The sequence below is a fragment of the Dipodomys merriami genome, unplaced genomic scaffold (assembly GCF_024711535.1).
Source record: "Dipodomys merriami isolate MVZ:Mamm:240054 unplaced genomic scaffold, mDipMer1.0.p SCAF_3, whole genome shotgun sequence".
NCBI classification, from domain to species: Eukaryota; Metazoa; Chordata; class Mammalia; order Rodentia; family Heteromyidae; genus Dipodomys; species Dipodomys merriami.
The window spans coordinates 113,205,648-113,327,543 of NW_027204492.1; the positions used below are offsets into that span (position 1 = coordinate 113,205,648).

The following is a 121,896-nucleotide window of genomic DNA, read 5'->3' on the forward strand; positions in this document are numbered from 1 at the left end:
TCCAGGCTAGAAATACAAATTCATGTAATTGCTTTCAACATACATCAGTGAGAAAAAGGTCAAAAGTTCTCAAGTTTGATTTCTGTGTTTACCCCGTAGGCTCCAACACTTAGTCAGGGGCTCTCAAAATGACTGAATTTGATTCCTTTTATATCCCTCCGAATAACAAATGTTATAAGTGCTTGGTCAGTAGTTTAAGAAATTTAATAGAAACATCTTACAGGCAGTATGGAGAAAACACAAAGAACTAGAGAGAAGAGTCAAACAAATTTCTAACAAGCTTGAGGATAGATCTCAAACCTGAGAAGGAAATTCATTAGGAAATAAAGTTCCTTTTACATGTTAGGTTCTTTTAGGACCACTTATACTCCTTTGGATCTCTTTAGTCACTTACTTTTCTATTCCTTTCATCTTTAACCAGACCATTTTCCAAATCATACTCCTTGTTGAGAACTCTACCTAGATAAATGAAGTGAAACTCCTTTATTTTTTGATTGTTCTCTTTTGGCTCACCTTGTCAATTATGAGACATCTCTACCCTAGGTCCTGGTACGCTGTAAATACCCATTCTTACATCATAAATATGCTCAACTTTCTGAAATACCTTTAAGGTATGCCTCTTCAATGTATCATCTTGTGATATAACACACGTAATCACCATAAAACATGAATATCTAGTTAAACAAACTGCTAAAAACACCATTGTGTCTGTCCTTCATATCAAAATATAGCATTGCATCTTCAACTTAGAAGTCTTCTGCCTCTTTTTTGTTAATTTATATTTTTATTATTCTTAAGAAGTTGTACAGATACTTTAGTTAAAAATGTTAGCTTGTGAGTATAGTTCATCTTGATCAATGTCATCCTGTCTCTTTCTAATCATAATCCCAAACTACCTCTTATTCGTGTCTTTTATACACAATTTCATGCCAAGTGATAGTTACTAAATATGGCCTATTTTTGGAAATAACTGTCAATGAGGTCATATAGTACGCAGCCTAGACTTAGCTCAGTCTTTGTGTTTAATATTTATCTGTATTGTAAATATACAATTCATTCATTTCTTGATGTGTAGTATACTAAAGAACAGTTCTACTTCCATTTGTTTATGAATCTTGTTGAGATGCTTCTATTAAGTTTGTACTAATAATGCTACAGGAAACATTCTATGTATGTTTGCTGGTCCAGGAAAGAATACATTTCTGTAGGGTAAAGACACCCAGAGGTAGAATTTCTAGGTAGAAGTGGCACAATTTTTCAGTTTTATTGGCAGATAATATTCAAAAGTAACTTTGTAATTTATATTCCTATTAACAGAACATAAGAATACAGTTGTCCCTCACTATATTCACTTATTGCAGCTTCCTTATATCACTTTTTTAAACAAAATATGTAAATAATAATCTCTCACTTAGCATGGGAGTTAGGTTCCAGAGACCACTGTGATAGGTGAAAATCTGCAAAGGGGCAGCCTGTGTTAGATACTCGTCCCTTGCTGTATATCGAGGTTCAGTTATTGCTATCTAGAGGATTTACACCTATGAAGGGGAGGGTGTGGGGGGAGGTCTCTGGAATGTAACTCCTGAGATAGGTGAGGGATCACTGTACTCATTACTCCATATACTTGTTAATAGTAATGTCATATATACCTATATAGACCATTCAGATGGACATGTATTATAAGATGTTTTATTTTTCTAGATTTGTGTGTATGTGTGTATGTATATATGCATGTAATGTATTTGTAGTGCTCTAGCCTGAGCCCAGAGACTTGCACAAGCCAGCCATGCACTCTGCCATTGAGCTATACTATACACATCCTGTTTTCTTTTTGTCTTTTGGTGGTTGTAAAGCTTGAACTCAGGGCCTGGGCACTGTCCTTGAGTCTCTACCGCTCAAGGCTAGGGCTTTAACATTTGAGCCACAGCACCACTTTTGGTTTCCTGGTGGTTAATTGGAGATAAGAGTCTCAAGGACTTTCCTGCCCGGGCTGGCTTCCAACTGCGATCCTCAGGTCTCAACTTCCTGAGTAGCAAGGATAACAGGCGTGATCCAAAGGTGCCTGGTTACACATGCTATTTTTAACACTCTGATGGGTATGTAGTGGCATTGCATTATGATTTTAATTCACACATACTAAATTGCATATTGACTATTAGAATTTCCTCTATTTGGATGTGTCTGTTCATATGGTTTTTCCATTTTTTCCCCTTGCATTGCCTATTTTTTTCTTACAATGTACAAAAGGCCTTTATATATCCAATAGGAAGTTTTAGCTTCATACACTTTGCCCTTGTCTGAATTTGGAGGTAGAAATGTTAACATTTTAATTGTGTATACCTCAGGGTCTCAAATTTCTGGTGGTTTGTAGTGACCAGAAACCTATAAAAGTGAAAAATATTAGAGCAATTCACTATAATCTAATTAATTTCTTTATATACCTCTTACTTTAATTTCTATACAGGTCAACTGTGAACATTTTTCCTCTTTAATTACTTGTAATAAATTTACTTAGCAACCATTCGTTACTTGGATATCTCTGCCAATAAGTCCATCAATTATTGGACTTGTTCTCCTAAGTACAAGGACAAAATAAATTCTATTTTTCTATGGAACCAAATGAAATATTAAATTAAAAGAGACAGTATTCTATTATTTAGCACATAAGAACTCAATATCCTTAGTTATTGGACTGTGCTTAAAAAATGGCATTCTTGAGTATTAATTCCTTAAGTGTAGATAATCTATCTCTTGTTAATGTTCTAAGAATTGGACCTTTAACAAGAATATTTTATTTCTTCTGAAATATTACATATCTGTGCTTTCATTAAGAGTTTAGAAGAGGAAAGATGGCAATGTAGCTAGCAGGTAGAATGCTTAGCACACACAAAGCCCAGGGTTCTGGTCCCACTATCACACACACAAAACAATCGAAATGAGAGGAATCCATCAGTAGTCTCTGATATCTGACTTGTAAGACCCATTTTAATGTACTCTAACCTATCTTTTATCTTTGCAAACAGTCTTCCTATGTTTCTTCCTTTGGAGCTGTATCAAAAGAAGCAGCAGCTTCAGCTCTCTGGGGAGTTTGGTTTAATATGAAACCCTGACTCCCATGTGTACAAAACAAATTGCAAAAGGAGAGTCACATAAATGAAAACATAATTCAGCTCTCAATAAGTTAGACATTTCTGATCTTTGTGCATCTCATTGGACTAAAAACTTGCAAGACTAAGTAAAAAAAATAGTATCTAACTAGAGAAGGAAATTTCTGGCAATTATCCCTAAAGGACATCTAATAAAGCAGAATATTTCTTCTGATCTTTGCTTAGCATTTTTGTTTATTTTATAAAACACTTGGAACAGAGAACCAAAGGTCCTAATTGTTGATGCCTCAGTTGAATTGGAACTATACTAGAGGGAGCTGATGAATTATAGAACCTCCTTCTTTAACCATTATGCCCTAAGTTGCCCTCTTAAAAATTTTGCAAGATGTAAATGTCAGATACCAGTCTTACAGCAGTACTGGACTGTTTAATCACAAATTGTCATTGAAATAAAATATTCCTCATCCTTAATATGAAGACCTGAATTGCTTCAGTAACTTTTTCTAACTTATTAGTATAACTCAAAAGCATTAGACTTCTTTTTGTATTCTTTTCAGAGAAACATTTTGTTTCGTTTCATTTTGGTTTTTTGTCAGTTGTGGGGCCTGAACACTGGGCCTGGGCGCTGTCCCTCAGCTCTTCAGCTCAAGGCTAGTACTCTACCGCTTGAGCCACAGCGCCACTTCCAGCTTTTTTCTGCTTATGTGGTGCTGAGGAATTGAACCCAGGGCCTCATGCATGCGCGGCAAGCATTCTACCACTGAGTCAACTTCCCAGCCCACAGAGAAACATTTTAATAAATGGATTTAAATGTTAGATTGTCACACACCTTCAGCATGACACAAAGTGTATAGAGACTTTTTGAAAAGTGCAGAATTTGATGGGATCCATTCATCAACCATGTGGAACTGGATGCTAACATTCTGTGTAATCTGTGTTTCTAATTGGAATTGGAAACACAGAAACACACACACACACACATATGAGTTACTGGGGACTGTTTGGGGTGAGAACTTGTGGGAGGGGTGAAAGAAGAGGGTGAAGGGGTGAGTATGATGAGGGAGGGAAGTGATTGAAATACTTTATATGAATGCATGAAAGTAGGACAATGAAACTGACTAAGCTAATTTTTAGAAAGTAAGAATGAAAAGCAACAGGGGATGAATTCGATCAGGATATATCATATACATGTACAGAAATATCACAGCAAAAACCCTCTATACAATCAATATGTACTAATTTTGAGTGTAGCTTTAAGAAAGAAAGTGAGGACATTGCTCAGTAGTGGAGTGCTTGCCTAGCATATACAATACCTTGGGTTCAAGCCCAGCACTGCAAAAAAGTAAGGGAATAATTAACACATAATTCTAAATGTATTTTTTGCAATAGGGAGTAGGAAAGGATGAGACTGAGGAAGAACTTCACAGAGTCTGGAATATTCTCTACCTTCACCTCAATAATGGATATACAGATATTATCATGCTATATGCTTATATAGTATAATCATTTTTGCCTATATGATTAATATTTCCAGATAATGGCAGGCAACAATCATGAGAATGTAGTTATGCTAGAAGAGTGAAGAAATAGGCATAGGAGAAATTGGGCCTTTTTGATGAATCTATTCATTTATTTGTCTGAGGTTCACATGAGGTTGTTTGAATGTGTTACTTTGGCTCTCAGGAAGAATGGGGAGAAACAGACCATATCGTCTGCCAGTTTTGAGTAATCTGAGCATTCTTTTTGTAAGCATACCACATATTTTAAGGATTCCCTAGTTGTTGGGTTTTCCTGACTCTGCCAGCTTCCTACTCTCTTCAGCTGGAATCTCATTCCCAAAAAAAGAAAAGGCAAACTACTGGCACATACATATCTTTAGCAGTCTCCCTCTTAGACCCTAAAACAAGACAGTACAATGGACAAGAGTATGAGGTCTGGAGTCAGATTTATATCTTGTCTCTTTCACTGAAGATTGGTCAAGTTTATCTCTCTGGGTCTATGCTGGTGCTATTGCCAAATGAATATATTGATATTAGTTAGTAACAGTACTGGTCCAAATAATATACGAATAAATATGTGATAAATTTCATAAAAGCACTGATGTATGCTTAAGCCTTTGTAGTATTAGTTCTCATCATTATTACTAGTTTTTTTTTTTTTTTTGGCAGGGGGTGTCTGGTTGTGAGGCCTGAACTCTGGGCCTGGGCTCTGTTCCTTAGCTCTTCAGCTCAAGGCTAGCACTCTACTACTTGAGCCACAGCACCACTTCTGGCTTTTTTTTTTTCCTTATGTGGTGCTGAGGAATTGAACCCAGGGTTTCATGCCTGTGAGGCAAGCACTCTACCACTGAGCCAACTTCCCACCCCATAATTCTTTTTTTTTGGGGGGGGGTCTGGTGGTGGGGCCTGAACTCTGGGCCTGGGCGCTGTCCCTCAGCTCTTCAGCTCAAGGCTAGTGCTCTACCACTTGAGCCACAGCGCCACTTCTGGCTTTTTTCTTTTTGCTTATGTGGTGCTGAGGAATCAAACCCAGGGTCTCATGCATGCAAGGCAAGTGCTCTACCACTGAGCCACCTTCCCAGCCCTCATTATTACTAGTTAGTTTTTGCTTGGTCAACCTCTTCTCATCCTTTTCAGTCTAAAAACCGAGACAAAAAGAAACTCCTTTCTCCTTATTTTGCTCCCTATGTTTCTTTCAAAAGAGAAAAGATTCCTAGGTCCCGTGACAACAGTCTAGCAGCAGGGTAGCATAGAGAAGTATCCATAAAGAGGAAAGGAATCTCTTCAACTCTAACAAACAGTCTGCTTTCCAAGATGAGAGTCTGATAACTGTGTGTCCCTAGTGACTCATCATTTTCTCCTGAGTTTTGCTTTTCTGTGGAGGGTGGAGTTGTGTGGTTGAGATGATTAAAATATGGCTTGCTGCTATGACTAATCAAATAAAGGTGGATTGACTCAAACACAGAAGAATTATTACTTATTTCATCAAGTAGAGTGTAAGTCTTCCTAATTGGCAGGAAGCTCTCCCCTTCCATCTTGTGGCTCTGCCATCTTTGACAAAAGTGGCGAAGCTCATCCAAACAGTTGGAACAAGAGATAGAATTCTTTTTTTTTTTTTTTTGTCGGTTGTGGGGCTTGAACTCAGGGCCCAGGTGCTGTTCCTGAACTCTTTTGGCTCAGGCTAGTGTTCTGCCACTTTGAGCCACAGCACTACTTCCAGTTTTTGAGTGGTAAAGTGGAGATAAGAGTCTCATAGGGACTTTTCTGTCCCAGCTGGCTTGGATGGGCAATCCTCAGGTTCTAGCCTCCAGAGTAGCTAGAATTACAGGAGAGATCAATTTTCATGCACCCAGTCTGTATGTGCTTCACACCGTTTCTACTCATTCTATAGGCTACAATCAAGTCACAGAACCACATAGAGCAGCAATGGAATCGAGTACAGACAGACTAATTATGAAGGCACTATCCGAACTGGTGAATAGTACATAGGAAGGAAAAGGGGAGATGTCATTGAATAACGTATACCCAATGCACATCAGATTTTTCATAAAATTACAGAACTAGGGGGAGGGAAAATATTGGATTACTTTGCAAATCATTTAAGTCTTAGTCCAATGTAACTCATACAGAAGGATATAATAGGGGTAAAAAGGATTGACTTTTCATTCCTTAAAAATCCGATGAAAACAAATATACAATATATAGAAAAATAGGAGAAAAGGCATATAAGTCCATCAATATGCTAGCACATGACAGTTGCACAGAATATTAAGTTCAAAGACAGGCTAGAAATTTGAAGCATATATACCTTCTTCATGAGGGAGAGGTAAGGGAGGGTTCTGGACAATTCCAAAGGAAGAGTAAATGATGTTGAAGGGAAACGAATAAGCCCAAAGAACAAGCAATAGCCTAGGAAAAAGTTCACTTGAACTCTGAAAGTGGTAGCAACACTAGTGTTCCTTTATGTGAGTGATTCTTCTGAAGGCCAGGGCCTTTCTATAGATGGGAGAACTTCAGAGAAAACCCCTTTCTGGGCTTCCTGAGAGTCAGAGGGATGAGAGATAGGGAGGGCAAAAGAATTTCAGAAAGATCTTGTTCAGAGGCTTCTTCTTTGGTTCAAAGTACTCCACATGCCAAACTGCCATACTATGGGGTATTATTTTCTGAGCCCCCACAATATCCTGCCCTCTGAAAAGTGAATGCCCTAGAAATAATAAATGCAGGATTGCTGAGGTTTCTTCAAATGCAGCAATCTATCCAGAGGATTACAATATGCTATTCTAGGAAGCCCTGCAGGATTTTAGGTAGTGATACAACATAAGAGAAATGAGAATTTCAGCTCAGTTTCTGGTGCTTCCTTCACACCTCACAAGGCTTTTTATCACCTCACCAAAGACAGGATATTAATTCTGTCCATGGGGACTAATAACAGACCTTGTCTTGACATTATCTGGCACTTGCTAAGACTGTAAGGAAGCAGAAGGGAGCAGGTCTCAGCAGAAGGCGGCCTTTGTACTCAGTGCTATACAATTGTGCCAGGCATTGTAGCTGCTTTTCTTATACAGAGATCCCTTGTAGCATCAGCATCAACACCATCTGGGAGCTTGTCAAACGTGCAGTCTCAGGCCTACCTCAGACCTACTACAGCACAATCTGTATCTTAACATGCTCCCCAGAGACTTTTACATAATTTAAAAATTCCCAAGTGCTACTGTACAACACTGATTCTGAAGACTGGCTACACACTGAAATCACCTGGGACGATTCAAACATGTGGAAACTTGAGAACGTTCTGTTATAATTCATCTAGATTATAGCCTGGACATTGAGATTCATAAAATAACTTTCTAGGTGGTGCTAGTATGTTGTTTGCTTTGAGAACCACTGCTTTAAGTGGCCCAAATGTAGGAGAGAATAGCATCCTTTAAAGGCCTCTGTGTTATAGGCGTGGTAGCCCACGGTGAGATTGGGATGCAGTAGAACCCTTAAGAGGTGAGGCTTTGGTAGAGGAATTTGGTCATCAAGGGTGTGCTCTCGGAGGAGAGTTCCCTCTTGCTCTCTCTTTGACTTCCAAGCTACCATTAAGTGAGCAGCTTCCTCAGTCACATACACCACCATAATGTGCTGCCTGACCACAGGCCCAAAATAACAGGCCAACCAATCATGTGCTGAAACCTCCAAAACTGAGCCCAAATAAATCATTCCTCAGAGGGATCAAAAGAGGTTGATTTAGAGATGCCTAGCACTTGTCTATATTTCTAGGGAGTAGTGAGGTTCATTGAAAAGCCCTGTAGTTCAAGGGTAGACAGTCCATAACCAGGTAAAATCCCAGAATATTGGAAACTTCCTTTGAAACTCTTTTCCTGGAACAATCGAAGATGGAAGTGGCAGAACTGGTAGGCAAGCAGTAGTCTTTAGGGGAAATAATTTCTGTATATTTCGAAATCTTTCTACTATTATGTCACTAAATAGATTTTCTATGCCTTTAGTCTGAAGTTTGATGCTGTCTTCAATGACAGATATTTATAAGTTTGCTCTGTTATTCATGTTCCAGAGGGCTTAAACATTATGGTCATTTGTTTTTGTTTCTTTAGCACTATCTGAATGTAATCATTCATTGACCTTGTGTTCAAGCAATAATTTCTTTCCATTGAGTTATTTTTCTTTTGATTTATTGAGCTTTTCCTTTCCAAGATTTCCATTTGGTTTTATTTCAGAATTTCTATATTTTGCTGATTTTCTCATCCATGTCTTACATTCCCTTCCTTGCCTCATTCAGCTGTCATTTTTATAGCAATATTACTTGTACAAAATAATGGGTTTCATTATGACATAACCGAATCCTAACTATATTCGCATTTTAAAATCTGTACAGAAATAGATGATTCTGGTGTCTATTTGCCAAAGGACATCCTTTCCTTTAATTTCATATGCTGCCACAGTTCTATCATATGCTTAATAAATAAGAAAGGAATAAAATCTGGTTGCTGATGACTTCCCGGTAATATGAAAAATTCAAAATAAAATTACCCTGTATATTTAAAACTGGATCAGAGCCAGTCTCATGTCCATAATCTATAGATACTCAGGAGGCTGAGATCTGGTAGATGGTGGTTCTAAACCAGTGTTGGCAGTCTGCAAGATGCTATCTCCTACTAACTGGTGAAATGCTGGACTAGAGGCATAGCTCAAGTGGCGTAGTAGAGTGCCAGCCATGAGCAAAAAGCTGAAGGACATTTCAAGACTTGAATGGCTTTCTCTTCAGGGAGACAAGTATGTGTTGGGAAAGCAGGGACAGGATTAAAGGGCCTTGCTATGTTGTATACGTGGTGATCAGCAACATAACTTAATCTGAGTGTAAAAGGAGAAATTCCAATCCTAGTGTTGCCACTATGAGTGGGTTTCAGATCTTGGTTCTAGGTTCTTTCTGTTCCAGACAAAGAATTGAGTGAGATACAAACAGCAACAAATTATACTCCTTATGAGTTCAGGAGCTGGCTGAACATGAGTGTGGCAGCAGTGACGGTCGTGTTTTTTCCTGCCTTTACAAGGGAGAGGCTTTGATGAACATATTCATTGACAGCTGAGACTTATGTAACAGATGAGTGTTTGCACATGCGCAGATGTGTTGGGACATGCTGGAATGAATGAGTGCATGCTCCTTATCTAAATTGATTTGAACCAGGATCCTTATTATTGTGGAGTTGAATGGTCATTGTAAAAGCATTGTCCTTTGCTGGACAAACATCCTGGTTATCAGGATATGGTGCCAGTTAGGCTGGCCAAAGGAATTGCATCACCACCTTGTGGTTGTCTTGGGGAGGCGATTTGGAGGGGCCTTGAGGCATTTCATAGCGAGGCACGTGTCTGTGGGTGAATCTACGGGCTGGTCTTGCTGGTCTTGCTGGCAACCAAGGACTCGGTTCTAGTACTGCCTCACTGGGCCATCAGTATAAAATTCAAAACTCCCCTCCAAGATTAGATTTGACATTTCTCCTGCTATAGATACCTACAGGGGAGAGAATAATCTGTTCCCTCTACTCTTCTGAATTCTGTGTCTGAGCCATGAATCAAATTGATGTAAAACAATTAGCAGGAGAAAAATAATTAATTGTATTTTTGTGCACAAGGTCCAAAAGAAATACGAGGCAAGAAAAAAAGAAAGAAAATGCTAGAGATATAGCTCAGTAATAGAGGATGGTATTCACAGCATGCATGAGAGCCTTGGCTCAACCACCAGCCACCTGACCCTACTCCTACATACACAAAGGCATAGAAAAAAAATAAAGGTTTGGGGCTTCTAGATTGGAGAAGACAAGTTCTGAGAAAAGGAAAGGAAATGTTTAGTGAATGTATGGAAACGTCTGGTTGCTTTGTAAGTCTCTGAGGTAATAAAGGTTGTTTCTTAGCAGTGACTTTCCAGGAACAGATATTTTTACTAGTGAAAAAGTCCTTTAAAATGGAAATTTATTTGTATTAGCACATTTTGATTGAATATATTAACAAGATGGAAATATCTTTTATAAAAAGGAAGCTTGACAGAACTGCTTCTGTGTCTGCTATTTCTCAAAATCAGTATATGTGAAAGAGGAATATTTTGAGGGTGATGTGTTATGAACTCCAACACACCTGAGACTCAATAGTAAAGGACCACACTGATTAATTAATTATTATTATTATCTAAAAGAAAAATTCTAAGAACTGGGGGCTGGGAAGGTGGCTCAGTGGTAGAGTGCTTGCCTTGCATGCTCAAGGCCCTGGGTTCGATTCCTTAGCACCACATAAGCAAAAAGAAAAAAGCCGGAAGTGGCGCTGTGGCTCAAGTGGTAGAGCGCTAGCCTTGAGCTGAAGAGCTGAGGGACAGCACCCAGGCCCAGAGTTCAGGCCCCATGACCGGCCCCCCCCCCCAAAAAAAGAAAAATTCTAAGAACAAAAACGTTTATAGATCAAGAATATAAAAATGAATATGTAAGTGCAGGCCATTGTCTAATAAAGAATTTGGCTATCCATTGGTCCCACCAGTTCTTGGTACGGAGATTCTAAGTGCTCAGGAATCTTCCAAGTGACTAAAATGTCTTTTTTGTTTCTGATGCCTCCTAGAACCACTACTGGATTTAGGCTAAGGTGATATCTTGAGATGAGAACACCAATCAGATGTTTAGAAGGCTGAAGATTAGAGCCAGGTAATATTATCCTGACCACCAGGGATGGAAGAAGAGCTAGATATTGAGTCCAATCACGTTACCAAGTATTCAATCATACCTGTGTAATAAAAACCCCATAAAAATGTTGGAAACCAGGTTCTATGAAGCTTCTTGGTTGGCAACCTAATTCCAAAGAAGATGTACATTCTGCTCGACTTTTGAGACCTTCCCAGACATCCTACATTATCTGAATTTAACTGAAACAATTTTTCATGTTGATGGTATACTTTATAGCAGTGATCATATGTCTAGTGCTTTCCCGAGCTCTCTGAGTCATTTTAAAAAATTATCAAACTGGAGAAAATTTAATCCCTGAAGCTATAGTGTCCCCAAATGTGATGGATTTGACACTTGATGCAAACTCAATAAGCACAATCAGGAGATGAAAGAGTAGAAAAGGAGCTTTAAGTAGGTGTGAGGGGATAAAAAACTAATCTTTTAGTCAAACTAACCATTTTGTACTAATATTTCCTGGAATTATTTGCTTCTTGACTTCAAACTGTAATTATTAGCTGTGTGTTTTGCAACCGGTCAGCCACCAGCCAGCCATGTCAAGGGTATAAGTCCTTACCAATGAGGGTTAATACATTTCTCTGAATTAGGAAAGGGAAGGGGAAGAACAAAATGGTGAGACAAAGGACAAAGGAGGAACCAGTGCAACAGCAATACTCACAAGACACTATATTGGAAATGATCTGTACAACTGGGGGAGGGTTGGGGGTGGGAAAGTGGGAGAAAAATGAGGAAGGGCTAACAAATTCAACAAGAAATTTACTCACTTCCCTATTTATGTAACTGTAGCCCCTCTGTACATCACCTTGACAATAATGTTTTATTCTGTCGGTCGTGGGGCTTGAACTCTGGGCCTGGGCGTTGTCCCCACGCTCATCAGCTCAAGACAAGTGGTCTACCACTTGAACCACAGTGCCACTTCCAGTTTTCTGGTGGTTCATTGGAAACAAGAGTCTCACGGACAGATCTCAGCCTCTTGAATAGCTAGGATTACAGGCGTGAGACACTGGTGCTTGGCTGACAATAAATTTTTTTAAAGAAAAAGGAAGAAAAGACCCTCTGCACCCCCACAAAAAACCCACTTATTTTTACTGATGGTTTCTAACTTCTCTGTATTACCGCATCACTCTGCTAACCAACTGTGAGTACAATGTGAGCCTGACTCCTAATAAGGAGGAAGGACAGCATCACCCCTTGTGTTCAGATAAAAACTGAGCACACTGTCCCACTCAATGTGCTTGGTTAACTCTGAGGAGAGTGATTATGCTCTCTTCTGTGCAGAAGTAAATTGCCTTGATGAACTTCCTTTATCTCTTGTGTGCCTTGTTGTTGTTGTTGTTGTTGTTTTTTGATACTGGAGGATTGTATGCTTCCAACACTGTCAACAAGTAAGGAATGCACTGGAAATCATTCTCAAAGCAGTGTTCTCCTTCAAACAAAAAAAGCAAGGGAAATGTCAAACATATTCAGTTAGAAAAGAGTTATCCTCACATGTAAAGAAGCACGTTCGTCTGGGAGGTGGTGGCTACTCAGGGAGGCTGAGATCTGAGGATCACGGTTCAAAGGCAGCCCAGGCAGGAAAGTCTGTGAGACTCTTATCTCCAATAAACTGTTCAGAAAAAGCTGGAAGTGACATTGTGGCTCAAGTGGTAGAGTGCTAGCCTTGAGCAAAAAGAAGCTCAAGAACAGTACCCAAGCCCTGAGTTCAAGTCCCAGGACGAGCACCAAAAACAATTTTTAAGAAAGAAGCACATTCCCAAGCATGCTCAGCTGGAAGTCATATATCACATGTTCAAAAAAGAGTGGCTACAAATGTCTCTGCACAGAGAATTTAGCATTATAACGAAAAAAATGTCAGACTCAGCAATGTTAGCAGGGTTTTTTTGGTGAGTTTTTCTTGAGGCCTTCATTATTATTGTAGAACAATAACAAACATTGAAGGCACAGTAAGTCTTTGAAAAGCACAACAGTCTTTTCTCTTGTAAGTGCCTGCCTGGTGCCAGAGTCTTATCCTAAAGGCCTGACTCTGTAGTCTAAACAAATCAGTCCCTACACTAACCTCACAGCCAAACATAGAAATGGTGGAAAATAAGAAAGGAACTTCAATCAACATAGTTCCACAAGGATCACTATCTTTAAGCTTTATCTTTAGGCTTACTGACATGAACTCACATCCCATAGGGAAGAGAAAGAAAGGTAGACAAATGCACACATAATTAATCTTGGTTAAACTCTGGCCCAGATAATCATTTTCTCAGTGTTCTTCAGGAGGAGCCTTCTGAGAAGAAGATTGTTGCCTAGAGTATCGAGTCAACTAGTTTCATAGATGTTTATCCATCAAACCTGTTGCTTCTTGTCATCCAAGGTCACCTAGAAGAGAATGAGTCAAAGCAAAAGAGACAGATGTAAAATGGAAGTAGAGAAGCCGAGGTTTTCTTCTGCGTTGTTACTTATTAGGCATTTGCTAGCCCAAGTGAAGAGCCAGTGCTCTTAGCAAAAGCTACCTTGAAGTCTTTTTTACAAGCTTAGGAACTGAGAGGAGGAAGTTGGTCAGAAGTACAGGTGGCCTGGGAAATGGCCAATTTACAGTTAGCATGTGTAAGCAGGGAAGTGTGTGGAATACGTGCTAACACCAGGTGGCTAGGGTCAGCATTGCCTCATGGGCTTGAATAGACAAATCCAGCTGGGGAAGGCATTTGAGTGAGGCTCCATGGGATAAGATTTGTCTACCTATAGAAGAAAATTGTCCTACTATTGGCCACAGATAGCTTACAGATCTATAACAATGACTTGCATAATATCCGCATCATCGGGAAGGGTAAGCTGTGTACAGTCCACTCCACTGTTTCCCACAAAGACACTGATTTTCCTTTACCCACTTACCTTACATGAAGAAGGGATGGCAGTTGAGATGAAGTTAAATCTACTCTCTATCATCTAGAAGAAGCCACCTAAAACCAGCCATGACTGAAAAAGGAAATTCTGTTCAATACACGTGCCAGATTTAAATCTTCAGAAAAAAAAAGGAACTCTACCTCCACTGGCACCATATCTCATCCTCACAAGCCTTCCAACTAGAAAATTCTTTCAGATGTGTGATTCAGCATAACCCTATGTACCCTGTGGACATTAATAATCATGAAATTAGTGAATAAATAACCAAAGCCCTCCTGTTTGTTCTCTCAAGCTTGGTCTGTCATCCATATAAAGATGAACATCTTATCCACAAAGTTACATCTCTCCATGTTCTCGGTCTCCTCACCCACCCCCCTCCCCGCCCTCCCACCAGAGAGGATTTTTGTATTTGGGGTTTAATATTTCCTTCTATGACCTCAACTATTTTTTGCACTGTTTATCCTGGGTTTTTTTTTGAGTTCCCTTCCTCCCTCCCTCCCTCACTCCCTTGTCAGTTTATCCTATTTTATAGTCAGTTGCTGCTTTAATTGTGAAACTAGAAGTTCCTGTCACACAAGTCACATCATGAAAACACCTAGTGAGCATCTTGCATGTGACTCCAAGTTGTGGGCTAACTAACTTATGGGAGTTACAGTATTTACCAAAAAAAGTAATCAAGCAAACATATTTGTGTATAAGTTCCTAGAATCTTATGTAAAATATCCTTGAAATTAGAAATGAAGTATCTAAAAGTTATCCTCAGATCAGTGGCTTTTAAAGTATGTTCCTGGGACCACTAAGTATTTTCTGAGAACTTGTTGAAGGTACAAAATCTCAGGCCCCACTTCAAACCCACAGAATCTGGAGTACTGGAGATATGTTTTGCCAACCTGACCAAATCATTATGACACAGGTTGAAGTGTGAGTACCACTTACGTAGATTTTAATCTTACTGGAATTTGAAACAGAGCTGATCAAGAGAAACCAGTAGGCATCATAAAATGCAATTGCTTTTCATCTCTCTGTCTCTAGTCATGACTTGGCTATTCAGCTTTGCAACCAGACTCTCCTGAGCACTGAGGATAAATTATATAGTCTTCTGTTCCCTGGTTTAGTAAACTCTTTATCCGAGGACTTACTGCGCCTTATGTAAGAAAAAAAAATAACTATATAGAAGCAAATGGGAATCTTGGAAATACCAATATTCATTCTAACCCACACTACTGTTTTGACTCCACATCTTCATGCCCACGGGGAAAGCGTTTCCAATGAGCTCAGCTGGGCAAAACCAATACAGTGTTTCCCAGATGTTTAAATGTTTGCTTCCAGAATCTACGGTCCAAGAAAATCTAGGGCAACAAGCTCTCAAATCACTTGTTTGCCTGACTTTAGCCACAGTTCAGAGTTCCTCTGTTATATACATATTCTTTGCTATTAACATCCACTCCCATTGCTGATGTGACTTCATCTTCTGGCACTGGTCCCCTTTGGCAAGAGATTGGACTTTTAGTCATAGCGCAAAGCTTATGGTTCTCTCTTCTGACATTTAAATGTCTTTTCTCTTCCAAATCTACCTCCAGATTGCTGCCAGGGGTGGTGACTCTTCTCAGAGGCTCGTCTTCAAAGTGTCCTCTGAATGGGGGTGGAGAGGCTGTTTTCACTTGGGAAAATATCCTCCACTATTATAGAATCTAGAAATGAATGCAGGCAATTTATGTTCCAAATGAGACTGTGTAATTATGCACATCTGATGAAAATGACAGTCCGCAGGTGGCACACCATGTTGGAGGTGTGATGACAAGCCTCAGCCTCTTCAGGAGATGAGGTTGAGGCAGTTAGTACTTAAATTAGTTTATCTTTCATTTGCATTTGATGTTGACCCACCAGGTGGTAGAGAGTTGATGAGTTGAGAGCCACTGTTGTGCAGAAGAGCTGCTTTCCCTTTAGCACATCAGTAAGCCTGATGTGTCCATGAACTGTGTGCAGTTCACAGGGAGAATCTTAGCTGTGGGAAGGGAGGAATTCCTAAGTCTAAACATAAGACATATTCTACCAGCCTGCTTCCTGCCTTATGAGCATTCTTGTTAAGATCCATTGGCATACAAATCGATTTAATGTCGTACATAGAATATCATTTGAGTCAATATTTGCAAAACTAACCAAACATTGGAATCACGAGAGACTTTAAAATCCCAATTTCCATGTCAGATCTTAATAAATGATCCCCCAAAATATGTCTCTTTGGCTTTCAAATGTAGAGTATCCAGGGAGCAGCAAATGAAAGAAGAGCCTTTATCTGGATTTTCTCTATTTACCTTAAAGGAAATCCACCAGATGATAAAAGATACTCAATTGTTGGGAACCCTACTCCAGATACGTCATCAGCTAGGGGAGATTGGTACCCACTGCAGGAAAGAAGACTAGAGTTGATACCAGCCCAAATGGCTGTCCTAGGCTATTGACAGTTCTTTGGGCCCATTCCTCTCTCCTAAAATACTTTTACTTCCTCCAACAATTGTCTATATCCTCTCCTTCCTTCTTTCCTTTGAAAAGGGTCTATAAGCTTCTAACTACCATTCAGTTTTTGGATACTTACTTTTCTAGGATGGCCCATGCACACAATAAACTGACAACGATGCATTTACCCTTATCAATCTTTTATAGTAACTTCATTTCTCAGCTTCGATTACTGGGCCTCAACAGGGGGTAAGAGATTCTCTTTCACCCCTACACTCAGGTTGCACCCCAGGTCAATTACATCTAACAGTCCAGGGGCAGGCATAGAGAATGATATTTTAAAAGATTTCGAGGGGATTCTAACTGTAAGAAAACTTGAGAACCACTGACATGGGCAATTTCATGCCAGTTGTTTGGGGAGGATTTTGTTGGTTCAGAGTACAGAAGTCCACTTGTAAGAATATTCCACTAGAAATAAGGGCTAAATGAGAAAGGTTTCCCAGCCTTACCAATACTCCAGTAGTCAGTGAAATTGAAGAGATCAGAGACAAACTTATATATATATATACATACACATATGTTTATTCAATCTGTGGAAGGGAAAGGGAATCACAGAAACAGCAGGACAAAGGATGAACTAAACTCATTGGACACTATGTTAAAAATGAACTATACAACTTTGGGGGAAGGGGAGTAGGGATGGGTAAATGGGAGAAAATGAGGGAGGGGGTAACCGTGTTTCAAAACAAATGTACTCATTACTTTACTTGTGTAATTATAACCGCCCTGTTCATCACCTTTACAATAAAGATTAAATAAACAAACAAACAAATAAATAAATAAGAAACATAAAAAAGACAGCTGCTGGTGCCTGGTGCCAGTGGCTTGTCCCTGTAATCCTAGCTACTCAGGAGACAGATCTGAGGATCATGGTTAGAGCCAGTCCAGACAGGAAAGTCCAGGAGACTCATGTACAATGAACCACTCAAAAACTAGAAGTGGTGCTGTGGCTCAAGTGGTAGTGTGTTAATCTTGAACACAAGGAGTTGAAGCCCCAAAACTGACAAAAAATGGCAGCTGCATACTCAAATCCCCTAGGGGATTAAAAAAATAAAAAACAGGCACTATGCTACTATGCTCAACATTAAGTAAAACAAGAATCTCCAGAGTGGGATCTGGATAGCAAATTTTGTAAACTCTATAGATGAGTATAATGTACAGAAAATTTGAAACTTTTCCCTTAAAAGGTGGAAAGGGTCTGGGAAGGTAGCTAGCTCAGTGGTAGAGTGCTTGCCTTGCATGCATGAGGCCCTGGGTTTGATTCCCCAGCATTACATAAGCAGAAAAAACCAGAAGTGGCGCTGTGGCTCAAGTAGTAGAGCGCTTGCCTTGAGCTGAAGAGCTGAGGGACAGCGCCCAGACCAGAGTTCAAGCCCCACGACTGACCAAAAAAAAAAAAAAAAAAAAAAAAAAAAGGCGGAAAGGGAAGTTAGTAAAGGAAAGAGACATATGAAGTTATGGCTCATAATTTCATCTACCTGGCCAACTTGCCCAAATTCTGTTCTTTCCGGTGGATAGAAATAGTTAGATCTCTGGCCCCACCTTCTTTTTTAAAGTTAATATTTATTCTACAATTGGTTACACCAAGGGATTACAACTTACCATGTTCAGTTATTTGTTCCGTGCATCATGATCAGTCACTCCTTCCATCACTCCCCCTCCCCTCCCACATACTCTTCCTTTCACCACTCACATCAAGTTTCCCACTTCCTTTGTCACACATGTACATTGAGTATGATGATTGTATGCATTCACTGTCCCTTTTCCATTCACTGTCTCCCTCTCACTAACTCCCTCCCATTTCAAACATATTTCCGTTTCCTGATACTTGTTTTGTTAAATTACCTGTTCACTGTTCAATGGGTTTACATGATGGACTTCCAGTCCTTCATGAAGTATACTTTAGTGAGGTTGATCACATGTATTTGTATGTAGCCCTGTGTATGTTTATGTGGAAAAGTCTATTTTTGGTCTTCTATTTTCATATGAGAGAAAACATACACCCTTTGTCTTTTGGAGCTGGACTTCACTCAGTATGAAATATTCAGATCCATCCATTTCTCTGAAAATGACATAATTTTATTCTTCCTGATGGCTGAGTAAATTCCATATATATATACACATATATATGTATATACAAATACACATATATATGCATATATATGTATATATACATATATATCACATTTTCTTAATCCATTCATCTGTTTTAGGGCATATGGTTTGTTTCCTTAGCTCTGCAATAACATGAGTATGTCCACACTTTCTGCAGGGAGGTAAACCATCCTGAGAACCAGCTGCATTCATTGTCTTATTTGGGGATTTAGTGTGAAGACACCCTCAATCACAAAATCCTCAGATCAGCATTTTCCTTCCCCTGCCCGCAGGCTCTATTTTATAAATTCCCATTACTCTTTATCCAGGAAGACTTGTTCTTAACCTTGGCTGCACATTAAAATCACAAGCAGAAATTTTAAGCTTTCAGTGCCAGGCCTATACTCCAGAGCAGTTAAAGCAGACTGGGGGTGATGGTCATGGAAAGAGCAGGAGAGAAAGGGGTTGGTATGTTTTTTTTGTCGGTTATGGGGCCTGAACTCTGGGCCTGGGCGTTGTCCCTCAGCTCTTCAGCTCAAGGCTAGTGCTCTACCACTTGAGCCACAGTGCCACTTCCGGCTTTTTCTGCTTATGTGGTGCTGAGGAATGGAACCCAGGGCCTCATGCATGCAAGGCAAGCGCTCTACCACTGAACTACCTTCCCAGCCCTGGGATTAGTACTTTTTAACTTTTATTTAAATAAAACAAACCAGTGACAACACTTTGTATCTTTATTTGTGAGGAGGAACTGAGGGCAGGGCCTCCTGTATGTAATCTACCAATGAACTACGATTCCCAGCTCCAGTATTTTCAAATTGAAAATTGTATTGATATTGTAGATTCATATGCACTGATTTTAATTTGTGTTTTCCTAGTTGTTGGTGTGGGACATTCTCTTATGTGCTTGTTTTGATGTTCTGTTGGGTAAGGTATTTCTTCATCTCTTTTGCCCATGTCCTAATTAAATTTGTTATATGTTAGCAGGTGAGTTTAAATGTTGTGATACTTTGTCAGGTATGAGGTTGGCAAATATGTTCTTCTTGACTAAAACTTGTTTTTATCTTTTTGACATGCACTTTCATAGAACAAAAGACTTTGATTTTGACAATGTCCAAGTTACTAAATTTGTTGTTCCTTTTTTTTTTGGCTGATCCTGGGGCTTGAACACACACCTGGGGGACTGTCTCTGAGCCTATATGTGCTCAAAGCTAGCGCTCTACCACTTGAGCCACAGGGCCACTTCCGGCTTTTCCTGAGTAGTTTATTGGAGATAAGAGTCTTATGATCTTTCTTGCCTGGGCTGGTTTTGAATCATGATCCTCAGGTCTCAGCCTCCTGAGTAGCTAGGATTATAGACTTGAGCTACCGGTACCCACTTTGAATTTGTTTTTCCTTTCATGGATTAGGCTTTGGGAATGAAATCAAAGAACCTATCACTGCGCTTTAGATCTTAAAGACCTTTCACACTAAAAGTTTTATGGTTTCACATCGTATTTTTTTTAACTAAAAAAGCTTGTATACTTAGAATTAGCAAGATGAATAATTCCAATTTTGTTGGCAACATCCAGAGCATCATGATGCCTTCTTTCCATCAGGCCTCATGGGGTTACTGACCTCGGCCGCATCGATGTCATATAGTTTCACAACCTATTTGTTGTTATTGACATACATGATGAACAGACTCACTGGTCACAGTGCACTTGATAATGGCATAATGGTCAAACTTAGTCTCCTATGAGTAGTCTTTGTAGAATATTCGAGCCTCCAGAGCCACAGCATCTTTGGCCACCAAGATTAAGGTTAAGTTGTGGCTCTTTTTAAAAAAAATTGTGAACACCTTTCAATACTGCCTTCTAGGTCTTCAAAGCTTTAGCTTCATGTTGAGGATGGCAGAATATTCTTTCTTTCAGTGTCATCTTGATGGTGAAGCACATTTTACATTTAAATTATTCATTTTGAATTAATTTTCATGGAAGTTGTGGGGTTTAGGTAAATAGTCTTTTTTATTTTATCTATGGATAGCCAAGCATAAGTATTCTCTCCAAGGTGAAGGCTGAGAACATCTAACCTGATGATTGAAAGATACATCTTTTTGAAATCTGAACTCTAAGGTCGTTTCATTTATGTCACAAGAAGGTTGAAGAAAAAATGACAGATATGGTGATTTTAGACCAGAGTTGACAAAAAAATGCAAAGCAATATATATATATATATATATATATATATATATATATTTGAATACTTTAGCAGCTTCATTAAAAATGGAAAGCTAAAATTTATTTAAACAGCATATTTTATTTAACCAAATATATTGAAAATATCATTTCAAATTATGCATATATACGTGTGTGTGTGTGTGTGTGTGTGTGTGTGTGTGTGTGTGTCTTCTGTCTGTCTGTCTGTCTGCCTGTTTGTGTGCCAGTACTGGGGTTTGAATTCAGGACCTGGGCAGTGTCTCTTAGGTTTATTTAGAAAAGCCTGGTGCTTTACCATTTGAGCCACAGCTCTACTTCCAGTGTTTTGCTGGTTGATTGGAGATAAGATTCTCGTGAACTTTTCTGCCCAGGCTGCTTTTGAACCTGGAGCCTCAAATCTCAGCCACCTGAGTAGGTAGGATGACATATGAGCCACTGACACCTGATTCTTTTATCATTTTGTATGCATTCTTCCAGAATACTTCTTCATAACTCAGTATATAGTTTACATTTACAGCACATCTCCATTTAGACTCATACATTTCAAATCCTTAATAACTCTGTATGGTCACGCCTACTACATTGAACTAGTTCACACTTGCAGACAAAGTAAGTCTTGTTCTGCCTCCCAATTCTTTGCGTGTTGGTTAACTGGGTATTAGATTCTCTCACTGTTTCTACCTGATGCTAATGCAAGTCTACTCCAAATAATAGATACTGCCTTTAGAAAAGCTTCCTTCTGCTTACAGTGGGATAAGACAATTCTCTTCTAGACAAATGCATTCATGGTAGAATGTGCTGTCATGTATATTTATGTCGGACTGACAGTGATGAGCCCACAGCCTTGGAGCTATGATGTCCTCTCCCCCCCCAACAGGCTTTGATCCTTATCTTATTTCCCTCAACTAAAGATATTAAATTCATGTGAGTTTTCCCAGTGTTCTAAATTCATGAGCACCTTGTTTATGGATAGACCTAGTAGGCAGCAGTGAAGGTAGGACAAGGTAAATCTTCCATGCCATCATTTAAACTGTCTAAAGAACAAAGAGCAGAGCAAAACTGATTTCCATGGCACAAATAAAAGCATGCAGGTTTAAATAAATGTACCCTTAGCCCCACAGCATGGACTAGAACAGTTGCTCAACCTTAGTACTCTTGACATTTGGGAATTTTTTGTTTTGATTTGATTATTATTCTTTGTTGTTCCCGGATGTCCTGTGCCCTGCAGGACATTAAACATCACCTCTGGCCCACAGCAGGTGTGATGGTTAAAAAATATCTCTAGATACTGCCAAATAAATGTCCCCTAGGGGTGAAGAGCACCTCCAGCTGTGAAGCCTTGGACCATAATGAAATTAATTTCTGAAATATATGGCTTCTTTTGTCTTCTTTTATTTTTTCCATTCCTTCCTTCTTTCCTCCTTTCCTCCCTCCTGGCTTCCCTCCTTCCCTTCCCTTCCCTTCCCTTCCCTTCTCTCCTCCCTCCCTCCCTCTCTCTTTCATTCTCTCTTTCTTTTTTCCTCTCTCTTTCTCTTTCATTTTCTCTTTCACTTCTCTTCCTCTCTCTCTCTCTCTCTCTCCCTCCCTCTCTTCCTTTCTTCCCTCCTCCCCCTCCCTCTCTTTTTACCAATTTCAAAATTTCATGTGATTAACAATATTTCTTTACTGTTATGGAGTCTTATAATCTCCAACATATTTTCCTTTTAGGGGAAAAGTATGTTTTCTAAAAGGGCTTGTGGGATTCTTCAGTCATTGAGTCAATGCCTCCCTTGATTTCAGGTCACAGTAATATGGATTCCTTGTACTATAAATAGGACAGATTTTATCTAGTCTTTGATATAGGATTTATCACCTCAAACATTCCTCTATTTTCTGCTTGATGATTTCCTGCTGAGGCTGGAAGGCCAGATCAAATTCTCACATTTTGTGAAGATGTTGCTAAGTCCCTTAAGTCAGGAAAATGATACTTTAGTTAGGGGTCTTCCTGCTTTCACCAAGCTCCTCTAAAGGAATCCATTCATGTTAATCATATTGCATAGTGAATGAATGAATGCACAATTAAGTGATATACAGGTAAAAGCTGGTCGTTGAGGCCAACATAAATTTGATTAAAACTAATTAAAGGATGAAGCACATCAAGAAAATGTAACTAGAAATGGAGCTCCTGCTTAGAATATGATCACAAAGCCCTCCAAAAATTCATAAAGAAAATTGACAGCATCAATATCTTCAATATTCCTCTCATTTTCTTTTGAGAGGGAAGCCCAAGTCTTCTCATTCCAGTCCTGAACAGCAAGACAGATCCAAATATTGTAATTTAATCCGCTGTGAACTTCAGCTCCCCAAAGAAATAGACAGGTTGGTAGAGAAAGTAAAAGAGACTTCTGTGCAGGTGTGCAACTGTGACTTATGGAAAGAAAAGAGGGAAGAGGAGAGAGAGAGAGAAAGAAGTAAAGTATTTGGCCCCCAAATAAAGTATTTTGCCCTAATAGTCTAGATTTGAATAAATTTAAAGATTTATTAGAGTGCCCTAATATTCTAAATTTGGATAAATCTAAAGATTTGAGGTTGGATCATTCCTTCACTGGAAAGATGTCCTGTGCATTGTAGATGGTTTAACACTATCCCAGGTTTTTACCAAACAGATAGCACTCTTCTTCTTAATTGTGAAATTCAAAAATATTTTTAGACATTGCTACATGTCTTACCTGACTGAGCATCAAATGCTTTGACCCGGGGCTGGGAAGGTGGCTCAGTGGTAGAGTGCTTGCCTTGCATGCCTGAGGCCCTGGGTTCCATTCCTCAGCACCACATAAGCAAAAAAAAAAAAAAAAAAAAAAAAAAAAAGCCGGAAGTGGCGCTGTGGCTCAAGTGGTAGAGTGCTAGCCTTGAGCTGAAGAGCTGAGGGACAGCTATAGCACCCAGACACAGAATTCAGGTGCCATGACCAGCAAAAAAAAAATGCTTTGACCCAAATTTGAAGGTTTAGAGCAATACCTCTCAAAGTAATACTAGAGAAGTCTGTTTTTGAAGACATTTCAATTTACTGTGAATCTACACATCATTAAAATAAGCAGGGTGCAGTAGCTTACACTTGTAATCCTAGTTACTCAGGAGGCTGAGATGAGGAGAATTGTGGTTTGAGGCCAGCCTTGGTAAAAAGTAACTGGATTATAGTCTGGGCTGAACTGGGCAAAAAAAAAAAAAAAAAATGAGAACCTATGTGAAAAAATAGTGAAGCTGAAAAGAGCTGGAGTGTGGCTCAATTGATAGAGCATTGACCTGACAAGGCTTTAAATTTAAACACAAACCTAAATTATATACATTATATACATTATATTATATATTATTTTAGTAAATATATGGTCCTTTAAAGATGTAGTGTTACTTTAAACACAGTAACAAAAGTATTCTTCAAAATTGATGTTAAAAAGTGTTGCTAAACACTCCCGATTTCTGCATTTATTTCACATGGTAATGAATCCAATGAGTCCAATCTTCTGTGGTACTAGTTTGGAAATGATTAAGAGAGAGAAGGGAGAAGAGAAATATGAGAGTGAAGAGTGAGTAGAAACAAGACAAAAAAGGCATTCTTTATTAATACTTGTATTTATTACTTGTAGCATAGTAATAAATTCTTAAATCTTCTTATTTTTACCTCATGTTCAAGTTTTTATCACCTTCACTTTATGTATTTAAAGTTAACCGTAATGATTTTCTTGGCATATTCTGTCATAATTTTTGAAAGAATAAACAACTGGCAAAACATGATCATTTATCGCTGTCATCCACAATCATGCTGGCTATGGAGTCTTCAAGTAACATACTATATTTGGTTTCTGGGTACTGCATCAGTTTTTGATTCATTGATCAATTAGTTACTTCAACATGGATTTGTTTAACAACCCATTTTGTATCTGGTATTGAGTTGGACCCCAGGGATCCAAACATCAGTAGCGGAGAAATTCAACCTACACAGGAGGGAATGCCGATCTAGAAATCTTCCTGGGGAAGTGACAATCCAGGGAGGTGAAGCAGAGGAGGCCGAGGGAGAATTTCAAGTAGCAAGGACTGCTTAGTTGGTATTCAGGAGTTTAGTCACCATCGCTACAGGGAACTGAGAGTAAACTGTGACTGAAGCTAAAAGTAAGAGCCTCCTAAAATGAGGCTGAGAAATAATGCAGAGGTTGAGTCCAGGCCTTGTCTGCTCTTGCTATGCTAGCTGCTTTGGTTTGAATATGATTTGTCCCAACCAAACTGATTGATGGCCATTGTGTAATGTTAGGAGATAGAACCATTTAAAGAGTAACAAGGTCATTAAGAAAGAGAATTATCTTTCTCCTCATTTTTCTTGTGTTAAAAATTATGACATGATCTTTTAGGGTTTTGTGTTGTTTTCATATAAAAAGACATACAATATTTGTGTGCTTAATAATATCTTTATCTAGGGACTAGATTAGTAACCATGAAAATAGGTGGTTCTAAATGAAGGTTAGCCTTCCTGTTCCACACCAGTCCTTCTACGTTCTATCATGTTCTAATGCTTCACAAAGCTGAATCTTGAATTTTCAGTATTCAAACTATAAGCTAAATAAATGTCTTTGCTTTATAATTTGTCCAGTCCCAAGTATTCTGTTACAGCAACACACAGCAGACTACAACAACAGGGATGGTAACAAGGTCCAACAGTACACTGCTATACCAAATCTGAGATCTCACTTCATACCCACTAAATTAGAATCTGCCTTTGAACAAGAGGTTGGAAATGCTGCTTTTAAGACATTCTAGTGCTGAATTTTTGATTGGATAGGTGTAACCACTATAAGATGTTTAAGGCATTGAAGGTTTGCTAACTGAACATTAACCCAAGTCACTTTCCTTTGCAAAAGATACCAGGTATTGTGGGAGAAAGCTGATGTTTTCAGGAGACATTAAGGAGGTTAAAAGGTTAAGTGATTGGTGAATGTGAAGATAGGGGTTTGTCACAGAGGGCAAAACTTTGGCTGGAGCAGGCAGCGTACTCCTGAAATCCTCAGTATTGTCCACATCACTGCCTAGCAAACCAAGTTTCTGTGGGAGAATTCTTCCGAAACTAAGGCTATCATCATTTATGGTCCATTAACTAAACAAGAAAATATATTCAGGTTTTGAGATTTTGGCTTTGATGAGAAAGTCCTGGGCGTTCACTTGAAAAGAGAATAAACACAAAATGAACATAAAAACACAAAGCAGATCTAAGATGTGAAACACACTGTGCTGTTTATCTGACTTATTTCTATTCAGTGATTCCAAGGAGAGTGGTTCAAAGTCAGCTTAGGCTTTTCAACTTTGATGTTGGTTTGAAAATATCTTCAAAGTACTAGAGAAAAGTCACATTTTTCAAAAGATTTCATTGAATTCTTTATTAAAACTTTAATTATGACAAGTAAGGGTAGCATAAGCTCATTTAAAAAGTGAGAAAAGGGTTTTTTTTAATGGCAAGAAACCTATCATTGGAAACAATTGCTGTTAGTATAATGCATTTTCATTTTTTCTTCTCTGGAGAAAATGAACATTTTGTTTTAATTTGTACATTCCAAATAAATATATATATAAATATATATAAATATATACGTATGTGTGTATGTTATAGATACACGTATATTTCTTTCACTTAAATTTTATCACAATAATTTCTTTCGCCATTGTGAAATCTTTGCAACACTTTGAGTGCAAGATCATTCTGAGGACTTATGAAATTTATGGATTTGCAAATGTGAATATTGCAAATGTCTGCTATTTCTTAACTAATAGTAACTCTCCCACACAATAGTTTTAATAGCCATAACACCTACTTTAAAGACTTTTTCAGCTACGAGCTCTCTCTTCGTACAACCCAGCCCTTACCTCATTTGGTAACAAGGAACAGAATCTTTTTATTGGCAGCAGCAACACTCAGAAGATTTGCTTTTGTTGAGTGGATATTTGTAGATTGAAACTTGCACTTTAATTCTCACCTTAACAGTGATGGTGGAGATACTGTGCTAAGCAAGGCAATTCTTCTGTTCCCATCTGCCATCCAGTGGCATTTCTTTAGTACTAATTCTCATCTAGAAGCCGAGCTCTTCTTTCCCATCCTGGGGATGCTCGATAGCTAGCCCTAAATTAGGGAACCTTGTGTTTTTCATTGAAAGATTGAAAGAGACAAAGTAGGGGCTGGGAAGGTGGCTCAGTCGTAGAGCGCTTGCCTTGCATGCAGGAGGCCCTGGGTTCGATTTCTCAGCACCACATAAGCAGAAAAAGCCGGAAGTGGTGCTGTGGCTCAAGTGGTAGAGCACTAGCCTTGAGCTGAAGAGCTGAGGGACAGCGCCCAGGCCCAGAGTTCAGGCCCCACGACTGCCCCCTGCCCAAAAAAAGTGACAAAGTAGTAGACTTATTATTTATCTGAAGGAGCTAAGCAAAAACTGGATTGATTTCACAGATCCAGCAAAGAAAAATCCATTTCATTAGTACTGAAATGAAACATACTCAATAAGGAGGCTTTCTGAGAGAGCTCAGGAAGAATTTTGTATTTCCAAGGATTCTGTTATATGGTAGAATGTATACCATACTGGTTCAGGTGTAAAAAAATAAATGCTATGAATGGCTGGGCACTAGCGGTTCCCATCTGTAATCCTAACTACTCAGGAGACTGAGATTTGAGGATTATGGGTGGAAGCCAGTGCAGGCACACAAATCCAAGACTCTTATCTCCAAGTAACCATTAAAAAGACAGAAGTTGAGCTGTAGCTTAAGTGGTAGAGCACCAGCTTTGAGTGAAAAAGCACACAGGCGCTGATTTCAAAGCTCCTAGTAATGGCACTCACACCACAAAAAGCTGTGAATGGTACCTGTTCAGTTGTCTTTTTTTTTTTTTTTAAAGTATTTTGGAGAGCCTCTGAATATTGAATAATTGGTTTCCAGAATAAGCTATTCTACTCATAGGTATTAAGCATTAAATCTTAAAGTTCTCAATGGAGTGATAAACATTTGCATTCATTTCACAAAGCTGAATATCAAATAATTTGTCAAAGAAAAGTAAACATAGGGCCATTCATTGCTAGTGATTAAATAAATTCTAACTACTGTACATCCCTGCAAAATAGAGGCCAGGTATATCGTTCATTTCTTTTTTTTTTTTTTTTTTTACCATGTTAGGTTGACTTGAGCAGTAGTATGTTCCCACTGGTATGAAAGTGGGCTCATCATTTATAACATAGGTATATGTTATAAATTTATAACATAGGTATATGTTATAAATCAATTAGTGTCTCAAACTATTTGCCCTGACAGATTTGTATTTTCATTCATTCATCATTTACTCTGCTTTAGATGTTACATTTCCTGGGTGCATTCATTAGACTGGGGTGAGTTATATTCCATAGAAACTTTTTTGTGTGCTTATTCTTCTCCCTTTGATTAGCGTAGCCTCAGAACCATGCACATTATCAGCTAGCTGTCATCATGGCACGTGTATGTAAATAGAAAGGAAGGGTTTAACAGCTGGTCTGCTCTCCAGCCATTCATTTCCACCCAGGGATACAAGGAGACATAACCTGATCAAATCTTGTAGATTTGCTAATTAGATTTCCTGGTGGATTCTACTAATGGGGAGTCATTATCTATCAGATGATTTTTGTCTAGATACACCAAGTTTTTAGATACACCAAGTGATTAGTTATGGTAAACTAGTTACTTATTAGCAGTGGCCCTTGAGTAGGATTGAGTTATAATGACTTCAGTTCTCTGGGTCTAAAATTAGAACACTATAGGAAAAAAGAGAAGCCAGCAAAGGAAGTCTAGTAGTGAAAGAGACTTTATTGCTTTATTGTGAAAAGAAAATTTTATTAACAGTGACAGTATGTCTCTGAAGAGAATGGGGGCTGATTGTTCAGGAGAGGAGTCTGACTGATTAGAAGTGACCTCTGCCCACATTCTGTTTGATAACGGGAAAGGGGAATTTGTTGGTGAGAACTCTTTGGTCTATTTGTAACTCTTCTTATGGCCAGGGCATTTGTACATATTGGCTGGTTGTAGGGCTGCTATAGTAGAGTTTTGTTAATCATAAACCCAGGGTGCTTGTTATATTTGCAATGTCTCAGGTGTGGGGGATGGGGGACCCATATTCTTTCCCACTCATCTGCTAGCTGTCTGCTTACTCTCACAAACTCATCTGGAATCTGTGCATTACTGCGGCACGCCTAGCTGGAAAAATGCCATGCTTCTAGTTATCAGACTATAAAATGAACATGACTTTTAACAAAATAGTTCATTTTATGTCAGTGATGTCCCCCGAACACTCCTGTAATACTAAAATATTTCATCTGTTAAATATGAGCCAAGATCACTCCATCCTACCTCTGTGATTTTTCTGAGGACAGAGGCCACATTTTCTTCTCTTTGTAACATTGTACCCAGCACAGTACCCAGCATCTAGAAGACATTCAATAAATATTTTATTCATTTTAAACAACATATGTATATATGTATGTATGTGTGTATATGTCTATATCTCTATATATCTCAATCTCTCTCTCTCTCTCTCTCTCTCTCTCTCTCTCTCTCTCTCTCTCTCTCTCTCTCTCTCTCTCTATCTATCTATCTATCTATCTATCTATCTATAACATAGCCACGAACTATTTGGCTAGCAAAAGCTTCTAAACAAAACCATTGTGGCTAAAGGAGTGTTTGATCATCAAATACAATGAGAAGACCCTTAGCATAAAGGACTTTTGAGAGAAAAGTAGGAATCTTTTCCATAAAGAGTTTTCAGAGCTTAATATATAAATGAATGACCTGAGGATGCAGTGAACATGTGGATTCAGTGTGGTGGACCTGGGGTGAGCCTGAGATCAAATCTTTTCTGACATTTCTGAAGTCTTCCTTGTCAAAGCATGGTTGAGGCAATGTGATATCAGTATTGCCCTAGTGTTTGAAATACGGGATTTTGGGCCCAATTTCAGCCCTTCTTAGTCACACTCTGGATCGTCTTTCAAAGATATCTTCTAATATATTCTTTCAAAAGGTCCAAGGACTCCTTATTGATCTTTCTCCAAGGTTACCTGGCCCTGCTTAAAAAGTGTTATTTTCTTTGTACCTCTATTTATCTGTGATGACTGATTGGCTTTTCCAGGCTTATGGTGAAGGGACAACAAAGCAGTTTTTCTATTCTTCATACTTTTTTGGAACTATATAACTTTGAGCTTTCAGTACATTTGATTCAAGCCATGTTTGCTTAGGGACTGCCTAACAAACAGTGTAATCCTATTATGCATGTGGTTTCCTGGGAGGGCAGGAAAATACAATATTGAATAATGAGTCCTGTGGGCAAGAAAAGACATGTGGAAATTTCACCTATAATTGAGTTAAGGAACATTAGATTCAATAAGTAGCAGGAGGAACCTGGGGTAAGTAAAATTCATTTATATATAGGAAACTTACAGACACTTCTTTTCTTGAGCCTTTAACGAAAAGGTATATTGATTTTAAGACATAGAACAGAAGGATTAATAGGAACAATTTGCCAGACAGCAGTGCTAGAATCAGTGACATTCTAAGATGTAAATGACGAAGAAAATACCACTGGAATGAAGTGGAGTAGTCAACAGAATTTCTGTCTTCAGAAAAATATCAAGATGGAAAGAAGACTCAAAAAAGAATGATCATGAATACATTGAGGAGGAAGCTGACATGAAAGGATTCCATGCAGTTAAATCTAAGTCTGCCAACACTCAGAAAACACCATTAACTTTAAAGAAGTAGTATTTGCATACTTTAGTATCTGCAATGAAGTTCCCTAAATTAAGATTCTTATAATGCCCCCCCCCCCCGCCAATGTCTACTTGACTTTGTTCTGAATGATGTATGAAAGCTAAACAATGATACATAAGTTTCCTACAGGTAACAATTGCCTACTTGCCACAGCTTGGCCCCCAAGAGCTGAATGGATTGGTTAAAGTCTTTCAGAGCAGTGAGCAGAGAGCAAAAATAATAGGTGACTTTAGTGATGACCTTCCATCTCAGTGAGTTTCAAGCACTTTTTGTTTATTTAACCCATCTGCAGAAAGATAAAAGGTAAAAAAAAAAGATATGGTAGAGTACAATTTGGCCATGACTGAAGTAAAAACTACTGTAGAGAGTAAAATAAACAGTGAAAGGAAAATCCACAGGAAGGTCTTTGAGATTCCATTGGTGCTTTTAGTGAAAATACATACTTTGTCTCATTTAATTACTTTACAAATACACATAGTGAGAATACACATAGCTATCCTTGGGTTTAGTTGGGAATCTCACTTCCATTATTTATAACTGTCATGGATTTAAAAAAAATTTTGTTGGTTGTGGGACTTAAAGTCAGGGCTGGGGTGCTGTCCCTGAGCTTCTTTGTGCTCAAGGCTAGCACTCTACTACTTGAGCTGTAGCGAGTTTCACTGGGACTTTTCTGCCCCAGCAGCGTTGAAACCATGATCCTCAGATCTCAGCCTTCTGAGTAGCTAGGATGACAGGTGTGAGCCACTGGTGGCCAGCATGTCATGGAATTTGAACTTTGGCCATCATCTTCCACTCTGATTTCCATTCTGGCTGCTGTCTGGTTGTTTAAAAGATAATTCACATGTCAAGGGATAAAAGTATAATAATTTAAATCAATTAAACAACCTGAATTGTTTTTTTTTTTTTATTCTAGGATCAAGCTACACTTTATTCCACAAAATGCAATCAATGGTCTGGTAATCTCAGCAAAGAGTTTGGTTTCCTAGACAGAGAAGGGATTGAAGAAAGAAAAAATGAATACAGAAAGCTGAATAATCTTAAAAAAAATAATAGTTTTTGAGACAGTCTAACTATGTTGCTCAAGGTGGTTGTCTTCTGCAGTAGCATCCCAAGTAACTTGTACCACAGGTAAGTTGTGGGCCCAACTAAAATGGTCATTTTAGTTATTTTCTTGGTAAGGTGGAGAGTGACAGAGAGCGAACAGTTGGCAAATAGTTGATTAGTTAACATCAAGTCATTTCAGGTTACTTCTTTTGTGTGAAGATTAAAGCAATGAAACTTCATTACCATCTGGTCTGTTTTGGAAAATTTGGCTGATAACTCTAATCTTAATTTCCCAGGTCTGAAAGAAAAGCTTTGTTTCAGCTTAATTAAGTGGAATTTTAGTGTGATTCCAGGTTTGATTTTTTTTTTTAACTTGGTCTGTTGGGTGAAGAGATTAGGAAAAAAACAGCAATCTATAGTTTTTTTTCAGTTGTGGGGCTTGAACTCAGGACCTGGGCACTCTCTCTGAGCTTTTTTGCTCAAGGCTAGCACTCTACCACTTTCAGCTCCATTTCTGGTTTTCTGGTGGTTCATTGGAGATCAGTCTCACTGACTTTGCTGTCTGGGATGGCTTTGAACCACAATCCTCAGATCTCAGCTGCTTGAGTACCTAAGATTACAGGCATAAGCCACCAGTGCTTGACTTTTGAATTTTTTTCTTTTCATCCATAATTTTTATTTAACACATTGGGTTTATAAGTCTTGGACATACATACATTTCTCAGAGATGAGTTATACATATTAGCACAATACAGATTCGGAGAAATTTTGCACTGATGCTGTACTTTAGTAGTTGAGTGCTTATATGAAGCCCTGTTTTTCATTCCTAACACTACCACTAACACAACAAAAAGGTTCTGAGAAACAATTCTATCAGTGGGGTCTAAAAATCTGGGGGATGTCTTTGATCGCAAATCATTTGCATAAGCCCTCACATTTGCATAAGCCCTCTTCCAGTGAAACCAAGACAGAAGAATTGTCTGCATGTTCTAGAGAGACAATGGCCTTACTGGCCTGTAATTCCTATTAGGGCTTTGAATACAGTGACTGTCTATTATACTTGTTTTCTTTGTCTTACAGCATTAACTTACATATCCAGTGAATGCTAGGTGGTGGATATACATAGGGGTAAAAAATGAAGAAAGGGAATGCTAGTCTAGAACTTAAAAACAGTATACCTTTTTGTGGGACTGGAGTTTGAATCCACGGCCTTGTGCTTGCTAGGTTTCCTACCACTTGATCTATACATCTCTACCACCTCAGCCCCTTTTGCCTCAGTTGTTTCTTTATAGATACAATCTTATGTTTAGGCCCAGGCTGGTCTGGGCCATATTTCTTTTATTTATGCTTCCCTTCATAGCTGGAATGACAGCTGTGCACCACCAGACCTGACTTTTTATTAATTTTTATTTTATTTTAAAGACACTGTACAGAGGGGTTAAAATTACATGAGTAAGGCAGTGAGTACATTTTTGTCTAGCATTGTTGCCCCCTCCCTTGTTGTTCTCCCTCCCCCACCGCCTTCACTCCTCCCCTCCCTGAAGTTGTAAAGTTTATTTCCAACATAGTTTCCTGTGGGTATCATTGTTGCAATGGGTCATCCTGTGTCCTTGTTTCAAAATTTTGTTATTTCCCTTCCCCTCTCCAAATCAGATAAACGCATATACAAGATGCAGGGTGCCAAAGTCAAGTACAATGACAACAGGGGATATACCATAGGGAGAAGGAAATACAAAAGAAACAATAAAATCACAGTACATTAAAAACAACACCAACAAAGAAAGACCTGTGTCCATATCATGGGGTTCATTTCAGTTAGCATCATCTTATATGGTCATATATACATAGCTTTTGAGCTTTTCTGCTCATCTGATAAAATTATCCTAGACGTATACTAATTATTGCAAATGAGGGAAACCATGGGACCTACATTTCTTTGGGTTGGGATTACTTCAACTTACTATGATTTTTTCCAACTGCAGAGCTTCTGCATGGCACAGAACATAGCTAGTAAGATCAATAGAAAGCCCACAAACTGGGAAAGATCTTCACTAGCTATACAAAAGACAAGGGTCTCATATCTAAACTATACTTAAAACTCAAAAAACCAAATCCTCCAAAAACAAATCCTCAAAGAAACAACTGCCCCATTAATAAGTGGGCTAAAGACTTAAAGACAGACTTCTCTGAAGAAGAAATAAAATGGACACTAGACACATGAAGAAATGCTCAAGTTCTCTGGCCATAAAAGAAATGCAAATCAAAACAACATTGAGATTCCACCTCACCCCAGTTACAATGGCTATAATCAAGAAATCTAATAACAGATGCTGGAGGAAATGTGGCCAAAAGGGAACCCTACTGCACTGTTGGTGGGAATGTAAACTTGTTCAACCACTTTGGAAAGCAGTATTGAGGTTCCTTAAAGGACTACACACAGAGCTCCCCTATGACCCAGCAATCCTACTTCTGGGCATTTACCCAAATGATCACAAAGCCATACTAAAGCTACCAGCACAACTATGTTTATCGCAGCATTATTTACCATAGCTAAGATATGGAACCAACCCAGATGCCCCTCAGTAGATGAATGGATCAAGAAAACGTGGTATATATACACAATGGAATTCTTTACTTCCATCAGAAAGAATGACACCACCCTATTTGTTAGGAAATGGAAAGACTTGAAAAGACCTGGCTTTTTACTGGTTGAGATGAGATTTAAATATTTTTTTGCCTAGGTTGCCCTCAAATCATGAACTTCCTAATCTCGTCTTCCAGAGGAGCTAGGATCCCAGGTTGAACCACCACACCAGGCAAGAGTACTCTACTTATTCAGTTCCACCAAGTTTTCCTTGATCAGTTAGCCTCTACACGGGCCACAATATTATGCTATATGCTGGGGACTTGCTGGTGAAAATCTTCCCTCCCTTTGTGGAGTTTAGAATATAAAAGGGACTGAAGCACAAGTATTTAAATTGTGGTGAATTAGCCTGACCTTTTCTCTTGGGCTCTTAAAAAGAACTTGGCACGTGCTGAAAGAAGAGATTTGAACTGGAAAGTGCCACATTGTACACTGGTGGAGGCCATGGGACAAAGAACGACATTAGAGTCGACTCTTGGTATTGAGTGCCAGCATCATTGTCTATGAGAAATCAACACATTTGGTCCTCTAGTTATGAGAAAATGAACTATTTCAACAAGTTCAATGTATTTCACATTGGATCTTTACCCACTTGAGCCTCCAGGGAAGACACAATCAAGCTGGCACTTTCATACCTATGAGAGCCTGAGCTAAAAACAGCCATACTGGGCTAGACTCAACCCATAGAAACTAGGGAAAGTAAATGTGTGCTGTTTTCTGTTGCCAAATATGTAGAGATGTGTATTATGGGAACAGGAAATTAATACCTGTTCCAATCTGATTAAATGCAAAACTTGTTCAGGCCAGTAGGCTATAGTTCTGTGACAACCAGTGACAACACACCCTTCTAGATTCCCTTGAGCAGAGCACATCAACCTACTCCATCACAGTAACTTTGGGTCACACACAGTCTTCAAAGTTCCATCTGTAGCTTAGAAAACCAAGAATCTTATTTTTCCAACCAAGCATTGTGAGAGTAGCTATTCTATCACCCAGTTCACTTTAAGATTACTCTTCATTCTCTTTCCTTCTTGGACTATTCAGAGAATGTAAAGATCTGTCAGACCTACCATTTTAACCAACTACTCAGACACTTAAACTTTGGCTGGTTATGGCAGGCATGTGGTAAACCAAGTAAACTTTGTGTGTCAGCAATGGGGAGTGAACTCAGTGTCTTGTTCTCTCAGTTGGCTTTTTCTGTTCAAGACCAGTGCTCGACCACTTGAACTACACCCACTTCTGTCTTTTTGGTGGTTAATTGGAGATGAGTTTCAAGGATTTGTCTGCCTGAGTTGGCTTTCAACAAACATCTCAGATCTCAGCTTCCAGAGTAGCTAGGCTTACTAGAGTGAGCCATCAGCACAAGGTTAAAATTGACAGGGGAAAAATGACTTCCTAGACCTTTGTTTTCCTTATCTGTCTAAAAACAAATGAGGGTTTACATATTCACAGATTGCTGAGGGCAAAGGAGTTTGGAAAACGACTATTTCAAGGATCAAATTCACGCTCTAGAAAGACTCAGTGATGTCCACGTATCTTAAACGGATAGGGAGAAAAGTCTCATGGACTTTTCTGTCCAGTCTGGCTTTGAGCCATGATCTGCGGATCTGTTTTCTGAGTAGCTCTAACATTACAACTTGAGCCTCCAGGGCCTGGCTTATCTTCAAATATTTTAACATGTACAAAAAAATCAGTTGTATTCCTCATGATAAGACGTTAGTCGAGTAGATGAGTTATGAGACTGGACTTTACAGAAAAGTCATTTTTTAAACACAAAGATAAAATTAAGATGCTTGTAAAAGATCTGATGAGGTCTTACTGGGGTGCCAAGAACACAGAAGCAGAAAAACGAAGCAGGGAAAAGTCTAGAGAACTGATATTTAGTTTTATATAGTGTGGTGAAATGTTGAGCAAGATCAAGTGTCACAAGCAAGTTCTGGGAAACTGAGATGGAAGGCAGTGGAGGCAATAAATCAGTAGAATGAGAACAGTGTCAGTGTAAGCGTATTATTTCCTCTCATCCTCACACCTATTCTGCACTGGCAGGGGGAGTAGGATGACTCACTTTGACTTTCCCAAGTCACCCAGGAAGTAAGAGGCAGACACAAGTAGGATTCAGATCCCTCTCCCCAACTACCATTCACATAGCAAATGCGGGAGATTGCCAATTGCCAGTCTGTCCCTTTGGACCAGGGAGCGGGGGTCAGTCCCACACTTCTGGAGGCTGATAGTTCACATGTGAGGAAACCTAGTTTTGATAAGTGAAAATTCAGAGGGGAAAAAAAAGACCTGAAGATCCTGTAATCAATACTTTCCTAGCAAAGATGTCCCCTAGAACTTGTTCTTGCTAGAACTTGTCCTTTAGGAAACATCACTCCCATGCTAGTGTGTGGTACTTTGTATATTGTTGATTTGGGTTTGATCAGATAGATTGTTTTCTTTACCAACCCAATTTCGTACTTCTACCCTTTCTTATTCAGTGTAGAAGATCCTGTCAATTAATTTTTACAGTGATGGCTTTCAGAACATTGTCTTCTTCTCTCACCAGGTTTGGCTGCCCTCCCCCTCCCCCCATCTTGTCCTAGGCTGGGCCCTACACTTAATTTGGGAACTTTCAATGGGGTTCTCCACTCTTCCATATGCTTGGCAGGCAGCCGGATGCTTTTCCCATCAGGCAGGAAGGTATGTAAGGGGCAGGGTGGTGTGAGTGTCCATGGGGCAATCCAGACTCATTTTAGCTTCAGGGATGCGTTCAACAATGAGGCCCAAGGCAGGAAGAGCCTGAAACAGCAGCCAGACTTCACACAGGAACAAGGAGAATTAGGGCACATTAAAGGACTGGCTCACCTGACATAGGAACTGCTTGTTTGGAAGCCTGAAGCGCTGTTCTAATCAAAATGCAAAACAGATTTGAAAGGAATTACTACCATCTTTAAAAGGTCAGAGTGAGTCTGAGCATTGATTTCTTTAAAATGTTTTATCAATTACAGACCAGAGGTTTTTTTTATCCTGATGGTATTTATTTCATAAATGTAATTATTTTTCTAAAACATATTAAAATAGAAAACATGTTTTGTTGATCAATTTATACAAAGAAAATACCAATATAGTAATAAAAATACTTAAAATATATGAAAAGCACCAGAACATTAGAGAAATTACACTGGCAACATTTCTAGGAATATATCTTTTATAATCGTACAATAAAGTGCTATTAAATCCAGTCAAAATTAGTGATAAGATATAAAACAGTTATGATATGAAATTTGAGGCTAAGCTTACCAGCAATTGTATCTTAGGCTACTTGCAGATTAAGCTAATGGTATTCATTGATGTTTCCATGGAAAATCTATTAATTTTTATTCCTCAAGTGAAACCAAAAGTCTAACTAAACAGAAGTCCTTGGTAATTTGGCCATGAATAAGTAAAGACAAGATTAAAAATAAAATGATTGATCAAGGTACCAAAGTAATAATCATGCAAATGTGACCAAATAAAACCAAATAAAGACAGCATACAATTAAATATAAATATCTTATGACTAATCAAGACAAGTCCAAAAGTTCAGATGCTTTTGATTTTATGGTTAATTTTCAATAATCTGGTTAGTCACATTTAAAAGACACACAAACATTAACAAGGTCTGTTACTAAATTCAACTGACAAGATATCAAGCAAGGATATTTTAGTGAGCTAATGTCATCTTCAGATAAAACATTAAAGGGACACTGTCAGATCAAGACATTTCCCATCTTGGCTAATTAATATCTCACTTATTTGCTGAGGAATGAAAAACATATATAGGTCCTTTGGGCTAATTATATTAAGGCCCCAAACCCACCATGTAAGGAGGAAGCCATGCATGCTCATAGGGTTACTATACCCAGTACTTAGGGTAGACTGGCCTTCTGCTTCATGTTTGGAGCTGGCAAATAGAAAAAACAAACGAACAAAAACAAGCTAAATTAAGACAAAGGATCATGCCAGTGTCCTTTTAAGGTTTTATTTCCTAGGCCAATCTTCAAGGACTCCATTCTATTATTCTTCACAACTCAGTTACCGAATCAATCTCTTCAACATGAAAGTCGACACTTAACCTCAGAATAATAATAAATCTCCAAACATGATTCAATCAGAACTTAACATTTATTTTATAGGCAGACTATATTTTCTCGCATAAAAAGCAGATATACATGTGAGTCCAAAGGGACTGAAAGCAGTCATAGTAATGAGAAAACAGACTTCATTAGCCTCTGCTTCTGCAAGGTCTATCTTTTTTAAGACTTTAGGGACCATTCCAGGTAGGTATTATCATACCAAAGGCAGAGTATCAAGTAAGTCCATTTGCTCTGAAGGTTTTAAAGTCCATCCATTCTCTAAGCACAAGCTAACACTCAAGCTCTTAGGGGGCGTGTGTGTGTGTGTGTGTGTGTGTGTGTGTGTGTGTGTGTGTGTGTGCGCGCGCGCGCGTGCGTGCGTGTGTGTGTGTGTGTGTGTGTGTGTGTGTGTGTGTGTGTGTTTTCTTTTTGGCCTTACAGAAATCCCAGCTTATGCTTCCTTCCCAAGGCTGATATGAACAAGGAAAATTCTGTACCCAAAGTAATTACACTGCTTAGCATCTCAAAAAAATTGACTTTTCAAGCCAGGTACCAGTAGCTGATGGCTTTAATCCTAGCTACTCAGGAAGCTGAGATCTGAGGATTGTGTTTCAAAGCCAGATTGGGCAGAAAAGTTCATGTGACATTTATCTCCAATTAGCCAGCAAAAAGCTGGGAGTGGAGATGTGGCTCAAGTGGGAGAGTGACAGCCTTGAGCAAAAAAGCTAAGGGACGGCGCCCAGACCCTGAGTTGAAGCCTCAGTACTGGCACAAAAAATGGCTTTTAAAAAATGTTGTCTAATGCCTTTCATTCAGAAATGAAGGTGAAGATTCTCCTTCTCTGCATGAAGGTGAAGATGGAAGAATGGAGAATCAGGCCTTTATAGTAAGTTATGTAGAAGGAACAGTGTCCAGCCACAGTGGACAACCCAAAGCTGCATAGACTTATTGGGAAAGGGGGATGGTTTGGAGAGACTTTCATTGTGGACATTCTAACATAATTTAAAAAAGCCAACCATGCTTCACTTTCTACATTCTACCGAAGTTAAAAGAGTGTTCATTAAAAAGCCCAGGATTAATTAAGAGGCAGGCTGTTCAGGAACACTGAGAAACAAAGGCTAAGGTGGTTTGGCATTAAATAGGTTTACATTCCAAAAGAATATTGAGTATCATCTGGAAGGAATTCTCAAAGTACAAAGTCATGATTACATAAATTACTCTAAGTAGTTTCCTCTTTCTAATATACAGGTTCCTTTATATACATCGTATAGAAAAGCTAGTAAGTCGGCTCAGCTATATTAATTCTGTCATAAAAAAGCAGATTACCTATTTTTTGGCTGCAACAAAGCATGTTACTCGTCCTTTTCAGTTCAGCTAAAGTATTTACATGATTGAACTTAAGCTTTTAAAGTTTTCAAATCGAAGGGAAAATAAATTAAAATTAAACTAGTAGTTTACACAATTCACACAGTTTTACTTACTCTCCTGTCTAGCAATTGCTATTCTTTCCAACATTTCTTTATTCAAACAATTTATTTTCAAGACAAGTATGTGTTGTTCCCATGTGCGTGCTGTACATTTTCTTTTGGAAAGAGCAGATGTGCAATGTTATTAGTAGCTTGGTTGGGAAATTTGGAGTCTGTTACTTTTTCCAAATCACGAATGAAGAAGCCACATCTTTAGCTGTTCAACGAATAAAAGAAAGAAACAACAAAAGCAAGCAAGAGCACAGTTAAGGCAAGTAGCAGCTTCTGGAGCCAAATACAACGCTGAACTTGGTCTTCAAGCTTCCTATTGCTTTCTAATACTCGATTGAGCTGAAGAGAAGGAAAAAAAGAATGAGATTTATATTAATAAAACAAACATTAATGCTGGGAATGATGAATAGGATTATTAGAATTCAAACATTGAAGGGATGGGGCCCATCTGACCTGAAAGGCTTGGGGCTACAAATGCAGGGAGGCACTCGGTTTGTTTCTGGATAGATGTGTCTGTGCCTACTCTTGTTTCCAAAGGTCCAATTTTCTAGTGAGACAGGAGCAGAGAAATCACTTCCTGGAGGTACAGAAACCCTAACCCTAAGCACTCATCCCATTGGTCTTTCCACTGTATTCACTTTCTTTTTTTCTGATGCTGGGGATCAAACCTAGGGTTTTGCCAAATTAGGCAAGGAACCTGCCACTGAGCTACATCGCCCAGCCTCCATCAAATCTAAATCTACTGCTTGGAACCCTTTGTTGCATCACGGAATTCTTTGAAACTTGCCAAAGCACCTGATACTTTGCTATTTGATCACTGTTGCAAACTAAAATGGCCAGAGCTTTTAAAAGGTTACATTGCCAAAAGTAACCCACTGTTTGTCACTTCTTATTTGGCTTTTCTTCACAAACAAGAGAGCATTTTCATTGTGTCTCTGCCAAAGGTTTTCCCCCATGTCAGTGAAAAAGAAAATTGAACTTCTAGTGTTGATTAGTAGTAACAACTGGCTTTAGTTAGGAAGAAAGGACACTTACCTGCAGATGTAGATCTTCACTGGTTTTATCTGACATATTAAAAGCATTGTCTTTTAATGTGAGAGTGTTTGGTTTATTGCTCTCAACAGTATGGCATCTTAACCTATGAAAATCCAAGAGAAACAAAATTTCTTTAAATCGTCATGGAATTTTCTTAGGGAAAGAAAATATAAAGTCCAAAAAGAAGCTGAACACAGGATAGAGATAAAAGGCTTCCTTGCTCTTCTGAGGATCAAGTGAAGTGAGAGAACAGCTCAGAACTATCTATTCCTCTTCTATCTTCTTTTATTTTGCAGTTTAGGGGATGGAACTTAGGACCTCACAAATGTTAAGTAGATGTTGTATCACTGAGCTACATATCCAGCCCTCCTATAGCTTCTTGATGGATATATGAAAAAGATTGTTGATAATGCTTAACAATCCTGGTGATTCAATGGGAAGTTTTTGGTTTTGGGGGGCGATAGAGTAAAAATCATGAAAATATCTTACAATTTGAAGGCAACCACCCTTTCCAGATGTTGCTTTACTTGGGCATTCAGTACCAAACCACCAGACTTTCCTTCCACTTTCTAGGAAAGAACAGTGATCCTCTTTTGGGGGGGGGTCATGGGGCCTGAACTTTGGGTCTGGGCGCTGTCCCTCAGCTCTTCAGCTCAAGGCTAGCACTCTACCACTTGAGTCACAGCACCACTTCTGGCTTTTTCTGCTTATGTGGTGCTGAGGAATTGAACCCAGGGCCTCATGCATGCAAGGCAAGCGCTCTACCACTGAGCCACCTTCCCAGCCCCCAGTGATCCTCTCTTGACAGTTTCAGAAAAAAAGTACTTTAGTAACTAGTAAAACTCGCAGTAAAGAAAATAAAGCAATTCCTATGTAACAAAACGAAAATCAAACTTCCTCATTTTCAGAACCTTTTTTTAAGAACCACACATTAATCTTGAATATTTTCCAAGATTATTAGTTTCTTAACCTTTAGAAATGTTGTTCATAGCCATGCCTTTAGCAACACAAACCAAAACACACAGAAGTGAACAAATAGCCAGACTCTTGTGGCTCATGCCTGTGATCCTAGCTACTCAGGAGGCTGAGATCTGAGGATTGTGGTTCAAAGCGAGCCCAGGCAGCAAAGTCCATGAGACTCTCATCTCCAATGAACCACCAGAAAACTGGTAGTGGCACTGTGGCTCAAAGTGGTAGAATGCTAGCCTTGAGCAAAAGAGCTCAGGGACAGCGCCCAGACCCTGAGTTCAAGACCTATGATCCAAAAAAAAAAAGTGAACAAAAATGGAATCATTATCATTTAATAAAAATAAAAAAGGCTAGGTATGGTGGTACCCCCAAACCAGCCACATCTCTAGTGCAGATTTTTTGTTTACACACACACACACACACACACACATACACACACATCTACAAATTCCCTATAAACAGGAGAATGCACAACATATTTTTCTGTCATTTATTTACTTTCTATTAACAGATCACAAGAGCAGTTACTTCTCTAACTTAATGTATTTTTTGAATGGCGGCAGAGTAGCCTTTACTATGGACATATTCAAATGCTTTACTGGTGACCACTTGAGTTCTTTTTGTCCATGCTTTCACTCTTCCAAACAATACTATAACAAACATTCTGGTCACATAGGTGAACATTCCTACAATGAATCCCTGGGCAGCTCCACGTTATTGATCTGAGAAGAAAGGGATAGAACCTTGTCCATGAAGGCAAATCTCTATTTCTGATTCTTCCACCACACCTGGAATCCTGGGAGTACAAAAAGCTTACCTATGCTCTACCACTTTGTTCCTGGGAACTTCTTTCCAGAACTGAGTCAATTCTGCTGGCCCAGTGCCAGATGGCTGCTCCATTTCTGCAGCCATTATCAGAAATCGGTCTTGGGCAGAAACGGTTAAGCCTATAATCCAGAAGGATAATTTAACATATAAACAAGAGTCATCACAACAGGCTGGGCATTTGGCTTAAGGCATTATTCTATAATGCAAGATTAATTAAAAAATTAAGGAAAAGGAATTACTTCAACCACTGAGAAAATCCTGAGCATGAGAAATGTTGGTCCTTTGAAATTTAATTTCAATTGGGGTCAGCTTAAACAACTTCATTCATTAAAAAAATAATTACATTTCAGTGCTGGGAGGGTTTTGTTTTTTTTTTTTTTGGTCGGTCGTGGAGCCTGAACTCTGGGCCTGGGCGCTGTCCCTCAGCTCTTCAGCTCAAGGCAAGCGCTCTACCACTTCCAGCCTTTTCTGCTTATGTGGTGCTGAGGAATCGAATCCAGGGTCCCATGCATGCAAAGCAAGCACTCTACCACTGAGCCACCTTCCCAGTCCCTGGGAGGGTTTTGTAAACCCCTTTGAGCATCTCCTTTTTTATGTGTGACAAAATGTCCAGAGTGAGGCCAGGTGACTTGCTGATACTCTGCTGATTTCTAAAGTTTAGCCCCAAATCTCTGCAGACTCAGCAACAGGATCTGGTCCCCAGTCTCTAGCACATCTACCGTGGTCACCCAGGGACACTCACCCCCATGTGGAGACAGAACTATATCGACTGATGCACCAGGATCACAGCTGCTGTTGCTTGGCTTCACTCTATATTTTTCGGGAGCAGTTGTTCTCACCTGTTCAGAAACAGTAGTCACTTAACAATCTGTATGGTTCCAACATGGATAGTAGAGGGATGGTTTAAGACATACATTTTAAAAAACAGCTTTTGCTTCTTTTATAAGTCCTACTATCACACAGCCTTCTTCTGAAACCCTTCAAATGAACCCATCCACTAAATACTTACCCTACTGCTAGTAGTCTGAATGTAATGATGTAAATTCACAAAACAGAATGCACATGTGCAGAAATTAAAAACTGTGCACTTATCAAAGCACATCCAGAACAATCTAGTGACTATAAGAAATACTAGATTAAGGAACACCTACTATGTATGTAAATGGCAGCGGACTTGATCTGGTTATGCTTTTTAAGGTACTGGGTATTGAACCCGACCGAGACTGTACATGCTGGGCAAGTACTCTAGCACTAAGTCTGCCCAAGCTGTTGTAGAACTTGTGATCCTTCTGTCTCTGATCTCATAGCTGGAATTGCAGAGGCAAGCTACCATGCCCACCTGCTGTCACATTTACACATCATAGCCAGTATCATGTTACTGATAAAATAAACTACACTCCACAACCTACCATGCAGGAGGAAGAAATGTGATTAAATAATTCATATAATGAACAGCGCTTTTCTTCAGCATTTTTTTGCAACAAACATTAAATTCCAGAATTAATCTGGATAGTAATCCGTTAGTGTACATAAAGACTGAGATACAGATCCCAGGAAACTTTTAGATGATCTATACCACTTAGAACTAGAAGGCAGTATGACATGCCTCAAAATAACAAAAGTGAAACATTATGCAATGCTCAGTCGCTATAGAAATTGTTCATTATTCAATTATTAATCTTTCAATTAGGTTATATATTAAAGCATATCCCATATCATACTTTGTTATGTTGTTAAGATATTTACCTTAAATGCCACTGTATTTTTAGTTACATTTGTTAGCACTATTAAAGTTTTCTTCTCTCCAGAATCTGTGTTTCCAAAATATAGTTCTTCTGCTGGACTAGGAGGTGACAGGAACAAAAGGCATTTGCATTACTCAGAGCAAATAACAATGTAAATATTAACTGGAAAAAATTTAATCTTTTATGCTAATTTATAGAGCGTCTTCTAAAAAAGAAGACTACAAAACAATTAACTAATACAATTTTGTATTTTAATCTTACTGATCCAGTGCATGCTGGAAGCATGAAAAATCCCTATAGTTTTTCCCTAAGGTCAAAAGTAAAATAGGAAAGAACAGAGGAAGAATTAAGAAGCATCTGAATTAATCTTATAATCAACACAATCTTAAGGTGCATTTATTTAAATATGTCGGATGACTAGGGATTATAAACAAAGCACTGAATGTATTGCTGTTTCAACATTCCCTAGTTATAAACAGATTAGGACAATGTATGCATGGTTTTAGGCTAACAGAAAAGAGCATAACGTAAAAAGGGAAATTAAGAAAGTATCTAAGTAATAGATTAATTTCTGGCTATACAACAGCCTTCCCACCTAACAGAGAAGGCACAAAACAGGCAAAAAAATTTTGGAGTGGGAACCCAAGGAAGAACTTTAATTAAATAGTAAAATCAGCAAACTTCAACATACAAATTTTGCTAGTATTTAATACTATTGTAATGCCTATAACCTAAGATAAAAAAATAAAGATTCAAGCACATTTTGTGTAGTTTAATCATCTTAGGCAAACTGTATTAGATAGCAAGGTGCCCGTGGATCACACCTGGAATACTATCTACTCAGTAAACTTAGATCTAAGGATTATGGTTCAAAGCCATCCTGGGCAGGAAATCCCATAAAACTCTTATGTCTAATTAAAGAGACTCTTTAACAAACCTTAGACTTTCAGATACATCTTTATATTGAATGATTTTTAGATAAGTAATGCCCATGTCTTAGGGACCTAAGAACACTCTGGACAAGATGGTAAAATAGCATGTTTGTTGGCTTCCTTTTAGAGCCTAATCTTGTGTGTGTGTGTGTGTGTGTGTGTGTGTGTGTGTGTGTGTGTGTGTGTGTGTGTGTGTGTGTGTGTGTATGTGTGTGTGTGTGTGTGTGTGTGTGTATGTTTATATACTGGGTCTGGGGCTTGAACTCAGGGCCTGGGCACTGTTCCTGAGTTTATATTGCTCAAGCCTAGTACTCTACCACTTGAGCCATAGCTCCACTTCCACGTTTTGGTGGTTAATTGGAGACAATAGTCAATAGTCTCTCAGATTTGTCTGTCAGGGCTGGGTTCAAACTGCAGTCCTCAGAGTTAAGCCTCCTGAGTAGCTAGGATTACAGGTGTGAGTCACTGGCACCCACTTTAGAGACTATCTTAAGCCACAGAAGAGACAGGTGAGTTGCTCTCAGTAACCAGCATACAAATTGTGAGCACTTCTGGAGAGATGAATATTAGCCTGACCCTTTGCATATGCAGGAGTAGCATTGTGATTCTGCAGGGGGTGCAAGCAGCAAGGTTAGAGCCAAAAAGCAGCCCTGGAAGCTGTCCCACTACAGCCAGCCTTTCTTCCTAGTTGTTGTTCTGGTCAAACCTCAACAGTAACAGATTAGGATTTATCTTTTGACAGGCCTCCTGTGAAAACATGGACTGTGTGACTTCCGAACAAGTGGAGGGAAAAATGAGCAGAAACAAAACCCAAACTGCCAAGGGAAGAAATGGTAAAGACAAAAAATCATAGGAAACAAAATGTAGGTGTATGTCTGTTTTTCTCACTCACATACATATACAGACAGTAGAAATAAATCCAATGACAAAGGTAACCAAAACATATGTAAACAAATGCATCCTATCAATTGAAGAATCTTCAGATTTGATTTTGTAAAAGTCTGGTTAATGGACTAGCAAGATGGTTCAAGTGGATGCTCTCCTAAAAAGCCTAGTTGTATGGCTGATATGATACAAACCTAAAACAGCAACAAAGGAGTTTCAGGTAAGGAGCAGAAAATTCTATATTAGACTACCACCTACTGCCTTTAAATATCAATATAGAGCTAAATAGATTTACCAACCAAGAACAACACTGGAAACAGGTCTTCAGACAATACAAAATCAATGCTAAATCATTTTTGAGAGCCTGAGTTTAGAACCCATGTCCTTGGGTGTGGCAGGCAAGTGCTCTACCACTTTGTATCTTAGATAACCCAGCAATAGAAATGGACAGGTACTGAAATGAGACTTTATAGTAAAAAAATCTATTTTTATAGTTCACTTTAGGCTTTTCAGAAGATGAAGTTAACAAATGCCATTTTCAGTGGCATTTCTACTGATGCACTAGCATCAGTAATATGAGAAAAATATTTATTAAGATATGGATATCACTTTTATTATCTAATATGTGATGAAGGCCCTTTACACATACTCAACAGAAGAAATAAAAACTTAGTTAAAAGTACCTAAAAAGCCTGAAAATCAAGGACAGCCTTCATATAACCCTTAATTTTCTATTTTCACCATTTCACAAATAGTACAGAAATTTTCAATTTTGTAGCCTCACCCTGCAAGATGATCAAGGTACGTTATGACAGTAAAGCCAATAAAAGTTTTATTACCTGATGTGTAATAAGGGTCCTTTAAATACACTCAGGGGTTTTTTGAAAGATTTAATCTTAGAATCACCTTTTTCTGTTTCATCTGTTTTGGAAGTGTATTCAGTTGAGCTAACCTAAAGATTGAAATAGAAAACAAAACATAAACAAAAACAAAAAAAGTTAAAAGATATTTTAGTTTCACACTGTTAGATAGGTCCTTGGGCCCACAAACAAAACATTTTGATTCAATTAAAATTGTTGTCTTTAACATAGATTTATTATATTTAAATGATACATTTAACATATATGAATATGACCTTGAATGCATACCTGAGTGTCTACTATAAGCAGGTCACTGTTGAACATATAACATGATCATTCCCTTCAGAGTCTTTAAACATTCTTAATTCTAATATTTATGTTATATTTTATTGATAGCATGTTGATATTTATCCATCAAAAACATGAAAATTTATGAAAATGAAATAGGAACTAGATCAAGGTAAACACTTTCATTTTTATCTTAGGCAAATAAAAAGTATAGATTGACTATAATCTTAGCTACTCAGAAAGCTGACATCTGAGGATTACAGTTGGAAGACAGCACAAGCAGACATGTCTGAGACTCTTATCTCCAAGCCAAAAGTGGAGGCCTGGCTCAAATGACAGAACATCAGCCATGAGCAAAAAGCTGAGCCAGAGCACGAGGAGCATGAGTTCCAAGCCCTGCTACCATCTCTCTCTCTCTCTCTCTCTCCTTCTCTCATACACACAACACACACACACACACACACACACACACACACACACACACACACACACACACACACACATACCAGGCAAAAACTATTCCTTCAAGTGTTACACAAAGCACGGGCTCCGCCTCTTTTACACTGAAGCTGTATTCCAAGTCAACTAACTCATCCAGTCTGTTCTTTCCATACACGAAGATGTGGAAGGGTAGCAAGTAAACTGAATTACCCCAAATTACAGAGCTAGCTCAGCTACTGACAGAATAGATGTTACACCACGGCTTTTAAATTAAGGTTTATGTTATTCATAAAATTACCTTCTTAAGAGGAGGTATTGGCTCTTCATTAGAAATGGTTTCCAAGGTTTCTTTACCGTCACTTTCTATATCTTCTTTACTTGACGTTTCATCCTCACTGGCAATCGGTCCATTCTCACACAAAGGTGTCTGGAAGTCATCATCCACTAGTGGTGGGTAGCTATACTTAAAAGGATCCTAAAAGAAAAGAATTTGTGAGCCAGGCACAGTGGCTCATACCTGGAATCCTAGCTACTTGAGAAGCAAGAGATTGTGGGATTATGGTTCCAGGAACAAGACATCCATTACAACCAATAAACGCTGGGCACAAGCTGAACATAGGTATGCCATGACTATAACCCTAGCTACTCAAGAGGCTGAGATCTGAGAATCCCAGTCTGGGTAAGTGTGTCTCCAATTAGGAAACAAAGAATCAGAAGTGGAGGTGTGGCTCAAGTGGTAGACCACAAGCTGTGAGCACAAATGCTATTCAAGATAGTGAGGTCCTGAGTCTAAGACCTAATATTAGTATGAGAAAAAATGGGTGCGATGGTATGTACACGTCATCCCAGCTACCCAGGAAAAGTGTAAATAAGAGGTCTAGGCTGGACTGTGCAAAAATTGACACCTTATTTCAAAAATAACCAGGGAAAAGGATTTGGGGAGATTATAAGTGGTAGAAAATCTGTTAAGTTCAAGACCCTGAATTCAAATCCCAATATTGCTAAGATTACTTTTCTGTATTGGCCTGCTGATATATAGGGAAATAAATAATTCTTTTGTAATACACTTCAAATTTATTGCTTTGGCTGTAACAAGAGAATTACTTATGTTCCAGAAAGGAAAAGAGACAAATAATGTGAGACAATCAAAAGCTATCTACCTAGAGAATCAAGTTAAATATAGCTTACTCTTTACACCAAAAAGATGGTTAAAAACTTGTTTCAGGCCAGACTCAGGAACATAGCAAGTTCACTATGGGCTACATAGAGTAAACTTTTCTCAGAAAAATCAAAATAAACCTAAACAAAGAACAAAACAAAACCAAAAACCACTAAGAAGGAAAGTCTTTGTACACATAGCATAAATCTCAGTATGCACAGTAACATTAATAATTGGGTGGGGATGGGATTCACTGCTTGCCTTGCATGTACAAGGACTGGGGTCCAATCCCTAGCTCTACAAATCAAAACAAATCAGCACAACTACAAAGATAGTATCAAAAACAGAAGAAAGAAAAAAAAATGTTCATCAATCAATCAACTACCACCACCATTAGTAGGCAAAGAAACACAACAAACAAGCAAGCAAAGAAACAAAAACATTGATTTTTGTTGTTGTTGTTGGTTGTAGGGCTTGAACTCTGGGCCTGGGCCCTGTCCCTCAGCTCTTCAGCTCAAGGATAGTGCTCTACCACTTGAGCTACAGCACGGTTTCCAGTTTTCTGGTGGTTTATTGGAGATAAGAGTCTCACGGACTTTCCTGCCCAGGCTGGCTTTGAACCGCGATCCTCAGATCTCAGCCTCCTGAGTAGCTACGATTACAAGCATTAGCCAACAGCGCCCTGCCAAAAAAATTTTTAAGGCCATCACTGGAGGCTTATGTCTATAATCCCAGCTACTAAGAATGTCTAAGATCTGAGAATGTTGTTTTGAAACCAGCCCAGGCAGAACAGTCCATGAGCCTCTTATCTTTAATTAACCAGCAAAAGCTGCAAGTGGAGCTGTGGATCAAGTGGAAAAGCAACAGCTTTGAGCAAAAAAGCTAAATGAACGCACAAGGCCTTGAGTTCAATCCCCAGTACCAGCACAAAAACAACAAAAAGTAACAACAACTATACTAAATGTTATTATTTTTAAGGTATAATGATTTTAGAGGCAAAGTATTGAAAATACTAAGACAATAACTACAATTTTCAGATACAAAGTACTACAAACTAAGTGTAATATCTGGAATGAACAATACTCAGTTCTTCTAGGTTAAAATGTAAAATATAAAGTCTCAAAATAATAAAGCAGAACCCATCAAATTAAAATTGTGATTCATGTTTTCCCTGGTCAAAGAAAACTGAAGGACATACCAAAATTATTCTACTTGCTTGTCTTTGCTTCTTCTTGAATACATTTTTTGCCAGGAAGGTAGCATACAAAGCAGATTATAAAAATTAAATAACCAAAATATTTTCAGGTTAACCAAAAACATACCAAATCTATAGTTTATACAGTTTGGGTAAGTATGTATGTATGTATGTATTATATATATATATATATATATATATATATATATATATATATATATATATATATATGTATACTTTTTTGTGCCAGTCCTGGGGCTTGAACTCAGGGTGTGGGCATTGTCCCTAAGTGTTTTTGCTCAAGACTAGTGCTCACAGGTCCACTCCTGGCTTTTTTGATGGTTAATTGGAGATAACAGTCTGGACTTTTTTGCCTGGGCTGGCTTCAAATCACAATCCTCAGATCTCAGCCTCTTGAGTAGCTAATTATTACAAGCATGAGTCACCAGTGCCCAAATAGAGTTTATTTATTTTTTAAAAAGTCACTATCACATAAAGTTTCATTGTTATATATCAATTTTTTGAAACAAGGTCTTACTACATAGCCTTTTTCCTTAGACTCCCAAGTGCTATAGTGTGTATCAAGTGTGCATCACTACACCCTAGACACAGTATTAAAAATTTCCCAGAACCCACTTCTTATCTTTCTTAGTTGTCAGTGGAAACAATTAGTTATAAAAAATCTTGTAAGAATGACATGTACACGACACTATGTTGAAAATGAACTTTACAACTTGAAGGGAGGGATGGAGGAGTTGGGGAGGTGGGGAAGGAAGGGATAGCAGGGGAAAAACAAAGGAGGTGGTAACAATGCTCGACAGGAAATGTACTCATTACCTTACTCATGTAACTGTAAGCCCTCTCTACAGTAGCTTTACAATAAAAAAACAACTTAAAAAGTTTTGATATTTAACTAAAATATCAAAAAAAATCTTGGGATCTAGGCAAGTAGAGTGCTTGCCTAGCATGTATGAGGCTTTTGGATGATACCTAGTATCCAAAACAAAAAGAAATGAACAAAGCAATATAAAACTCCAAAACGTTGACAGCATATGCTAAATTCAAATAAATAAATAAATGGAAAAACCTGGTGAACAACAAAAAATGGAAGAACATCAAAGGGAAATTTAAAAACTAGTAGCTTCTTTTTGATGCTGGAATAATATGCAACAGTGCAGAAATTTGCCCAACACTGTTGTGAAATGATCTCTAAAATGTGTTGTGAAGAAAAAAATCCAATGTATGAGACAATATGTAAATATTAGAGTTGGGAGGAAGAATTATACATATTTGCTTGCTCTAATATGCAATATACATTCCTGAAGTTATAAAAATGCAGTTGAGGAAAGAAATAAGGGATTTGGGATAAGAATAGGAAGAGACATTTTATTAAAGACTTGTTTCTGAATAATCTCCTGAACACTGAATACTCTTTAGTTTAGAACCATACAAATATATTATTCATGCAGAAGTATAACTTTAACTTTGAAACTTAAAATGAGAAAAATGCCTGAAGCATTGCTTCCAACTTTGGGGTATCTATGATCAAGATTCATTTTCCTGGAGGAAAGAATACAGTCTAATGTGCCATTATCCTGCATTATTGCATAAACAAGTTTCAAGGACTGTACTTACAGTTCCACCCATGTGAGGAGGCAGGTACTCTACGCTGACATAGTCCTGGATGTCATGTTTACCTGTGAACTTCAACAAACTCACTGCTTCTGGGCCAAGCCAGCTTTTCACAATCTTGAAAGCAGCTGAGGAAAATCAAGTCATTTTTATTAACATCCCTTCCATTCTAGTCTTTCAATGATTTCATTATATGTTCTAACTCAAGTCTTCCAAAACCATTCTGAGCTACATTCAAGTTAATATTTATTTTACAAGATAGGATAATTAACATTCTCCAATTTCTGTAGACATTTGTAATGTGACTATATTTTACAAGTTTCAAATGCTCTAGGAGGATTTAGGAAGATTAGGAAAGCAGGATTAAACTGCTTTCATGTTCGCTGATAAACTCACCTGGATTTTGGTCTCTGAACATATTCATCAGTGATCTGAATAATAATATCTCAATGATGGAGATATCAAACTAAACTGTCATGCAATTCAGGGAATAACTGTGCAATGGTAATAAAAGTCATTGACCTTATGCTTCTGATAAACCGTTCAATCTGAAAAACCTTTTCAAAGGAGAATGAGAAGGCTCTGCTGCTTATGGGTGCAAGCTACACCCAGATTTCCGTCCTAATTCTAATATTCTCTGACTTTTCCCCAGGTCCTAAGTTTTTATAACTGTGGAGGAACTTAAGGAATCTATAAGAATACACTGATCACACATTGGGTGATTAGTGTTGTGCTGTTATGACATTTGTTATTTATAGTTAAACTTTTAAGCCTCACTTCTAATGAGATTTCTAAACATACCTTCATGAAAAAAATTGTAATAAGTGTGTAAAAGTGTCCATGGAATAAAACAGGAAATAAGAATAGCACAATAGACATTAAATTGTAGTTTAGCAAATCACATTTTCATGTAGGCTTGCTATGATTTAAATTCCTTTTGTGGCGCTGGGGCTTGAACTCAGGAAATGACACCTGCTAGGCAGATAGATGCTTTACCCACCTGAGCCACATCCCCAGTTTTTTTGCTTTAGTTATTTTGTGAATAGGATCTCATGTTTATGCCAGGGATGGTCTGGCCTATGATCCTCCTATTTAATTCCTCTACAAAGCTGGAATAACAAGCATGCAGTTTTGTGCCCATGATTTTATTCATTGGGATGAGGTCTTGGGACATTTTGCCTGGGCTGATCTAGAGCTGTGATCTTCTGGGTATCCTTGTGCTGAGTAGCTAGATTACATTTGAGAGGCAATGTGCCCAGCATGATTTTTTAAAATATAACAATTTTTAATTAATGGCAATTTAATAAGTTTGTGCATTGACAAGTTTGAAGCTAAGGTACTGAAATTAAAGTGCTAAAGTTATTTTTCTACTGGTCCTGGGGCTTGAATTCTGGGCCTGAGTACTGTCTCCAAGCTTCCCAAAGACATCTTTCTTTTTTATGTGCTGGTACTGGGGCTTGACCTCAAGGCCTCATGTTCTGGATTGGCTTTTTTGCTCAAGGTTGGCACTCTACCACTTGAGCCACACATCCACTTCCAGTTATTTGATGGTTAATTGGAATTAAGAGTTTCAGACTTTCCTACGCTGACTGGCTTCAAACCGTGGTCCTCAAAACTTGGCCTCCTGAGTAGCTAGGATTACAGGCACGAAGTACCAGTGCCCGTAAAGCTGATTTTTAAAAACTTTTATTATAAAGATGATGTAAAGAGCAGTTATAGTTACATAAGTCAGGTCATGAGTACATTTCTTTTTGAACAGGTTCACCTTCTTACCTCATTTTCCCTCAGTTTTTCTCTTCCAACCCCCTCCTGACCAAGTTGTATAGTTCATTTTCAACAGTGTCTAGATTTATCACTGCTGCATTTGTTCACCCTTTATCCCTTCCTTTCTGTGCTCCCCTTTACCTTCCCCAAGACAGATAAACTTACAAACAAGACAAAAGGTATAGAAATCAAAAACAGTGACAAAAGAGGAAAAAAAACAAAAAACAAAATTAAAAAAGCTCCTTGTTTGCATTTCTTGGAGTTCATTTTGATAAACATCATTTTATATGAACATCTGCACATAGCTATTGAGCCTTTGTGATCCCCTCCTAAGAATATCCTCCTTCGGTCTCACTGTGTGAATGTCTAGAGACCTGTATAATTTTTCATGTCCAAGTGTATTTTTTTGTCTTTTGCCATCTATTGTGTTTACTTGTAGATTTATAGGCACATTCTAGTTACCACAAATGAAGGAAACCACACAACCTGTTTCTTTGGGTCTGGCTGATTTTTTTCTGGTTGTTGTTGGTCATGGGGCTGGGCGCTGTCCCTGAGCTCTTCAGCTCAAGGCTAGTGTTCTACCACTTGAGCCACAGCGTCACTTCTGGTTTTCTGGTGGTTTATTGGAGATAAAGAGTCTCTCAGAGTTTACTGCCCAGGCTGGCTTTGAACTGTGATCCTCAGATCTCAGCCTCCAGAGTAGCTAGGATTACAGGCATGAGCCACACATGCCTGGCCAGTAAAGCTGATTTTTAATAAAAGCTTTGAGATGTAATTTACAAATGATACTTACTGTAGATTTTCATTGATACCCTAAGAAAGTTCTCTTCTGTTTAGTGAAGAATTAGCCTTTGTCCTCTGCTTCTAAGAGATAATCCTCATATCTTATAGAGTAATCTTTGTTTGCTTGGGACCCTAAGATTATGGCAGAACATTGTAACTAGAGGCTGGCCACAATAGAAAGATTTAAACATGTGATTTATGATGGGAGATTTGGGTAAATCTCAGGAGAGACTGAAGACTGGGATTAACCAAGAAGTTAACAGTCAGATCTATAGAAGATAGCCCCAATAAAAATTCTGAGCACTGAGGCTTAGGTGAGCTTTCCTGATTGGCAATACTCCATGTACATGGCCACATGATGCTGGTAAAGTAATATGCTCCATATTTGTTATTTCCCTTGGCCAAATTTTATCTGAATCTTGTCTCTGTAATAGACTGAAACAGTGAGCATAATAGCTTCCAGAAGATTCGAGAAGGCCTTCTAGAACATTACCCAATTTGAGGGTGACTTAGAGTACTTTTTGAGCTTACTAATGTCAGAAGTATGGGTGATTTTGTACGGAGTATTGTGTTTCCTCTAAATTTCAAGTGTTACAACTCTGTCCTTGCTGTTCTCAGTTTAAATGAATTTTTGCATGTTTTTTATTGTAAAAATGCTGTACAGAGGGGTTACAGTTACTTGAGCAGGTAATGAGTACATTTCCTATTGAGCATTGTTGCCTCCTCCTTTGTTTTCCCCCTACCATCCCACCCCTACCTCCCACTTCCACAACTACCCTCCCCCCAGTTTAAATGCTTTTATCCTGAGGGACTAGTAGATTCTGTCAAATTCTTTTTGTGGGTCTGTTCAGATAACAATGTAATTTTCTTTTCTCCTTCATTCTATTAATAATGTAGACTTTCATCTTTTGAATCAACTTTGCATTCTTGCAATAAATCCTATCTGGCTATGGCATATAATACTTTTAATATTCTTTTGGACTTCATGTGCTTTTGTTTCTTTGGGTGGATTGGGTATAGAATCCAGGGTTATCACACATGCTACCCAAGTACCCAACCACTGAGCCACATCCCACAATTTCAGTACTTTGTTGAGGCCTGGCATATCTATATTCACAAAAGTTGTATTCTGTACTTTTCTTTTCTTTGGTATTAGGGTTATATTTGCCACATAAAATAAGTTCAGAAATATTCCCTGCTCTTGTCTTTGTCTGACCTATTTACAATGGATTGATGTTGAGTTTCCATTTCATGTTTTCTGGAATTTACCAGGGATGCCATTTGGGCCTGGATTTTCCTTTGTAGGAGGTTTTCTGGTTACAAATTCAATTTTGTTATCCTAGTGTTATGTTTTGTTATTGTTCTGTTATACTTTCTTATACTTATCTTCTCATTCCTGTTGAATCAACTTCAATACTTCAAATCTTTCTAAGAATTTATCCATTTTATCTAGGTTATTTAATTTCTTCGGATGCAACTATTCATAGTACTCTCTAATAATACTTTTATTTCTATAAAGTCAGCATGGATATCTATTCCTTAATTGCAAATTTTAGCAATTTAAACCTGTAGCTTCTTTATCAGTTTATTTCCCAATTGTGTTTAACTTTTCAAAGAACTAAAGTTATCTTGTTGATTTTTGCTGTTGCTTTCTAAGTAACAATCAACTTTGTTAAATACCAATGAAAGTGAATACTTGGAAAATAACATTAAATTTTCAATTGCTTTAATGTTGTTAAAATGCATTCTAATGGCTTTTTCAAAAATATCTTACCACAAATTTGAGGGTCAAAAGACTATGTAAGGGATAGTGGGAGAACAATAAAGGAGTGGGTAACAATGTTCTACAAGAAATGTGCTCATTACTTTACCCATGTAACTGTAACTCCTCTGTATAGCATCTTTACAATAAAATAAATTTTTAAAAAGACCATGCAACTAGGTGCTATCAGCTGAGTTTCAGATTCATCACCCACTTTGTTCCTCAACACTCAAAGCTCCTAAGACAACAAAGCCTTATTTAGGTGACAAATTGATGCTTCTGGTTGTAGTTTTACCTGAATGGATGAATATAGTGAGGCTGTTTTTAGACTAGTTGGTACTCCTGGCCAGAATTTGGGCATAGAATGTCAACCCCTTTTCCCTAGGAACAGTCTCTGAGTGTTATAGCTCCAGCTTTTTAAAGGGACATACTAAGAAAAATATAAACTTAATTAAATAAAACAGCTATAGAAATTTGGTTAAGGTGGCTGAGTAAGAAAAAGGAAAATCAGAGAAGCATAAATAATATACTCACCGTTCATTATCCAAGGCATATCAAAGATCACTATTTTAGCTGAAAGACAAAATTTTTTTTTCACTGAATATGAATTAGTACCTCTATAGTAATACTACTTACATCTGGCCTAGATAAAACTTAAAAGGAAGTGATAATTGAGCTGGTTGTTGGAATTCCAGTTTAGAAAGTGCGAGTGGTGCTATCTAAGGCTGAACTAATATCTCACAATGAGAAGGCCCGGCCCAGGAGGACATGTGGGAAATCAATAACACACTGTAACTGTTCTTGGGCAAACAGCCTTGGTTCCTTTGTTCATTTACTGCCCTTGTAGCTTGCTGAATGGCATAAATGAATACAACTCAGTGGGTAAATGGAGTCTTTCAATGTGGTATGTCAGTGCTAAAGGTCACTTAACATTAAAAACATCTCCATGCTTAATTTATGGTTTCCATCATAGTTTTTAAGAACCTATAATATTAGATCTGTCTCACAGCTGTCCTCTCCATTTTTACTATATCATTGTGTTTTTTTTAAAAAAAAAAACAAGTATTTCTTCTTTTTAAAAATATCATGGGGTCCAAAAAACCAGTATTTCCAAAGTATACAGAGTATTATTTCTGAACTGAGCTGAAGATAATAGAGAAACCTATCAACTATTATGAAAAATGACCAGAAGCTACAAAGGGAATTTTTGACATCCAGTTCATTCTTCTATTTCAGAAGAATTAATATGCAATTTCACGCTGAGCAGAGAATCTCCTAGAGTGGTTATATTAATATAGGCAAATGAAGTACAGAAAGAGAACAAGGTATCAGTAAAGTCATACCTAATACTCTAGTCTTCAACTGGGAAATACTTAAGATACAATGGTTATCTTTCATGACTGATTTTGAAGGAAATCATCAATTCCACAAAAGCCGATTGATGACTAGGAGTTGCACTGACTCTCAATATCCATTATGATTTTTATGTGTCCCTCACATCAAATAACAATAATAGCATAAAAGTATGCCCAAGTAAGGTGATTTATGGACTTTGGTGCCTTAAGGTCACCCGATTTACAAATCCCAGAAGACCCTAGTTGTGGTATTCGCCAGGAATATGCCCGGTCAGATCAGTGAATTTTCACCTTTTGATGTTTCTGTAGTTTCTTGTCTTTTTTTTTTTTTTTTTAAACTCACTGGGTTTTAATATATTTGCCTCTTTATGTGGGTTGGCAGCTCGTTTTCCCTAAAGAGAATACATCATAGAAATGAAACCAAAATGAATGGGGCTGGGGACGTGGGTGTTGGCTCAATAGTACAGTGCTTCAGTTCCTAGCATGTGTGAGGCCCTGGGTTCCATCTCCAGCACCACAAAAGGAAAAGAAAACAAAAATAGAAGTCCAAATGCCACATAATGTGCATCGTGGCCAAGTATTTTCTTTTCTTTTTTTTTTTTTTTTTTTGGGTCCGGTCATGGGGCCTGAACTCTGGGCCTGGGCACTGTCCCTCAGCTCTTCAGCTCAAGGCTAGTGCTCTACCACTTGAGCCACAGCGCCACTTCCGGCTTTTTTCTTTTTTGCTTATATGGTGCTGAGGAATTGAACCCAGGGCCTCAAGCATGCAAGGCAAGCACTCTACCACTGAGCCACCTTCCCAGTTCCCAAGTATTTTCTTAATGACAATTTTAAAATAAAAAATAATCAGACTTTATATATGAATACTGCTTCACAAACAGTATAGCTCATCAATATCACTCATCTGTTCACCCATGCAAGAAATTCCATATAATAAATATTTTAAATGCACTTCTAAATTGAAAAAACAGTACAAACATGTTAATCCTTCCTCCTCCTCTTCTTCTTCCTCCTCCTCTTCTTCCCTCTTCCTCCTCCTCCTCCTCCTCCTGTTGTTGTTCTCCTTCTCTTCTCCTTCTTCTTCTCCTTCTTCTTCTCCTTCTCCTTCTTCTTATTTAATGTTACCAGGAATTGGATGCAAGGCCTCATGCTAGGAAAGGGAGCTATCACTTGAGCCACATACTCCATCCTTTTCTAACTTCATCTGGTTTGCCTTGAACTACAGATCTTGCCTCTGCCTCCTGAATAGCTGGGATTATAGACTTGTGCCAGCATACTTGGCTACAAATGAGCTAGTGTTGCCAATAAATGTTGCATATTGGTATGTACAGGTGAGAATGTGAGTGTGAGTGCATATATGTGTTATAGGATGTTTTGGATTGAAATTCTGAAGACTGAAGGACAATTTTTTAAATATAAAAGTCTACAATAATACAAAGCTCTTCAACTCCCAAAAATTTTCTACAGTTTTGTTATAGTTTTATAAAGAAGTAAGGTACTTACAGAGGTATTTAGGGTAATAAACCTTAAAGCAGTTGATGATAAATCGCACAAAGTCCATGTCCTAAAATCAAGAATAAATCTTTAAGACTGTCCACATTAGAGAACGCTAAATTGTACATTTCTAAAGGTGACAAACTATTAAATACATGAGAAAATTATTAAATTTAAAAATAAGCTCATATACAAATATCCACATTTGTAAGTATTATGGTTTTAGGTCAGTAAGCTATTTATATTAATCAGCCCTAAGATTAAGAAATTAGATGCTTAGTAGTATTTTAAAATTATTCACATTACCTCAATCCAGTTACATACTTCACACTGCTAAAGCAATGAGGCATAAAATGGATCTAAAACAATCCCAACAGAGAAATTCTAAAAAAGCTACTGAACAACTAAAGAACTGTTGAAATGAGTATACATACAGTTTTTAAACTATTTGGAATAATACATAGTATATAAATTCTGGTATAGAATATGCCTTCTAAATCTTTTACACCTCATGATAGCTACAATAAAATATGCTTTAGTCATTTTTTTGCACAATAGTCAATCTGATCTCATTGGCCTGCTGTTTCATTGCTGTATTTTTTCCTTTTATTTATGGTCCTTGGTTTAGTTTTTTTATTTATGTTTAAGTGTTGTTCATTGACTCTAATTTCTGGGAGACTTTATAAACATAGCTCGCTAGTTGTTCTGCTTTGAGCACAAAAGAAAATTGGAGATATTATTCACATTTCATTTCATATTATTCCATGGTTCGTCACAGATGATTTAACTAATCCTGAGCAGTTACCTTACAAAGACAGTTAGATGAAAGGCATAATCAGGCATACTTAAAGGCAGCACATTTACTGAAAGGTAGATTTTCTAGAGATGAGGCTATCAAGTTGTCCCTAGCATGTGACTTCTATGGCATGCAGTTTCATTGCAAAAAACTGAAAATAAACATTCTTAACTATTTATTATGGACATCCTAGTATATGAAAACACTTGTATAATGAACACAGTACACAGTTTCACAATTTGTAGACAATAATCAGAAACGAATTAGCTATATAAAACTTGGTTACCTATGTTGAAACCAGGTTGAAATATCCAGGGCATTAGATTCTTAAAAGATAAAGAGACCTGCTGAGTAGCAGTGCTTCATGTCTCTAATCTTAGTTATCCTGGAGGCAGAGATCTGAGGATCATGGTTCAAAGAGAGTCAAGGCAGAAAAGTACATGAGACCCTTATTTCCAATTATGCTCCAAAAAGCCAGAACTAGAGTATGGCTCAAAAGGTAGAGCGCTAGAGTTGAGCACAAAAGTGCACTGACAGTAACCAGGCCCTGAATTCAAGGCTCATGGCCAGTACTACATAAATAAATAAATAAATAAACAAACAAAACTATTAACTAGAACACTTTTAAAAAACATTTTTCTCTAAATTTTTTTAAGTCTAGGTGTTTTTAACAGCCATATTTTCTCTTTGATTAAGGAATGGTATTAGATATACCATAAATAGACATATCATATGTTACCATTTGGGCAATTTATACTTCTTTCTATTTTAGACTCTATTTTTTGGCAACTGTGTCTCATTTATGTAGCCCAGCTAGCCTTGAACTTACTCTCCTCTTGCTTTAGCTGAGAAGTTGGGATTATAGGCATGTACCCTAATGCCTGCCCAATTTTTCACTATTCTAAATGACACTCTGAAAAAAATACTTTGATATATAGTGTCTTTTCTGTACTTAGGATTATTTCTTTAGAACAGATTTCCAGTACTTAGTTACTAAGAAGCATAATAACACATATTCTTTAAGATACTTAACATAGCTTGTAAAGGGCCTAAATTAAAAACTGGTTCATTTGACTTTCTTCCTTTTATTTCTCTCTCTTTTACTTTAAAAAAATTTAACAGCATGATTGTGAATGTTTAATGATAAAATAACATATTCATTCTGAAAGATGTGTAGCTCTTATTACAAATTTTACTAGTATAGGAACTTAATAAAATAAGGGATATAGGTCAATGTGTTAAGGAAAAACAAATTAGATCTCTCAGAAAACAAAAGCAGAAAAGCAATTAATGCTGCAAATGGCATAAATTTAAAATACTGACTTAGGAAAATATATACTTGTGTTTTTGAATTTTATGTTAGCTAATAATAGATAATTAATGTTCAGTTGAAACATTAAAGAATCATCACCTTGTTGACTTTAGACTCACACCACATTATCTAAGGTCCAGTATTTAGAATACTCTATAATCTGGATTATTATCCATAAAGTATTATAAATGTTAATTTTCTTTATATATATATTCTATTGTAAAGATACTGTATACAGAGGGGTTACAGTTACATGAGTAAGGTAATGAATACATTTCCTCTCGAGTATTGTTACCCCCTCCTTTGTTTTCCCCCACCATCCCTTCCTCCCTACCTCCCCAACTGCATCTTGCATATACATGTTTCTAATTTGGGGAGGGGAAGGGAAATAACCAAATGCTGAAACAAGGATACAGGTTGACCCATTGTAACAATGAGATGGACAAGACACTGTGTTGAAAATGAACTTATCTTTTACTTTTATTCCTTTTTGAGATTCAGTCTTGTATATTACCCAGGCTGTCTTTGAAATACTAAGCTCAAATAATCTTCCTGCCTCAGCCTCCCAAGTAACTGAGACAAGTGAGGTGGACTGTATCCAGCTGTTTACCTTAGTAGCTTTTGAAGCTTGACAAAAATCACCTAATGAAAACTCATTTTCAAAGCTAACCAATTCAAACAAATCAATGCAAGTAATAAGCAAACAAAGGTTTCCCCCCCACCCCCCAAAAATCAAAGAACTGAAAGTAGAAAACTCATATGACCATTGTAGAAAAGTTCATTGACATCTTCCCACCCCTAGGCCTGGCACAGAGGAAGACATTCAGAAATATCATGGATGATCAAAGATGACATATATACATATATATACATATATATATCATTACAGAGATCATGCATAATATTAACTGAATGTCTTTCTCTGTGCCAGGCCCAGGGGTGGGGTGGAGGATATTAGCTAAGGTAGAAAAGCTCATTGCTATCTAATTGACTTATGCCCTGCCAGGCTCAATGCCCTTCTTCTTCATCTGATATACCAGATAGGGACCGTTTCTAGGAAAGCTAGTGTCAATGACAAATACTGAAGCAAATTTAGTTGTCCAAAAAGTCCATAAACAACAATTTAAGATTAATATAAAAATGCTTACTATGCTATTTAGTCCAGTCTCGGAGAGATCAAACATCACTGTTACAGGTTTTCCATTTTCTCGCTTAGCATAACGTTCCAACCAAAATGCTATGAGCTTCTTTTTATCCATTATTGTTTTCTGGTCTTTTATATGATACTTCACTCTGATCCAGACTTTAAGAAGAACCAAAGATAAAATAGAAACATTTTAATGTTGTTTTAAATATAGAACCTTTTCTTTCACAAGGTTTTTCATTTATAACTCATTTTGTTTCATAGGTTAAAAAATAATCTTCTTCCTTTGTTTAAATGAGGAATGGTTGCTCTTGGGACCTTTAAATTAAAAAGTAGGAGAGAGGTAAACGATTTTTCTTTCTCTTAGGAAATAAAAAAAACCCTCATTTTTAAGTAAGGGGAAATGAAAGTACAGGTGTACAAACACTATTTGGTAATAACCTAAAAGTGCTCTTCAGTGTACTAAGAAGAAAGCCAGTGGTTCCACCAAGCACTAGAGTGGAGTGTACAAACCTGTCAGGTTGAGGCAGTTAAAGTAAAATATGATAAGTGCTGAGAGAAGAAATTGAATAGACATTGGCTGGGCTTGAAGGACTCAATGAAGTACAAAGGCATTTTGATTTTCCTGTACCTCTTGGGCGGTGGCAGAGAAGGTAGGGTGGAAAAGCAAGGGAGGGACTTTAATGGACCAGGACTTGGGAAAGAACTGAGAATGAAGAGTTGACAGGCAGGGACTGAACTGAGGAATGAGCTGATGAAGTAGAAAAAGAGCCAGTTTCAGGGCTGGGAAGGTGGCTCAGTGGTAGAGCGCTTGCCTTGCATGCATTAGGCCCCGAGTTTGATTCCTCAGCACCACATAAGCAAAAAGAAAAAAGCCAGAAGTGGTGCTGTGGCTCAAGTGGTAGAACATTAGCCTTGAGCTGAAGAGCTGAGGGACAGCACACAGGCCCAGAGTTCAGGCCCCATGACTGGACCCCCCCCTCCCACCAAAAAAAGAAAAAGGGCCAGTTTGTAGCTAGATTAGAAGAGCCAATGAGTGGACCTGAGCCGGACAATCCAGAAAGAAGGCATGAATTACTGTACCTACTACTATTATACGCATTTCAGAAGCAGTTAAGAGGAAGAAGAATATGGGAGGCTTGGAAAATAATCCATTTAGCAACATTTTAGTGACTATCAAAAAATTCTCCAAAAAATATTGGGCAGTGTTAATAACAAATTAGAACAAAGATAATGACTGTGCAATGAATTATTTTGGCTGTGCTACAGAATGCAATATTTGCTTCTACTGAGAACATTATAATTACTATTATTTTTGCCAGTCCTGGGGCTTGAACTCACAGCCTGAGCACTGTCCCAGGCTCTTTTTGCTCAAGGCTAGCGCTCTACCACAGTGCCACTTCTGGCTTTTTCTGTGATTAATTGGAAATAAGAGTCTCAGGGCCTTTCCTGCCCAGGCTGGCTCTGAGCCGTGACCCTCAGATCTCAACCTCCTGAATAGCTAGGATTACAGGTGTGAACCATTGGTGCCCATACATTATTACAATGCAAATGGTAGGCAGAACTTCTCTAAGTATTTGACACTTCTAAAGGTGGCCCTGGCAATCCCAAATTGTATGCTATATATGGAAAAAAGTTCTGCTGATTATTAATGCAATTAAGATAGAGAGCTACACTGCAAAACCTCAAGAAGTCAGTGTATAAATTAAGTATACTTACACAATTTGTTACCTTCTTTGTCATAACCATGAAGATAAATACCACCAATTTCTAATAACCATCTAGGGATGGAAGATTCACTAAGGTCTAAAAAGTGATAAAATTTGATCAGTAATTATGATTTAGGGATCTAAAACACAATGTACAGGGCAACGTTATATCATAGTTGTGACATAAAAAATACAATTCATTCAAACTTCTGCATAGAATACCTGGCAATTGAAAAATAGAAACAAGCTGCAAAAGATACAGATGGCAGAAAAGGAAAACTCATTTTTTTTGACATGCTAGCCATGATTTACGTAAATACATTTCTACATTCTGATTGTTTCATACAATGACCTGACTTGCAAACAAATATGACCACTTTTAGATAATTGCAAAAAAACATGGTAAGGACTCAGTGGTTAACTCAAGAGAGAGAGGAGAGAGAGAGAGAGAGAGAGAGAGAGAGAGAGAGAGAGAGAGAGAGAGAGAGAGAGAGAGAGAGAGAGAGAGAGAGAGAGAGAGAGAGAGAGAACAAGGGCAGGAGAGAAAAAAGAGAGGCAGGGAAGCAGGGAGAAAGAAAAAGGGAGAGAGATAGAGAGACAGGGAGAGAAGAGAAAGAGGAAGGGAAGGGGGAAGGAAGAGAGAATACAGCCTCAGAATTAGTGAAAAAAAAATCTCTTTACTCTTCTGATAAGATGGTATTATTCTAGAAGTTTAATATCCTGTACACTCTAATGCATTTTATAAGCCTTGGGGCAGATGGACAATACTTTCAAGAAAATGTAACATCCTTTAGCAAGAGGAACAAAAGAAGGTTCTTTCCAGTCTCTGGAGAGGCTGATGACCAACTCTTTGGAGCAGTACAAATCAAGGCTCTTGCTTCATACACTGGTAGTTCCCCACGAACTTTTGGAGATTTCTTCTCCTTGGTCTTTAGTGTTTCTCTACTATTAAATTTAAATGTGTTTTTAAAATGGGACTTACAAATTGTACTGGATTAACAAGTTCTTCCCTGTTTGTCGAAATTACCTACAGTGTTCGCAGTTCCAATCCATTTATTTCTTGGCTACTAACTGCCCTCCTTGTGCATTTCCTCTAGTGTGAAGAATGTGTGTGTGTGTGGGGAGAATGTGCTCTAGACTTATTTATTGCCTATTTTGTATTAAGTCTTCACACTTAGTTACTCTAGAGTTTATAATCTTCCAGGACAGGAAATCCATTATACCTAATTGAAATCGGTAATTATGCCAGCTTCTTCTCATTAATTCTTTAGGAGGAGACAAATATCAGGTAACTCTTTCTGTGCAGAGGTTTTCATATACTTGAAGAACATTACAGAATGATTTCAATCTACTAGTGGACTTAAAAATGAAGAATTTAAGAGGAGGCTGCGATAGACAACCTTAGGGCTACACTTGTTAATTGGGGTATTGGTCATTTGGGAATCCTATGTAATGCCCATACACATAAGAAACCCTGAAAATAGCAAAAGATGGATAACAACAGAGCAAACCAGGAAAATAGCATCTCCTTATTGATTGGCATGGTATGGAAGAAGCTGTCATGATGTTGTCTAATACTGTGGAACCACAAACAGATTGGGTAATGCTGCTGTGCATGAAAAATTTTAGTTTCTCCCTGGTGATCTGATTGCCTTATGATGCTCTTATTTTTTAGTAGCTGTTCCTATGACCGTATTACTGACTCAATGTAATCTTATTCTGATGTTTTTGATAACTTCCATGATAAATATACAAATATATAATTATATGACCCTGGCAAGGTTAAGTTTAACAGCTTACCATTGACAGAAAATTCTTTCCTCCACTGAAAACTCTCATCCAGCATCTTTACTGTTTCATCTACAACATTATGTCTCCAATGTAAGTAGCTTTCAACCCAGTTATCATCTTGCTGGAGCCTTTCAATATCACGTGGATCATATTTATCTGATTTTTCTAGGAGGGGAAACAGCAATACACATACAAGTCAGATTAATTCTGCAGTGAGAAATAACGAATACTGATGCCAAAGGAAAATATCTGGAAGACAAGGCCACACTGTTTAAGGATAGATATAGATCTGATCTAGATGAAATAGAATGTAAAGGATTGACAAATTTCTACGTGGGAGAATAAGGTTATCTAAAGACTACAGGGTTTTGCAATCCATTGGTAAAGTTAGTACTCTCTTGATCTAATCACTTTTCAATAGTTATCACCAGTTGGAGACCAAACCTTCAATTTATGAGCCTTGAGGGGGACACTTCCTATCCAAAGCACCACATGCAACATTCTGAGGATGTACTAGAATAATTATCTTCAATAGTTTTCAACATTTCCCTATATATTCTATGTTCCTACTGGCCTCTATTGCACACATCCCTGCTCTCATTATTTTCCTGTAACTGAACTTGTCTTCACGCAACCATCTCTGCACATAAAAATTCTACCTTTCAGCAAACTTTACTTCAGATGCTTCCTCTTATATAAAAATTTCCCTGTACCCTGGAGTAAATTTCTTCCCTCTTGTGAATAGCCTCAGAATTTTATCTAAGACAATTAATTCATTAAGATAATTGCCAGTTTTTTTTCTTTGAATTATGCTATATTTCCCAAGGAGATAGTAAAGGCCCAGTGTCCATACACCCTTAGACTACTCCATAAAAGATGGCAGTTTTGCTGATGAAAAGGCCTTCAGTAAACATATGGTCTCAATTTTTAATTCCTCAGCTATCCATATTCTCCCAGGGGTCCAAGGAAAAAGCTTTGGAAAATCTCCTGGCTCCTTCATTTCCTTTTCTTTCATATCTAGTGAGTAGCCAAGTTTTATAGATTCTAACTCCTCTCTATTTGCTCTGCTTTTATTTCAAGTCCTCAGGGATAATAGCTGAAAGGGTAGGAGAGAATATAAAGTGCATTCAGAGTATTATCTTCTTTGAGTCTCAATTTCCTTATCTTTAAGCTGTTTTATATACTCATAGTACTGTATTTGGATCAGAAGAAAAATTATATATGAAAGTACTTGGAAATTTAAAGCACTATAAAAAGCACTATAAAACGTGAGACCATAAATCTCCCACTGAGGAGCATTGCCTTCAATATATTTTGATACCTAGGCTCTATTTTTCTAATCTGTAAAACAAATGGTTTTGTATATTTTATACTTATTTTTAAGCTGTTATTAAAATTTGTATGTATTCAAAGTATACTTTTCCTTAATGATGAATGACATTTATAAGCATAAGTTGGATTTAAGTGGTCACATATAGTCTCCTGTCTCCCGAGCAAGGATCATCCATCCAACTGGGTCACTGAACCAATGGAATTTAGTTTTTGAAGTTTCAGGCTGATTTCATACATTTTCAAGAAATTGTTTTTTTGCCAAATATCCAAGTGTACATACTAACAGCCTACATACCAGTCCTACTTTCAAAGAAAATGATGGTCTAAGAAAAAGATGGTAATTAAGCTGGCAGCTCAAATACACATATTGTTTTATGCCTTCTTCCCCATTTGCTCGAATACAACTTTAAAAGGACATGTCCTCAAAGGTCAAGATTTAATAAAATTTACTGTATCATTAGGGAGTCTTCTAAAATAAAATGTGCTTTTTCCCTCAGCCTCCTCGCCCTCCAGACAATGGGAAGTGCAATAATGTCTGGGCCCTTGATCCCAGTCATGGCTGCAGTAGCTCTGCCTTCCACTGCTTCTTGGTAATCAGAACAAATGTCAATGTAGTAAATAAGGTAATTAGCATCTTAGAAATAAGATGCTAGGTCACTATGAAAATAGTGACCTAACAGACTTCCATTCCACATGCAAGTGAGATTAGACAGTATTTGACTTTCTGCTCTTGGCTTTCTGCACTTAATATAAAGTCCTTCAGGTTCATCTGCATTGTAGCAAAGAATGGGATCACCTTCTCAATAATATTCCATCACACACACACACACACACACACACACACACACACACACACACACACACTTATCCATTCATATTTCTCTGATACATTTCTAAGATCTTTTCCTTATTTTCATCGTGACAACTTGAAAAAGGTTGACCTTGAGAATGTTAAAAAAAAACCTGGAATATTCTGGGAATGTTAAAAAGTTTACCTACTTTTTGAAATGCTTCCTTGCTTGAAGAAAACAATGGCCCACTAATTATAAAGACTGTGATAACTCACCAGATACTAGGCACAAACAAGAGCTATTTTTTCTAGATGCACAGATAAATAAAACCTGAACTAGTTTCCAGGACACTTATACAAACTACACAATATCCTGGAGAAGGCAGTCCATAGGATTGTCCAAATTATATGTACCCTTCAATAAAAGGAGTTCTTCTGAATTCATTGCTAATACTCCTGGCCTAGAAATTCTCCTTTCTAGCTGTCTATGATAACCATGTTGCCTCTTTCAGGCTAATAAAATGAAGGCATTCCTCCAAGTTAATTGCTTAATTCAAGATACAAAACAAACAACTAGGGACAAAATAAAGACATTTCCAAAACAAAGGGTGTTTTAGTACAATATAGTCCTCTGGAAAATTATACTTTATATGAATCAGTAATGATTCTAGAAGGAACTGATCAATCATTCTTAGATATATGGTACATAGACAAATACTGATAGGTAAAACAACAATTACACCTTAGAGGAAGTGGCAGGTTTGAGTTATCAGATTAGAGGTGAACAATGTATCTACCAGGGAACAGAAAAAACCCTCTTCACTTGTAAAGACTACCTAATAATTTACTGTTGTTAATATACATAAATAGGTCTAAAAAGAAAATTGCAGGCCAATATAAGAAAACAGATGTAAAATTCCTAAACTATTAATAAAAAGTCTAGCAGTCTGTTTTAAAAACCTCATCAACATAATCTACTTTATTATAAGAACTCAAATGTAAATCTTATCAGATATAAATGTATACAATAATTGAAGAGTTTAGTAAAATTCAATAACTAGTTTTTGTTTGCTTTTTTGTCTTTGTTTTTGCCAGTCCTGGGCTTGAACTTAGAGCCTGGGCACTGTTCCTGAGCCTATTTGTGCTCAAGGCTAGTGCTCTACCACTTGAGCCACAGCATTACTTCTGGCTTTTTCTGAGGAGCTTATTGGTAATAAGAGTCTCATGGACTTTTCTCCCAGGGTTGGCTTGGAACTGTGATCCTCAGATCTTAACCTCCTGAATAGCTAGGATTACAGGTGTAAGCCACTGATGCCCAGATCAATAAATAGTCTTAATGGGAACAAACCAAATAAAATCCTTCAACTAGCAAACTAAGAAACTTTTGTTATGAAGGATATTCACAAAGATCGTACTTAATGGTGACATCACGTATCCTTCAATCAAGAATAAGTAAGTTCTTGTCACTGCTTCCATACAATAGTGTTCTAAAGATTCCAGTGAGTAGAGTACAAGTAAAACAGTGAAAGATGTAATAATTGGAAAGTTAGAAAGAAAACTGTTGTACTGAGACTGATGTTATTTTCTATATTGAAATCTTATATAATCTAGAGATAAGTGATAAGAATTAATAAATTGCTAGGATTTTAGAATTCAATAATGTAAAACAGTCAACTGCATTTTCCATAAACTAGAAACTATCACTTAGAAAATAAATTTTGAGGCACAGTATTTAAATAACAGAACAAAAACAACATGTATAGTATCTGTGAAAAAAATGTAACAAGAAATTAAGTGTTATTTGTTAGGAAATTGAAAGATTTGGAAAAAGTTATATTACGTGAAGTAAGCCAGACCCAAAGAAACATAGATCCTATAGTTTCCCTTATTTGCAATAACTAGTAGACATCTAGGATAATCTTACCAGACAAGCAGAAAAGGTCAAAAGCTATGTACATATGACCATATAAGATGATGCTAAGTGAAATGAACCCCAAGATATGAACACAAGAGGATTTTTTCTTTGTTGCTTTTTTTAAATGTACTATGTGATTTTTTTTGTTTCTTTTGTATGTTCTCCTGATGGTATAACCCCTGTTTGCCATTGTATTTAATTCTGGTGCCCTGCATCTTGGATATACATTTTTCTAATTTGGGGAGCGGAAGGGAAATAACAAAATGCCGAAGCAAGGATACAGATTGGCCCATTGTAACAATGAGACTTATAAGACACTATGTTGAAATGAACTTAACAACTTAGGGGGGGAGTTGGGGAGGCAGGGAGGGAAGGGTTGGTAGGGGAAAAACAAAGGAGGGGGTAACAATGCTCGATAGCAAATGTACTCATTACCTTACTCATCTAACTGTAACCCCTCTGTACAGTATCTTTACAATAAAAAGTATAAAAAAAGAAATTGTTATGAGAAATCATAAATCTTTCAATAAAGAAGACTTCAGCAGATATTTTTTTAAGATCTTGGTTAGGAAGTTTTGACAATGATAATGTCCATTTTCCCCAAACTGGCTTCTGGTTTAACACAATTATAACAAATGTTGTTTTTTTTTTTCATTTTTTGCAGAAACATAACTACTCCTAAAACTTACATGGAAGAACAAAATGCCTCCAAATGCCAGAAGTGTTTTTCAGAGAAGTGGAAATGAAAGGACCCATAAAGAATTGTTCAACCTCACTGTTCCTCAAAGAAATACAAATTAAAACCACAATGAGATTGCCCAACACCTGTAGCAGATTGACAAGGATTTTTTTTTAATGTATAAAATTTTTAGGACGTTCAAATACTGCTGGTTAAAATGAACACTAGTACAATCACTTGGGAACCAGGTCAGTAATGAGCCTGTTGAATGCTTATTATATGAACCACTCATTTCACTCCTGGGTATAAACCCTTGAGCAATAGTACATGGTTATTTATGTTAATAACATCTTTATACATACTGTACATAAAATCTCAAAATTAAACCAAATGAAAACAAAAAATTGAGACTAGGAAAAAAATCACTGGGTAAGAGAAAACTATTTAACAATAATGAAGAAAACCACAAAGCAATGAGTAATTTTGCATATATTAAAAAACTGCCAAAAGTAAATGCCATAAAGCAAAATTCCATACCAGTAATAAAAGCTATATAAAAATTATGCCACAAATGAACATTAACATATGAAAAGAAGTTTACCCTTATGAGTAATCACATGCAAACTAAAAGAACTATCAGTTAGCAACCAATAATGACAGTAAAAAATGGATATGGATGTGGTAAGAAAAGGCTGGTAGGTATGGATACTGGTGTCTTCATGGAGAAAGTTCTACATATGTGTGTCAAAAATACTTGTGAATAATTTAGTTCTAGGCATCAATCTAACACAAATAATCCAAAACTACTGCACAAAAAATGTATTAAAAAAACTTGAAATACCCCAACTGTCCAAAAGGCATTATCTAGCTTGGTGCTGGTGGCTCACAACTATAATCCTAGCTACTCAGGAGGCTGAGATCTGAAGGATTCAAAGCCAGCCCCAGCAGGGAAGTCCTTGAGACTCTTATCTCCCATTAAAGTCAGAAGTGGAGTTGTGGCTGAAGTGGTATAGCAAAAAAGCTAAGTGACAGTACCTAGGCCCTGAGTTCAAGCCCCAAGACCAGCACAGAAAATAAAATAAAATAAAATAAAATAAAATGACATTATCTAAATGATAAAAGTCTTTTATTTAAAGATTTAAATATCAAATAGTAATATACAATGTAACTTACTTTATAAAAAATATGGTGAAATAAGATCAGACCAAATAAATCCAACATTCTAATTATAAACAGAGTGATCTTGCAACTTTGCTCTCTTGATGCACACACAAAAGACTGGGAAGAAATTCATTTACTAAATTCACTTGAATATGCATTCATACTTGTGAAGTCAGACAACAAACCAAAAACAAATCCTGGCTCTTTACATTCACTGAAGTACAAACACAACACTTGGTTGTCCAAAGCTCTCTATATTTCAACTGGATTTTAACCATGTATACTTCTCTCTTTAAGGCTTATTAAAATGAACTTCCTAAACATGCTTTACATCTTTTTACCTCAGTGCCTAGGCACAAACTATCTGACCTGCCTGGATCATCTTCTGTACCTGGCCCAGTTCCACCATGTTCCCAAGTTCATCATAACACCACCTGGGTTCATCTGCACTCTGTCACTACAACAAATCCCTATAAGATAAACAACTTATTGAGAAAAGGTTTATTTTGGCTTAGAGTTTTGGAGGTTCCAGTCCATGATCTGTTGGCCTGGTTACTTTTGTGCTTATGGTAGCATAGCACATCATGGTAGGAGAATAGTACATATGGTTGGAGAATGTGCCAAGAGAAAAATAGCTGCTTATCTTGTAACCAGGGAACATCAGGAAGAAGAAGTTAAATCTCCTTTCAGGGCATATCTTCAGTGACCTTAAGACTTCCCAGTAGGCTCTATCTCATAAAGACTTCAAAAATCTCCCAACACTATCAGGCTGTGAAACAAGTCTTTATGGTTTGGGGCATATCCAAACCATAGCACCACATTTTTTTCTGTGAAATTTCTTCTAAGTCTGTGCTAATCCAATCATGAGCTTTCTCTTTGCCTTTGATTCTTGCAGAATACACCTTCACACTTTTTACTCTTAACACAATCTGCCTTAAACTGAACAGCTATTTCTGATTTTAATACCTTTACTAGATGGTAGTTCACAAAGGTGTGCTACCCTTCTTCGGCTTTCTCTAATGTTAACACACTGTTTTCCAGAATGAAACATATAAGAAGTACTTGAAGAACAGAATGAATTATCAACACAAGAGATTAGTCTCTTTGGTACAAAGAGAAGATTGGGAAAGGTTTCTTAGAATGGAATTTCTCACTGTAACAATGAAGAAAACAGTACTGTAATTATGGACTTGTCTTTTTCTATTTTTTTTCCAGCTAAAAACCTATCCATGATTGGTAACAATTTCTACGTGCACAAAATGTGCTTGAGATTCCCAAGAACCTACTTCTAGAACTTTTTGAAGGGTACCTAATGATTGAAGACATACACTTGCAGAAAATAAATATTTTTCTTTAGAAAAAACATGTTTATTTAAGTCTGCCATAAGCCTTTTTGGAACAAAATATCATTAATGGTATTAGAGACTATGAAAGACCAATAAAAAGGAAAGTGGATGTTATATACAACAATGTTAATTTCTAAAAGTAAGACTAGAAGGGTGATCACAGGTAAATTTGAAAAAACAACACAATATTTTGTCATATTCAAACTCTACCTTCATCAAATGTTCTTTCTATTTCAGGAAACAACTGCAAATTTTAAGGTGAGAAAGTTTTAAAAGGTTTTGATTTTTAATTCTCATAGAATTCTTTAAATTAGTATTTATAACTGTTATAAATAACGAAGAATATACATTTAAGGAAAAAAATCCTTCTTTATACTTAATGGCCTATAGTACATTACTTCGAAATTAAGCTTATGTGTATTACATACATTGTGAGGACTGCTTTTTTCAGATTTTAGTGGGAAAGGGAGCCATTTAGGACAGATTTACATTTGGAATAACTGCTCTTCTAAAACATATATTTATGTTTTACTAGAATCATTCAATAAATATGTATTGTAAACTGTGTAAGATACATAGGGCCTCTGCTCTGAATTTCTACATACTGCCACCAAACCCACATACTTTCTATTGGAGGAAATGAATAATAAACAAACAAATGAACAAGAAATTTACAGATTATGTTAACAGTTGTAAAAAAGAAAATACACAGGACAATGAAGGTCTCTTATATACATGTCAACCTTGAAAAAAACCACATAGATGATAGATAAATAGATAGATGGATGGATGGATGAATAACCTAGCCATGCACACTGACTGAGGAAAGCCTTCTAGGCAGAGAGAAATGGTAGAAAGTTCCTGAGATGGAAACAGACTCATTTTGTTTGAAGAAACAAACAAGGCTGTGTAGTCATGTTTTAGACTGTGATGTCAGTTTTGTGGGTCATTGTATTTTTTTTAAAGGAAGTTAAATAAGTTTTGTGGGTCATTGTATTTTTTTCAAAGGAACTTAAAGAGAAATCGTATCAGTCACATATTTTCAGAGTAAGTATTTTTAATTTAGTTTTGCTTCAGTTATGTGAATGCAAATTGTGCATACAGGGTTTCAATGTACAGTATATTCTCAGTGCAGGATGTAGTCAAATAAAATCTGTACTTAGCAAGAAGAGTAACAGGTGAGGTGGAAAGGTGAGAGAAAATTGGCTCAGGTATGGGCTTGTAGGGCCCCATTTTATTCTAAGTACAGTGGAATACACTGAACATTTCAAGCTAGGAATTGACATGATATAATTTGCCATCATGATGTCACAGAAAGATTACTATAGTAAAGTCTAGAAGGGCAGAGCACTAGTCACTAGTCAAGCTACTAATTAATACCAGGGATTTTGAGAAAATTGCTTAATCTCTCTGTACCTCACTTTCTTCATTTTAAATAAGAAGGTTGACCCAAGATGACCATTAAGACCTTGTCTATTGCTAAATTACCGCCTGTTTTCTGCTTCTTCCTTTAGGCAAGAGTAGCTTATTATTGCTGAGTCATCGATTCATTAGGTCTAGTACTAAGTTACTTTATTAAAATACTATAAATTGTATTAATATGAGTTTCATTTCTACAGAAAGCAATTTTAGCATTATCTTCTTACTGGAAACAGTGATGTTATTAGAAATGAGATCTCTAGGCTAAAAGTGAATCGAATGCTTTTGCAACTCTCTGGTGCAAAGTTTGGAGTGTGAAGAAAATTGGCATGGAGGCATGAAAAGACTTACTGATGAATGTATTTAGAGCAGGTTTCCTTATTTGTTCTCGATCATCAAGTGATGCACAATCTAGCCCAGTTTTAAAGTTGTAGGAAACTTCTGCTCATTACTAATGTTAACTCCTTTCACAATAACCAAAATGAATGCTGAGGCAAAATATTCCTTGAATATGTCCTACTATATATTGAGCAATACTAGTTTAATATATATACTCCTTCATTTAACCCTCTTAACCTTATTTGCATTTCACCAACATGGAAATGGGCTGAGAACAGGTATGTAAGCCATAGAGTGACAGGGGCAGGATTATAATCAATCTTGAGGCAGAAAAGAAGATTGTTTTAAAAATCCATATTTATAGTAACTTATTCTGTATGTTGTAACTAGTTACTATACGAATAGTCAATCATCAGTTAAGTAACCTCACAGCATAGCTATCTTTGACACCTGGATCCCAAAGGTTCAATCAATAAATCAATTCTGGACTTCACAGAATTTGTTCTAGTACTGGAAAGTTTACATTGTGGGTTCTCCGATATGGAATTAGGCAAAATAGAAAATGAACTGGCATATCCAATTAAGTATACATCAAGAGTACTATGAGAGCTTCCTCGCTTATTTTCTCCAGTTTTCTGGTGAAAAACATGGTTCTGGCTAGCACCAGAACCAAGGAATGGGCAATGTCATCTGTGTAGTGGGCCTAACAAGTCTCCTGAAGTTCCAGAAACACGAGGAGACTGTGGGACATCGCAGGTTCTGAACTTACATTAAACGCTTTAATGGAAGCGTCGGAGGGACGCACCATCTGCTCACTTGAAGCAGCAGACACCATATGTTATGAAGAAGAAAACCTTTGAAATGTGCAGAGCATTGTTCTTGTGAGGGTAAAACGGGTCCCCAACACCTTCCACGGGGACACTCACAAAGACTAGCGAAGTTGGGGATGCTCATTGTACACTCTTCTAAACCCCAAGAACCCGGTGCTCACCTGTCATATAATCAGATTCGAATCTCCTCCGAGTCTCAGAGATGAGTTTAGCTTTATTCTGAGGTTGATTCTGGATGGAAGACACAACAGGATCTTAGATATTTATGCTCATCACCCGGCTTACCCTCAACTTCAGCCCATCTGGATGTGGTCGTGCCGGCCCTGGGCCTCAGAGGGTGGTTCGGTGTCCTGGGCTGGGGAGCAGGGGGGAGGGCTGCAGTATTGCTGGACTCCTTACCTCGGCCATGATCTCAGTCGCGGATGTGATTGCAGTTGTAGCCTTCACCCCTTCCACCACTGACAGCCGAGTATCTCATCACCCAAGCAGCCCAGCCTAGAGGCAGACAGAGAAGGGCGGGAGGGGAGGCGGTCTCGTGACACTTGAAGACAGAAGGAAGTGCTACAAGAAGGCCCAATCGGACACGGCCGCCTGGGCGTGGAGGCGGCCAGACTAGGCTGTCAGCTTGGGTTCCATTCGTTTGTTCTTATGGCTCCTCCCTCCCGAATGCCCCGCACTGCGGTCCCGCCTCCGCCAGCTGTGAGTTCGCTGGCACTTCCCCCTCCAGCTCCGCCCCAGAGAACTCGCCTGCCATTCGCTTTCCCTACCCTCCCTGGGAGGGGCTACCTGTTTCCCCAGCCTCCCAGCTCAACGGACTCTGGGCAGGATGGCAAGCTCCGCCTCCTCGGCGTATGACGCAACATATGGGCGGGGCCTCCCAGGATGCAACGCGCTGGCGGGAGGTTTGGAGTCACAAAAGCCTGTCACCCGAGTGGAACGTCCGTTGCGTGGCTCTGTCGCCCAGGTAGGCTAGAGAGGAGTGGGGAGCGGGACTGGATTCGCACTTTGCCCCCTTCATGCTCAGGCACCGGAAAGAATCCGGCGGCCCCGGGCCTGAAGCTGTTACTCTGTGGAACGGTTGGTTTTGAAGAGCTTGCTGTATATCCGGGGATTCTCTCTCTTCAGACTGAGAGCTGCTTAACAAGGAAACGGCCTTGAGATCTTTGATCTCTTTATACACGTCTATAAATTGAAATTAAAAATGAAGTGTCTTTCGGTTTACTTAAGGTAGCTCCCAACTGTTTGGAGGAAGATTTGGCATTTGGAAAGACATTTGTGGTTGTACTCGTTCCTACTCATAGAATTCAGTGATATTACCAAATGGCCTGCACTGTTACACAGGACAACACACAACGGTTTCCTAGAGCAGAATGTCAACATCACTAAGACTGATAAAGGCTTCCATTTTTGGAGTGGAAACTGCAATGAAGTAATAACAGTCCCCATGTTTTCTTATCTTGAGTCAGATATAGTATGCCACTCCAATATCTTTCACCCCAGACTGTTTTATAGGTTTATAGTTTATAAGAAAAAGTGAACACATTGTTGAAAATGTATTTGAATATATCCTTTAAAATATTTGATATCTTTTCATTATCCGTAGTCAGACATATTATGGCACTTTAATATCTTTTTCCCCCCACACTGTTTTATATGTCTACATTTTCTATTTTTATGAGATAGTGAAAATTTTGAAAAACTTGAAACATTTTACATATTTTCATTATCTGTAGTCAGATATATTATGGCACTATAACATCTTTTGCCCCAGACTGTTTTATATGTCTATCTTTTCATAGGAACACATTGTTGAAAAGTTGTGTGAAAATATCCTTAAAAATATTTGAATTATAACTAAAGTTTCCTTTTGGATCCAATGCCCTATGCTGATATTCATCCCCCTGGCTACAACATTTAGCAGTCATTACTTTTGACTTAGATTACTTGGTTCTGAACAACTCTTGTCACTTCATATCTGTAGACATTTGAGGAAATCCTGTAATGTCCTCAATTTCCTTCTCTATAAAATGGGATATTAATAGTGCCTATAGCATGAAGATATCATGTGGAATAAATGGTGAAGCAAAGGTGCTAAGAGCAATACATAGTACTACTGTGTAGAGAAGAATATAGTATCTGGCTGTATACCCTGAGTAAGCAATCAGGGAATGTAGCCATTTTAGGTGCCTGGCAAGAACATGGTTTTCACACATGCATTCAAGTTACAGGATGTTATCTTGATTTTTATTTTGCTTTAAACAAGCTTTCAAGTTTCATTTGCTATAACCTGCTTGTTCAAAACAGGGAAATGTATGGGGAAAAAGTGTAGACTAGAGGTTGAGAGCCGTATATCCAAGTCTAGCACCATTGTTGATTAGGACTATTAAGTGTGTGTTACTCTTGCAACCTTGGGAAAGTTTCCTGTCTTTTCTAAAATAAGATTTTCACATGAAAGTGATAATAATACTATTTTATGAAAATAGTTGTAAACATTAAATGAAATTTTGCATGTATTGTACTTAGCAGAGAATGAATATGAATGATTGATTACAATTATTTATTTCTTCTGTTCATTTAATTCTTCTGTTCAAAAGTAACCAACCAAGAAAACTAACAAAAAATACATTGTCACAATAGTATAGAAGTGTGGACTTCTATACTATTTACTTCATTTACTTACTGAAATGAAGATACTTCTGTGATAGTTTGCTAACAAATATGTGGTTTGTTTTCAACTCTGTCTTATTTCATGGCAGTTTTTCTCCTTTCTTTTTTAGGATTTAAAGCATCAACTGGAATCAATTTGTATTCGAAAGCTGTGTCAGTACAAAGATTTGATATTATTGTGGAATGACCAACAAATGAACAATGTCATTTAATCAACAAGAAAGGCTCTTGTGTTATAATGGAGACGTCCTTATTTTTCAGTTGTCTAAAGGAAATTTTTCAGATGAAATGCCTGCAGAGATGTCCATATTATATGTCAGTAAGATGGCATTTGATAATGAAACCAGAACATTTGCTCTGAAGTCCACTGGATTCTTTCCCATACAGAATGAAAGCTCTCATTTAAAAATTGTATTTTGCAATTGTGTGTCAGATTTGCGAACTGGAATTAATTTCCCTTATATTTTGATACAAAACAAAAAATTGAACAGTGTTTTTGAATATTATTTACTGTTTCTCCACAGCGACAATAAGTTTGAAAAGTGTCTGAGTTTTAGTCTAGACTATGAAATGAATGAGACTGTAAGAGTCCTTAATGGTCCTTTACTTTTATGGCAATACGTCAAGACACTCTACTGTATCTCTTCCCAAATTGGCAAAATCATTAGCATATCAGCTAATTTTTCCTCTATTCTGTGGACAGGTGAGATTCAAAATCTAGGTATAGTTTTATTGGGGCTAATGGAATATACCAGAAAGCCTTTAGAATCAGATTCTGAAGCTTGTAATAGCAAATTTTGTGTGTATTCTCTTCAAAGTCAAAAAGTATTAAGTGATACCTATATTATTCCTCCTGCTTATACTAATGTGGTAACTTACATTCATATCTGTACAACTGAGATTGTCAACAACCAGTTAAGAATGTCTCTGATTGCCCTTACTCGAGTGAATCAACTCATTTTATTTCACAATGGGATCCCGAAAAGTATGTGCCAGCTTCCATTTGAAAGTCCTTGTACAGTTCAACCTTTGGTCCCAAGTGGAAGAAGCTTATTTTTCATTGTTTCATTTAGATCCAATCAAGTTTGTGCTGTTTCAGAAAAGGACTTTCAGGTACAGTATTTAAATAATAATTCAGTTTGTAGTTTTTGGCTTTGTTGGTTGTGTGTTTTGGTTTTGACACAGGATTTTGCGGTGTTGTACAATCTAATCAGGACTGATAGTCTCTAGAAAGTGCTAAGTCTAACTATCTTTATGTAGTTGTTATAATTCCTTGTGTTTTTTTTTTATTTTGAAAATACCATACAGAGGGGTTACAATTACATGGGCAAGATAACGAATACATTCCTTGTGTTTTTTTATCCTTCTGTATAATTATTTTAGTTTTTATGTTATCATTTTCTTACTTGTTTGTAATACTGAAGGGAACAAATTATAACTACATAAAGCAAAAAATATTAATTTATTTCACATTTGATTTTTTCCTATTCTTCCTTTAATGTTTTATTTTTTTCAGGTTACTGCGAAGTGGGAAAAATTTAGCTTAGCACTGGTAGATGACTTTCTTGGAAATGGAAGAGAACAAGTGCTGCTCCTTTTAAAGGATTCCTTGAATTCAGATTGCCTGACTTCATTTGAACTAACAGATATGAGTGACATAAACTACTCAGTAAGTTCTGTTTATTTGTTATATATTTAAGAGTCATTTTAGAAAATGTCCATACATAAAAGCATTTGACCCACCATTTAAGCACTTGTGATTTCATAAGTAAGCTTTAAAAAATTAGGTATGTAGGAGTAGCTTGGTGGATCATGTGGTACAGTGCTTGATTACCAAGCAGAAGGGGTTGAATTCCCCAATATCACCACTCAAAGGAAGTAGAACTATAAATTAAATGTACTTGTACTTCAGAAGAATAACATTTTGTATCAATAAACATGATAATATGTATTAAGGAATAAAATAATATGAAATTTCCTTTCAAAAGAAGTAATGATTCAAAGTATCGTAAAGTCTAAATGTAAGAGAAATTATGCCCCTGAAGTTTTGAATCTATGCAGCAATCTTTCCAGTGATTTTTCATTTGTAAAAGACTTTTCCTAGGTAAAATACTTTAGGATTTTCTAGAAAACAAATGAGCTGACACTTTGCAATGTAGTATACCAATTTTATCAGGTATTTGTAGTTGCCATAGTATTATTTTCAATTATAAGACACTATAGAAAATATATAATTTGCCTTTTATGGAGTAATTTATAACACAATAAACTGTCCTTTGACTAGATAAACTATAATTGTAGTTCGTTAGTCTCATGAATTTTCAATTTATTTCAAAATTTCAGTGTTTAAATTTTTTTAAAAACCTTTTTTTTTTTTTTTTTATTAGAGTGAACCAGTGGAGTGTAATGAAGAGGATTCATTTGATGAACACGACGAGAAACGTTGTTTGGTGATTCCACCTCTGCAAAGCAGAATACTAGTTAGTGTCTGTATTATCCTTTTCCTTTTTGATTAACACTATGGAAATGAGGTAAAGAGTATTGAAAGAAAGGTGCTAGTATAAAGCAAATAGTGCTTCAGGTGATTTTTCAAACAGTACCAGAGTGGTGATCTCTTCTTTAGGGAACAGCTTAACTGAGTTAACACTCTTTACCTACTTGAGCCTGAGATAGATGGTGACTTTTAGCTTCCTGAGACACGTTTCTTTTTTGCCTGCTGGTACTGAGACTTGAACTCAGGGCCGCATGTTCTGGATTGGCCACTTGAGCCACACTTCCATTTCTGGTTTTTTTTTTTTTTGCTGGATAATTGGAGTTAAGTCTCAGGAACTTTTCTGCCCAGGCGGCTTTGAACTGTGATCCTCAGCTTTCAGCCTCCTGAGTAGCTAGGATTACACCTGTGAGCCACCCAACATGAGGAATCTTTTCTACCATCTTAATATTAAGTACATGACTTCTAATGGCACTAATCTCTTCAGAAACCATGGCTGTCTTAGTTCCAACTTTATATAAGCTTTCCTGACCTGAACTGCAGGTCTATCAAATCTCTCTGCTCTGGTATTTTGCAGCCAATTCTCACTACAAATTTGTCTAAAAGCAGTTCACCAAACTCATGCTGCACCCTGAACGTTGAGCTGGCTTGATATTTCCTTCAGTATATTAATTATTCTGTCAGCTTTGAATTTAGTCTCACTCTAGCTTCATGCATGGACAAAATGTAACAATGGTGCATGGCCTGTAGTACAATTCTCGATAGAGTCCTTCCCATAGGAACTCATGAGCAATCTTGTAATTTTCTGTATTTTTACTGGTCTTCTGAGCTCCCACAAAAATCACCCATTAAGTTCTGCTTACAGACTAGTCCACATTTCTAAGCCTTTCCAAATTCTTCCCACAAGTCAGTTCAAAGTCTTATAAACCACATGATCAAGTCTTTATAGTAATGATGCCACTTCTTTCATACTGATATTCTGTATTGCTCAGTTTTAAGTGTTATGTAAGAATACCCACCATAAACTGGAATGATTTATTTTTGTTCACAATTTGTAGAGGTTTCAGTCCATGGTCAATTGGCTTTTATGTTTGGGACCTGAGGCAAGATAGAATATTCTATCAGTTCCTCTCTGGTGGTGGCTCATACTTGTAATAGTTACTTGGGAGGCTGAAATCTGAGAATCATGGTTTGGAGCTAGCTGGGGCAGAAGAGTTAGCTAGGTTTCATTTACAAAATTGTTTTGGTACTAAGTATTGGAACTAGGGTCTCATACATGCTAAGCATGCACTTTACCACTGAGGTTTATTCCCAGATGATTTTACAAAATTGTGAATTGTTTGTAAATAACAGCATTGGTCAAATCTGTCCCATCATTAGGATTATGATAAATAGATTATACTATACTGGAAGCATGGAATACTGTATATCTATAAAAAAGAATAAGGTATATTTTATACTGACTTAATAATTATGCCAGCATAGCATATGAAAGTATAGCTTTAGGGCTGGGAAGGTGGCTCAGTGGTAGAGTGCTTGCCTTGCATACATGAGGCCCTGGGTTTGATTCCTCAGTATCACATAAGCAGAAAAAGCCAGAAGTGGCGCTGTGGCTCAAGTGGTAGAGCGCTCTACCACTTGAGCTGATGTGCTGAGGGACAGTGCCCAGGACCAGAGTTCAGGCCCCATGACAGATTTTTTAAAAAAAAGTATAGCTTTATGAAATGTTTCATTTATGAAGTAGGACTAGTTCTTCTGATTAAAAACAACTTAAGGCCAGGTGCTAATGATTATAAACAACTTAAGGCCTGGTGCTTGTGACTCTTATCTGTAATCCGAGCTATTCAGGAGGCTGAGATTTGAGGATTGTGGTTCAAAGTCTGCCTAAGCAGGAAACCCCTTGAGACTCTCATATCTAATTAACCACCAGAAAACCAGAAGTGGTGCTGTTTCTCAAAGTGGTAGAGCACTAACCTTGTGGAGAAAAACTTAGGAACAGTGTCCAGGCCCTGAGTTCAAGCCCATGACTGACAAAACAAACAAAAACCTAAAATGGTGGATGAATTTTTTTTAACTCTTACTAAAAGCTTCAAAAGCTGGGAGCTGGGAAGATGGCTCATTGGTAGAATCCTTGCCTTGCATGCATGAGGCCCTGGGTTCCATTCCTCAGCACCACATAAGCAGAAAAAGCCAGAAGTGGTACTGTGGCTCAAGGGCTAGAGCCTTGAGCTGAAGAGCTCAGAGACAGTGCCAAGGCCCAGAGTTCAGGCCCCACAACCGACAAAAAAAAAAAAGCTTCAAAAGCTGACAGTATAAGAACAAATGATCAAGTGAATGCTTTCAATGTTGTAACTCAGAGAGATGAACAGAATATTGATGTTCTTTTTGCCCTGGAGGCAGTGGCAATGTTCCAGACACAGGGCAAAAACATCAGTCTCTTGAAATACCATGTTTATCTTGGGTCTCATAGGAATCCACAAGAGTTTTTTTTTTTTTTTAATTCAAAGAAGAAATTTTTTGGCATCACTAGAGTTTGAGCTAGCATTTGTTAGGCAAGCACTCTATTACTTGAGCCACATACCCAGTGCTTTTTGCTTTAGGTATTTTTCCAATAGGAGCTCACATTTTTGCTCAAGCTAGAATGGACTGAGATCCTCCTGTTCACACTTTTATTATAGCGGGGATGACAGGTGAATGCCACCACTTGCAGCCTTTTTTGGTTGTGCTAGCGTCCTGCTTACTTTTTGCCAGGGCTGGCCTTTAACCTGAACTCCCTTGATATCCACATCCTGAGTATCTAGGGCTACAATCGCCATCCCTAACAATGCTGTCATTTTCATTATTCACAGGAAATAACCAACACACTGTCAACTAAAAACTGTGTTGGGATAAAAAAATCCCAACCTTATCAGATCACTTTAACAGGAAACAAGATGAAAGAGACACAGAACAAAATAGCAAAAGCAAACATATTAGAAAAAAAATCTCAAAAAGTGGCAAAGACAAAGAAGAGGTATATGAAAGGTTTTTAAACCATATAGAGGAATGGTAGGTACAAATGGAGGTAGAGGACAAGAGATAATTGACAATCCATAGCTATCAATGTAGTTAGTAAAATTCCAAGTATAAGGAGGCCTTTCAGAGACTGACCAGTCATCTAGACTGAGGAAACAATGGAGACCCAGAAAGGCCAAATGGCCGGCAGTGCTACAGCTAGAGGCCATTGTACTACACTGTTCTTTCGCCTATGAAGTTTGTTTTCTAGTCAGTCATTGTAGGTAGAGTAGAACATTGTGGCAATTTGTGAGCATACATAAGAATATTCATAGCATTGTTTATAATACTCCACCACACTGGGTATAACCTAAATCTGTATCAATAAAACAAAAGTAAATTATAATCACAGAATGGAATATTGTCAGATAATTAAAGGTCTACAGTTATTCTTTGTCCTGTTGACTCATATCTGTATTTCTAGCTACTCAGGAGGAAGAGATCTGAGGATCATGGTTCAAAGCCATCCTGGGCAGGAAAGTTTATGAGACTCTTAGCTCCAATTAATCACTAAAAAGCTAATAGTGGAGCAGCAGCTTAAGTGGTGGAGCACTAGTCTTAAGTGAAAAAGCTTAAGGACAGTGCCCAGGCCCCGAGTTCAAGCCCCAGAAGCAGCATATACATAAAAAAATATGCAATTACTTTGTAACCTAATACACATAGAATGATGCTATAATCCAAAAGACTTAGAAACAAAGTAGGAAAAAAAACCCTCTAAATGTCTTCCTTACAAACGAATGGAGGGGTGCCAAAATTATGAAAAGAAGCAAGGAAGTTATCTTAAAGGAGCTAGGGACTTGTTGCCTTCAGGGGAGAAGGGAAAATTCACAATTGTACAGGGCCCCAGGCAGCTCTACCCATTTGACTTGGATGTAGTTATACAGGTTTTAACTTCACTTTAGTGTGTACACTGTTTTCTATATTGTGCACTCTTCTGTGTGTATGTATGATAGCTCATACTAAAAGACAGAATGCAAGGTCTGGGGTCACATTGTGTAGGATGTTCCTGTATTGGAGTTCCTGTGTTGGCTTTTAGGTGAGTTTTTGTTCATAAGGAGAAAGCAAACATCCCTTAAAATATACATGGGCAATCTGTTGCATTTGCAAATGGGATTGAGCCTCTAAAAAAAGAAAACAAGGTACACTTCTCTACTGCTTTAATTTCTACAGTGTGCTTATTTTTGTTTTATAGTTTTATAACAAAAACCTCATGACATATTTAACTTGTCTAGTGATTCCCCATTTTGTCATGGGGAAGGGGATATACTGAGATGAAGAAAGAAGAAAGACCACTGCTAATTTCTAAGGGTTCATTTTCAGTCTTTCCATGTCATCCCTTAGCCTGTTCTCTCCCATCCAGTGGCTCAGATTTGGCTATATATACCTTTGGTAAAAGGTGAAAGATTTATACAATCTGAAGAGTAACCAGAGTATTTGGCTATGTACTTTTGGTTAGATCTTCTACCCAAACCACAGTTTCTGAGCAAATTAGTGATGGAGTGTGAGAGACATGGAACCGACAGAACTAGGTCAACATGAGATGTTTTCAAATACTAGCTAGACATTTTATATACTTAGTATAATGAGATAAGATATAGAAATAATTCTATTCACCCTCCCCCAACTTCTATTCATTGATTTTATTTTATTTTATTTTTATTTTTTTTTGTCGGTAGTGGGGCTTGAACTCTGGGCCTGGGCGCTGTCCCTCAGCTCTTCAGCTCAAGGCGAGCTCTCTACCATTTGAGCTACAGCGCCACTTCTGTTTTTCTGGTGGTTTACTGGAGATAGGAGTCTCAGGGTCTTTCCTGCCCAGGCTGGGTTTGAACCGCGATCCTCAGATCTCAGCCTCCTGAGTAGCTAGGATTACAGGCGTGAGCCACCAGCCACCAGCGCCCGGCCTATTCATTGATTTTAAAAGAAACAACAAACTTGCCTGCCTTAAAATTTAATTATAAAGAAATCCAAACAGGGATTGCATTTTGTTTTTTAAATATAGAAAAACATGTTTTATTAAAGGCCAGATTAATACTTAAACAGCCTTAGATATCCATCTGAGATGAAACAACTTCTATCAGTTCAATGACACAACTCTTTAAATTTTCAGTAGCAAAATATATTTCATGAATGCTTTATCCTTTGTGCTGAAATCTGTGGGGTATGATAAAAGGAATGCACTTCTCTGCCTAATTCAGAGTTAAATTTGTGGTGTTTCTTTCCATTAGTTTTCAGTAATTTTTTTCCCAGTAGATTTGACTGTAGCCCTAGTTTATTGCATACAAATAAACTTACAAGGAAGTTGTTCTGTGGTATCTTTAAACTTTTGCTGTAAAGGTTCCATGAACAGAAAATTTAAAACTGTCAAATTCAAAGTAATCATTTCTATTCATGATGAGATCTGCTATGTGTATGGATTTTTTTGAAGTTGAAATTGTTTCAGGAAGAAGGCCATGGGATTTTTTGTAATGGTAAGCATGTTGTAAAAATTTGATTTTTATTCATATTGATGGTAAGTTTTTTAAATGAGTAGTTAAATGAATGCAAATGCATTGGTGTGCTCTCAGTTTGATACATAAACTCTATAGTACAGTTATTTGCTATATTTTACTTGGCAGGAAAGTACTTCTTTTATAATAGAGATTCAGTATGTATAAATAAAACAGTTTTACTCTGAGAAGTATTCTTTGCTTTTCTATAAAAAAATGAATGGATAGTGCATTGGGGGAAAGCGCTTCATGAATTAAGGATATGTCTGGTTTCATTTGAAATTATGTCTCTGGTAACTATTTTTCTTTCTACAGGTATATTTGGGTGTAATTCAGAGATTCAAGGATCTTCTGTTGCTTAAGGAAAAATTTATTTTAAAATATTGGAAAACTTTAATAAACGTGATTCGAGATGAAAGTGCACCAAATATAGAGGAGGTAAAATAAATCGTGTGACTATTTCATCATTTTATGAATTGAAAACCTGCAAACAATTGAGATGTTATGTAAATTGGAATTTTGTATAAATTCTGCTCAGTGCATCAAGAAGAAACGTGACAGGGATTATAATGGCAAACTTTTATGATTTAAGAAGCATCTGATTAAGGAGTCAGTTATTTTGCCAATTTGCATGTAATTCTGTAGGGTATAAAATCTCACTTAGTGAAATATTAATAAGCTTGGGAAATAAATCTTTTTGCTTAGAAATGTTTAACAATTAAATTTTTATTTTATTTTGGACTTGGCATATATATTTTAGTAAGAAAAGGTTTCATTGTGATATTTCCATACATGCACACAGTATTCTTTGAGTAGATTCACTTCCTCCACCAACTTCCCATTCCTTCTCTCCCTTTTCCCCACTTTTGAAAACAGTTTTGTGTTGGGTTGTTGGGTTTCATTATGCTGTCTTTGTACATGCATGTATGGTGTATGTGTCCTTCAATGCTTATCACCTCTCTGTATCCCCTTCTTTCTTTCTTCCCATTGATGATCTCCTAGAGGTAGTCTTCCTTTTACTTTTACATCCCAATATCATTACTGCCATCATCACCATCAGCAGCAGCAATTAGTTAATCTCCAGATCATGGAGAACAAGAATGATTTGGTTTATCTTGCTTAACTTAATGGTGCTATTGATTTTCCTATGCATGATATAATATTTATTTTTCTTTGTGGCTCAGTAGTACCTCATTGTGTGTGTATGTGTATCATATTTACTCATTCATTGATTATTGGGTACTGTAGCTGATTCACAGTTTGACTCTTGTGAACAGAGCTGTGATAAATTTGGGTATGCAGGTATCTTTCTTGTGTAATGCATATACCTGTCCTTCATGTATTTGCCTAAAGGTGCTATGACTGGGTTATAGGTAAGTACATTTTTCGTTGTTTTGCGGAACCTCCATGCTGATTTCCATAATGGCTATACCTATACTTTACAATTTGTATAATTTAGATAGAAGCTATTCTAGTGTAATATATATTTTTTGAATTTCTGAATAGAATATACTAAGCATTACACAACTATCCTTTGGCAATGACATTATTTCATTAGGATGTTAAGTTTTCTTTTAGTCAGTGGCATTGTTCATTTCTAAGAGCATTTATTCTTCTGGGAAAAGTCCTGAAGTTGTTTTGTTTTCTTAATCTTTCTATCTTCATGTCGTAACTTTACTTTTTTTCCTTGTAGCTTACCATTATAAGAACCTCTTCATGTACCTTGTATTTACTCATACCGGTATAATAGATTGTTAGAAAAAAGTCATCAGAATTCATAAAAATCACACTTATAGATATTAATTATATACAGAGAAAGACCAGAATAAAAAATATAAATAAGAAATCCTAAACATAGAAAAAATGATTGTTATATTTTAGTACCTCAAGTACCTAACTGATTTCCCCTAAATCAGCTGTATTTTTGTCATAGTGTATACCTTGTATCTATATTTCAGTCTTAGGTTATAAATCTTATTAATGCTATCCTATTAATATTGCATTTACATATTACTGTTCTAATTTCCTGGGGGACCCCACAAAATTCATTGTTAAAGTCTCCTCATTCCTTTCCTTAACTTTCCCCAATAATTTTGCCAATATTAGAAAGAGAAATGAATGTTTAGAATTTAGTTTATCACCTGGAGTCATGGCTCAAATAACAAAGCTCCGTTCTAGCATGTGCAAAGTCCTGAGTTTAAACCCAGCACTACCAAAAAAAGGAAAGAAATGAATACATTAAAGCCACTATGTTCAGTGTTCCGTATTTGACCTATTCCGTATTTGACTTATTCGTTTTGAAAACAGTTTTTTAAAATTGCTATTGTCATGTGTTAACTATTTCTTTAGGATTCAGATAAATAGCCTACCTCAGATCTTACAACTACAGGCAGAATCACCACTATTGTATAAGTACTCCTTTCTTTACTAAGTAATTACCAGATAGAGACAATGGATAAGTTGTGTTCAGTCTGTTTCAGGTAAAACCCAGTTCTACTACTTGATTGCTACGTGACCTTGGGCAAGTTGCTTAAAATACAAATGCCAATAAAACTGACCTAAGATAACTAGGGTTATTGTAAGAGTGAAATGAATTGATGCATGAATGACATTTAGAACATTTCATAACATGAAGTAAGCACTTAGTATATATTATATATTATTACTTCTACTACTTCTACTATTTCTATCAGTAATTATAATCTATACATGTGTGAAAATGACTGAGTATGGCCTGGACTTCAAGAGTAAAATCTAGCAAAAAATTTTATGAACTCTAAAGATAGTTTACTCAGTTTTGTTAATACAAAACTACAGTTATGGGTTCAGTTCAGTTGTCACAGTGCAATACCTCAGCTCCCATACAACCAATGTATACTAATAAAAATGTTTTAAAAGTATAGACTGGATTGCTTTCATTATACCCGTGGTACATATTTTATTGTCATTCTATTTTTAATGGACTACAGAATTATATTTCTGCTGCTTTTATGTTGAATAATCCGTCTTGTCCTCATCATTCCATGCTTCTGAGTAAATAGTTAAATATATGCATATAAGTATATATATTTAATTCATAATTTTTATTTTATTAAATTTTATATAATTCAATATATAATAGTCTATACTTTATTTGGTGTTTTTAGGCCATAAACACTAACCCAAGGCTGATTTACATTATTTCATTTTGTTATATTGAGTGCATTTTGTAATCACCTACTTAAACTTTTTTCTGTAAGGTACCTCTTGTTCATTTTTGTGGGGAAGGAGAAGAGGAAGAAGAATCTGCCAATACCTTCAATGAAAAGTTGCCAGGCGTTTTTCATCATTCAGACCAGCAAATAGAGAAGATATGGTATCGTGTATTGGATGATAATTTAATTGTTGGAGTAAAAACCACATCTTCTTTGATGGTGTAAGTAAGTTTTAACATGATGACACCTTGTTACCCTCTGGTTTGGAGTCTACACTAATAGTGTCTAATTGAAATTAGCACAGAAATGGAGGGACAAGGAGTGAACAAATGCAGCCATGATACTCATTAGATACTATGTTGAAAATGAACTGCATAACTTGTGATGGGGGGATCAGGAGGGAAAAACTAGAGAAAACCAGGGAAGAGGTAACCCTGTTCAAAAAGAAATGTACCCATTACCTAACTTATATGTAACTATAACCATACTGTACAACACCTTTATAATAACAATAAAAAAGAAATTAAGGCCACCCAGGAAATTTTACAAGTGAGTTAATTTTACTGCTTTGATGAATTCAATATATCTAAAACATCATTTCAACATATAATCAGTATAAAAATTATTGATAAGATACTGTAGACTTATTTTTTCATACTACATTTAAATTTCAGTTTGTATTTTGTATCTCTAATGCATGAGGTTGACACTAGCCACATATTTAGGACTTAATAGCCATTTGTGTCTTGGCCAACACAGCTGTGCAAGTATCTGTGCAAGTTATTATGAAGAAGATGGCATTTATGAAATTAATAAGTGATCATCAGTAGCTGGAAGTATAGCTCAAGTAATGAAGCTTCTTCATTGTCTCTACTATCTCTGTGGAATTCCATGCAGTCTGGGAAATCCTGTTAGGCTAATTCTTTCTGTACTCTATGTTACTTAGCTTTTTTTTTTTTTTCTCTGTCGTGGGGCTTGAACTCTGGGCTTGGGCACTGTCCCTGTGCTCTTCAGCTCAAGGCAAGTGCTCTACCTCTTGAGCCACAGTGCCATTTCTGGTTTTCTAGTGGTTTTTATTGGAGATAAGAGTCTCATGGACTTTTCTGCCCGTGTTGGCTTTGAACTGCGATCCTCAGATTTCAGCCTCCTGAGTAGCTAGGATTACAGGTGTGAGCCACTGGCATCCGGCTTGCTTAGCATATTTTTGTGTTTGCTTCATATCTTGATGAGTCTTAAGTAGTACCTTCTGGTCTATTTTTTGTTTACTAATTTACCTTGTTTCAGCTGTTTAACCTCATCATTTACTTTCTGGTTTTTCTTTACTATTTATAATTATTGTAAGCTTACAATAATTATAGTTTGCTCTTTCCAGATCTAAGTCTTTTTATATGCTGGTCCTGAGGCTTGAACACAGGGCTGACTGAGGTCCCTGAGCTTTTTTGTTCGAGGCTAGCACTACCACTTGAGCCATAGTTCTACTTCTGGCTTTTTGCTAGTTAATTTGAGATTAGAGTTTCACTGATTTTTTCCTGCCTGGGCCAGCTTCAAATAGAGATCCTCAGATTTCATCCTCCTGATCTGAGTAGCTAGGATTACAGGTGTGAGCCACCAGTGGCCGACTGAGTGGTCATTTTTTATTTTCTTATATTTTCCCCTTATTTCTTTATTTCCTTAATATGTTTAGCAAGCTTTCTTTAAAAATGTTTATATGTACAGAAAACTTTGCATATGTCAAGAGAATATTATAGTGAGCTCTCTTTGCCCCTCATTGAACTCTAGTAACAACTTATTACTAATCTTGTTTCATATATATCTCCATTCATTCATTACCCCTACCCCCAGATTTAAAGCATGAAAGGTATTATACTATTTTATCTGTAACTGTATCAGTGTATACCTAAAAACCCAAGGACTTTAAAATATATTTAATTACCCACCAGAAATTAACCCTGGTAGAAGTTTACTTTTCCTACTTGTCTCAATTTCAAATTGATTACATAAATCCTGGACCAATATAAGCTCTATAAATCAGACTTGATGTGTGTGTGTGTGTGTGTGTGTGTGTGTGTGTGTGTGTGTGTGTGTGTGTGTGTGTGTGTGTGTGTGTGTGTGTGTGTGTGTGTGTGTGTGTGTGTGTGTGTGTGTGTGTGTGTGTGTGTGTGTGTGTGTGTGTGAATGTATGTCAATATATGTGGTCTTCTAATGTATATTTTGAGGAAACTGAACAATACGTTCGATTTTGATGATTTATCCTTGGTATTACTTAATATATTTCTCTGCTTTCCATATTTTCTTTCCATAATTTCCATTTTCTCTAAATCATTCGTTACATTTACAGTTGAAATAATATTTTCCTTAAAAAAGAGAATGGATTTTTGGTTGTTTATATGAGCATTTAATCATCTATTTGACTTTAAAAGCAGAGTTTATAGAGTAAGCCATGCTCTATTTCTTTCAGTTCCCTGAATGATGTGACGTTATCGCTATTAATCGATAAAACCTATAACCCTGTCTCTCGGTTAATTAACTGTCAAAATAAGGTGATTAGATTGACTACGGATTCTTTCTCAGCACCACATGAAATAGGATCTGAGGCAAAAAGGATCAAGTTGCCTCACAAGGAAGAGGAAAGCTTTGTTGGTGAACAGCCATCTAAGAAAGAGTGTGAGGAGATAATTGTTGGTGTGACATCATTTTCACCACTTTTATCATTGAATAAATTTTGTTGTATTGTGCTACTACAAACTAAGGAGAGAGAAAATGGTAAAAGTCCTGAAAATCGCTTTATTTCATGTGGCAGACTTTATATAAGTCTTGAAGATCTTTCAAACGAGAAATTCCTACTGACATTTCCAGAGAAGAAACCAACAGGTAATTTTGTACATACTTTTTAATCATATACTTAATTGAATCAGAACATTTTGAGATGATTTGATAATGCACTGATTTTAATGATAGAACTTGTGAACTATTTCTTTGTAGTGCATATAGAAGATCTTTTTGCACTTCTCACAGTGTTGAACAAAAACTGTTTTCAAGTCACATCATCTGACAGTGCCCTGAATTTAATGAAGATGTGGCTTGTAGAATACATGAATTGTGAAGTAATCAAAGAATTTCCAGAAATATGCGTTTGTATAGAGCCAAGAGATGTCTATGGGACACTCTTCAAGTGGAAACAAAGAACACAATTTGAAGGCATTTTAACAATATATACCAGGTAATGCATCTCAAGTTGGAATCAATCCAGAGAAAGGTAGCATGTGTGAACATAGTGAGCATGAGGTCTCCGTGAAGAGTTTGATACTATTGTGGGACAATTCAGAGCCATACCTGGTATGTGGTAAATGAATTGATTTGGCAATATTTACAGATTAAAAAGGTATCTTAATTTTTGAGTTTCGTTTATGTGCACCACTAAATCTCCTTTTACCTTGTTTCCATAGTGGAACTTAAAACCTATTTTATTGATGTTACTACTCAGGAATAAAAATCAGGAAGTACCTCGGTAAATATTATTAACTGAATTGGTATAGGCTATGTAAATTGGAAGGCTGTAGTCAGAATTTTATCAATGATCATATGCGGTTTTGTTTTATTTGTGATTATGCTGTTTGCAAATCAATAATAATTGATGACAACAGTATTTTTTATGGTTTTATGTTGCCTTGATTTGGTAAATTATGTTTGTTTTTTTATTTCAGGAATCAAACAGTTTTGTTCCAGTGTCTTCATAATCTTATCAGACATCTCCCTATAGACTGTTTCTTTCAAAATCTAAAATCAGGAAGTGAGGATCTGCTAGTTGATAATTCTGCATTAACTTTGGAGAAGGAAATAGTTATCCCTGCTTCTTGTAGTGTCTTAACCTTACATAAGTTTGAAAGCAGCTATGTTCAAGAATGTGAAGCAAACAAAGAACAGAGTAGTACCATGACAACTTCACCACAGATAGAGGATGTAAACCCTCTGAACAGAAAAGAATTTGAGGGAGAAACTGATGAAGATGAACTTACAAGTGAGTGGTTCTTTTTACAGAGCAATGACTTTGAAATTACCTGAGATTCAGTTGCAATCAGATGTTGTTGCACAGAAAATGACTCATTTTTCACTGACATAAAGTTTTTGTTCCCTTGTTATATGCCTCTGATAAAAAAAAAGAACCTATTGTAGTCTACTACAATCTTTAGGTGATGTATAAAATTGTATTATTTATAGAGTAGCAGTTCTCCTGTGGTGCTATTTTGCCTTCCCCCAGAATTCCTACCTCTCATTACCAGGGACCTTTGACAATGTCTGGGGACATTTTTTTTTTGTTACATGTACATTCATAAGAACCAAGGTAAGACACTATTAACTTATACTAGTGACATTTTAGGCTGTATTATCAGTTGGTGTAGAAGGCTTTCCTGTGCATAGTAGGAGGTTTAGCAGCATCTGTGGCCTCCTTTTCCCTCTAGGAGTGAGTAGGGATTTATTATGGGCATCTATTTGTTAGAAGTAGATAGAGATTGTTGAGCACCAGTGGCTCATGCCTGTAATCCTAGCTACTGAGGAGGCTGAGATCTGAGGATCACGGTTCAAAGCCAGTCCCAGCAGGAAAGTATGTGAAACTCTTATCTCTAATAAACTGCAAGAAAACCGGAAGTGGCTCGGTAGCTCAAGTGGTAGAGTACTAGCCTTGAGTTGAAGAGCTGAGGGACAGTGCTCAGGCCCAGAGTTCAAGCCCCACGATCGAAAAAAAAAAAAAAAAAAAAAAAAAAAAAGTAGCTAGAGATATTGCTAATTTTCTACCTTGCACATGACAGTCCCCCCACAAAAAGGAAAAACCCAACCCAAAATGTCAATAATTCAAACATTGATAAAACCTGCCTTAGATTTACCACAAAACCTGCCTTAGATTTACCACTTCCGAGGAGACAGATAAGATATAACAGTATTTTTATCTAAGTATTATCTCTTTATCTCTTTCTTGGTGAAGTACTTAGTGAAACCTAATGAATAAGAAAGAACTTCTGGTGAGTAACTTAAATGTGATAGTCAGGATTCACAAATTTCTGTGAACATCTCAAGCTTCTTTGGAAAGTTAAATAGCAATGTTTGAGTGAGACTAGTTTTTGAAACTGTTTAAATTAGATAGCTTCTCTAAAGTGGTGTGAGTCTATAGGAATATGAAAATTTGGGGACTTTTTTTCCCTGAAAAATATATATCTTCTAAAAGGCTAGGTATATTTCATGAGTTACTACTAAAAGGAAAATTGAAAATGCTTTAAATCATCTGAAATCCTAACTCTAGGCAAAACTAAATTATAAAATCCTAACCAAAATAACTCAAAGAATATAGTGCTCCTTAGGGACTGAGAATTTTAAAAATAAGTGAAAATTCACTTCAGCAAAGATTTGATTTATAAGAAATCTAGTGAGAGTAATTTCAAAGGATAAAAATTCAACTAAGTCATTTTTTAAAAAATGTAATTCTGGACTAATAGTGTCAGGAGAGGAAATGTGACCAAATAAAAGGGATATAGGCAAGAAGAAATGGTCCTGACCCATTTTTACTTTATAATCCTAAAGTAAGATAGTAGTTTTCTTCTCTGTTGGAAGAAATAAAGATGATTATAAAAATGGTATCTTATACTCACAGCCATGAAGTGCTAATTTCCCCCATCCTACAGTAGGGCTTACACCTAAGGTTCTTACAATACAAATGTTATATATGTATCTATATATCTATATATAGATATATAGATACATATACATACACACACACACATATATACACACACACACACACATATGTTTCTTGTCTTCATATTTATGATTATCCATAGTATAATGCTGCCTTTTTTTCTAAAATTCCATTGCCAATTGAGATAGACTTTCCAGTCTCATCTCTGGCAATGGAAAAATATTTCAGACTAGCCGGGCGCTGGTGGCTCACGCCTGTAATCCTAGCTACTCAGGAGGCTGAGATCTGAGGATCGCGGTTCAAAGCCAGCCCGGGCAGGAGAGACCATGAGACTCCTATCTCCAATAAACCACCAGAAAACCGGAAGTGGTGCTGTAGCTCAAGTGGTAGAGTGCTCGCCTTGAGCTGAAGAGCTGAGGGACAGCGCCCAGGCCCAGAGTTCAAGCCCCACAACCGACAAAAAAAAAAAAAAAAAAAAAGAAAATTCAGACTTTTTGCAAATGGAGCTACAACATACTCAAGTTTAATTGTGGAAATCTAGAAACAGTATGTATTGTTTTTTTGCAACTCTCTCTTACATGTTCTGAAAGAACAACCAAGTCTAAATGATAGCAACTAAATTGTAAACTAGAAAAAAATTAGTAAACTATGGTTTATTGAAAGCCTAAACTGGATTTCATTGTAATTATCTGTAAGGAAAGTAAAAATGCCAAACTTTTGCAAGTTAGTTTTGTCCTCCAGAATATTCTGGGGTTTTTTGGAGGGGGGGTTGCTTTTTTTTGTTGGTCATGGGGCTTGAACCCCGAGCTTTTCAGCTCAAAGCCAATGTTCTACTGCTTGAGCCACAGTGCTACTTCCAGTTTTCTGGTGGTTCTTTGGAGATGAGTCTCATGGACTTTTATAGGCGTGAGCCACCGGTGCCTGGCTCCAGAATATTCTTTCTTCTTTCTACAAACTAGAAAAATTAAGCCTAAAGAAATAAGAAATGACATTCTTGTCATTTTCGAGATTCATTTGTCTATGTTTGCAAGAAAATTCCATTGACCACAGACCTGAAGTCAAATCCAAGGTTCCCCTCAAAAACACAATCTTCTCAAACACATACTACTCACAACAAAGTTTCTTCGAGAATATAGCCCTATCTATTGGCCTCTGACCTCTTGACCCCAACTAAAGAATATATATATGTGTATATATAGACATACATACATACATACAGACATACATACATATATATATATATATATATATATATATATATATATATATATATATATATATATACTGTATCCAGCTTACATGTGACACACTATTCAATTCAGGGACCAGGTTTAGTGAGGAAGCAATAACACTTATTGACAAATGTCAACTCATAATTTTGAAATACACATGTGCATGAGTGCATGCATACATAGATAGAAACACACATTCATATTCAAGACTATACATATACATAAATATATACACATGTATATATATTTGTGTGTATGTATATATATGTGTATGGCTAAAATTCTTTACAGAAATCCATAAACTATAATTATTAGTGTTGTATTCAATGTGGAAATTAATCAAACTAAGGAGATCTATAAAAATACCTTGACCCTCTAACTCTGTTAAAAAGTACTTCAAAATATCAGACATTTTAAGAACTCTAAATAATATACAAGCAAATCTTTTATTGTCCTAATGATCTTTTTTTTCTACTTTTTTATTGTGAAAATTTTCACTGTATCTAATGATATATCTTTACACTATTTAAAACTGGCTTTTTAAAGTCTCAGAAAGGAAAAACAATTATACTCCAACCTGCTTTCCCTAATAAAAACCAAATTTGTCTAGTCTAGGGTAGAAACTAATATAAAGTCTGTTTCCTCACTCTCCTCCTTTTTCCTTTCCTCCCTTCTCCTCTGTTCCCCTCTACTTCCTTTCCTTGCCCCTTCTTTGACTTTCATCCTTTCTTCTTGGACAATAGCATATATTGAGGGGAATACTCTTTCTTCCTTGTCGTCTAAGTGGCAAAAATATTGCTCTCTATTCTCTTAATTTGGGGGTAAAAGTTCTTTCTTGGACAACCCTGTCTAAAGAATATGAGGTTTTTAATTCTGAAGACAGTGTGGTACAGTGGAAAGAATGTTGATACAAAAACAGTATATTTACTTGAATTCTTTAAATGTTTGTTCTGTTTTTCAGTCTGGGATATCTGTATTTGTTATGTGAATTGTTTACTGCCTCAACAAAATATTCCTGCTGTTGTGATAAGTAGTCTTGCAATATAAGTAGTTTCTAAGGCTGGATTTTATTTATGCCTAATTATGGGTAAATGAAAAATAGAGCTCTTCTTACTGGAAAAACTTTATCATCTGTAGGCGTTTTATTTTTAGATACTGACAACATTCTACTATGAAGATGAAAACCATTTAACTTCAGCCCATAGTTTGATCACTTTGTATGCCTCTATTTCAGCAATCTTGTCTTCTCTTTTTATTCAGTAGGGACTCAGGTCCTGATTAGTTTTATAAGTGCAGTAGATCAAATACCCACGGTGCTCTCAATACTTAGATTTTTGCTTTTCTATACTTTTGAGAAGCTGTGATAGAAAAAAGTACCTGCGTGTCTAACTGTGGGTTAACATCATGACCCTCAGTTCATTTAAAAAGCTTCTTTACAATGTTTAACTTCATCTTTAATGATCAATTTCCCCATAGCAACAGCCACATGCCAAAATACAAGTGTTGTTAGGGCCATTCAAGCATAGCATTAATCAGAACATTCAGTATTAGGTACCCGGTCAGTCATGAGTCAGAGTTGATTTTATCTTCCACGATTATTTTCTCCCTTTTTTTGTGCCACACTCATTTTTTTTTTTCCAGGAAATGTCTTTTCCCACAGTGTATGTGATTTGGAGGTGGTTGCCAATCTCAGTCCCAGAGGTTAGTTCTCAGTATTAACACAGGGCATAAAAATTGGAATCAGCTGTTCTATATCTTCATTGATATGATAGTTTCAGAACTGTCACAAATGTCAAAACTCATTCATTTATTTTTAAAATTTGTGCATTTCAAATGTTTTTATTAGTACATCAATTATACAAAGAATGTAATGCATCCAGATTAATCTCACTCCTCCCATCGCCTCATTCCCCATTTTTGGAACAGTATTTTGAGCCTGATGAGACATTGTGAGGTGTAGGATGGTTGAATAATTTATGTCAAGTGCAATAATGAAATCCTCTCCCAAGTTTTCTAAACAGGACATTAATATACTTTAACACTTAAAAGATTTTGATGAAAGTAGCAAATATCCTGAAATTTGTTATAGGTAGCAAAATGTTCAAAAAGAGAAAAAGGCTAGATGCCGGTGGCTCATGCCTAGAATCCTAGCTACTCATGAGGCTGAGATCTGAGGATCACAGTTCAAAGCCAGCCCAGGTAGGAAAGTCTATGAGACTCTTATCTCCAATAAAGCACTAGAAAACTGGAAGTGGCTCTGTGGCTCAAGCGGTAGAGCACTCAGCTCTGTGGCTCAAGCGGTAGAGCACTCACCTTAAGCTGACGAGCTGAGGGAAAGTGCCCAAGCCCAGAGTTCAAGCCCCATGACCAACAAAAAAAAAGAAGAAGAAAAAAGCTCAATAGGCAGTACATGGGCACAGGAAAGACTCTTGGGGCTTAGCTTTCTGTGCAGACCAGTGTGATGTTTCCTAAAGCCAGTAATACCTGGAAGGGGAAAGAATCGGCCAGAAAATATAAACAGTTCTAAAAATAATTCTGCATATGATTTATGGAAAACATTGGAAAAATATAACTTACCCTTGTATACCAATTCTTTTATTATAAAGCATACTTTCTAATATATTTAAACACACCAGAGCCTAAACACTACCCTCTCATCTCTTACTGTCCCATAGTCACACATTCAATCTTAAACTAATGTCTGTAGCCATTTGATTATCATATACTGACTAGCTTTGATCTGGAAGTGCAGAGGGAATTTTACATTAACATTTATGTAGGTGTTTATTTGTAAATTGAGTTGTGTATTCCTCCAAAAAGATTATGTTGAGATCATAAACCCTAGTATCTTAGAATGTGAGTGAAATACATTGGAATCCATTGCATACATGGCTGTGATGAGGTTGTACAGGAATAGAGTAAGCCCCTAATAAGGACTGGTAGCCTTATAGAAGGTGATCATGTGGATACAGGGACACACAGGTTTTTAAAAATTATTTTATTGTAAAGATGCTGTACAGAGGGGTGACAGTTACATGAGTAAGACAATGAGTACATTTCTTGTCGATCATTGGTACCCCTCCCTTGTTGTTTTCCCACTATCCCTTCCCTCACCCACCTCCCTCACTCCTCTCTCCCCCACACTGAAGTTGTAAAGTTCATTTCCAATATAGTGTCTTGTGGGTCTCATTGTTGCAATGGGTCATCCTATGTCCTTGTTTTAGTGTTTTGTTATTCCCCTTCCCCTCTCCAAATCTGATAAATGTATAGACAAGATGCAGGGCACCAAAATCAAACACAGTGACCACAGGGTATATACCATGGGGGAAGAACATACAAAGGAAACAAAAATATCACATAGTACATTAAAAACAACAACAAAAGATCTCTTGTGTCCATATCTTAGGGTTCTTTTCACTTAGCATCATCTTAAATGGTCACATGTACGTAGCTTTTGAGCTTTTCTGCGCATCTGATAAAATTATCCTACACATATACTAATTATTGCAAATGAGGGAAACCATGGGATCTATACTTCTTTTGGTCTGGCTTACTTCATTTAATATAATTTTTTTCTGAGGGAAGCATAAAATTCCATTGTGTATATATACCACGTTTTCTTGATCCATTCATCTACTGAGGAACATCTGGTTGTTTTCATATCTTAGCTATGGTGAATAATGCTGTGATAAACATAGTTCTGCTGGTAGCTTTAGTATGGCCTTGTTTGTGATCGTTTGGGTAAATGCCCAGAAGTGGGATTGCTGGGTCATAGGGGAGCTCTATATGTAGTCTTTTGAGGAACCTCTATATTGCTTTCCAGAGTGGTTGAACAAGTTTACACTCGCACCAACAGTGAAGTAGAGTTCCCTTTTGGCCACATTCCCTCCAGCATCTGTTGTTATTAGAGTTCTTGATTATAGCCATTCTAACTGGGGTGAGGTGGAATCTCAATGTTGTTTTGCTTTGCATTTCTTTTATGGCCAGAGAAGTTGAGCATTTCCTCATGTGTCTATGGTCCATTCTTATTTCTTCTTCAGAGAAGTCTGTCTTTAAGTCTTTAGCCCACTTATTAATGGGGCAGTTGTTTCTTTGAGGATTTGTTTTTGGAGGATTTGACTTTTTGAGTTCTAAGTATATTTTAGATATGAGGCCCTTGCCTTTTGTATAGCTAGTGAAGATCTTCTCCCAGTTCATGGGCTTTCTATTGATCTTACTAGCTATGTCCTTTGCCCTGCAGAAGCTCTGCAGTTTAATACAATCCCATTTTCAACATTTCTTTGACTTGTTGTGTTTCTGGGTCTTTATCACACAGGGTTTTTGCCATGTGACAAGGAAGGAAAGGACTGGAGTTATATAGATGCAAGCCAAGTAATGCCAAAATTGCCTGATAATCATCAGAAGCTAGCAAGTAGCAACAAAGTATACTCATAGTTGTCAAATGGAGCCTGGATCTGTCAAAACTTTAAATTTAGCCAGGTGCAATGGCTCACACATGTAATCCTAGCTACTCAGGAGGCTGAGATGTTAGGATTGTGGTTTGAATCCAGTCTGGGTAGGAAAAGTCTGTGAGACACTTATCTCCAATTAATCACAGAATAAACTGGAAGTGGAGCTGTGTGGTTCAAGTGGTAGTGCTAGCTTTGCAAAAGGAGTTCATGCACAGCGCCCAGGCACAGAATTCAAGCCACAGCACTGGCAAAACAAACAAAAAGAAACATCAAAATAAAACAAAAAAACCCCACAATAACACTGATTTTAGACAAACAGCCTCCAGAACTGTGAGACTGATTTCTGTTGTATAACCCACTCAGTTGTGGTATTTTGTCATAGCAACCCTAGGAAACTAGTAAAGTATTTATTATTATTATTATTATTATTATTATTATTATTATTATTATTATTTTTGTCGGTTGTGGTGCCTGAACTGTGGGCTTGGGCCCTGTCCCTCAGCTCTTCAGCTCAAGGCTACCACGAGCCACAGTGCCACTTCCGGCTTTTTCTGCTTACGTGGTGCTGAGGAATTGAACCCAGGCCTTCATGGATGCAAAGCAAGCACTCTACCACTGAGCCACCTTTGTTATGTTAGTTTTAAAGACTAGAAAAGCAAGAGTATGTTGAGAAAATCAAAACAGCATTACATTTGGGTGAGGCAAAGAGAAGGGTGGTTTTCATGTTAAGGAGCTTGTACTTCATTCTAAAATTAGTGGCTCCAGAGTTTTATATGGCTGGGTGTTACTTTTTTTTTAATTGAATAGACCAATAGAGATTGCACCTTTTTCTTTTGTGAGGTCAGAACACCAAAAATGACACCTTTATCATTATTTCATGATGCTAAATATAAAATCATAGAATATAGAATATGGAACATTTAAGATGAATAAATTTAGTTTTAAGGAAAAATCACATTGACTTAAAATATAGTTTTTATCCTCATTGGATACCCCCAATTGAGTGTATGAACTGTGTTAATGTTTATTTATTATAGATTAGAAATATGTATTGGAATGTGGCTAGCCAGACTTGTTTTACATAAATGATCATTTCATTTGAAGAGGTAATAGCAGAAAATTTGTTTAGGTTTGTTTAGTGTCTTATAGACACTAGCCTAAAGATTTGTTCAGAAAATCCCAAATGGAAAAAAAAGGAAACTGTATTTTGTACACATGATGGCTACATGGCTTATAATGACAACATCATCTAGGATATATTGAAAAGGATTGGAAAATTAATACCCATTACCTTCAAAGATGCAATGGTGTCAGGTGCTGGTGGCTTACACCTGTAATCCTAGGTGCTCAGGAGGCTGAGATCTGAGGATCACGGTTCAAATCCAGCCCAGGCAGGAAAATCCCTGAGACCCTTATTTCCAATTACTTATCAAAAAAGCCAGAAGTAGAGCTGTGGCTCAAGTGGCAGAGTGCTAGTCTAGAGCAAAAGAGCTCAGGGACTGTGCCCAGTCCTTGAATTCAAGCCCTAAAACTGACACCTAAACAGATGTAACAGTATGACTGACAGCTGTTGTTTTATTGAAATGATTAGAAGCAGTGGAGCTGCATCTTTAAACTGATATTAAAAATTATATTCTAGAATCCTATCCCACAAAAGTGGCTTTTAAAATTAAGACTGAGATGAGACGTTTTTAGGTAGAGTTTAAAGAAATTATTTGCAAGCAAGCTTGCTCTGAAAAATACTAAAATATTTTCTTCTGATATAAACAAGATGATACTGGATGGAAAATGAAATGGAAACCACAGGATAACACACAAGTATAAATGGATAACATTATATAAGATAATTGTCATTTGTTGACTGCTATTGATGGAACAAAAGTGTATAACAACACTCAATAATTCAGTCGAATTTTGATAATTCAGTCAGTTCTGATAATTACATTCTAGACATGTCAGGAAAACAAAACTACTTTGTATTAGGATATAGTCATCAAAATACACAATCTATAAAATAAAAATTAAGTTAATATGATATTTAGTCACAGTAAATGAAAAATTCTGTCCATTGAAATACTTTATAAAACAATAGTGGGTCAGGCTACTTATTTATAATAGCTTATGAATAAAACAAAGCAAATGTCCATCAATAATAGAATATATAAACTAATGATATTACATCAACACTATGGAATACTCATCAGAAATGAAATGGAACAATGGCATGCATTAATCTCCTAGACAAAATCCAAATTCATACAAACATTTGTACCATGTCATACAAAAACAATAGATCCATTGTAATTCCATTTATATGAAGTGAACAGACAAATTTATGGTTGTAGGAGGTATTAACATAGGGCATAAAAATTGGGATCAGTTCTATATCTTTGTTGATATGATAGTTTTAGAACTGTCACATGTCAAAACTCATCCATTTATTTTTTAAAATTTGTACATTTCAAATATTTTTATTAGTACATCAATTATACAAAGAATGTAATGCATCCAGGTCAATCTCACTCCTCCCATCGCCCTCATTCCCCATTTTTGGAACAGTTTCAACAGGTTTCAATGTATTTTCCTGTATATTTTCATATGTGCATACGAAATACATGGATCATATTCACTTTCATTTACCCATCCCCAACAGAGCCTGTAATTTATTTCATGTAACTTTACCTAAGTTATTGACAAAATATAAATAAGAACATGTAACAAAAGTGTTATAATAACACTTTTGGCAAAAATGGCAAGCTTAACATGGTGATTCACACTAGTAATCTGAGCTACCTGAGAGGCAGACCTAGGAGACTCCTGCATTGAGACCATATCAAGTAAAAGTGAGTATGGTCTTTTCTCAAAAAGGAAGGTGGTTCTGGTGGCTCATGCCTGTGGTTCCAGTGACTCAGGAAAAGAGGTAAGAAGATCATGACCTGAGGCTGGCCCAGGCAAAATCATGAGACCCCTATCTTAAAAACAAACAAAAATCAATGAAAATAGGGTTTTGGCTCGAGTGGAAGAGTGATTGGTTGAGAAGCCCTAAGTTTAACCCTCAGTACTGAAAAAAAACCACGAAGGAGCATAAACTGGATAGGTCAAATAGATAACAAATAATAAGATGGTATGTATAAAACCAACAATATTAATAGGAACATCAAATATGGAGGGAGTGAAAAGACAAGGCTAAAAATGTTATAAGTGATATTTTGTAGCTTTTGTAGTTTGGATTTTTCTGTGCTGTATATAAAACTAAATAGTAAGGCAGAAGAAAGGTTGAAAATAGAGTACACAAAGTATACTATGCAACCTGCAAACCAAAGCATGCTAGTATAATTATGTACATATGCATATATAATCAACATATATATACACATACTGTATATATATATATATATATATATATATATATATATATATATATATATATATATATATATATATATATATATTATGGTGCTATGGCTCAAATCCAGACTTTGTGGCAAGTGTCCTATCACTTAGGTACACCCCCAGCCCTAGCATATTAATTTTCATCTACAGACAGTAGGCTACGTCTTTTCTAGAAAAACATTGAAGGAGTTGGGCACTGACTACATCTTGTCTAGAAAACCATTTAATGAGCTGGTGGCTACTCAGGAGACTGAGATCAGAGGATCATAGATTGAAGCCAGCCAGAACTGGAATCTGTGAGACTCATCTCCAATTAACTACTAAAATCATCAGAAGTGGAGCTGTCTTTCAAGTTATAGAGAGTTAGGCTTGACTGAAAAAGCTAACAGAGGAGAGGGGAGAGAAGGCAGGGAACACATTCTCAAGTTAATTTACTCCAGAAATTCTGTTGTTTTCATACAGAAACCGTCATGTTTAATGATCAAGAAACTAATAGCAACAATCTCCTCTTGGAGAATATTGTGGTGATTGAAACACACAAGTGTAAGAAGAAATTTTTACAGGTGATTTTTTTGTGTTATTTTCAAACAATGTATTCACATTTTGAAATGTGTCAAAAATCTATTTGCATTCAATTAAAAACATTCTCCTACTTTCTAGTTAAGACCTGGCCCCAAATTCTGCAGAGCTGCCAGCCATAGGAAAGGGACTTGACTGTATTCCTGTACTTTAACTCCCTCTGTGGCCCTTGATTGGCTGCTGAAATGGAGACTCATAGGTGAGGAGCAATCCTTCTTGATTTTCCCTAGCACAATCCAGCTATTCAGAATTCTGGTGTAGGGCTGATGATCTGCTACAGACTTTTTTTCTTATGGCTTACCCAGACTTTCTCAGGAATTTTGATGGAGGCCTTGACATTATTACCTCCTATGACCTGGGTCAGTGATGATTTTCTGACTGTCCTTAAACTCCTGCCTGTTGGCTTTACATCTCTTGTGACACTCGGCTTCTTCTGGCAGGCAGCCTTTTTGGACATGATCATTTCAAAAAGGCTCTATTTGCCCACATTCCACTGAATCTATTTGACCTATAGAGAAAATGATCATTATTGTGCCCATTTAATCTTGGAAGCCACTTGCTACCACTGCTTCTTTTTCTTCTAGATGTTGAATGGGCCCCTCTACAGATCAGCCTGGAAGTGGTCTTGGTATTCCTTGGAGGTCTAGAGTTGCTATGATATCCTCTGAAGATACCATACTCTACTGTGTATACTCTATTGTGGGGTCCAGGGAAATCTGGTGGCTAAATTCAGCTCAGCAGCATCAGCTATGCAGTGATGTGTCCTTCTCCTTTTCTAACAGACATTCCTTCCATCTCTACAAAGGATTCTTTTGTTGCCTAATCAACCAGCTTGATGAAGGAGAGAATATTCCCCATGAAGAAAATAAAATGCCAGAATGCTGTCCCTTCTCACTTTGAGAAATCACCTCTCTTGTCCTTTTTTCAAATAAGTCTATCTGGGTTTCCCTTACATAAGCTAAAGGTAGGTGGTGGCCACGGAACCAGTTTATCTACTTCTCGCTAGGTTCACAGCTGTCTTTAGAATGACTAGACACTCCTGCCACTGGCCACAGCTCTATAGTCATCACAGGGCTTCCCAGACAGGAAGAAAAATCCCATATGAATTTATATTAGCCCAAAAGAGAACCAGAAAGGTTATCAGTTTAAATACTTAGGTTATACAGGTCACAAATTATAGAAAATGTTTTGTTTTATTGTGTTCCATGCCATATCATATGTCATAGCTATTTGTCAGCTGTATGTCTGTGTGTTAATTTGTTGCTTTGAGGGCAGTATTTCTGACCAGCTATTTTAAAACGTAATTAAAATTTGAAATTACATAGACTCTTTTCCCTTGTTTAACTGGCTTTTATCAAGCTTATACCCTCAGCATGGGGCTTCACTTTTCATGTAATTGTTTTCTCTGTCTCACAAGGGTTTTCTGTAATTGAGACACATAACCTATTCCTGAACTGTGATATAATTATACCACATTTCTACTATACACCTGTAATATATTTCAACTAACTCAATTTTTAACTCGAAATAACATTCTGACCAGTAGAGGCATTACGGAATATTTAGAATCAAAGATATTTGTGACAAAAATAATCTTTCCATTTTATTTATTTTATCTTCATAGTAATAAAATCAGGATATAAGAAACCAATCAAATGCAGGGTGTGGGTGCCTCATATCTATAATCCTAGCTACTCAGGAAGCTGAGAGTTGAGGATCATGGTTCAAAGCCTGCCAAGGAAGACAAATCTGGGAGACACTTATTTCCAATTGATGAGCCAAAAGCATGAAGCACAGGTATGGCTCAAGTTGTATAGCATTAGCCTTGAGTGACAAAGCCAGTGAGAATGTCAGACCCTGAGTTCAAGCCCCAGTACTGGAAATTTAAGTCCATGTCAGATTTATATATGAAGAGTTGCAGTTGTTGACAGAGAGTTCCTGTGATACTCTGGCTACACTTTAGAGAGTGGATTGGAGTGGAGCAAGTCAAAACAGGTAGCACTGGGAAGTTGCAGCAGTAATCCAGATGAAAGATAAAATGAAAAACAAATGAATGGAAATGAGGAATGTTTTGACATCTGAAATGGTGGAACTGGATCACTACTTGTGTAATAGATTGCCTGTTGATGCATATGTTGAACAAGATGTCTTTGACAGGTAGAGTAGTCATCAAATACTGCAGACTGAACTCTTTGCTTATATAATCTTTCCCCAAAAATGCATGCAAAAGAGAATAGAGGGAAAAAACCAGGCACAGAAACAAAAACCCAAACCAGAAGAAGGAAACATAACATCTATTCTTTGATCAGACCTTCCATCCATTTAAGTCTCAGATCCTTGGCTCCCCTCCATTTTTTCCTTCCTACCTCCAGTTCCAGTCCTCATTATTTCACAATTGTTTTTAAAAATTACTGAGTAAACTGCCCACTGTCTATCTATTTTCTGTATTTGCCTTCAGATTAGTTTCTCTAGAAATCTGGTTTTGGCTTGATACTCTCCTTTGAGATACTCTCCTATGAGGTAATATAGCAAGGCTTTGTTTTGTAGACTAGTTCATCTGTAGTCTCTCTTGAGGGAGGTGTGCCTTCTGAGGGTTTAGGTACCTAAGGAAACCTATTGCCCATCCCCAAACCCACATTCTAATGCCTAACCACTAGCCCTATATATGATGGAATCTTTTAGATTCTACCCAGGGCCCCAGGGATTAATTGGTATTTACATTTAAAACTTGAGGCAGTTGTCAATGTGGGAGTAAATGTTAATAGAAAGTGAATTTTGGGGTAATTGATTCAATTACTGGAAATCTTTAAAGTCTGTTTGAACAATTTGGGCATGTGGATTCAATTCTTGAGCAGGTGGAACATTTTCCTCATTCTCTTGTCCCTTCAATTTAAGAATTTTTTTTCCCGGGGAAGTCTCAAATGTTAATGTATGTATAATGTTCTAAAATTTCATGAATAACTCACTCTTGTTTTAATGGCTTGGCAAATATTTTCCAAGTTTCTATCCCTTCTTGTATTATTTCTTCTTCTTCTTCTTCTTCTTCTTCTTCTTCTTCTTCTTCTTCTTCTTCTTCTTCTTCTTCTTCTTCTTCTTCTTCTTCTTCTTCTTCTTCTTCTTCCTCCTCCTCCTCCTCCTCCTCCTCCTCCTCCTCCTCCTCCTCCTCCTCCTCCTCCTCCTCCTCCTCCTCCTCCTCCTCCTCCTCTTCCTCCTCCTCCTCTTCTGCCTCCTTTCTTCTTCCTCCTCCTCCTCCTCCTCTTCCCCCTCCTCCTCCTCCTCTTCTTTCCTCTCCCTCTCCTCCTCCCCTTGCCCTTCTTCCCCTCCTTCTCTTTCTTTTCATGTTCTTCCCATCTCCCTCTTCTTTATTCTCTTCCTCTTCCTCCTCCCTCTCCACTCCTCTCCCTCTCCTTCCTCCTCCTTCAACTCTTCTTCCTCCCTCTCCCCCCTGCTCCTTTTTTTGGGGGGGGGGTCCGGTCGTGGGCCTGAACTCTGGGCCTGGGCGCTAGCGCTCTACCACTTGAGCCACAGTGCCACTTCCAGCTTTTTTCATTTTGCTTATGTGGTGCTGAGGAATCGAACCCAGGGCCTCAGGCATGCAAGGCAAGCGCTCTACCACTGAGCCACCTTCCCAGCCCCCCCTGCTCCTTTTTTATGGTAATGTGTATTGAACCAGAATTCAAAAGTCTCATTCCTACTGTGTAGACATGTTTCCACTGGATTATAAACCCAGCTGCTGTCCTGGCATTTTATTATGTTGTTCTTTAGTTCTGGAGACTTCTGGTTTTCTTGTGCAAAAGCCTACACTTGTTTAGGGGCCTAACTTAGGTGATCTTTTCCCTTAGTTGACCCTCTACCATGGGTTGCTGTTTTGTCTTTCGAAGAGGTCCCAGAACACCTAGAGTTGTGATGCACTCCAATTATCACTTACATTGCTTTACCTCACTCTGACTTCTTACGTGCTAATATTCTCTTTCCTTCTAGAAATTTAAGTCCTTTGAATGAAGGCTCATGCTTTCTTTCTGTTTTGATAGACCTACCACATATATTTTGTTTTTTCTTTAACAACAGAAAGTCTCTGTAAGGACCAATTGATTTATAATAACTTTCATAACTAAGTGAGGGAAAATTTCTACATGGTTGAAGTATCCTTCTATTGACTAGCTAATGATTAACCTTGTCTTTTTTTTGCTGATACTGGGGCTGATACTCCAACTTACTTTGCTCACAGCTACAACTGGTGCTTTAACCTTTCAGCCACATCTCTAATACTGGCTTTTTGCTTATATATTGGAGATAAAAGTCAAAAAGATTTAAATGTGTAGGCTAATTATGAACATTGATTTTTCAGATCTCATCCTACTGATAGGATTATAGATGTGAGACTGTCAACTCAATAAATTTGTCAATCTTTATACATTTAAAGTATATGTGTGTATATATGTATATTTTTTGAAATGTAGAGTAGTGGAAAAAGCAGTTGCCATGGAATCCACAAGATATGGCTGTGTCTGTGGGCTCTGACCTTGGAATATACTTCACCTTTCTTGGATTCTTTTCAAATCTTGCAGACAGATTAGATAATCCCAAAGGTGCACTGCAAATCATATATTGTCTAAGTCTACAATGGAAATCTTTCTTGAATCTCTTATATACTACTCTGAATTTTCTAAAATAGAACATGCTGAACAGAAATTAGCATTTTTAAAATGTCAGAGTCATTATTGGGAATGTCAGTTATTATTCAGTGACAGTGCAATTCAGCTAAGGGGCTATTGTGATGTGTATAGCTGCTTACTTTCTTGAGCATGTGGTTATTTTTAATTAATATCTGCCCTTTAATTTCCTCTTTTAATGTCAGAATGTTGCCCTGTCACTTCCTGCCACCGACACCAATCTTGCCTCTCTGTATACTTTCCTTATCCCTATTCAATTTAATCTGAGAGTTCAAACATATAGTGATATGGAAAAACTTAGTAATGTTATGCTTACTTGACTAATGCCCAAAATTAGTCATTTAGACCCTCAGCAATCATTTATTGGGTAATTATATTTGAGGACAAGTTGCAAGGTCAGAAGAAGAAATAACTGATAAACCATCTTAATCACTTTGAGAAATTTACAGTGTGAAATGTATTGAGACTTTAATTCAGGGCTTCTACAGGCCTTTTATTCACACCTAAATTTTGACCCTTTTGCTGATGACTGTGTTACTAGATAAGTCACCAGTGGATAATAGGCAGACTAATAATAATAATAATAATAATAATAATAATAATAATATTTAACTACACAGTATAACACGTCACAGGAATATGCAGCGACAAGGAAAATAGCACAAGGTCTAGAAAGAGACTCCTGTGAATATAGGAAATGGGGGGTATAATAGCAGTAGTTTCTGAAAAGAGAAGGGAAAGAATAAGTATTTTTAGTGTCTCATTTGATACTTTCAGAGTTTCTGAGTGGGAAAGATTTTTTTTTCCACTTTATACCTAAGGTACATAGAGATTTAGAAACATGCTCAAAGGTCATGGGGGAAAGAAGTGGTAGATCTGAGAGAAAGTGTTTCATCTTTGATCTATTTCTACCTGACTCTATTCTGGGTAGTTTCATACTGATGGATAATCTTAGTTCTTCTTACATTCCTCTAGTATTCAAAGGAAGCAAATAGAAAACTAATCCTCAACTAGGAGTGAACCTGGTTTTAACAATATCTGGGGGGGCTGGGAAGGTGGCTCAGTGGTAGAGCGTTTGCCTTGCATGCATGAGGCCCTGGGTTTGATTCCTTAGCACCACATAAGCAGAAAAAAAAAGCCGGAAGTGGCGCTATGGCACAAGTGGTAGAGTGCTAGCCTTGAGCTGAAAAGCTGAGGCACAGCGCCCAGGCCCAGAGTTCAGGCCCCACGACCGGACCCCCCCGCCAAAAAAAAAAAAAAAAATCTGGAAATCCTTTGCTTTCTGTATGAACTTCAGTATTTTTTGTAGTTCTCTGAAGAGAATTTTGATTGGGATAGCATTGAACCTGTACATTATTTTGGATAATATTTTGGTAATTTTTCCAATATTACTTCTGTCAATCAGCACGGAGAGGGATCTTCCTATCTTCTGTCTTCCTCAGTTTCTTTCGTTAGTGTTTGATCATTGTAGAGATCTTTCATCTTCTGGGTTAGGTTTGTTCTTGGGTTTGTTTTCCTGAGACTATTATGAATGAGATTGCCAAATTTTCCATCTTTTTGGTATATAGAAAAAATTTATGTTGATTTTTAAAATTCCTACCTTTTCGTTGAAGTTTTTATTAGATCTAAGTTTGCTTTTCTTGTGGAGTCATTAAGTTTTTTTAAGTACACTCATATTATCTGCAAAGTATACTCTTATTATCTGCAAACAGGATGATTTGAATTCTTATTTTCTATTATAGGTTTTGTTTTGTTTGCTTTGGTTTGATGGTGGGGCTTGAACTCTGGGCTTGGGCGCTGTCCCTGTGCTCTTTAGCTCAAGGCGAGTGCTCTACTGCTTGAGCCACAGCGCCACTTCCGGTTTTCTAGTGGTTTATTGGAGATAAGTGTCTCATGGACTTTCCTGCCTGGGCTGTCTTTGAACTGTGATCCTCAGATCTCAGCCTCCTGAGTAGCTAGGATTACGGGCATGAGCCACCAACGCCCGGCTCTATTATAGCTTTTTGTAATATATCTTTGCCCTTATTAATATTTCCCTTATTGCTTTTGTTAATATTTCAATCATGATAATGAATAAGAGTGGAGAGAGTGCATATCCTTCTCTCATTTCTGATTTTAGAGGTAAATGTTTCAGTTTTTTTCCATTGCAGCATAAATTAACTCCTACATAACTCATGGATTTTTATCATGAAAGGATACTGAATTCTTTCATAGGTTTTTTCTGCATTTATTAAAATAATTATCTGATTTTTGTCCTTAATCTCTTGTGCAATATTACATTTGTTGATTTATATATTTTAAACCATCATTGCATTCCTGAAAAACCCAATATACTTGTAGTAGATGAGTTTTTGTAACGTGTTTTTGGACTCAGTTTGCAAGTGTTTTATTAAGGATTTTGCATATATGTTAATCAAGGAAATTGGTCTATAGCTTCTTTTTTCTATACTTCTATTTTTCTATACTTACCCAGTTTGAGTATCTTAATAATACTGACTTTATGAAATGAGATTGAAAGTGTTCTTTCTTTTCTATTTTATAAAATATTCTATTTTACAGAGGAGAATTGGTGTTATTTTTAAAGGTCTAGCAGAATTCATCAGTGAACCCATCTTTTTCTGGACTTTTCTTTGTTGGAAGACTATTGCTGATTCAATCTCATTGATCGTTATTGATCTCTTTAGATCTTTCTCTACTGAGTTTAGTATTCCTCTAAGTATCTTCTGCAGTCTGGCTTGTGGACATGAATAACTTGAGCTTATGCTTATGAGAGAAGGTTCTTAGTTTTCCTTTTAAACATAACTCTCCTAGATATAGTAATCATAGTTGGCAGTTATTTGGTTTCTGGGCTTGAAATAGATCAGTTCATGCTCTCCTGGCCTTCAGGGTTTCTGTTGCTATTTTGGTAGGTTTGCCTTTGTAAGTAACCTGGCACTTCCCTCATACAGCTTTTAGTAATTTTTGTTTTCTACTCTTGAAATTATAATTCTCATATGAGTTTAAATATGAGGCTTTTTTAAAAAAAGTTATATCTGTGTGGGGTTCTAAATCCCTCCAGTGCTTGCATGTCTGTTCTTTTCCTTATGTTTTGCAAATTTTCAACTATAATGTCATTGAATAGTTTTTCTATGTCTCAACTTTGTTTTAGAGACCTCTTCTGCACTACAGATTTTCAGGTTTGGTTCCTTATATCCCTGTACTGAACTTGAGGTTGAGGGAACTGTTGGTTTCTCCTGAGGCTAGGACTGACTGCCAATCTGTTTTCACCTGGTCTGTCTGGCTTATCTTGTGATTGTAGCTTCCAGAGCCACAACCTTATAGAGCCAGTGTTGAGATTGTAGAATGTTTCCTACTTTCTCTGAATTGCCTTTCTGGTTCTTTGTACTTTTTAACTGTCCTGTTACCACTTTCTTACTTTCCCATTTTCTTTCTGTCTGTCTCTCCTCAGTACAGAGTCTGTCCTTTGTTACTCTTGGTCTTATTCATAAGCACTGGCAGTGAAGAGCTGTATGAAGAGCTGTAAAATCTAAGTGGCATGGATTTATAAGATGTACTCTTGTACTAAATCACTTAGAATTTTGGAATTATTTGTGTAGAAATTCTAAATTACCTGGAATAATGCACCAAAGTTAATTAGCAACTGCTCTTAAATCCCTGAGCCCCACACAGTTCTGAGATCCCGCTTCTGCATTGGAAATAAAGATGTATTACTTTACATACACATTGACTCAAACTACTTTCTCAAATTGGTATTAGCATTGAGGTTCTAGAGGGTTGTTAGCTTCCATAAATCTCCAGTGAGTCTGTACTTAGTACTGTGTTTTCACAGATAGTTTTCTGTGTGTGTGTGTGTGTGTGTGTGTGTGTGTGTGTGTGTGTGTGTGTGTGTGTGTGTGTGTGTGTGTGTGTGTGTGTGTGTATGTGTGAATGATTTTTAAGTTTTGGAAATACATTTATGTCTGAAATGATTTCTGTTGGCATTAATATATGTCCTAGATTGTGACATCTCAAGCTTGATGAATTTTACCTTCTTATATAAAATCTATTATGTAAGATATAATAGAAATTGGGAAATTCTAGGAAAATTATAATTAATCTTTCTTTTCTGCCATATACTCTCTTTCACCTTGATTTGAATGAAAATGGTGCTATTACTTTCCTGATTCATTAAACAAAATAAACTTCCTTGTAAATTAAGGAACCAGAAAACAAAGACAAATGTTGTCTTTTTAAGTTATCATCAGTAATCTTGTAAAGTTACTTAATATCTCTAATCTAATGCAATTTTACTAATCCAGTATTATAAGTATATCCGTTTTAATTTATATTTTAGTTATTATTTTCATCTACTCAAAAGTATTTGTTTACTTCATACAAGTTCTACAGCTTTCTGAGTAAGGCTATAATTGTAACCCAAGAGTCAGCTGCCTGGAGATACGTAATTTTTTCAGTCTTAGGAGAATTGAATCTCCTTTTCCCTTGATGTCAAATACAGTGCTCTGGGACACAATCCCTCAGGAGGCAGAAAATCTAATAGGTTAGCCAAAATGTATGATTAGGTCTATAAATCTGATTTTTCTCATGGTCAGTCTATGTTATGGCTTGCTTCCTTATCACCCCATAGACACTGACAGCTGCCTGTGCTTTTTTTCCCCCTATCTCTATCTTGGAGTACTGTTAGCACAAAGTACAAATGTAAGAGATTGTTTATAAGAGGCTTAGGGGTCATAGAGAGGTTCACAAGTCAAACTAGTGACCAGTCATGTAAAACTGATTAGAGCATTCTAGTTCTCTAGAATCCCTTGTCTAACCTGATCTCTGAGAATTTTTTCAGTGGATGTCTTCTTTCACAAGCCACAACATCACAGCACAGTACTGGGCTATGTTTCATTTCCACGCTTTCCTTAAAAAGCCACTACTTTCCTCTGTCAGAGCCAGCATTTCATCTATGTCAAACTCTCCTCGTTCTACTTCTTTGAACCTCCTATCATTCTTGAACTCAACCCTGTTTCTGCCTTTTCATTTTATGAAACTTCAGGCAGGGATTCTGCCAAACAGAGGCTGTCCATGCTAGTTAGATACCCTTTTGAAGCATATACCTTCAGATTAGCATTTTCCTTATTATGATTACATAACTCACACATTTTATGTTTTGAGTTTCTAAACATATAAAGTTTCAAAACATTCAACAAACATACAAAGAATTAGATTGCTTTGTGGATAGGAGTAGCATGTGATACACACAGAAATGTCATGCTTTAACCAATGGGATTAGAATGGTATTAGTGGACCATGCAATGGAGGATTTGAGGAAGTGTCCATAGAGAGAAGGAAACTAGTGAAAGTTATAAAGAAGCATCAGAGACATCCATGTGAGGTGGTGCTTACCTGTAATTCCAGCACTCAGGAGACAGAGAGGAGGATTGCCAAGGTCAAAGCCAGCCTGAGCAACATGATAAAGACCTGGTCTCACAAAGAAGCATCACACTCAAAACTGCACTCTAAAAAATCATTTGGAGTCAGGAAGAATAATTATAGAACTTTTTCTCTGAAAGGAAGTGTGAAATTATGCCTTTGCTAAGGCAGAACAGGAGTGCAGAAGGAAAGTGCATTCAAGAGGTAGGATCGATGTTGCTTGGCAGTTGGATAGAACAATGAGACAGTGAGAGGATGAAGCCAGCTTGAGCATTTTAGGGAGTAATGGTGCCCTTCTGAGGTAAGAGCATAAGGACTCAGGAAGAGTTGAGGTGGGAGTTAAGGAGACCACAAATTTGGTTATGCCTAAGATTTGTTTAAAGTGCTCCCTGAGGTTGAACATACCTAATCTGGATTGTTCTTGAGGGCCTGGACATCACTAAGTCAAGAGTAAAAGAAATGGAGCAGAAAAAAAGAGGTAAACAGTTGAGGTGAAGGAGAGATCCTGAGTTTGAGTGAGACTTGCACTTCTACTTTTGAGATGAATTTGGAAACTGAATGCCCAGAGACAATCTGAAGAAGTGGTGGGGTAAGTTGAATGAAAAAGAGGAGATGGATGCCCTTTACTTATGTGAAATGTGACAGAAGAGGAGTAATGTTCAGGGGTTATATCTAAGTGCCTCTCAAAACTCAAGATTGGAGCTTGGGTGATATTAGAACTAGAGGTAAAGATTAGGCAAACATTTGCAAATCTACAATCGTTGATTTCTTAAGTTTGTTAACTGGTGTATGTGCTGTGAAGCTGGACCTAGCATTTGGAGTTTGCTCTACCTGATACAAAGTACATCAACATTGGCAGAGAAAGATTGGGCTTTAACCTAGTGATTGTAATGAGTAATGGATTTGGAAAAGAGAATAGAATGTAGTTCACATTAGTGGAATCTTCGTTATCCATGTATGCTGTGGGTGGAAAGCAAATATGGTATTTGAAGCCAGAAGATATGCTAATTTTTCACTTGTAATGCCTTAATTTTTCTTTTAACTTTACTGATGACTACGACATAATGCTCCTATCTCCCTCCAGAAAAACAAAACCTGGCAGGAATTTCTTCTCCTTAATACTCTCTGTCCTCCTCACAAAACATATAATAAGCACATACAACCACATGCAGAGTTATTATTAGGTGCTTTCCCTGAAAAAGACATTTCTAAAAGTAATGCCTTCATTAGTGAAGAAACAACAGTAATCATTAAAATATATTGAGTGGCAAAAGGAATTCTTGACTGTTTTAACATAACAAATGAAAATTGAAGTTTTGTGCTGTAATTATGTTTGCTGATGCCAAATTTATGACTGAAACTCCTTTAGCATCTCTGCTTTGTCCCAACATCATATCTGCCTGTGGTTAATAATTGACAGACAGGTCTTGAAATTCTGGGTGATCTGCATACCATGTCTCTAAAAATAATAATTACTCCCTTCAGGAGAGCTTGAGTTTGAAACCTTCATAACGAAATCCTCTTTGTATATACAAAACGATTGATTTTTTTCATGTCAGAATTAAATTCATGAGATCAGGATTACAGCAAAGCCTGGCTGACTCTTCTCCACCCATGCAAACATCTTGGCTCTCCAAATGAAGCTTGATTTTGCATATATTGAATGATAAGTTTATTCAAGTCTCTGCAATACCTAGGACTTGAATATATTAGCATTTGAATTGCAATTTTTCCAGACTGTCTTTTTCCCCCATATTGGTACTAGGGCTTGAACTAAGGGCCTCATGGTTTCCCTTACCATTTTTGCTCAAGGCTGATGCTCTACCACTTGAGCCACATCTCTCCTTCTGGCGTTTTGCTGATTAATTGGAGATAAGTCTCTCAGATTTGTCTGTCTGGGCTGGCTTCAAACCAGAATCCTCAGATCCCAGCCTCCTAAGTATCTAGGATTGCAGACATGAGCACTAACATTTTTTTATCTTCTAAAATACAGAAACCTTTGCCTGATGACATTAAAGGACTGACTGACTAAAAACCCAAACATTGCTTAGATTATTTGATTGCATTTGGGCTTGGAAGACAAAAGAACGTGCCTTATCTAATTATCTGACATCCTAATTGACCTAGATGTCCCATAGGCACCATTGCTCAATTTGGCCCAAGCCATACACATCTCTCCTCCACATTCCTGTCAATCAATCCCCAACTACTTAGTCAAGAAGCTTAGATATTATCTAAGACTTGTGCTTCTTTAAGAATTTACCCTTGCTCTTGACTTCATCTCTTAAAAATTTTATTTCTGTCACTTCCCTTGCCTTCTTACCGCTTTAATTAGTTCACCATTATGTCTCATTTGGTCTGTGGTGATCACATCCTATTGAAGTTTCCGCCTTCAAATAACTTACCATCCCTGCTCTCAGCCATTGATTTGACTCTGCTTACAAATGACCTGTGTTGCAAATCTTATAATTTTATAACAATTCAAGATCCTCAGTGGTTTCTCATGAGCACAGGATGATTTGGTGATTGCTACACAACTGCTGGACCACTGACAAACACCCATCCAACCTGTCTGAACTTTTCAGTATAACCTCTATGGCTTCCATTCTATGATCTGGTCTCTGCTACCCCTTGTACTCATGGTCTTCCATTCTTCTATGACACTCATGGTTGCAAATGCATCATGTGATAGCATGATACTCTATAACATACTAACTGCCCTGGGTTTGTTTATGTGGTGTACCCTGCATAGGCCTTTCTCTCTGCTTGCAGTGTGCCTTTCTTCCCCATTCTCTGACTGAAAAATCTCCTAGTTACCTCTTAAAATCTCTTTGGCAGTGGCCTATTTTGTTTTCATTACCCCACCCTCACTAAAGCACTTACTATATTGTCTTGGAACATTTTCTTTATTGTCCTTTTCAGTTTGGGAGCACCAGTCTGACTTTACTAAAATATAAAGAAGAAGATAACATATGAGACCATGAGAAGGTCTTAAGGAAATCACAAGGCTATTAAAAAGACTAGACTAAAGAGAAATTTTTAGATTGTGCATTTTCCCCTTTTCTCTGTGTCTTCTCTAGACTGGAGCTTTTAGAAGTCACTTGCTTCCAGCCGACATCAGGCCCTTTGGCCTGGGACTATGTTATTAATTTAAAAAGTTGAAGAATAGCTTCATAAACTGTGTAAGGGGCCAAGGTCAGTTTTAGACTGAAGGGAATTTGGAAGTCTGGATCATTCCCTAAAGCTATGTTTTCCAAATTTTTAGTGCTGACAGAGAGACAGACAGACAGACAGACAGACAGACAGACAGACAGACACACACACACACACACACACACACACACACACACACACACACACACACACACACACACACACACACACACACACACACACACACACACACACACACACACACACACACAAATGGGAAGCTAGTTGAGGTGGTATACATCAATTATACCAGCACTTAGAAAGCTAAGGGAGGAGGATAATGAGTACAAGGCCAGTTTGATCCACAGGGAGAGTTTGAGAGCAGCTGAGGCTAAGGCTGAGATCTTGTCTTACAAAAACAAAACAAAACAAATAAAAGTATCTAAACTAAAAACAAAGTGAGTGAAAAGGTTCATGACACACTCTACCATTTGGCAAGCATTATGTTTAGCATTCTATCTCATCTTTCCTGTTCTGTTTTATTTTTTTAATGAATTTACAACTCACCAGTAGGTAGTTTGAGGAACCTCACTGCCTAAGCTGCCTCCCATTCTCTCAGGTATGTGGATGTACATGCCTGAAGATGGGCCTTATTTCCAGAGGCCTACTAGAGACAAAGGTTTGTGGGAGGAAGCAGTGGGAGTTAGTAGATCAATATCCAACTGATGAATAGAATTCTTTGCTGAAAGATGTGTGTAATGCAGGCCAATCTCAACTCTTTCAAGAGCTGCAAGAAGTTACAGGATTGACAAAGTGTTTAATTCAGTGACTGGAACTGCTGATGATTGTAGATTCCAGTTACTTAGGTCACAGGGATTTGAGACCATCTGAGAAACCTTGTGGTGGTCAAACTGTTGCCCAGTCCATTGATGCTTTTACTTCTGCATTTTGTACGCTGTGGTCTGTGACTGACAATTAGCAGATCAATATGTAAACAAACTCCTGCAGAATTAAAATCTCTTATTAATGAACAGTGATGTTTGTCAAAAGGACACTTGTTTATTCCCTTGAATTTCACATGCAAAAGTGTTGTCTCAGAGTTATATAATCATGTAGTAGGAGAAGAAAATTAGAGATGAAGGAGGCTATAAATAGACCAAAATGATAAGGACTATAACTTGGAAATGGAAGCTTTTAAAATCTTAAATTATTTAATTAATGTTTATTACAATATTTGTCATTCCTGAGACAAGTATAGATTTATATGCATGTTTGCTACAGAAGGAAATTTCAGCTAGTTAATGTATTTTTGATACTTCATTGTATTACTTTCCTAGAATTGGAATAGCCAGGTATTATAAAATAAACGCCTTACCAAATGAAAATTTATTTTTTCATAGTTTTGGAACCTACAAGTTTGAAATCATAGTATTGGCAAGGCCATGCTTCTTCTGAAAGCTCAAGGTTAAAAGCATTCCCTTTCTCTTTCTAACTTGTGATAGTTACTGACAAGCCTTCACTTTCCTTGGCTTGTAAATGCATCTCTTCTGTCTTCACATAGCATGCTCTCTGTGTCTGTCTTCACATGGTATTCTCCTCTGTTGCCCTTTCAATCCAGGCAGACGGTGTTTCTTTTTATGTAAGATTCTCAATGATTTGTCAGTTTTCCATCAAATTCATGGAGGTCCAAATGAGACATGAGAGTTCTCCAGAAATCTTTCCTAGACAACCCCATTTCTACTTCTGTCTTCTGTGGAGATGGTTGGTTGGATTAATGTCATATGCTCAATTTTTCAAACAAATATTTATGTGATTTTTATCCTTGGTAGTTTTTCTAGGGAGCTTTCACGTTTTCTGCTACCAAGAAAACTGAGCATTTTCTAAATTATCAAATGCTGGCACTTGTTTGAGTAACAATATTTTCCTTCACTTACTTCTTTGCTCTAACATTTTACTGTAAGCATCAAAGGTAAACTAGGTTATATACCTTTGTCACTTCATTTGGGGAAAACTCCCCAGCTAGATATCTACAAAATGGTAGAATACAATCTAGTCAAATTCTCTGACACTTTATAATTAGGATCACCTTTCCTCCAGTGTTTAGTCTGATGTCTCACCAGAAGAACTTTTAACTTTCATATTTATGTTAGTATTCTGTTTATGATAATATGTATAGGGATATATGTATACATATGCATATACATGTGTTTCTCTATCTCTATCTATACCTAAATCTCTATTTGTCTGTCTGTCTGTATGCCTATCTATCTATCTATCTATCTATCTATCTATCTATCTATCTATCTACCTATCTATCTAATCTCTTCAAATATTTTGGGCCTGCAACATTTAATGGACTACCCTAAAATTTGTATTGCATTTGTTGAAAAGGGAAACTTAAGATCCAAGTTAGAACCTCTTCAGAAATATAGAAGAAGCAAATAATAGAATCATAAGGGGGTGGTATTGTTCAAACAGAAATGTACTCTTGATCTGACTTATGTATCTGTAACCCCTCTGCACATCACCTTTACAATAACAGTAAAAAAAAAAGAATTATATCTGTCTGCTGGCCATTTGCCATCATTTAAAGCAACACCACACAGTTGCCCAACCTGAAATTGAGAAGCTAGGGATTCAAAAACCCTTTCTCTTATTGTTACCCAAACATTCCAGATTTTTCTTTATTTTGTAAAGTCAGAAAGGTATACTGACTCATAAATCATGATGAAATTTTCTGTTGGAAGCCAGCGTTATCAGGTGGGAAAAATCGCTCACTGGGTAGCTACCACCTCTCTTAACCACACCCTCTTTCACATTCTTCCTTTTGTAAACCACAAACCAATTATGCTGGGTTGTAATATCACACCCAACGTTTTGACTATTCTCTTCTCACTCTACAGGTATTTCTGGAACAAGTCCCTCTAAAGCCATGTCTGTATGACCTAGAAAAGGTCAGCTGAAAACAGGGAAAATATCGACTTGTCATTTCTTAAGTTAGTTGAATCCTGGCTCTGCTTCTTACTGGCTGTGTGGCTTTGGGGAAGTGATTGATTCTCAGAATTTTAGTGTTCTTATCCGAGTTGTCATGAGTATTAAATGAGATAATTTTTGAAAAAAAGCTTTTTATAGTGGCAGTTTCATTGCTTTTCCTATTCACAGGTGACTTTCAAATACATGTAGTACCACTTTTCTCTGTAGAGCTAAACCCATGTTTCCAACGGTGTTACAGGGCTCCTCATTTGACTCCACTCATTATCTTCTTCTTTATGTGTTCTCCTGTGTTCTCTGGTTTAACAGCTACACCACACAGTTGCCTAACCTGAATACTTTTTCATCTTTCTTTTGTTTAGTTTTCATCTTAGGTCTGTCAGTCAACAAACTGTGGATTCAGCTGTAAAATAATTTAAAAATCTAATCTCTTTCTTTCTACTTCTACTGCATTGGCTGTGGCTTCCCTTATCTCTTTGAGCTAGGCTATTGATAAAAACATGTTACTCATTTGCTTTATATCCAAAACATGTTTGTAACAATGTCCTTCCTTAGTGCCTAAAAGGAAAGCTCAGATTTATACTTCCCATGCTAACTTCAAACTTCCCATCTATGTCCTTATTCAACCCAAATGTCACTTTTTCCACAAAGCCTTTTCTGACT

At 37.2% G+C, this 121,896-nt stretch overlaps 2 protein-coding genes across 3 annotated transcripts; one reads left to right on the forward strand and one right to left on the reverse strand.

Moving 5' to 3' along the window:
• Nucleotides 1-38,627: 38,627 nt before the first annotated feature.
• On the reverse strand, nucleotides 38,628-76,625 carry Mospd2 (motile sperm domain containing 2). 2 transcript variants are annotated; one of them, XM_070040841.1, is made up of 16 exons: nucleotides 76,552-76,625; nucleotides 76,165-76,260; nucleotides 75,927-75,996; nucleotides 65,964-66,119; nucleotides 64,174-64,260; nucleotides 62,459-62,613; nucleotides 59,212-59,272; nucleotides 56,888-56,926; nucleotides 52,048-52,172; nucleotides 48,357-48,533; nucleotides 47,309-47,421; nucleotides 44,654-44,750; nucleotides 43,650-43,746; nucleotides 42,897-43,026; nucleotides 41,111-41,213; nucleotides 38,628-40,414 (listed from the first exon to the last, which is right to left on the reverse strand). In XM_070040841.1, exons 2-16 carry the CDS (start codon nucleotides 76,171-76,173, stop codon nucleotides 40,277-40,279), a joined length of 1,557 nt encoding a protein of 518 aa, XP_069896942.1. In that variant the 5' UTR covers nucleotides 76,174-76,260; nucleotides 76,552-76,625; the 3' UTR covers nucleotides 38,628-40,276. The 2 variants fall into 2 exon arrangements, with proteins under 2 accessions (XP_069896942.1, XP_069896943.1); XM_070040842.1 differs by lacking the exon at nucleotides 76,552-76,625 and adding an exon at nucleotides 40,529-40,622 and having other exon boundaries at nucleotides 40,303-40,414; nucleotides 76,165-76,400.
• A 46-nt stretch (nucleotides 76,626-76,671) lies between these two features.
• On the forward strand, nucleotides 76,672-105,648 carry Fancb (FA complementation group B). Its single transcript, XM_070039407.1, has 11 exons — nucleotides 76,672-76,729; nucleotides 78,543-79,545; nucleotides 79,949-80,101; nucleotides 80,820-80,912; nucleotides 86,779-86,901; nucleotides 89,703-89,878; nucleotides 92,116-92,528; nucleotides 92,640-92,877; nucleotides 93,362-93,675; nucleotides 104,885-104,985; nucleotides 105,586-105,648. The coding sequence occupies exons 2-11, from the start codon at nucleotides 78,634-78,636 to the stop codon at nucleotides 105,646-105,648; spliced, it is 2,586 nt and encodes an 861-aa protein (XP_069895508.1). The 5' UTR covers nucleotides 76,672-76,729; nucleotides 78,543-78,633.
• The last annotated feature ends 16,248 nt before the right edge of the window (nucleotides 105,649-121,896 follow it).

Coding starts and splice junctions, on each gene's coding strand:
- Fancb (XM_070039407.1), top strand. CDS start 78,634: ATGTCATTTAATCAACAAGAAAGGCTCTTGTGTTATAATGGAGACGTC. Junction 80,102..80,819: donor TGAGTGACATAAACTACTCA/GTAAGTTCTGTT, acceptor TTTTTTTATTAG/AGTGAACCAGTGGAGTGTAA. Junction 92,878..93,361: donor ATTTTAACAATATATACCAG/GTAATGCATCTC, acceptor TTTTTATTTCAG/GAATCAAACAGTTTTGTTCC.
- Mospd2 (XM_070040841.1), bottom strand. Junction 47,422..48,356: donor CAATACCTCCTCTTAAGAAG/GTAATTTTATGA, acceptor TTCAATCTTTAG/GTTAGCTCAACTGAATACAC. Junction 41,214..42,896: donor AACAAAGTGGTAGAGCATAG/GTAAGCTTTTTG, acceptor GGATTTTCATAG/GTTAAGATGCCATACTGTTG.